The sequence below is a fragment of the Myxocyprinus asiaticus genome, chromosome 16 (genome assembly GCF_019703515.2).
Source record: "Myxocyprinus asiaticus isolate MX2 ecotype Aquarium Trade chromosome 16, UBuf_Myxa_2, whole genome shotgun sequence".
Lineage (NCBI taxonomy): Eukaryota > Metazoa > Chordata > Actinopteri > Cypriniformes > Catostomidae > Myxocyprinus > Myxocyprinus asiaticus.
Window position 1 is genome coordinate 14,770,076 of NC_059359.1, and position 138,359 is coordinate 14,908,434.

The 138,359-nt window shown below is 39.0% G+C and overlaps 3 protein-coding genes across 7 annotated transcripts; 1 reads left to right on the forward strand and 2 right to left on the reverse strand.

The window, feature by feature from the left end:
* The first annotated feature begins 9,786 nt into the window (after positions 1-9,786).
* On the forward strand, positions 9,787-31,017 carry LOC127454007 (protein eva-1 homolog B-like). The gene is made up of 4 exons (XM_051720911.1): positions 9,787-10,112; positions 22,296-22,408; positions 26,021-26,122; positions 27,987-31,017. The coding sequence occupies exons 3-4, from the start codon at positions 26,053-26,055 to the stop codon at positions 28,418-28,420; spliced, it is 504 nt and encodes a 167-aa protein (XP_051576871.1). The 5' UTR covers positions 9,787-10,112; positions 22,296-22,408; positions 26,021-26,052; the 3' UTR covers positions 28,421-31,017.
* A 414-nt stretch (positions 31,018-31,431) lies between these two features.
* Positions 31,432-51,013, reverse strand: LOC127453992 (SH3 domain-containing kinase-binding protein 1-like). Of its 2 annotated transcripts, XM_051720874.1 has the most exons (17): positions 50,852-51,013; positions 47,818-47,975; positions 47,669-47,726; positions 46,997-47,109; positions 43,187-43,277; positions 43,024-43,085; positions 42,900-42,939; positions 42,406-42,500; positions 40,540-40,638; positions 40,191-40,242; positions 37,283-37,345; positions 36,359-36,482; positions 35,445-35,634; positions 35,025-35,102; positions 33,956-34,119; positions 33,811-33,874; positions 31,432-31,759 (listed from the first exon to the last, which is right to left on the reverse strand). In XM_051720874.1, exons 1-17 carry the CDS (start codon positions 50,853-50,855, stop codon positions 31,730-31,732), a joined length of 1,485 nt encoding a protein of 494 aa, XP_051576834.1. In that variant the 5' UTR covers positions 50,856-51,013; the 3' UTR covers positions 31,432-31,729. The 2 variants fall into 2 exon arrangements, with proteins under 2 accessions (XP_051576834.1, XP_051576835.1); XM_051720875.1 differs by lacking the exon at positions 37,283-37,345.
* Positions 51,014-52,181: 1,168 nt separating this feature from the next.
* LOC127453984 (thyroid hormone receptor-associated protein 3-like) lies at positions 52,182-82,634 on the reverse strand. Of its 4 annotated transcripts, none has more exons than XM_051720857.1 (11): positions 82,267-82,634; positions 67,228-67,383; positions 61,902-62,762; positions 60,517-61,251; positions 60,185-60,354; positions 59,702-59,813; positions 59,454-59,538; positions 58,503-58,690; positions 57,683-57,854; positions 57,460-57,597; positions 52,182-53,352 (listed from the first exon to the last, which is right to left on the reverse strand). In XM_051720857.1, exons 2-11 carry the CDS (start codon positions 67,353-67,355, stop codon positions 53,098-53,100), a joined length of 2,844 nt encoding a protein of 947 aa, XP_051576817.1. In that variant the 5' UTR covers positions 67,356-67,383; positions 82,267-82,634; the 3' UTR covers positions 52,182-53,097. The 4 variants fall into 4 exon arrangements, with proteins under 4 accessions (XP_051576817.1, XP_051576816.1, XP_051576819.1 ...); XM_051720856.1 differs by having other exon boundaries at positions 57,460-57,600; XM_051720859.1 differs by lacking the exon at positions 57,460-57,597.
* Between the last annotated feature and the right edge of the window lie 55,725 nt (positions 82,635-138,359).

Genomic DNA, 138,359 nt, shown 5'->3' on the forward strand with positions numbered 1-138,359 from the left:
CTGAAGGTGTCCTGTGGTATCTGGCACCAAGACATTAGCAGCAGATCCTTCAAGTCCTGTAAGTTGCAAGGTGGAGTCTCTGTGGATCAGACTTGTTGGTCCAGCACATCCCACCGCTGCTCAATCGGATTGAGATCTGGGGAATTTGGAGGCTAGGGCAACACCTTGAACTCTTCATCATGTTCCTAAAACCATTCCCAAACAATGTGTGCAGTGTGGCAGAGCACATTATCCTGCTGAAAGTGGCCACTGACATCAGGGTATACCATTGTCATGAAGGGGTGTACCTGGTCTGCAACAATGTTTAGGTATGTAGTACGTGTAAAATTGACATCCATATGAATGGCCGGACCCAGGGTTTCCCAGCAGAACATTGCCCAGAGCATCACACTCCACCGGCTTGTCATCTTCCTAAAGTGTATCCTGGTGCCATCACTTCCCCCGGTAAATGGCGCACACGTACACGGCCATCCACGTGATGTAAAAGAAAACAGGACTCATCAAACCAGGCGACCTTCTTCCACTGCTCCAAGGTCCAGTTCCGACACTCGCGTTCCCATTGTAGGTGCTTTCGACGGTGGACAGCGGTCATCATGGGCACTCTGACCAGTCTGCGGCTACACAGCCCCATATGCAGCAGGGTCCGATGCACTGTGTTTTGTGACACATTCCTCCCGTAACATCATAAAAATTATGTTTTAACTGAGCTCAAAGTCTCTAAAGTATATCTAGCAGCAAATAATCAAAGCCTCAATAATATTAAATTCTTCAGATCACCATGATCTCTCTACAATCAGAGAGGAAGTAAACCAAGGAGTTTTGTGAAAGTACCCGAGAAATTTCAGAAGCTATGGGACTTGGCCCATGCTATAAAGCTATTAAATTTAGGGGAAGGGCCAAAAATTTGCTTGGCTGCTGGGGTGTTGAACTCCTTATGTAATCCCACCAGCCGTCACCCCTCCCAGCCTTTTAGTCCCTCTTGCTCTGGTTTAAACCTCATCCACCCTTTTTTCCCCCTCCCTTAAGACAGGGAAGAACACGGAGGCCTTGTACTGGTCCAGGCTTGGGGTTCTGGGACTGGTGCCGACCATGGAGGGACCACGTCAGTCTCCCCTGAGCCATTTCCTGTCTAACCCTCCCATCTAATACCAAACAGACCTCATACTGCTTGTGTTCCCCGACAGAAGTTAGCCAATGGGCGTGCCAGAACCCTCCATGCTCCATTGCACTTATCAAAAACATCAGAAAACAGAGAAAGTCAGTGTGGAGTGTTAAACAGTCTCCATAGTCTCAGTGTTACTGTAGAACCATCAACTATTCTGTCTCACAGTTGTTGAGAACGATATGATAATTATAAACAAGGGTTATTATAGTTATTTATTTATTTGTTTATGTTTGATTTGTCCTTTCAGTTTAGTTGTTTTCATCAGTTTTCACGCAATGGCTGTTTTAGTTATCACTGTTGTAATTAGTGTTGTAAAATAAATTCCTGTTCTATTTCATTTTAATGAGTTTTTTCCAATTATGTTCAGTTTTATTTTCAATTCACTTAACGAAAATGTTTTCACTTTGATTCAGGTTTTGTTTAACAAAAATATCACTGCTGTAAACAAGGTCTATTTGTGATTGGGTGTGGCAGTTTCTCATAGTGACAGTAGTGGGAAAACAACTCCATACATATTTGTTTGTATATTCAACATGTAATAGGTTGTAGGCTTTACCTGTGGGGAAATGTGATTTGTCCTTGGGCATCAGTGAGATTAATAAGTAGGTAAGAGGTTCCAGGAATTATCCGGCACATATTTGTGAATCAAAACAAAAATTTTCTTCACACCCATATTCTATTTTTATAAATGCCAGTGTCAATGTGAATGCCTGGAAGCAAGTGTTTTGTTTCTGAAATTCTCATATTTTCTTGATTCATCAGAGCCAAGTTAAACTGCTTCCAGGAATCCTTGGCATTCATCTCAACACATGGCATTTTTTATGCAATAGAATTGGGCAATTTTCTATTATTGACGCTTGCTCCTATTTCAGCATCTGAAATGGCAATTGATTCTTCATAGCTGCAATTATCACAGTCAATTATCAGATTAGCGGTTGGCTCCTAAATAAACTTTGGGCTCTGCCATTATGATTCTAATTGCGGCTGGACTATTTTAGTTCCGGTCTCCATAAGAAGCACTGTAAAAACTACCAATACAAATATTCCAGATATGGGAAAAACAACCATTTTAAGTTATAAAGCCTTTGCACACCAAACAAGAATTTTTGGTCCAAATGTTCGCCGCGATTAACATTTTGATAAGAAACAATGGATTCATATGAAGCTGTGCACACCTGGAGTGAACATTCATGCGTCGACAAAGCGAGGTTTTTTTTAGAAAGACTAACTACAAGCCCTTATATTTGAAAACCATGAGCAAAACTATGCAAGATAAAATAACCCAGGCTACATTAAATCCTGGTTAAGTTTTTTTTACTGTGTTAGATCGTCACTTGATGTCCACTGTAAAATCTGGGTCCTAAAGCAAAACCAGTTAAGTACCATTGCTCTAAAGTATCAGCACTATGAAGGCCAATTTTTACAAATTGAATACGCTAAATGTCAAAATATCTGCTAAGAACATATGCTGATGTGAGTGTAAACACTGGAGACTGGAAAACGAAAACAGGCTTCCATTATGAATCGTGGATCAGGAAAGGGGTGGATACAGAAAAGAGACGTATTTCACAGGAACGTACAGTGGGGTTGAAAAGTCCGTTCTGTTGCATTGTTCTAATTTAATACAGCTTTTTTTTTCCTTTACAAATTATATTATCAGCATATCAATGAAAAGTTTAATTAAAAAATTTACATTGATTAAAAAATTTCTTTCACTAGTTTGAGCAAAACCTGATGATCCATGTTATCCAGCATGATTTGAGAATGTTTGTCAAGTTTATGTGTTTTGTTCTTGTTTTCATGTCTTTTATTTTAAAGTTTAGTTCCTGTTCAGGTCATGTGGTGTCATGTCATGTGAATTCCTGTTCCCTCATGTGATCTTGTCATGTGTTTCCCCTGTTCTTGTGCCTTGTTTTCATTGGTTCAGTGTTTGATTACTTTGTTATTAATCTTGTCTTTTCATTGATTAAAGTTAATTTAGACTTGTTATCTTGTTTATAGTTTAGTCTTGTGATTGGTTGTCTTGTTTACCTGTTACCCATGTCTTTGAATTTAAGCCCTCATGTTTGCCATTGTCGTTTGTCAGGTATTGTTAATGTAATGTTGTTTCCATGTCATGTCATGCCATGCCATGTCATGTCATGTCATGCCATGTCAAAGTCAAGTCAAGTCTATGTTTTGTTTTGTTTTGTTCACGTTTATAGTTACTGCACTTGGGTTTCTCACTTCTTCATCGTTTTCGTCTGCCTGTCATTGCCTGCTGAGCTTCGTTAAAGAATACCTGACCGACACAAGATGAACCCAGTAGTTCAGCTTCTTCGTCTTCACCAGGGGAATCGTCCCCTGGAGGATTATGTAGAGGAATTCTGTGCTCTGGCCTGCAGGGTGGATTTGGTGGACTGTTTCCATTCTGGGCTAAATGAGCCGGTTTCCTCCCTGATGCCTAATGGTCGGTGTACCGACAGCATTACTCAGTATATCAACCTTACCCTACTGATAAGTGGTTCACAATTCACTGTAGGGGAGACGGTTAATGAGCCAGTGCCCATGCCTGCCACGATTAACAAGCCAGCACCCATGCCTGTAGCATTTTTCCAGTCATCCACGGCTTCGCCCCTCAAGCCTCCCACGGCTCCGCCTTCCACGGCTTCGCCCTTTGAGCCTACCCCAGCTCCGCCTTCCACGACTTTGCCCCCTCGAGCCTCCCACGGCTCCACCTTCCACGGCTTCGCCCTTCGAGCCTCCCCCAGCTCCGCCTTCCACGGCTTCACCCCTCGAGCCTCCCCCGGCTCCGCCTTCCATGGCTTCGCCCCTCGAGCCTCCCACGGCTCCGCCTTCCACGGCTTTGCCCCTCGAGCCTCCCACGGCTCTGCCTTCCATGGCTTTACCCCTCGAGCCTCCCACGGCTTCGCTCCTCGAGCCTCCCATGGCTCCGCCTTCCACGACTTTGCCCCATGTCATGACCGCCAAGCCAGAGTTCCACGTCATGGCTGCCAAGCCAGAGTTCCATGTCATGGTCGCTGAGCTTGTGCCACCTTCTGCCCCGGATCCTCAGTGTGCTCCAGGCCATGTCACGGCCACGCCAGAGTCAGCTCCAGGCCATGTCACGGCCACGCCAGGGTCAGCTCCAGGCCATGTCACAACCATGCCTGAGCCTGTCACAACAATGCCTCAGTCTGCTTCATGCCATGTCACAGCCGGACCTCAGTCTGCTCCATGCCATGTCTCAGCCAAGCCCCAGACTGCTTCATGCCATGTCACAAGCAAGCCTTTGTTCCACGGACCAGGCCCACCTCCACTCCACGATCCAGGCCCGCCTCCGCTTCACGGTCCAGCGGTCATGGCTGCCACGGCCAACAAGTCATCATCCACACCTACCATGGCCAAGTCAGGATCCTGACATACCATGTTTCCATGTCATGCCATGTAGCCACGCCCACCCCCCCCCCCCAACACGTCAAGTTGCCACGTGACAAAGTGAACTTTGTGTCGGGAGCCGCCCCTAGTGGGGGGGATATGACACGTTTATAGGTTTTGTTCTTGTTTTCATGTCTTATTTTAAAGTTTAGTTCCTGTTCAGGTCATATGGTTTCATGTCATGTGAATTCCTGTTCCCTCATGTGATCTTGTCATGTGTTTCCCCTGTTCTTGTGCATTGTTTTCATTGGTTCATTGTTTGATTACTTTGTTATTAGTCTTGTCTTTTCATTGGTTGGTTCATTTAGTCTTTTTATCTTGTTTATAGTTTAGTCTTGTGATTGGTTGTCTTGTTTACCTGTTACCCATGTCCTTGTATTTAAGTCCTCATGTTTGCCATTGTCGTTTGTCAGGTATTGTTAATGTAACATTGTTTCCATGTCATGTCAAGTTGTTCATGTTTATATTTTGTTTTGTTCACGTTTATAGTTAGGGTTTCTTATTATCACGATTGGAAATAAACTGCACTTGGGTTGCAAGGAAATGGAATGGAAGCAAGGAAATCTGACCTTTCATACCAAGGAGTTAACACGGTCATTGTCACAAATTTGCTTATTTGATTAGTGACCTAGAATTATGGCAAAATCTTAAATAGTTCTTTTTTCATTAACACAATTTCTTTGTTTAAAATGTGGATTATTTCCAGGTTTAAATTATTTTCAATGTGGGCTCAGATTTTTGAACCCCACTTTGTTTTCTTGTAGGCCTACTGTGGAAGAATATATTATGTGCCAGCAGAGGTATCTATATATTCCTTTCTTGTTTCACCATAATAGCTGTCATTTGTCTGAATTGTCCTTCCATGGTGCCTATTACAAACAGAATGGATCCAAAACATCTGATAATTTAAAGTTGCTTCAAACAGTCCTTACCACCTAAAGATCTCATTCCACACCTCAAACAGGTTTAACTCAAGAACAACTTTGTTTTCATGCACACTCATCACCTAAAACACCTGGTAAGCTTTATCACCTCATTTCACCCCAGTTATGGTCTCAGCGAACATGCACAATCTTGTCTATGATATCCTTCTGTCTCCACAATCCATTACAGCAACTTTTTTACATGGACACCTTCGTGGATCGTCAAACCTAATGGTGTGCTTTTGACAAACATGCAGTTGATAAGTGCACATCGCCCCACTCATTTGCTAAGCCTTGGTGTAAGGAATGTTCTTGTAGTTCACTCCTCTGTGCTAAAAGGCAACATTATGTAAGACTGGTCCAACACTGACAGCCTTTGCCTCCTGCTGGTTTGTCTCCAGTTTTGCTCCCCCATGCTCCCTACTGACTTTGAAGGGCTGCTGCACTGGCGTGTAAATCAGCCCATGGGACAGGTGGAAATCTGCCAGCTGTGTGGAGATCCAGGCAAGAATGTCATAGGAGATGGAGATGTCATATAAAACCAGCAGAAACCTTGGATCTGTCAAAAGTTGCAATCCTCTGCTCTGGTCCATGTTTTTTTGAGCACCAAGAGGATATTGGGAGAAATATGTCCACTATTTTTCTCTTTATCTGTTTATTATCTAAAAGTGGAGGTGGGAAGAACAGAGTTCAAAGAGAGGAGAGATGTTTGAATTGGACAGTGTTCATATTCTCTTTCTCATTTGTCATTATTTATAATGCAAAATTGCAAATGCCACTTTATCATCATTTTATAATACATGGGTATCTGGCAGAATATAATAATAACAGCTAGATTTTTACATTTTCTGAAAAAAATGTGAGTGGTGCTTGTCTGTACAAAACTTGTTACCATGATGTTAGGGTGTTGTGGATGGTTGCCCCCAGCACTGCGATGTGGTTGTTAAGGTGTCCTAAATGTTTTTAAGTGTGTTGCTATGTGATTGCTAGAATTTTATGAGTGGTTGCTATGGTTCTGTTCTGGGTGATTACTTACTGATCCAAGTCTAAAGAGCCTAGCCATAAGTCTATATGATAGACTGGTCCCTAGATATGGCTCGGGTCCCAGCCTTTAATGCAATTCTAATGGATTTTTTGTGTGTGCAAGTTTTATCTTCCACATTATATTGCATTAACATTCATGCATTTGGCTGATGTTTTTATCCAAAGAGATTTGTAGTGTTTTATGTACACTACTGAGCACTTTATTTGAAACACTATAGTCCTAAAATAAAGTACCCGACGTGGTGTTCTGCTGTTGTAGCCCATCCGCCTCAAGGTTCAACATGTTGTGCATTCCGAGATGCTATTCTTCTCACTACAATTGAACAGTGCGGTTATCTGAGTTACCATAGCCTTTCTGTCAGCTCAAACCAATCTGGTCATTCTCCATTGACCTCTCTCATTACAAGGTATTTCTGTCTGCAGAACTGCCGCTCACTGGATGGTTTTTTGTTTTGTTTTTGGCACCATTTGGAGTAAATTCTACAGACTGTTGTGCATGAAAATCCCAGGAGATCAGCAGTTACAAAAATCTTCAAACCAGCCTGTCTGGCACCAACAATCATGCACAGTCAAAATCACTTAGATCACATTTTTTACCCATTCTGATGGTTGATGTGAACATTAACTAGTTCCTGACCCTATCTGAATGATTTTGTGCATTGCACTGCAGCCACACAATTGGCTGATTAGATAATCACATGAATAAGTAGGTGTACGGATGTTCCTAATAAAGGTCTTAGTGAGTCTATACAGTTTCTCAGTTTGTGTGTTCTCAGGGAATTGAACCCACGATTTTGGCAGTGCTAGCACTATGCTCTACCAGTTGAGCTACAGGAACTCTCAATCATCTGCTATTCAAAAAGCACAGGTCTGATTGCTTAGAAAAGTGACAGTACACCTCTCTTCAATAAGCCACACAATTTGAGGTAACATTCTTGTTCGTAGCTCAAATGGTTTAATACTTGGGGTTAGGTTTTTTTTCCCCCCAAACCCCCAGCCGTATTTATAAGCAACTGAGCGCAACAGTCCATTTCCGGAAATAACAATACCATCCATTTTTTTTTTCCCCATTGTGGAATTGACATTTGAACAAAAACATATAAACCTTTAAAGTCAGATTTATAGCTTCGAGATTATTAGTTGATGAAACAGTATATGCTTCTGTTGAATTCATGAGTCAACTTTCCCTGAATGACGCAATCGAGTCTCCCTGCACTCTCAAACTACTTATATATTTGGAAATATCTGAAAATAAATTGTTTCTATTCATATAATAAACAACTTCAAAATAAATAGTTTCATGTTGTAGCCTTTGTGCTATCTTTGTTTTATTGGCGAAAAATCATAAACATTTTATCATCTCATTTAATGGTTACTTGTTGGTTTGAGGGACACCCAAATGCTTTTAGACCCACAAAAGTTTTTTGCTCAGCTTAAATAGCTTGTTTTCTGTTTTGCCAGTCTAGTTTTGAGATATATTGGTCCAAGTATTGAAATCATTGAGTAAAACTTAATAGCACACTCTTATTTTAAGTCAGTCTTATGTGACAGGGTTAAAACCAGTGGCGGTACGTCAGAGGAGGCAAGGGAGGCTGTGTCTCTTCAAAAATTTATTCAAAATTAACATAACAATTACATGAACAGTTTTAATAAACAGTTGTCTAATCAATTTACCTATTTAGTCTGCATAAGTCAGATGCAAATAATGTACAAATATATATGGGTTTCGCTGTCTTTTTCTGCATATCGCTGCCCCCTTCAGCATATTGCGGCACCGTTTTGTGGCCCGTTCTGCATAACACGGCTGCTCATTTCAGCTTATCGCGGCCCATTCAGCCCCTTTCACGGCTGGCCCGCCCGGTTCTCCCAATGGCCAGTCCGCCCCTGATTGGGCCACCGTCGGCCCACCGGGAAAATGCCGGTGTGCCAGATTACCAATCCAGCCCTGCTCACCCTCATGCCATCCCAGATGTGCATGCATGACTGTCTTTCTTCAGCAGAACACAAATGAAGATTTTTGGAAGAAGATAGAGCTCTGACAGGTCCTTATAATGGATGTACATGGGTGCCAGCACCTTTTTTGGTCCAAAAGTCATATTTAGGCAGCAACAAAGTAATCCATGCGACTCCAGTCAATCAATGAATGTCGTCTGAAGTGAATCGATAGGTTTATGTAAAAAACAAGTCGATAATTAAAAAGTTTTTAACTTAAAATCGCCGCTTCCATCCAGGGCTCTGATGCTGTTTGAAATGGCCAAACTCTCGCTTGACATTTGTTCTTCTGTTGTAAATAAGCGCTGTTTCCGAATTCTCGCGTGAACTTGCAGATGCACTTACGTCATGCTTTGCATCAGCTGCTGGCAGGAAGTACTTTTTAAAAGTTGATAACATTTTAATTATTGATTTATTTTTTACACACATATCAATTCTTCTAAGCAGGGTGGGAGATCCGGGTTCAGATTCTGCATTGAAACCAGAAAGTAATCACATTTGTATAAGCAGTGATGAGCATGATTTCCCTCAAGCAATACATTTTTACTCCACTGATGGTTAAGTTCAGTTTAGGGGTTTGGGTTGGGTATTACAGTTTATAAAGAATACATTCAGCCTCACTGTATTACAACCTAAACACCCCTCTGTGGACATTTCACCCTGAAAATGGAGCTCACACGTCCAATTTGCCCAACAAACCTTTACCACTTTGGCCACTGGGGGCAGTGTTTTGAATTTCGGTAAGCACAGACCGATTTTAAAGAAAAGTCAACCTATTGTTTCCGATTTCACTGTGAGATTAGTCTGAGTGAATATTAATCATCTGTAGATCGACAAAGGGTTGGTGATCGGAAAGATTATAAGGCATTGTTAATTGTCGGAGACTATTTTAACATATCAGGGAGCGATCATCTTTGCACAAAAGCATAATTATCAGTAAAGAAAAAAACTGAGATTATAAGATTTAAAGCAATTTTGTATTGGTTTGATCATTCAACATTGTTCGTTACGGACTGCCAGTTGTTAAAACCAAACACACCCTTTTCAGTCAGCGATTCTCCCAAAGGCTCTTTCAATCCTCAGTGCTGTCATGTTTTATTCAGTGTGGAAAATCTTTGTTAATTGGTCTAGAGTTGGCTTTTCATGTCTGTTTCCTTAACAACAGGGGAAAGACCCCTTCTCCCTCCTCTTTCCTTTCCTAAACCCTGCCCATTTAAGGCTGTTCCTCAGTTTCCCCTCTCTCCCTTTCTATCTCTTTCTCATTCTGTGTGTGAGGGTTGTGTGACAGCTTTTCCTGCTTGTTGCGAACGGCTGAAAGGGAAAGAACTTTTACGCTGATGATTCAAGAGGAAGTTGCCAGCTCTTCACTTCAGACTCTTGTAATGCAAAATCAAACTGAGACATATGCACACACGACTAAAGAGTCACTGGATGGGAATGTGAAGACCAAAAGCTGAGTTTATTCATTGGCTGTTACCAGGCTGTAAACTCTGCACGATTTGGGCTGTGTAAAATATTGATGCAGCCAGATCTGAACTAAATTTAGAAAACAGCTTTGACACTTCTTTATGGTGAGTTGCTGACTTCTTAGTTTTTTATATTTATTAGTTTGGCACAGCTGCAGTATACCTGTTGCACTGTATGAGGAGAGATGAGAATTTGTTCTGTTTTAATGCAGTATGGATGTTCTGTGAATGGTTTCCATAAGGGTGTCAGGGATTGGAGCGTATCATACCGCTCAATTGGTCTTGGTATCCTAGTCCCATATAAATGTGATGCTGGGTGCTGCAATTATAGAGATCTGGCACACATCCCTTCTGTAGGACTTTTGTTGTCCTTTAAGGTTATGATTTATGAATCATCCAATCTATGATGACCATCTGTGCGAAAGGAAATTATTTTAGATGAGGCACCAAGGATCAGTTTGCATCTCATCAAATTTGTGTGTGTCTGTGGATGTTTGCTTACATGTGTGAGTTTGAACTAAGTAGCATCTACCTAGAGCATAACTTGACTAGAGGACTAGAGCTGTACAGGTAAGTTGGTTTACACTATACCTCAATTAAAATAAACACCCTGGCTCATTTTGAGTTTATAGGCGGGAAGGTCAATAATAAAGTAATGTGATCAGGCAGTTTAATGCTTGGCTTACATGTTTTGTCAGTATGAAAGGGTTTCCTGTGCAAGAGCCAAGTCAGTAGTTAAAAGCCCCCATTCTTGCATGTCACATATTTTTTTAGTTATACTTTTGATATGAAGATCTGGAGTCTCGACCTGGATATAATAGCACCTTTGAGCTGCTGATCTTTAGGGTATTTGTTTGTTTTGGCATGCAATGTTAATTTGATTTATATTCTCATAGAGAGATGAGCACATGAATACAGCTGCTTTTTATTTAGCAAAGCTGACTTGTGTTCAAATCTATTCAACCCTGCTCTGAGCATCTGCTTGTTTCCCCAAACTCTGTTTATCCGCGAACCACCTCATCTTTTTGCGTGCTGGCAGTTAACATAGTCTGTAGATTCAGGGGGAGGTCAGAAGGTCAATCACTGCTTAAAGTGCATTTGTAAACCTGCTATATCTGTATGGCAGAGATGGGTAGATAGGACATGAATACACCACATATAACCAGTATTATTATAATTAATTTGAACTAAAATAAAAACTTAATGAAAAAATCTTTGTTAATTTCAATAAAAATTAAAACATAATTGGACACATAATGACATAATTATAAAACCTGAAACTAAACTGAAATGATTTTAAAACTAACTAAAATATTATAAAAATGCCCATGAATTACCCAGTGTATTATACAGTAAAATGATGAACTTTATAACTTGCCTTCATTACAGGGATAGTTAAACTAAGTAAAAAAAAAAAGTAAAAATAATAAAATAAAAAATTATTTACATACATTAACACAGGTTGTTTCAAACCCGTATGACTTTTTTCCATGGAACACAAAAGGAGATTTTGTTCTATGTTAGCCTAAGTCACCATTCACTTTCATTGCATCTTTTATTTTTATTTTTTTATTTTTTTATAGACAATGAAAGTGAATGGTGACTGAGGCTGTCATTCTGACAAATATCATCTGCTGTGTTTCATAGAAGAAAGCAAGTCATACAGGTGTGAAACAACATGACAGTGAATAAATGATGACAGCATTTTCATTAATGCCACTAGATAGCAATAACACTAAACTTCCCTGAGAATGTTAACGACATTAAACATCTTTGAATTATTTCAGTTAACGCATTAACTTTACCAGCCATAAAATACTAAAACAAAAGCTAAATATACTGAAAAACAACTTAAACTTAAAGTCATTGAAAAACTAAAATTAAAAATCATGTAGTGAAAATTAACAAAAATGAAGATTAATTGAAAGGACACATTGAATATAAAAGTGAAATGAAAACTAAATGAAATATCAAACCTGGGATAACCCTGGACACAACACACATTCACACTCAAAACACAGAGACCTGTTTAATCATGGAGTGTTCAATGGCAGGACAGACTTTTGTAAGCTGAATCAGTGAAGACTCTTGATGTCTGAAGACTCTCTTTGGCCTGAAAAGTTTCAGCTCTCTGACAGATGTGAGGACAGAGAGAAGGAACTTGTGCTCCGCTATCTGAGTTTGATTGATTCAGAAGCATATTTACACCCGGCACTCCTTTTTCTCTGGGGGTTTAAAATGTTTAAAAAAAATAATCGTGTGTTCAATTTGTCTCGGAAGTCGGAGCTCCGACTTATGAACTGACAAATGGAACGCCCCCTGATGTCGGAATTCGTATTCGGAAAGTCGGACAAACTTCAGAAAGCAAGATGGCTGCGAAGAGCATCGACTGTAGTGTGCTGTGGGTTTAAAGTTTTTTTTTTAGCACTTTTGTCATTTTTGTGTCCAATTTAGTAAGTCGTATACACAATACTGTATTACCGTTGCCTATAGGCATGTTGCTACAATCCTGTTATGCGTGAATTACCACGTAATGTGTTGTTTATAAACTGGTTCAGCTAAAATTGGCTAGGTCGCTGCTGCTAACAACAACAATGGTCGCTGCTGCTACAAGAACAATGGTCAATGTTGCTACAACAACACTGCCTAACGTTACAAACCGTAAAACCGTTTACACATAAACCCCGTTAGGCAAATTTATATTGCAAATATACATTTGGACTTCCATAGGGCATTGCCCTTTGTTTACACAGCTGGTTCGATTAAAACATGGTTAACATGTTTTGATACAATCAAATATGCGGAAACATTAAAATACCTTCTCCGCTTTCTGTCATCTTCCTCGAGGTCTCTTAGGTGAAGGGCATACTTATTTTGTAGCTCTCTGTACTCCAAAAGAGCTAGTGCAACAGTTACTTTCCTGGAGGCGTCCATCTTTTTTCCGACTTGTCATGTTGTGTGTAATGGAACGCATCCAACTCGGATTTCTAGTTTTTTTAACGGATATGATGTCGATCCGAGTCCTGAGCTCTGACTTCCAAGACAAATGGAATGCAGCATAAGTCAGTCAGTGCTTTTTAAAGGGATAGTTCACCCAAAAGTGAAAATTCTCTCATCATTTACTCACCCCATGCCATCCCAGATGTGTACGACTTTCTTTCTTCATCTGAACAAAAACGGTTTTTAGAAGAATATCACAGCTCTGTAGGTCCATAGAATGCAAGTGAATGGTGGCATGAACTTTGAAGGTCCAAAAAGCATATAAAGGCAGCATAAAAGTAATCCATATGATTCCAGTGGTTAAATCAGATAAATATTTAAGCCCTTTTTTTTACTATAAATCTCCACGTTCACTTTCACATTCTTCTTTTGGTTTAGGTAATTTGTATTCTTTGTGCATATTGCCACCTGAGGGCAAGGAGGTGAATTTCTAGTAAAAAAAAAAAGAGACTTAAATATTTAAATGTTTCTCACCCACACCTATTATATAGCTTCTGAAGATATGGATTTAACCACTGGAGTTATATGGATTACTTTTAAGCTGCATTTATGTGCTTTTTGGATCTTCAAAGTTCTGGCCACCATTCACTTGTATGAACCTACAGAGCTGAGATATTCTTCTAAAAATCTTTGTTGCGTTCAGCAGAGGAAAAAAGTAATACACATCTGGGATGGCAAGAGGGTGAATAAATGATGAGAGAATTTTCATTTTTTGGTGAAACTATCCCTTTATCACCTCCCAAACATTCTTTCTCTCCCCCATCTGTCCGTTTTATGAGTTTGATTGAGAGAATAAATCTCCAAATAAACAATATAGCAAATCTCAGATAATATATGACAAAATATAATTTGATTGGTAGACATTGTCTTAGTTAACGTAACTGGCCTGATTTACAAAAGAACTGAGAACAGACAGTCTCTCTGGAGTAGTAATACAGTTATTAAGGGACTTAGTAAATCCACTGGATTTTGTGGCTGAACATGGGTGTGTACAAAATATAACATCTCACTGAAGGGATTGATTGCACCAAAAATAAAAATGCTGTCATCATTTACTCAATCTCACAAACTCAGTGGTTGGTTACTTCAAATTTCTTAGTCAATCACAGTAACCTTTGATCTGTTTGGTCTGACAAACCTGATTAGCATAACCACTTTGGTAGATTTTGTCTTTAGTGCATCTCTATGCATGTGATGAGGTTAACAATGCCCACCCACCCATGGGAAAAATGGCACACATGTTTTGTGTCCTACAGTAATCAGAGGGCATGCGTAATGGATCCAGCATGTTTCTGAGGATCTGTGAAGGCCTGCAGGCTCAGATTGACCTGCAGATGAGATAATGCTCTATTTGTGGAGCTTTGGAGCTGGGATCACCTGAGGGTTATTTGCTCCATCACCCACACACTTTCTGTGCCTTTATACTGAATGCAAGTAAGAAAAAGACTTCAGATACTCATACATGTGATTAATTAAATGCAAGCAACTCAGGCTCACATTAATAATAGAGCTCTTTGGGTTGTAAAATTAAAACAAGTCTTAATGACTTTTATTTTAGGGTTTTAGCAATAGGTAGACATTAGGGAAGTGTGCTGGTCATGTTCACATAGATTACTTGTGGCCCTGTTGACCTGACCCTAGAGGTGGATGGGGGCAGAAGATCAGGGTACATCAGGGAAGCACATTCTTCTCAACATTTTCATAGAAATGTACTTGGGCTCTTTGGTTTCAATCAGACACACATCTGGATCACATTACCACCCAGGCTAAGGGCACAGCCTTCAGTCACACAACCTCCATTGATATTCATACCACCGTTGGCATGCAACTACAACCTCTGTTATATTAATTTCATTGAATGGTACTACTGACAAACAACCATCATGAGAACATAATGGAGTAGGCCTATTATATGATCTTAAGATGGGACTTTTTAAGATGGGAAAAGTTTGAATTAATATCTCTCAGCAGCTTTATTGAAGTCTTGGGCTGCTTTCCAATTTTCATACTTAGACTATGTATACGCTAAAAGTAAGCACTTTGCTGGTGAGAAGAATGTGTAGTTAGATTGTATGGCAGGATTTGGACATACTACTATGTCAGTCACTACCTTAAAATTAGTGCGCTCAGTCGATTAATCACATAATGTTTTGTAGTTCACAATTAATTTATTAATAGCAGATTTTGAAAGTGCTGAAATTTGACTTTAAATATACTTCTTTTCTTGTCAAAAAGCATTTATTTCCTTCTTAGGAAAGAAAACAAAACAATTTGTAACAATATAATGCTTTATTAACTTTTTCCAAACAAAGCCATCCACAGTATAAAGATAGAAATGCACTAAAATAGCACCATTTCAAGTAACATTAAATGTTTTCCCAAGTTTAAGTGGGAGTTTGACTAACTGAAAGAACTAGTCCCCACATAGGTTGCATATTCATTGCAATGGGCATTAAATCTCTTTAACTCTCATCCTCCATTATATTAATCAGCCAGCAGACTGTGGCTATCCATTTTGCTACAGCAATCGTGAAGCCGTGTTCATGATTCGTGTCAGAGGGTCAACGCCAGCGTCAAGCGCTGCTTGAACTCCACATGAAAATCGCTTGCAGACCAAAATGGCTCTTTCTGCGTTTTGGTGGTAGTTAAGACTCGGCATGCTTCTGTGGTAATTAAACTGCACCTTACTTAGGCTGAAAAATACTTGATTTTTGTCACAAGTTCCATCTAGGCTTGTTTTGTATAACAAATAGCGTTAAGAACTTCTTTCCCCATCACTTTATTACTGACACTGAATCACTGTTGTGTGTGCGTCAATGTAATGACTCCTGGCGGACACATCATAAAGGTTCCACCCTTCTAACCATTGTTTATTCTGGTTTATGCTGTATTAAAGGTAAACGCGATAATCGCGATTAAGAAAAATTAACGTGTTAAACTTTTTAAATTAATCGCACGCTTTAATTTTGACAGCTCTACTTAAAATGTATTATTACTTGACTTTTTGGTTGAAAAATGTAAATTGAATGACTTAAAGGATTCCGTGCGACTTCTCTTCAACTGAAAAAGTCTAAAGACAACCACAGACTCCTCTTTCGTTCCTCAAGGATTGTGGCAATATTTGCTCAAAAAGCATGCTCGGACGCACATGTTATAAATCCACCAAAAGAAAAAAAGTAAAAGATTATCATCCTTGAATCATGGTGGCATTCTTTTTTCCACACACTGATTTGTAACATACTTATTGCAATTTTGCATAATATTTAGGATGGATATGAATTGGGACACAGCCTTAGGGACTGTTCACACTGAACACGTTTTTCCATCCTTCTGCACTGTTTTTACATACAATAGACGGACGTCTTTAACCGTTGCACCGTTTCTCGCAGTTTTCTCAGTGTCTTGTGAAGGAGCGCCTCATTTTTTAGATGCCATGTCAGGTTAAACAGAATGTCAACTTCTAAAAACACATCTCAAGACACCTACATTCTTTTCTTTTTGTTGCACTGTGTCTTTATTTTGCGAAATAACTCATTCGATCTGAACGGTCCCTTTCGGTTAGAAATGCCTGCTTACATTTCAGTTCTCAGGCATTTAAATGTCAGTAGACCAAACAGTGGTGATAGAACCATAGAAGAAATAATACTAGTCTTACATTTAAGATGAAGCTTTGGTCTTTGTATCATGCAGCACTTGCCTACATGTTATAATAGCAAAAGTTAAGTGTTTTATTTATGCAGAATTTCAGTCACCAGTTATAAACTTACATTGCCAGAGTCATTTTTCATCTTATATTACTAGATTAAAACAGTGCGGGCAGAGCTTCATGCATTTCAGGAAATCTGCATTGAAGAATTTAGCTTGGCTGTCTGTGGTCCTCATTTAGGCTCTGCTTTTTTAGGGCTGGCATGCATCTTTAGGGCCAGCTCCACCTTTTATGCAGGGGTTAGGGATCTGATGGCAACCACATGTCTGACTTGGCTCCAAATTAAATATCCCCTTCTGCACGAGCTACTGGCAGGAAAGACAGCGCAAATGCGTTACACCATTTAAATGCTAGATTCCATGTAAAGAGAAACAAGACTGGGTACACTACATTCTTTTGGAAATGTTATGGTTAGGTCCAGACCTGTAAAGGAACTTAAGCAAAATTACGCAGCAAATGTTTTTGCCATAATACTTCCTGAGCGGTTTTACAGGCAACACAGCAGCAAATGTGTCCAAGTTTACTGGTTTGGACATCATTCTAAGCACCTTTGGGGTTCTGAGAAGAAAGACATAGATCTCTGAGCTGCTACCTATGGTCTGTAGGGAGGGCTTCTGGACTTGGTTGGTGTTCAGGTGAACATGGCTGATGTGAGAAATTAGACCTCAGAGACTACATGCTGACTGAGATATTGCACAGTCAGCAGTTTTTCATCGACTTTGAACAGTTGTTTATGGAAAAATGTCAGGAGAAATTCAAGATTATAAGGATGTTAGGGATGTAGTGTTATGGATAACTGCAAACATTATGATAAAAACAGTATTTCAAAATGAATGTGCTTTCAGGGATGCATCAGACCCCCCTCACCTGACATTCCAACATAGTTGTGGTATAAGAAGAAAATATTTTCTATCTTTTTTTTTTTTGTTTTTTTTTTTTTGTGCTTTTCAAGTGAACTTTTAAAGACCTGATGAAATCAAAATTTGAGTTTTGAGGCTTTTGCTCCATGCCTGTTAGCTTCGAGGTGATCTACATGGTATTGTAGTCCTAAAAGTTGACAAAATTAACTTTTAACAGATATACACATTTTAAATTTAAAGTCTTTCTCTAACTGACCAATTGATGACATACTTTACTCACTCAATCAAATGCTCTCTAGAATGAGAATTTCCCTCCACCTAATACCACCTACCTCTGACTAGCAATAATAAATTATCTATCATGTTAACGACTGTGTCATAAACCAAAGGCCAATGGCAACATTTTTAAAAAGCCCCAAATTCCTGTTTCAATAGGAAATGCATAAACACCGGAAATAAATCTTTCATGTCGTCTTCATAAAAGACCTATGGTTATGATAGAAAGATTTTAGGAGCACAGACAGCATGACAAGACAACTTATATTGAAGAACTCACTACTCTGAAAACAACTAAGTCATAAAGTTATTTTTACTAAGGTTTACAGTGTAAAATAGTCTTAAAGGAATATTCTGGGTTCAATAGTTAAGCTCAGTTGTCAGCATTTGTAGCATAATGTTCATTACCACAAAAAATAATTAAATAAACTCATCTGTCCTTTTCTTTAAAAAAAAAAAAAAATGGTTACAGTGAGGCACTTACAATGGAAGTGAATGGGGCCAATTGTTGGAGGGTTTAAAGACAGAAATGAATTCTTCTGTTAAAACTCATGTATTATTTGAGCTGTAAAGTTCAATAATCGTTTTATGGTTTGTCAATATCATCAACAAAATGTTCATTACACAGAAAAGGTTAGTAAGTGATTAATGACACTAAAATCATGTTAACATGCATATTGTTCATGTCTTGTGAATATACTTTTGAAAAGAGTATTTTAATATTAATGGATTGGCCCATTCACTTCCATTGTAAAAAACCTCACTGTAACCTCGATTTTTGACAAGTGAAAATATTTTTTGTGGTAATCAATATTATGTCACAAATGCTGTTGATTGAGCTTAACTTGTTTTGAACCCGGAATATTCCTTTAAGGAAAATTCTATACTGTACATTGAGAGCAGCTCCTAGGGGCTCCACAGTTTTTATTACAGGTTAAAGTGAAACCAAGAAACCCAATTCAATTTAGATTCAAAGCCTTGCATCAGTCATCACATCCTTTGCCATGAAGACCACAAGTGGTTCAACTGCTACACCAGGAAATTCCAGTGGCTGAAAAACATTTCTAAGTATCAAAAATATCAATTTGCTTGTTTTGGCTGGCGGTGTGTCATAAGAATGAGAGTGCTGCACTGGCTGCTGTTTTTCTTTTGATATTGGTAGTTTCAATTATAGTCTTTAAAGTTATGGAGTAAATTCTGTTCATGCTTTGTGATGATACTTTTCAATGCTTTACACAAGGGAGTCATTTGGTCAGGTTGTTTATGTCCAGTATATCACTCGGTGGTGAAGAATCAGTTCAACAGTTAGCAGAAAGAAGAATATTTGCAGAAGTCTTTGGCCTGTCACTTTATACCCCACAAATCATCCACTTACAGTCTTTATTTGCAGAGACAACTTAATGTGCATCTTTGAAAACAGAGAGTAACAATTTTTGAAGATTGGAGGAACAAATCTGTGGGTGCTATTTCGGTAATTGCACCAGGTCACAATTTGTCATGTCGGACAGAGACAATTTCAGGGGAAGGAAATGTTATTGTGGAAGAGTGGAGAATTATCACTAGATATGACAGTGCCTGGACTTCCCCTGCCTCTCCCCTGCTTTAAACAAACAACCTTTAGTTTAAAATGAGTTTCTGACCTTTTCCTAGGCTATATGATACTACTTATGTTCTTGGATTTGATTTGTATACTGATTGTGCACTTCCTTTATAAAATAAACGATTAACTACTGTATACCGTTAAAATCTTTGATAAATCATATTAATGTATTAATGTTTTCTCTAGAATTCCTCAGCAGTTATATTTAGCTCTCTAGCATTTCATATTTTAGCATTATATTAAGTTAGTGGCTAATAAGTGTTTAGACCACTCTAAAATGATATACTGTATGTATGATTTTCATGCTTTTCTACACTGCACAGCCAGTTTCATCCTTCCAAAACCAATAGATCTTAGTCATGGTAGATGCCATAATTAATTTTACATGAATAAAAATTAGGCTGTGAGGAGGTAGAAATAAAGTCTGTTTAGTTCAATACCCTGGTGTCAATCATTTTTACCTTTTAACCTCCTGAGACCTGAGCATGACTGCTGTGTGCATTTTCCATTTCCCTTTTTGATTTTTAACTAGTAGCACCTATTAAACATGCAAATAATAATAATAATAATATTCTAGAGCATGTAGTTTTCCTAAAAAGTGATGGCAACAGATGTGGACAGCGGGACTAAGTTGTATAAGAATAAGCTATAGAAAGTCAGATTTTTTCAATCAAATTGTTAATTACAGGAGTGTTGGTTATTCAGGTTTTTGAGATGTTACAGACATTACATTAGAGGTTTGTATAATTAATTCTGATTCAAAGTAATGGCCAGCATCATCCAATCAATGCCAACCATGTTAAAATAAAATTATACATTATAAATTCTGAATCTATGTACTGATTACCATTGTCCCATGTCTACCAAACAAGTTGGGTGGTCCAGACATCATCTGCAGCCTGAAACTGAACTTTTAGTTGGATTTTAGGAGTGAATGCACTTAGCTACATAGAGAGCTATAGGATGCTACCTTGCTCCCTGTTTAGTGAATGACTTAACCTCCAGTGTGCTGTCTGTCTGTACTGGTCTCAGAACAGTTCAAAATACACCTTATTTTCATCCTAACTTCATATAAAGCCTCCAAAAGCCAAATTTGTTTTAGCATTTGGATGAACCCATTGATTCTCAGTGTGATAATGCACAGTAAATACAGGATTTCTAAGGAAACATGTCTAAAAATGAGCTAAAGTACACAATGTGTTTAGTAGCATGGCGTTTCACGATAAAGCTCTCTAATTTTAAAAATGGCTTATTGGATGAAATTAGAGACTCTTGACTCAAATATGTTTTAATGTAAAAACTTAATTAGGTTTTTTTTACCAGATGTAGGTTTGTTGGCATTTCCCCCAAAGACAAACTCCGCTGTGGTCGGCACCATGTTGTTTTGTAAAATGACTGAGATCAGTTGGTTTAAATTCATTTAAATTATGCGTTGCATACAGTGAAGCCAAAATACAACGTCCACGCATATGCACGTGGGGTCACAAGAGGTTAAGGATCAGATCAAATAATCAGGTAGTAATAGCTTCTAACTGCACACTAATAGCTTACACCAATAAGTAGCCTTATGTTCATCGGTGTGCTCAAAGTCCCCAAACATCAGAAAAATAACATAAGTTGGAATTTTTAACTTTGCTTTGTCAGGTTTGAATGCAAAATCTGCTGCAGAGAAGAAAATTAGGCCAGAGAAAGTAAAAAATGCTGGTGTTAGTGTTACGGGCATGCAGGGCAGGAGGCCTGTTAAACATTTCCTCCCCAGGGGAAAAAACAAAACACAAACAAAAAAACAGGGCAGGTTAATGGCTGTTTAGACAAGCTTTAAACATGTCTACAGCTGCCATTTGCCTCCACTTAGACATGCTTGTGTGCTGTGAGTATATCAGTGCCCTCCAGCGAAGGGAAAAATAGAGCTAATCAGGTGAACAAATTATTCTAGATAAACTAGCATGCAACATATGGGAACATGTGGCAGCTGTTTTGTTTGTGTTTGCATGTGTGTGAATGTCTGTTTGTTATTTGCCAAAATTGCTATGATGTTTATTGTTGCACTTGACTGCTACATTAATTCAAAGGGCAAGAGACCCAATAATGCATTTACATTCAGCTGCCTTGAAACACCCAGGCTGAATATACCAGCTTAGACCAGCAGGAATTTACATGCTGGTGACTAGCAATGCTGGTGTTTTCATACCCTCTTTCTTATGGGTCATTCCCAGGCTTGTGGGTCAAAATGTGTTCATGATCACTGGCTATGGCTTCTACACACAAATGTAGAGCACATAAGGGCTGCCAAGAGTCAGCAAGAATCAAATCGGCACTGGAAAGCAAAGAGGCTCTGCTAAACCAACTTAAGCTGCCAGCTCTCTCCACTCTGAAAGAAACCACCTGGTTCTGCAAATTTTTCACACCATGCCTATTAAAGATTTCAAATTTGGACCAAATGTCAAGCAGCTCAGCTTTGACTCATACAAGCTGAATCATTCTGGCTGGTACTTTCGTAATGTAACAAAGTTCATTACTTTTTTATTAGTTTTTATTACATTTGCGATGAAGAAAACAAGCAAAGGCAGTTCACTCTGTGATTTATTCTGTGAATTCCTGAGGACTTGCATTAAGTTTGACAGCAGCTCAATCATCATTTAAGAGATTCCTATCTTTAAGGATTTGATTTGTTACTTTAAAAAAAATGTGAACCAACAATTAAATGCTGTTCGGTCTCAAACTGACTTCCTGTTTGGCGCCTGTCATTTGTTTGCACTGCAAATGCCTCAGTGATTTTCGATGTAATGTGGTCTGACATGTGTATGTGTCCGTCTGTGTGTGTGTTTGCTTATGTCATTGTGTAGACAGAGGACCAAGATATTCAGAGGACACGGAGGGATAACCAAACAGTGCGAGAGCCTTGATCCAACCCAACTAATAGTGCAACATGAATAGGAACTGAAGACTAATTTATATGGTAAGTCTCAAGTTGTTTATTCCCAGCTATTTCTGTTATCTTGTGGACAATATCAGTAACTGAGAACTGTTGGTATAAAGTTTGTGAGAGGTATATATTTTAAAATGTCTTGAAAATAACTTTGTAATACTGAAATTTAGTAATTTCAAAAGAATCCTTAAAGGAATAGCTCACCCAAAATGAAAATTCTGTTCATCCAGATGTCGTTCCAAACCGTATGATTTTCTGTCTTCTGTGTAGCACAAAAGGAGATGTTTTAAAGCTATTTAAAATTTGTGCATTAAGAACATCAGTGATTCCAAATACAATTGGTTCTTGCGTATCTTGAATATGTGCAAGCGCAAGTGAGATTTGAGAGCTTCGGTGGAGGGCATTCGTGGATTTTCAGTGTATAAAAACTTACATTTTGGTCTGTTCAAGTGGCTTCTGAAGACTTTGAATATAGTGAACATGTCATATGAACTGCTTTTCCAGTACTTTTATTATGCTTTTTTGCCCTTTTGGAGCTTGAGAGCCTCTGGTCACTATATGTTTTTGTTTTATGGTAAAGAGCAGCATGAACATTCTGCCTAAAATCTCCTTTTATATTCTACGGAAGACAGAAAGTTTTATAGGTTTGGAACAACACAGGTGTGAATAAATGGTGACATGATTTTCATTTCTTGTTAAACTATTCCTTTAAGTTGATGTCACTGTTGAAATGTGTCATTGTACTTATCTTTTTAATGATTTACCTTTTGGTTCTAAGTCTGGTTCTGTTTTGTCTGTTTTCTGCATCTTTTTAAAGTTTTATCATCTTTTATCCTAGTGAGATTAATCTTGGTGGTTTATTTACATTATTCATCAGCCGAATCCGGCCATGAGAATGTTTCTTTTTATCTTTAGTTGTTTTATTGCTATGTTAGTTTAGTATTTATCATCTACAATTCCCTTTGTATCATGCATGGATCGTCTTTGAGAAGACCATGACTATGTTTGCAAACAAGATTTGTTTGAAGTCCTTTATGGCATTTAATTCTAGTAAAACATGTTATGCAGGTTCATAACTTTCTTTCATGTTTGAAACATTACCTCTGATGTTAAAGGGATAGTTAAAAAACTGTGGCAAGGAGGAGGGTGGGGCAGGGTCATGATGATGCATGCCCGGCCCCTAATCAGGCCGCCGGTGGCGGCAGATCGGGAGAGAGAGAGCTACAGGGAGCTGCCCTGTATGTGTTTGTTTGTGTGTCTTTGTGTTTAAGTTTATTAAAAACATTACTTTGATGCTTCGTCCGGTTCTCGCCTCCTCCTTTCCCTTTTACCCTGCTACATTGGTGCCGAAGCCTGGGAAGGAGGAGGGATGCACAGTCGTAGAGTCCTTGCCACTACCATCCACCCCAAAGGAGCAGCCGTGGCCATCCGCCGGGGGACGGAGGAGTTGCTACCGGCCGCCTGGATGTGGAGTAACGGCCGCCCTCCGCGAGGGGAGGAAAGTCCGCCATCCGCGAGGGGAGGAGGGGCTCACTGCCAGCTGCCTGGAGCGGTGGGGCCACTGCCAGGGGCGAAGGAGTTCCCTACCGGCTGCCAAAATGCGGCGGGATCGGAAGAACGGCCGCCGCCCACGAGGGGAGGAGGGGCTCGCTGCCGACCGCCTGGAGTGGTAGAGCCGTTTCCAGGGCGGAGTAGTTCCCTACCGGCCGCCGAAATGCGGAATGGCCATTCCGTCTGCCAGGGGTTGGAGGATTGGCTCCGATCTGCCCGGGGAGGAGCGGCTGTTGTCCGCCAGAGGGTGGAGGAATGATCGAGGAACAAGCGACGGCGTGTCTGGGAACTGGACGAAGCATCAACGTAATATTTAATTAAACAAAAACACACAAACATAAACACATACAGGGCAGCTGCCTGTAGCTCTCTTTCCCGAACTGCCACCTCTGGCGGCCTTTATCACTTTCGTCGGCTTGATTAGTCTGATCACGGCCCGGCCCCGCCATCCTCCTTGCCACACTCACCCTCATGTTGTTCTAAACCAATATGACTTTCATTTGATATCTTTTTTTTACATACAATGAAAGTGAACGGTGACTGAGGCTAACATACTGCCTAACATCTCCTTTTGTAAGAAAGAAAGTCATATGGTTTTGGAATAGATATGTTATGAGTAAATGATGACAGAATTTTCATTTTTGGGTAAACTATCCCTATAATGCAATGAGATTATTCTTTGTAAGACCAAATTGTAAAAGTTATTATACTTAGTCATTTAATTGTTTTATAACCCTCTTCCATATTTCTCAGTATGCCTTCTTCAACAGCATGTGTGGCACAGTACATCACAAGTGTGCATACTGAGTGATGTCACACAGGCAAAGAACAATAGTGAATGAGAAAAGTCCAACTCAGCAGGAAGTTCTGTGTGACTGTTGTGGATAGTGTAAAGAGGAGGGGTGGGGATACAGGAAGTGCGGTAAGATTCGGCAGGAGCACATGACCCCATGTCTCTGCGTTTTCTGTGGCGCCTGCTACGCAACATGGAATCAAATTGGAACCAGGCGTGGAACTATCGTTATATGGGGAGGATATGTTTGTTTGGGGTTATAAATATAACCTTCTTAAAATCTTGCCCACATACTGTACATGGGGGTGTGGCTGTATTTGTTGACTATACTGTAGGAAATATGAGTCTTTTCTGGGAGTTCACAGTTAGAAGGGAAAAGAGTCAGAGCATGGGCACAGAGGAAAAACATAAAACAGGAAAGAGGCTGCAGATGCATTCGGATAGACGTCATAAGGGTAGAGTCTTGGATCATCTTCTCCCTTGTATTCAGACAACAAACAAAAGCAGGAGTCTGAGTACTGGCTAGACACCATAAAGCAGAGATTTGTATAGGAAATGGGCCTCACTGTCTCCTGGCAATAGTGATCTTTTGACCTTACAAAAGGGGCCTTAAGGTGTTCACAGTGGTGGCAGAGCTGTGGACCTATGAGACTGAGGGCGTGACACAGTGTTGCTTTATGTTTAAAACGTAAGGATATTGTTCAGCATATGGAGCGGTTTAAAGATTAAACCAGTGCTTGCAAGGCAGCAAAAGAGTTGTGTTCAATTTTTAGGTAAGCTTAGGTTTGTTCTGACTCACAGTATGCATCTTGTTTTCTGTTGACTGCACACAAGAATCAGCATATAGTAGTTGTGCAGAGTAAATGCAGGAATGCAAAAAACATATAGGATCAATCACAATGCAGTATATAAATAAATGCATGAAATAATAAAACAAATTGTACTGTAATTCAGGATCCAAATATTACAATGACCAATCATTGCCATAAGTTATATTTTGAATGTTGAACATTCTATGTAAGTCAAGGGGATATTTTCAAACTTAAATCTTAAAGTATCCAAAACCAAAACTAGATACCACACTAAGGCTAAAATTATTATTATTGACAAACCAAAGTTTGAAAGCTTTGAAACTCATGGCATTAATTGAGCCAGTGTTGCTCTATTGGGCTGTTCAGGATGCTCAAACAAATACATTAAGCTGGGATTGGAGAAAGTATTTTGTCATGGAAAAAACACATTTTACCTTTTATTGTGATATGTAGAAAAGTGTAATTTTTCATTTTTTTATCCAATAGGTTTTGATTTGGAAACACAGGACAAAGCCAGGATGAATGTGAAAAGGAAGGAGGAGATGGATTTCTTAAGCAACACTATTGCTGCTTATGCTCACATTAAAGGTTAGTGCATTTTCCATGTTTAATATATGTAATACACAGTTTAGGTTAAAGGAATAGTTCACCTGAAAATTAAAATTCAGTCAAAATTTACTCACCCTCATGTCGTTCCAAACTCATTTGATTTTCTTTCTTATGCTGAACACTAAAGGAGATGTTTTAATGAAGATCACTCTCCATTCTTTCAATACAGTGGCAGTGATAGTGCCTAAAAGTATTATTAAAGTAGTCCATGCGATGCGTTATATTCAGTGAAATGCATCATGCAGATATGTTCACATCAACCATCAGAATGGGGAAAAAAATGTGATCTGTGTGATTTCGACCGTGGTATGATTTATGGTGTCTGACGGTCTGGTTTGAGTATTTCTGTAACTGCTGATCTCCTGGGATTTTCACACACAACAGTCTCTAGAGTTTACTCTGAATGGTGCCAAAAACAAAAAACATCCAGTGAGTGGCAGTTCTGTGGATGGAAATGCCTTGTTTGTTTTTTTGTTTTTTTTATCCCCTTTTCTCCCAATTTGGAATGCCCAATTCCCACTACTTAGTAGGTCCTTGTGGTGGCGCAGTTACTTACCTCAATCCGCACATCTTATCACGTGGCTCGTTGTGCATGACACCACGGAGACTCCGCATGTGGTGGCTCATGCTACTCTCCGCGATCTACGCACAACTTACCACGCGCCCCATTGAGAGCGAGAACCACTAATCGCGAACACGAGGAGGTTACCCCATGTGATCTATCCCCCCTAGCAACCAGGCCAATTTGGATGCTTAGGAGACCTGGCTGGAATCACTCAGCACACCCTGGGTTTGAACTCGTGACTCCAGGGGTGGTAGTCAGCGTCAATACTCACTAAGCTAACTCATAGCCCCCTTAACAAATGCCTTGTTGATGAGAGAGATCAATGGAGAATGGCCAGACTGGTTTGAGCTGACAGAAAGACTACGATAACTCAGATAAACACTCTGTACAACTGTAGTTAGCAGAACAGCATCTTAGAATGCACAACACATCGAACCTTGAGGCGGATGCGCTACAAAAGCAGAAGACCAAGTCGGGAACTTTATTAGGACCATATTGTTCCAAATAAAGTGCTCAGTGAGTGTACTTAATTGTCCCCATGGGGAAATTTGGTTTTGAATTAGTGTTTGTCACTTCCAGGACACCCACTAAATTTTACAATCATTCAAACAACATAAAATTACAATACAATACAGTACATTACATACAATGCACATAGTGTAATCACCCAGTACAAATAAATGATGCTAAAAAAATATCATTAAGAATTCTGACTGATGCAGGCACAAATGAGATCTTGAACCTATCTAGTTTGTATCGTGGAACTCTGTAACATCTACTGGAAGGTAACAGTTCATAACATTAATGGAGTATATAAGATGGATCACACAAAATTCTTCTCGCTTGCCTTAGTGTACACTTGCTCATAAAGAGACTGGAGGTTGGGGTTATCTTTAAGTCAATAAACAGTGAAAATCTTGACATTCGTAAGGTACACGTGAGAAGCTTTTTAGCGCTTAATGGCGCAAGTTCTTGCGCGAACACGAGGCACTGTGAACGAGCTTCTCTAAAGTGCTCATATACGCTCAACGGACGTCAAGAATTTTGGCACTATCCACTGCCATTGTATTGAAAAGACAGAGAGGGATCTTCATTAAAACATCTCATTTTGAGTTCCGCATTAGAAAAAAAGTCTTAAGGGTTTGACATGAGGGTGAGTAAATTATGAAGAATTTTCACTTTTGGATGAATTATTCCTAACATATTGTGTAACATATTGAAACGTCTGCTGTGGAGATGCTCTAATGAGTAAATGAGATGTGTTTCCTCTCTATCCAGCCAATCCCGAGAGTTTTGGCCTTTACTTTGTCATTGGCGTGTGTTTTGGCCTGGTGCTCACTCTCTGCCTCCTGGTCATCCGGATCTCCTGTAAGCCTCGTACCACTACAGCGCCCTCCACACCAGAGAAAAAACAACTGAAAGACTATAGTGATGATGACGAGGATGAGGAGAGTGATGATGAGGACGAGGAGGAAGATGCAGGAGACATTGAGTCCCCTGTCTTGCATAGTACCACAGAGATCCCCATGGGGAACCACCACAACACACCAGATGGGACTCTGAGCAGGAATGTGTTCACCTCGGCCGAGGAGCTGGAGCGAGCACAGCGATTGGAGGAAAGGGAGAGGATCATCAGGGAGATCTGGAGAAACGGACAGCCTGACATCGTGGGAACAGGAACAGGCACAATTGGCCGAGTGCATTACTATTAACACACCCAGAGATTCTTGGACTTACTCAAGCCATTCCACTGGGTGAGAGCACTACTTGGAAAGACTTTAAGAAGATATTGTTAAAGGAAGGAGCTTCCATATTTTTCTAAATTGGACTGATGTTATTCTAATCCTAAAAGACACAGGAAGGAGTGTAGATCTGGTACTGTGTGCTACATTTCTACTGGGCTGTTGTCAGTCCCCATTTAAAGGTTGAGTAAGCGATTCCTGAGAAAGACTGTTGATATTTGTACTCAACAGCCAAACAAACACACCCCTCCCTTCAGTGCTTCTTCAGAAGCTCCGCCCCCCAAATTCATGCATGCGCAATAGTGTTGTGTGGATCGGTCCGATCCACTTTGCTTATTTTCCCATTTACAGAGCCAGGGCTGTGTACAAACACAGGATTTTTTTCCCAGCGCACACACAGAACGGACAGCTAGTGGACCATGAAGAGATATTTGTGGAATTTGACAAAAAGTGTATTGGATTAAAATGACTTACTCCACCTTTAATGGTGCTTAATGCAAAGTAATTTTAAAGCACAAATTCAGACTCTGACAGTGTCCTGACTTGGATCCTACTGTAGTTGTAAATTGTAGGAAATAATTAGAAGCTCACAAAAAGCAAGTGCACTTCTGCAACCATGCCATTTATTGTGTAAAGATGTTTTCTGCTATTTTTTTATACTTGATATTTTTAAACTAATGCATTCCACTAAAATCCCCCCATAAATATGGTCCATCATGCAGTTACTCATAGACTTTAAAGCCACGTGGCAAAAAAACAACCTCACATCATATTAAACACGGTTCAAGCTCTCAAAGCCCTTATTATAAGTAACATATAACAAGTAACATGCTTAAACCCTCTGCTAATTCAATTCTGCAGATACATTTTCAAACTAAATCCAAGGCTAACTAATCCAAACTAATCAACTCATTAATATTAAGCACTTAATATTAGTAACAAATAGCTAGTAATAAATGTATACACTTACTGATTATTTAAATAGATTTACAAATACATTTCAGGGTTGTTTTGTCAATCATACATCAATGATCAGTGTGTTTTTTTTAAAGGGACAGTACATCCAAAAAGGAAATTCTCTCATCATTTACTCACCTTCATGCCATCCCAGATGTGCATAACTTTCTTTCTTCTGCAGAACACAAAGTAAGATTTTTAGAAGAATATCTTACAAGGCAAATGAATGGGTGCCAAAATTTTGAAACTCCAACAAGCACATAAAGACAGCAGAAAAGTAATCCATAAGACTCCAGTGGTTAAATCTGTATCTTCAGAAGCGATATGATAGGTGTGGTTGAGAAACAGATCAATATTTTAAAAAAAAAGGACTTAAATATTGATGTGTTTCTCACCTACGCCAATCATATAACTTCTGAAGATCTGGATTTTATCACTGGAGTTGTTTAGATTACTTTAATGCTGCCTTTATATGATTTTGGAGCTACAAAATGTTTGTACCCATTCCTTTGCATTGTATTGACCTAAAGAGCTGAAATATTCTTCTAAAAATATTCATTTGTGTTCGGTAGACGAAAGAAAGTCATACACATCTGGGATGGCATGAAGGTGAATAAATTTCATTTTTGGGTTAACTATCCCTTTAAGTAAAAGAACAGATTATATTGTTGTTAGATAGCATAACAGGGTCAAATTGTGTTTTTGTTGTCACTGTGTGTCTTTCACGTTTGCCCTTCAGCTGTGATGATTTGCAGCAGTCATGGATGGAGTTTGATGTCTGTAACAATACTTTTGGTATTCAGGTTTAAAACTCATGCTTTATATTGGACCCACTGTCTCATGTTACTATGATGGACCTGGGTGCTATTATATTTTTTGCTTGATTTCCTGTTCACAGATTCTTGGCATAATACATACACTTTGAGCTTTATAGTCTTTCAAAATGCTGAAAACCCAAACAATTTGACTTAAGCATACCAATATCTCTAGAAATGTTTACACAGATAAAAATGCCAGTACAACTATGTGTTTCGAGTACATTCCATTATAACAAGTGAAGACAGTTTAAACTTGAGAACTGTTAATATGATGCCTAATATATACAAAACCACATGCAATCAAAGTCAAGGCCGAAAAAGGAAGAATCTGAGTCTATTTTTGATTAGTGGTACTGTCATCACTGTAGTACACACACATTTTGCAAACATATTTCTAGCATTTGGAACTTCTGTCTGTCACTGTTAAAAATAGTCAGTTCTCACTGATTTGTCAGAGGCTATGAAGATCTGATATATTCCAAATGGTTTCCAGATGCTGTTTTCTGGCTGAAGGGAAACTAAATCTGCACCAGTCTCATACCATATCTTCATACAGGGAAAAGCTGAGATTTGAGCTGAGATCCTACTTAGATACCGAGAAATGTCTATTTATCTGTCATTCACAAAGAAGCGTTTAAATATTTGTGTTAACTGTCTTCAGCATTTGTGTTGTTATAATTTGTCAAAAATAACCTGGGGCCAATCAGATTGCCTTATGTCATTTCATAAATTCTTTTTTTGATAAGGTCAGTGGGGTTATGGAAATAAATATAAATATTTTATGTTTAGAAAGGCTGCTTTCATTTAGATTTACATTGGTTCTATATTTGTACATCACTGATATGACCCAACCACAAAAAAAACAACAACAAAAAAAAAAACAGCAATTTTATGTCAATCATAACTTTTTATATAAATTACATAAAAAAATTGTTATCAGCTTTTATATTAAATGTTTATGGCACTCAAAGTTTAACATGAAAAAAGTGTCTGTGTTAATTAAGTTTGGGGAAAATATATTTATTTATGTCCACAGGATGGATATATATATATATATAAATGGCAACATGTTAATAAATCAGGCGTTAAGACCAAGGTAACCATGAATTACCAGGAAAATATAAGATATTCATTTATTTGGTACAGTATTTACATATATATATATATATATATATATATATATATATATATATATATATATATATATATATATATATATATTTTTTTTTTTTTTTTTTTTTTTTTTTTTTTTTAATTGACAAGCAAGTATTAAGAAAGAATGGAAAGGACTTCCACAACCAAATCAGCTGATAACCAGATTATTAGAAAGTCTTTTTGTAGTCCTGCTCTCTGCATTGGCCTCTTGTCCACTGAGCCAGGAATGATTCAGTAGGTCTACAGTGATTCCCTTATTATGTCACATTTGTCTTTCCGTTATCTTCACGTTTGTTTCCATGAGGAGCATCGCTGAGGGTAGTGAAATATGCCCGGCCTTTAATGGTCACTATTTTTTCCTCAGAGCCTCCACTTCATCCTGCAGACATTAAAATCACCCATGGTTTATTGTTTATGTAATTGATTAAGTAGCATGGTAGAACTGACAACAAGGTTCTGTATTAGTGTGTAAGTGACAACGTATTTGATTCTGAGCCATACAAATGACTTACAGTCACATACATTATGACATATTGTTATGTCAGTATTTTCATCTGGACAGTTGGCCCATTCAGCTTTCACTTAGCTGCTGAAATTGCCATGATATTAAAAGGATAGTTCACCCAAAAATTTAAATTCTCTCATTATTTTCTCACTCTCATGCTAGTGTATGACTTTCTTTTTTTTTTTTTTTTTTTTTCTGCTGAACACAAACAAATATATCAGGAAGAATATCTCTGATCTGTAGGTCCATACAGTGCAAGTGAATAATGTCCAGAACTTTTAAGGTCATCCATATGACTTCAGTGGTTAAATCTATATCTCCAGAACTGATATGGTAGGTGTGCATGAGAAACAGATCAATATTATTTGTTCTTTTTAACTATAAATTCTTCATCCTGCCCAGTAGGTGGCGATATGCACAAAGAATGCAAATCGCCAAAGAAGAAATCGAAAGTGAAAGTGGAGATGTATTGTAAAAAAGGACTTAAATATTTATCTGTTTCTCACCCACACCTATCATATCGCTTCTGACGACAGATTTAACCACCTGAGTCTTATGGATTACTTTTATGTTGTATTTATTTGCTTTTTGGACCTTCAAAATTCTGGCCACCATTCACTTACATTGTATGGAGAGCTGAGAAATTCTTCTAAAATGTTTAGTTTCTGTTCAGCAGAAGAAAGAAAGTCATACACATCTGGGATGACATGGGTGTGAATAAATGATGAGAGAATGTTCATTTTTGAAATTAATCCCTTTAAAAGTAATTTCACCAAAATTGACATTTTTGTAATTTTTATCCAATTTGCTTGGTCTTTTCCTGTTTTTATTTATTTATTTATTTATTTATTGCTATGGTAATCTGTATGGCTCTTTGATAATAATTCACAGATAATTTAGCAAATTGACATGGAATTGCAATATGGTCAACAAACCTGAAACTACTTCTCAGCCATGCACTAATATAGAATGTATTCCTTGTAAGGTGTGTCAACCAATCAGAACCAAGAATTAAACAGTACCATGGTTTAATATTTAATAACTTATATTGGAGACAAGATGGTGATATTATTTACAATTTACATAAAAAAAATCAAGTTTTTAAAGCCAATCGGCTTAACAGAGGCAGATATATATTTGGATATTTCTAAGAGCTTGATTAGGAATGATACAGGAATCCTGTCTGATAGTATGGGATATCGCAGCAGAGGAAGACAGCACAGTGGAACAGACTTCTGGGTTCATTCAGTTCAAACAGGTTGTAAATGTAACTCACTGCTGCCCCCATAAGGATATGGGCCTAGTTGCAAGAACCTCCCTTAACCCTTGGTTCTAATTGAAAGTTTATTGTCACTAAAGGTTTTCTTAACTTAAGGGGTACATATCATTTACTGGGTTGGCATGTATTCAAAGCACCTCAAATCCAGAGATGGTAAGAATAGTTAGTGCTGCTCTGATTTTAGTTGATAACTCAATAATTGAGACCCATTTGCTGAGCTAATTTGTGTGCAATATTTATGGAGTAAAATATCATGAATTACATGAGAACATCCCATCTCAAAAACAATGTCCTATAAACTATATATCTTTTTTCTTTCTGATCTCTTTAATTGTTTGTTTGTTTGTTTTTTTCTTTAGTTTTGTTTGATTTTTATGAGCTTGCCTTAAAAAGCTTAAATAATCAATGAATATTCTGTATTGATTAATTGCATTGCTTTTTCTCTATTGAAAACAAAAAGCTATATTTAAACAAATCCAAGACATCATATTTCATATAAAACAAATTAATTCAACTAATTTGTTTTCAATGCTTATCTATGTGTAGTATATACTTAAGTGAGAATGCCAGTTGCACTGCATAACCATCCAAGCAAATTCATATCTGTCTTACTTCATAAGTAATACACTCAAATCTCACAACTCACCTGTAACCTCATCCGTTTCCCTCTCTCATCCTTCAGTTCATCTTTCAGCTCCTGTATGTCTCTCCTGTTCAGAAAAGAGGGATTATGAATAAAACGGATTTGAGGTATAATAATTCCAGTTTATTGGTTAGTGGTTTATACTTACTCATGCTGATTTTTGAGAAGGTCCAGTGACATGCGTAGGTCCTTGAGTACTTTCAGCACAGAGGCGAGCGATGCGCTGTCCTCCTGAATCACAGGCTTGGTTTCACACTGTGTCTTGGGTGGTTGGTCCATCTTGTTGGGAGGTGCTGAAGGATTTTCTGTAACCTGTGAAAAATACCAACATCTATGCAACTGTATTCCATATGAGGAAGGAAAGGTGATACATGGCTTCCATGTATACCAGACATTTAAAGAGATATATTTTATTGACTAAATATAATGTGTTCCATAATGGGATATCATGAATTTTCAAACCTTTAGTAACACTTTAAAATATCTTTTAATAATAAGTATCCAGCAAATATGATATCATACTTAAAAGATCAGTAGTTCATGTATATTCAAAATATATCATAATATAGCATTCAAAGTATTAACTATTTGAAGGTATATTAAACAATGATCTGTTAAGCATTATACAATGTAACAACGTTTTTAAAGTGATAGTTTACCCAAAAATGAAAATTCTTGCATTATTTACTCACCCTCATGCCAACCCAGATGTGTATGACTTTCTTTCATCTGCAGAACACCAACGAAGATTTTTAGAAGAATATTTCAAGTCTGTAGGTCTGTACAATGCAAGTGAATGGTGACCAGACCTTTCAAGCTCCAAAAATAACATAAAATCAGCATAAAAGTAATCCATTACACTCCAGTGGAAAGTGAAAGTCGAGATTTATAGTAAAAAAGGATTTAAATATTGATTTGTTTCTCAACCACAACTTTCATATCGCTTCTGATGACAGATTTAACCACTGGAGTCATATGGATTACTTTTATACTGCCTTTATGTGATTTATGGAGCTTGAAAGGTCTGGTCACCATTCACTTGCATTGTATGGATCTGCAGAGCTGATATAGTCTTCTAAAATTCTTTGTTTGTGTTTAGCAGAAGAAATTAAGTCATACACATCTGGGATGGCATGAGGGCAGTAAATGATGAGAGAATTACAATTTTGGGGGGAAATATCCCTTTAATAAAAGTAACTATAAAGTGTTATCCAAACCTTTGGTAAGGCTGGAATATTTTGTGGTAATCCATCTTTCTCTTCTGATTTTCCATTGTGGTCTGTTTCAACTGGGTCCTTGAAAAACAGAGGTTCTTTGCATTAATTATCAAAGGTGTGTCACACGACTTCTACTAATAAAAAATGATCTAACACAACTTAAATAACCAAACAGACATCACCCTGAAAAAAATGATGAAAGAAGACCATGTTAGACTGACTCAAAATGGTGGGAATTGTGGGTAACATGACTCTGGTGCTATCATGCTATTTAGTTTGACTGAAAGTTGCAAGGCTTGATTTAATTAATTCAAGGCAGATTTCTTTGTTGTAATTTATTTCTTGCACTCAAAGTCAGTCATCCTAAGAGGCTTGTATGTGACAAGTAGCCATGTGTGTGACTTTGTGTGTTAAGCTCACATTTGAGGCAGTGGCAAGGGCTGTTGGTGGTCTTCTCTGTGGAGGTTTTGCTCTGTTGGCTGTGGGATGGCTCAGTTTCTCTGAGGACACGTCTACACCGTCAAACTGGTCAGGGGCCTTTTCTTTATCCTCTTTCAGTATTGGCGAGACTGGAGGCTGTTTCGGTGAGATAGGTGGCGGCTCTTCAATTCTTAAGAGGAAGGAAATATACATTATGCTTTTTTTTTTTTTTTATAACATTCTATTTAAAGAAACCACACATTGTATCTTCAATATAACTGCATGAATGCCATGCACAGAAATCAACATCAGTATCCGAAAGGTGGTAACTGTATATACTTGTGTGTAATGTGATTTTATTTTGTGTATATTTAATGTTGTGCGCTTTTATGTTCCAATCAAAACATTGCATTGCTTTGATTTGTTTTATAAGTTAGATTGACTGTATATCAACTGTAATACATTAATTTGTGCTTGCACTCCTGTCACTCCGATTTACCCACTCTATTCACTCTGCCTGATGACAGGGCTGTTTCTGTATTTTAATTAAATATGCTTACTCATATAAACAGGAAATGGGCAGTCTGAGTTTGTTTAGTCCCTCAGAAACTCATAAAGTTTTCACTGGTCTTCATAAGACTAAACACTCAAAGGCATTTTTGAACAACACTTCCACAGACAGAATTAAACATAATGCAAATCTCGGATGCTAAATGGCTATCTAATAAAGGGAATTCAGTCTCACAGCAGCACAAATCTGACCAACAGAAAGAGATTCACTGGTGAATTAGTCAATCTTAGTGTTTCAGAGTCCCAATATAATTGCTGTAGCTTGTGTTTTATTGAGAGTCTCATGAAATGTTGAACATTGTTGTTTTTTGCCTGAAATTAATTTGCTATGAGGCATTACCTACCTTGGAACTATTTTTATGGGCTTCTCCTTCACTGGTGGTGGTGGAACTGGTGGTTTATGTAGACCAGGTAACTTGATTTTACCAGGAGGCTCACTTCGAAGGTGTTTAGTGGCTGGTTTCTCACCTGTTTAAAAAGAACACAGTGCAAAGACAAGAGATAAATGCAATCATCTTGGGTGGATTCCCTTAGATAACAGTAATCAAGTAAATTGAGTAAATTAGTGAAAAATCAAAATAATTCTAGTTAGAAATCAGAACTCAGTGAGCAGTTATTAGGAACACTATGGTCCTAATAATGTGCCTGACGTGGTCTTCTGCTGTTGTAGCACATCTGCCTCAAGGTTCGACGTGTTGTGCATTCTACGAGATGCTATTCTGCTCACTACAATTGTACAGAGCGGTTAACTGAGTTACCGTAGACTTTCTGTCAGCTCGAACCAGTCAGGCCATTTTCCATTGACCTCTCTCAACAACAAGGTGTTTCCGTTTGCAGAACTGCCACTCACTGGATGTTTTTTGTTTTTGGCACCATTCTGAGTAACATGTTGTGTGTGAAAATCTCAGGAGATCAGCATTTACAGAAATACTCAAACCAGCCCTTCTGGCACCAACAATCATGCCACTGTCGAATTACTGAGATCAAATATTTTCCCCATTCTGATGGTTGATGTGAACATTAACTGAAGCTCCTGACCCATATCTGCTTGAATTTATGCATTGCACTGCTGCCAAACGATTGGCTGATTAGATAATCACTTGAATAAGTAGGCATACCTAATAAAGTGCTCAGTGAGTGTACAGTATATACAGTGAATATATACAGTATATATATATATATATATATATATTCACACACATAAAATAAATTTTTTATAATATTTTTTTTAGATGAAAATACGTGTTAGGAAAGGTTAGAATTTTTACTTTTAGTTTCTGTCTTTGAGTTCGTATTAGAGTTGTTCTGGTCCATCGCTGGTATCTGATTAACTGAGATAAAGGAAGATACAAGATTTTACCATCATTACCATAGTATGTTTCATCAAAGTCTGACAGCACTGGCTTTTATCTGCTTGAGGTTACAAAACTGATAAATATTTTAAAAATCTAGTTTAAAATACATGTCAAGTTTGTAGAAATGTAATCCATGTTGATTTCACACATTTTAAAAAACATTTATAACATTTTCTTACAAAAAAAAAACAACATTTCTTTAATGACATTAAAATGTCATGTGGTGTAACCACAGTGCTTTTCTTGCACCTTAAATACATTAGAGTGTACACAGCTTAATTATTAATAACAAAAAAGTTTTCAAACATATTTTTCAGTTTTTTTAGGCTTACACAAAATTACCAGAACAAAATCTGCCTTTCCATAAAAATGTCAAAATATTGATATTTAATTATGACAAAATAATGTTGTTGTTTTTTTTGTCTTAATAAAAAAGGCAACCCTACATGTTGGTTACATCACATGACTACTTTTGTTGGCGAAAGTTGTAAAAATATTAATCATATTTTAAAACATAATTGTTTCACCACTTTTTCTTTTCTTTTTTTTTCTTTTTTTTTTTGAGAAATAATAATAAAATAGCACAAGATTACTTTTTCAAGAATTAAACTGCATCTACTAAACAAAAAGGCCCCAATTCCAGTGCTTATTCAGACGTTTTCATGCAATTAAAATCAAACAAGACATGAAAGTCCTTGTTGCGAGTCATACCAACTGACTTGATACTACTTGTGGGAAAAGATAAGAAATAAGACAGTGTTATGAAAGAGTGAAAGCATAATGTTCTCTTCCATATACAGTTTCTTAAAAACAAACAAACAAACAAAATGTATGAAATTGCACATAATCACGCTAGTGTTGTTTTACTGAGACAATAAAATGCATGCACAGACTTGCCAGAGCCATAAATATCACATGTAAATATCTTAAACATCCTTCCTCATACAGAACATTATTTCACCTTCCATCAGTAGCAGTATGGAAATAAAAATTCATTCGAAACCAAACCTTCAATAAAGACTTCTATCAAAGACTTCACTCTGTCACTCTGCACACTATTCCAAATCACAGACACAATGTAATATAGTGCAATATAGAGTGTAAACCCATCTGGAAAAGAATAAATTCCAACAACTGAAAATTCCGAGAATAACTGAGAATATTTACAAACGCAATAAAAGACACATACAAATACAGAAAATACAAATACAACCTATACATACCAAGTTTCCCTAGATCTACGTTCATATGGTAATGAAAGCGTGTACTATATAGCGCACAGAGGTGGTCCACTGCACCCTTGCCTTTCTCTAGAGTCAGCTCACATGACATCTTCATGGCCTACGACTTCCTCTTGCAGCCCCTCACAGCTGCTCAGTTTTGGTTTGGGGTGGTGAATATCATATGTAAGAAGTCAGATTTAAAATTTAGAAAAGAAAAGATAGTCTTGCACTATTTGTACAGTTTACATAGGTTTTTAACAGCATGTTCCCACTGTCACTGAAATCATTCGGCAGCAAATCAATCGAATATGATGCATATTACAGTAAATGTATGCATGAGGGGAAAGAGGAGACTGTGTCTCTGCGTTTGAGTGCAAAACATGTGAGATGTGCAAAAACCATACTTCCTGTCCTAGAAATGACAGTTGTCAATAACAGATGTGCAGATTTTGCTGTATACAGTTTATAATTTCCATCAGCTAAGGGAAAATAAGTGGTTTGCTTACAAATAAGGGAAGTTATGTGACTGGGGTAGATGCAGCTGACTTGCCTTTCAATAAAACTATAATTCATAATTGCATTTAAACTATGGCTTCCACCAAACAAAACATGGTTACTACAATATTACTATAGTAAAACCATGGTTAATTGCATTTAAACTATGGCTTCCGCCAAAAAAACATGGTTACTACAATATTACTATAGTAAAACCATGGTTAATTGCATTTAAACTATGGCTTCCGCCAAAAAAACATGGTTACTACAATATAACCATAGTAGAACCATGGGTAATTGCATTTAAACTATGGCTTCTGCCAAAAAAACATGGTTACTACAATATTACTATAGTAAAACCATGGTTAATTGCATTTAAACTATGGCTTCCGCCAAAAAACATGGTTACTACAATATTGCTATAGTAAAACCATGGTTAATTTTACCCGGATCAAACCTTTCTCTCAACTGCCTAACCATCACCGTGACCAAATCTCTGTGAGGAAATCAACCTTTATATTCATTTTTATTTTTTATTATAAGAAGTATTAAAGGAAATATTAAGAGTGGACACAGGAAACAGGACGGGAAAAAGCGGGGAAAAAGGGGGAATCGAACCCAGGTGATCCACATGAAAAACACACATTCACACCGTCTTTACACACTACGCCATTGCTGAGACACTAGGGGTACAGTTTGTCTTCAATTTCTGTGTTTCCACCAGATTATTGGAGTGCAAATAGCTTTGCTGTGTGGCAGGTGCTATTCACACCTAGTGGCTGTTTCACAAAGATTCTTTCCAAAACTACTTACTGTACACTTATTACAGGGACAGTTGTCCTGGAGCAACCTGGGGTAACTATGTGCAGGAGTCAAACCCACAACCTTTCAGTAACTAACCCATATTTTTATCCACATGCAACACATCATGAAAGAGTGCAAAATACAATGACAACAACTGCTTCAAAAGCGGACTGACATGTGCTAGTACATTCATCAGTATTCCAGTATTAACAACATTTCCAGTTACTAAATTCGATATAATCTGAAGAGACAGACTTGCTGAACCAGCCCTTCTACTGTCACAGGAGATAATGTCTTACCTGCGTGTTTCTCAGTGCCTCGTCTTACTGGTGGGCCGCCTGCATTTCCAGTCTGCATCAAACAAGAAATTGTCAACATAGTATGGATTAGTCCTTCTGAGCAGAATAAAGCTCACAGTCTTTCCATGGTAGAGAAATCTAGTCACCGTTTTCAGTGTTCCTCTCCTCTGATGGAAACTTCTGACTCAGTGTCTTTATATAAGCCCAAAGTAACAGGAAGAAAATACAGTCATTTATAGACTGCTTTAACTGTCTTGTGTCATTACAGACATGACCAAGGTCTGTGGCTCCCATTTTCTAACAGCGCACAAATGGGCCAATCTTGAGAACATTTCTCTGCCTCACTTACATGAAGGGCATCCGCTGGGATCACCATGACGAAGTTATCAGGAAAAAAACCTCTGCGTCCATTCAGTTCCCCCTCCCACCAACCCTCATCCTCAGTGACCTTCAGAGGAAAAGAAAAAAAATTATAATAGCACAACACTGACTCTCTGCCCAGGAAAAAACACTTATGGTCACTAATGAATACCCAAAACTGACATGGTATGACATATTGCTTGTTCGTTATGTGTACTGTGACCTGTGATCTTATATAAAATAATGAATGCTTGTTAGCTTTGCCTGTAGTGTAGCCTTTTGTGATATTCAGGAGAAACATTTCATAAAGTTTGTGTATTCTATTTGTACGTCGCTTAATGTATACAGGCATACAAATTTAAAGTGAAGTGTTTAATGGTGCGTTTAAGTCCTCCCGGGAAATTACAACTTATGAGGTAAATACGTAAATACGTAAATACGATGCGGTGTGTGTTCAAGTGATTTTAGTCAGAAAGAATGGACCCGTTTTGCAATTTCATTTTTCTTTCTCTCTTTTTCACTTACAAGTGAAGGCAGGAAGCTATATTTGCAATAATGCAACAAAATTAAGTGCAAAGCCATGCCTTTAATTAATGTTTTATCTATCTATTTCATCACTCTAGCGCAGCCACATATAATAATGGGAACTGTACTGTTTTTTGCTAATGCTTGTCGATACATGAATCAGCTGAATGAGTCTTATTTTCTGGCAAGTTTTGTCGTTATTTATCGAAACCAAAAATTCATACAAACTAAACTGCGCAGTCAAAATCCTCAAGTAAAACTGAATTATTACCAATAACAATTTACTTCCACCATGATTCTTAAATCAACCCGCCCCCAACTCGAAAAGTCAGGGCTCAGAGAAAATCCAGAGTTTCCCCTTTGTAATCACAAATTTGTGTGCTTAACTCGTAAATACGATCATTCTGACATGACTTGAACACACCATAATTTCTGTACCACTCCTGCTCCAAATGGAATAGCTAAAATAATGACTGTTTTCTTGAACAGAAACAGGTTTCTTGAACAATCTGCCTGTCTTGAACAGGTAGTTCAAATTAACAGAATATTCCAAGTTCAATACAAGTTAAACTGAATTAACAGCATTTGTGGCATAATGTTGATTATGACAAAAAATTATTTTGACTCGACCCTTTTCTTTAAAAAAAGTAAAAATAGAGGTTAAAGTGAGGCACTTACAATGGCGTTTAAAGGCGGAAATGTAAAGCTTATAATTTTATAAAATCACTTACGTTAATCCTTTTGTTAAAACTTGTCTATCATTTGAGCTGTAAATTTGTTTAAATCATCATTTTTACAGTCATTTTAGGGTTTTAGGGTTTGTTGACATTACATCATCATGGCAATGAAATTGTAAAATTGGCAATAACTTTACACAGAAAAGGTTAGTAAGCAATTTTATCACACTAAAATCACGTTAACATGCATATTGTTTATGTCTTGATGCTATACTTTTGAAACAGTGAGTATTTTAACGTTTATGGATTGGCTCATTCACTTCCATTGTAAGTGCCTCACTGGAACCCAGATTTGTGATTTTTTTTTTAAAGAAAAGGAGGGGCAAGTCAAAAAACTATTATTATTTATTTATTTATTTATTTATTTATTTATTTATTGTGGTTATTAACATTATGCCACAAATGCTTTCGATTGGGCTTAACTTGTACTGAACCTGGAATATTCCTTTAATAGATAGCAGTTTGGAAGGCTAAATTTCTTGTGTTAGAATTATACAAATCTGGTAAAAATAATAATAATAATAATAATTCTTGAGAACAGTAGTGTGTGCTGTGTGCATTAAAAAGCAGTAAAATGGTCACCAGAGACACACCTTGTTCATGATAGTTATGACGTCTCCCTTCTTCAGGCTCAACTCATCTTCAGTGACAGCTGTGTAGTCGAACATGGCCCGACAGCATTCTTTCACTGTGGAGCAATTAAAGATGTATTAATTTACCTCCACTGCATTAACATTGTGACAAAGAGATTAGTAATAACTTGGCCCTTTTCTGTATAGATTTGCCACGGCAGGTTTGGTAGGTGAATCTGAATGCTCATGATACAGCTCCTCTGGTATGAAGCCTTTAGGGGAAGGCCTTTAAGAATAGATCTTTTCATTCGCAGCATGATGACTGTATTTGTTTTTGTCTTGAAACTCTAATGCTTCTCTGTCATTGTCAAGAATAGACCAACTACGGGAATAAACAAAGTGATAAATCTTAAATACTCTTTAAGTTTAAAAGAACCTGCTAAACAGCATTTAAATCTTGAAGAACATAATTTGTATGATATGTACAGTATATTGTTTTTAGACTGGATTCTCACCATTGGATTTTCTCCGTAAAATGGCTCTTAGAACTTTTTCCTAATTTAAAAAACAAAAAAGAATAAAATTAGTAATTAAATCTATATATTTAATTTAATCAAGCAGAACACTGATTTACTTCACCTCATTGTTGGAGACAGCTTCAGAGAGTTTAGGCCTGGTTTTGCTTTCTGCTGTCTTGCTATCTGCAAAACATTGAGTGGGTCCAATAAGACATAAGCAGACATACTGTATCTACTGTGAAGAAAAACCTCAAACAAGGTGATGCTTGTTTGTACAACCTCACCTTGTGAAGGCACAACAATTTCTTTCACAAAATTTGATGGAAAGGCACCAATATGGTTATTTTTCTTTCCCATCCACCAACCATCTTCAATCTGCCAGACAAACAGAAGGTAATGAACATTCATTAAAAATGTAAAAAAATAAATACATTTTTTTTTTTTTTTTTTAAATAGGAAGGGGCTCAAAACGGAGGTTTTTATCCAATATATAGATACATTTCAGTATAACTTTTCCCTGGGCTTTATATAACCTTTATAATCACTAGCACCATGCTCTAACAGTGAGCTATAAGAACAATGCTGAGCTAAAGAAAACCACAAGCTTTGTAATTATATATGGTACTTTGTTTAGACATACAATTTGAATGCAGGGGTCTGCATTCATAACTTTTAGGTGTTAATTTGCTTTTTTGCTTGTGATTGGTCACAAGACATGCAAGAAACAATGACATTTGACATTTACTTCAAACCTGGCACAACAGTCCTTGACGGGAGAATTTCAGTAAATAAAGGCATACATTTCAGTTTATTCCTCACAAAATGCTATCATATGGGTTCAAAGGACTTATTATAGAACATGAGTAGTATAGACTACTTTTATGGTACTTTTTGTCATTTTTGGAGCTGGACAATCCCAGTCCCCATTCACTTAAAAGCTGAAGTGTGTAACTTTTTTGGTGTTAAACTACTTTCTCCTATCCCAGCTAATATGCAGAGGCAACTATAAGTAATCCATTCGTACAGGTTGATTTGATCAAAAACTGTAAACACTGTGTCTCTGTGGCAATATAAAAATTGCTCTGTTTGGGGGCGGGACTATCTGTTTGTTTGGTCAACAGAGGGGGGCGTATTTGGAAAGCTGTTTGAAAACAATGTTTATTTTTGCAATCCCATTCGGTGGTGCTAGTTGTGCAGAAATTACACACCTCAGCTTTAATTGTTTGGAAATGCGCAGGTATGATAAATGATGGCAATTCCAAAACATTATGGGTGCGTCTCAATCAGCTCCCTAGTTCAGTAGTCAGGGCACTGATCAGTGAGTCGGCCATTTTAAGGGCTGTCTCAATTGCAAAATCGTTCCAGTGCACTGAAATGTTCGCTCCCTAATAAAACCCACAATGCACCGTAAAAACCAGGAGGCATCGTCGTTCACTATGTTCCCTTACCAGAGACGTTGTCATGTCTTCTGAAGTCTCTCAAGTCATTAGAAGACGAGCATAAGCGTAAATTCAATATATGATGTCAAAGCCTTATTTGCTCTTTAAAAGAGATGTTGTTTGCAGTCTTCCATCCATAATGACAATGAAAGGGAAAAAATCTTCTATATATTAGTTATAATTTTTTTTTAAATACACTCCTTTGTTTTTTATTTCTTTATTTATGTAATTTATCTTCCATAATAATACTGTACATTTGAATATCTTCAATGAAAATGAATGATAGTGTCATTTATACAGCGATGGTGTTGATTAATAACAGCTGTGCTTGAATGTGCAAGCTTGTTATCGTGTCGCAGGCAACTGAGTTATAAGTGTCCCAATGTTCAGTGGATGAACACCCTTACCAGTGCCCGTATTTCGTGTTCAGGATATACTGATTCACGACATAGGGAGACAGGGAGCTGATTGAGACGCACCCTGTAAAACGGATAGTTCCAGTCCTAGATGCTGATTGGTCAACAGCTGTGCTTTATTCATGATAAAACACAGCTCTGACTTCACGGAACTTCTATTTGTATCACTCCGTAGCACCCATAGCTGACAGTTATTCATGTTGCCTAACAATGTTCTGTCTACTGTCAGAGATGATTAATAATTGTTTACTGCCAGGGACGATATTTTCTGGCAGAAGGATGGCATTTAATGGTTTTACTCAAAAAATATAACATTATAATGAACATATGTGCCCTTAATATTTTTATTATGTGGTGACCATTTTATAAAAGCCATATGGCATGAGAGGCTGTGCTATATTGTGAATATAGGCATGGCTGAAGGGTGTTGTTAGGCAGGACTGTGACTAGACAAGCCCCCTCTTTCCAAAACCCCGCCCTCTATGGGCTATGCATTCTACATTACTGTTGTAAAGAGATGAAGCAGGAGAGCATCTCTATGTCACAGGTAAGAAAAATAAACATGCAATTTGATGTCAGTAAACATCAGTATCATTAGTCAAAAGCAATGGCAGCAAAATAGCATACTGTCGAATAACTGACACTCTCACCTTCCTGCTGCCCATATGTGGGCTGCCCTGTGAATGCGCAGAATGATTGACGGGCAGAAAGCCCTCAAAGTCTTTTGATTGTCTAAACCAGCGCTACTCAACACGCGGCCCTGGGGCCTCATGCGGCCCTCGAGCGATCTTTTGCGTCCCGCGTTATGTTATGATAATCATCAGAAATATATTTATCAGCAGCCTATCAAATCTGTATGTACTGTGAGGTGTCTATTTTCATGAGAATTTACGCTAGTTCTCTACATTGCTGAATCACGTTAGAGAGGGAATTCAACTGAAAGAGGATGTTATACAAATAAATAAATAAATAAATAAAAAACAAATAATATCTAAGCATGGCTTATGTCATGAGAGCGGGGGTAAAAAACGTTTTTCCTGCAGTGACCGAGTTGAGACGCCATCACGCAAATGCTTGTTAGCGTATTTATGACTTGTCACTAAAGGACTTTTGGTGCTAATTTTGGATATATCGCTCTTGGTTTTGAACACATCTCTGGTGTATGTGATGTTGAACACTCGTGGTGTTTGTTATTTTACAGTCACAGTGACAACAGAACTGATTTATATCAGAAAATCGAACTGTTTAATCATAACCCTTTATGATTAAAATAATTACTAAAATGGTTAGTTCACCGAAAAATGACAAATCTCTCATTATTAACTCACCCTCATGCCATCCCAGATGTGCATGACTTTCTTTTTTCTGCAGAACACAAATAAAGATTTTAAGAATATTTCAGCTCTGTAGGTCCATACAATGCAAGTGAATGGTGTCCAGAACTTTGAAGCTCCAAAAAGCACATAAAGGCAGCATAAAAGTAATCTATAAGACTCCAGTGGTTAAATCCATATCTTCAGAAGTTACATGATTGGTGTGGGTGAGAAACAGATCAATATTTATATAACCATAAATCTCCACTTTCATGTTCACATCTGTAAGCCACATGTGGCGCCTGTTTAGTTTCACTTTTTACATCTGAAACTGAAAGTGGAGATTTATAGTAAAAAATCCAAGGACTTAAATATTGATCTGTCTCTCATCCACAGAGCTTAGATGTTTTTTCTAAATAATCTTAATTTGTCTTTAGCAGAAGAAAGAAAGTTATTCACATCTGGGATGGCATGAAGTTGAAAAAATGATGAGAGAATTTTAATTTTTAGGTGAACTATCCCATTAACTAACATTCCAACATTCTTCTCATTAAAATTAAGAGTGCGGCCCTCGAGGGTACAGGGATCAGCTTTGTGGCCCCTGACCTTCCCGAAGTTGAGTAGCCCTGGTCTAAACAAAGAATCTTGCCGCAGCCCAAATCTAATTGTTTTTTTTTTTTTCACGTTGTTTACAGAGTCAAGGGTTTTCAAAAACAGGTGTGATATTTCATGGCAATATGGCCATAGATATTTCATAAAAGGTTTTGAGGTAAACTATTTCTTTAATGTTCACAAAAACGATGACAACCACTGCTAACACAAACCATAAAGTAATCAGTAAAAATCCACAAAAACATTTACAGAAAGGACACTCTACATTTGCAATTATGTTTTTTTAAGTTTAGAGAAATATTTCACCCATCTACCTCTCTGAGGATCTCTATGGTCTCCCCGACAACCAGTTCCAGCTCGTCTTCGTGCACAGCAGTGTAGGCATACGTCACCTCGCATCTCCGCTGTTGTACCTTTGCTTTCTTCGCTGAAGTGATGAAGTAAGTGGAAAATAAATGGAACATTTCAACACGTTAAGGTGTAAGAACAAATCAAACTGAACTGCAGTAGGCTGCAAAAGCACTCTCAGCCGTTTTACAAGTTCTGTTTAAGACAAGAACTGTTTATGTTGGATACTAAACCTGGGCTTGATTTTGGTGGGTATAATTTGCGACCGGATGTGGATGCACAAACCTTTCATTAGCCTACATATTTTAGTCTACCATGCTGTTTCGAGGTGCTTTTGGACAACTTAAGGCACATGTGCTCATATGTCTACTATTGTGCACTAACAAGCAAACAAAATCAGATATGTTCATAAAACAATGTATGCTTTAAAAAGTATATTTAGTAAGGTTCAAAAGTCTGAGTCCACTTGTGAAAATGCTTCTAGTTTGCAATATTGTAATTTAAAACAAATTTTCATTACAAATTATGTTATCTGCATAAAACTTTGAGTACAATGTTGAATTGAAAAGTTAACGTAGTAGCATTTTCAAAATCCTAAAACTTTCAATGTAGACTCTTGAACGGCACTGTACACTTACATTTTCTTATGCTTCTTGGCTCTCTGTTGCTGTCTCCTATTAAATAAACAGGCACTTCCTGTGGGGATAAAAAAACTTGTTTTGTAATGACAATCATGGGAACTAGATGGAACTTTGAACATGGAAAGAGTGCTCCAACAGAACGAGACCTTGGCGAAGTTGGCAGGGAATATTCCTCTCTTCCCTTTCAGCTCTCCTTCCAGCCATCCATCCTCTTTGGCCTTGGAGATATTCTTCACCACGTCCCCAGCACGCACCGTCAACTCGTCTTCCATAGTCGCTTCGAAGTCTAGAAGAACAAGCACCTCTAGAATGGACACAAGAAAGGTGAAGGGATTAGATGTTAGTAAACTGGAGCATTAAACTGTCATAACTGTTTGTGTTGTTAGATCTTCTTGTATTTGGCTGACTAGATATCAGGTGGCTCGCCAATGCATTAGAGTAAGCCAGACCAAGTGCTTGTAGGGAAAAGAGATTATTGATGACAATCGTGTAGCATAGCTCTTCTGAATCTTAACCCAAGATGTGATACCCCTAAAATGATACTTTACATGTACTTTCTCAATCATCAGCAAGTCTTATCTTTTATAAAATGCATAGTGTAAGGGGGTTCAATGGAAATGAGGAGGCGAGAACCGGCTTGACAACTTAAATAACAATTTATTAACCAAAAAACACAACCAAAACACACAACTAAAAACACACAGTACAGCTGCCTGCAATTCTCTCTCTCTCGAACTGTCGTCCCCGGCCGCCTTTATCCCTCACGCGCCCCATCAGGCTGATTGGGGACCGGGTGTGTCTCATTCCAACCCGGCCCCGCCCTGCTCGGCTCTACACATAGCCTAAAGACTAATGCATCTAATTATGAAAATACATGCCGAACAGATATGATAAGTGTCTCTCAAGTGCAATACTGCAGCTGGACAGCCATGAGAAATGTGTTTTAACAGGCCTAGAGGTATGTTAGTGGAATCTGAGCAACATGTATTCAAGAATGTATATCAGTACAATGAACACAGTGACCGACTCACAACAGCATATGATATCTAGTTTTCCATGAACTAAAGTAAGACACACTGTGATTGGCTGATATACGTATATACCCTATATACAGTATACATGTATATATATATGACTTCATCTGATTATAATGTAAATGGTGAATGTTAAATGGGACAATTTTTTTTTTGTTTGTTTTTTTTGCAGGTAATATATAAGCTAGGTGTAGCAGTTCGATAACATAATTTTACTAAACCGTAAAGGCAGCATTCTAATCACGTGAGAGTGACATAAACTTCCATAACAATTTTCTTTGCATAAATATGGGTGTTAGAAAAGTCACTGCTAAAGCAGTATGTTACTATTAGAATTGAATTGTGGCCTTGTTATAAAAATTAAATACACCTAAAACAGTTCTGTGGTAATACATTTGACATATATCTAATATACTGTATATAGTAAAATATTTAAAATAAAGCTTTTAGTAGGGTGCAGTGGGGCTAAATGCACATCTTTAGGAAAATGTGCTTTTTTTCTGGTTACAGAATTGATTATTTATTGAATATTGGTGAAGTGACATAATTTGTGTGAAAAGAAATAAAATTGGAAGGATGTTTTAATTAGAATAATAAAAATAAAAAAAACATGTAAAGGTGGCGAGGGAGCCTTTTACCCCACACTTGGGATAAAAGGTTCCCTCGTTTGGGGTAAAAGGCCCCCAGGGGGTTCCTATATCGTGTAAATATAGGGACAATAGTTATAGGGCACAATTTCTCAAAGCAAATACTTTTTAGACTGCAAGATGCTTTTTTGAGGAACAAATTAAGATTAGAACTTTTTCCTGTTCATTTCAATCACGTTTGGCATTTTATAACATCTCAAGTATTCTATAAACAAATTATTCTTTATTGTGATTGGATCAGTCAATGCGAGTCCACTTTGAACATTCTTCATTACAAATCTATTCACCCCATTTAAGAAAAGTTCACTTATTGGACAGTTATTAAAGTAATATTCCGGGTTCAATGCAAGTTAAGCTCAATTGACAGCATTTGTGGCATAATGTGGTTCACCACAAAAATTAATTTCGACTAATTTCTCCTTTTCTTTAAAAAAAGCAAAAATCAAGGTTACAGTGAGACACTTACAATGGAAGTGAATGGGAGACAATTTTTTTTTTTTACGTTAAAATACACACTTAACCACAAGACAAAGAATGTGTGTAAACATGATTTTAGTGTGATAAAATCACTTACAAACCTTTTCTGTGTAAAGTTATAGCCAGTTTTACAATTTCGTTTCCATGATGATTTAATGTCAACAAACTCTAAAACGACTGTAAAAATGACAATTTAAACAACTTTACATATCAAATAACACACGAGTTTTAACAGAATGAATGCAAGGGCTTTTATAAAATTATAAGCTTCACATTTCTGTCTTTAAACCCTCCAAAAATTGGCCACGTTTACTTTCATTGGCCTCATTCACTTCCATTGTAAGTGGCTCAATTTTTGCTGCTTTGAAAGAAAAGGAGGAATGAGTCGAAATGTTTTTTTGTGGTAATCAACATTATGCCACAAATGCTGTTGATTGAGCTTAACTTGTATTGAACCCGGAACATTCCTTTAAAAAAAAAAAAAAAAAAAAAAAAGACAAACAAGCATTTTGTCTCAAAATAAATGATAGTTTAAAGGATTCTCATTAGCTACTGTACATACATTTGCAACATTTTAAAAATGATTAAATATTAGATAAAATTACCTTATAATCAACCTTTAGACATTGCATGAAATGATCTCATGGATCAGGAATAGTTTGCAGTGTGTAGGGACAGACAGGTGTTAAGGAAAGTACAGTGATAGTTTTTGTTGCTGTTTTGAGCTTTGGGAGAAAATAAAATCAAAAGTGCCTTTTACCCGGGGACCTTTAGCCTCATTGTGTCCTACTATCTGAGTTAATCAGTGGATAGATGAAGAAATGAATATAAACACAAAAACATATTTGATAAATACATACATAAATATTGGTATTAATATTAAACTGGTACTGAAGTAGATAAACCTACACTATCAGTTACTTAACTGACGCAAAACAGCGGCTACCATATGCATAACCCAAATACCACAAACACCACAGGTTACCTAATCATGTCAAGACATTTGGAACTAAAAAACTCACCCATGGCCTCTTTAAAGCTGTGCTAAGTGCACCAATCCAGAAAATTTAGATTCTGTTCAGTTCTCAAAGTGTCATGGAATCACTGTGAATTACACTGGTATTACACAGTCTAGAGACAGCAAAGGTATTATGGAACCTCCTTCATTCTAGTAAAACAAAAAAACATTCCCAGCAAGTCAAGACACGTTACACCATGAGAAGGAGAAATAGATAGAGATAGAGAATAACAGGTAAGACATGTTTTTTGTTGGTATGAACCTCCTGGTTAAGTTGTCGTGTGACATAACAATATACTGTACATACACACTTGGAAAGAATTCAAGGAAAATCCTGATGTGTAAATAAATATAACCCATGATTTTGCAGGATTGAAATGTAATAGAACGTGAGTTAACATTATTTTTTCGGTCCATGTCACCCTTAACTGCTGCTGAACAGATATCATCACAGATAAAGATGTTTGTAGGACTGAGACTGTAAAAGCATTCATTTAGACCTTGTTAGGCCAGTTTAAAGGGGAAATACTAATTTAATAGTGTCTTAAGAGACGATTCAAATACGGTTCCTTCTTCTTATTATTGTATAATTACCAATACTTGGTAGTTATTGGTATTTTTATGTTAATGGGTTCTATGTTCTATTTTTATGGTTTTGAAAAATGATAAACTCCTTTAACAAAATGTATCATTTCCATAAGAACTGAAAGGTTTTAAAAGGTCAATCACTTTTTATAAAACAATGAGAAATCAAACAGTTGTCAAATTGTTGCATTTTTTTTTAATTATTTTTTGATACAGCATTTAAGTACATATATAAACCTAAGTCAAGATGTGTATATTGGAAGCAGTGCAAATGAGAACCCAGAAGAGTAAATCCCATTTTAAGTATGAATGCAAATTATGCATTTTTTTCCCCCATAATATATATTTTTGTTCACTTTAAATCTTCAGAAAACTAATTCCAAAAACACTGAATCACTATTTTATTAAAATATCTAGGTGGCAGATTAATTATTCCATCAAAAGAAGGTGTATAGCCTATAGAAAAAAGGCATTACATTTATAGACAAGACACAAATAAAACTCTATAATAAAATGGCGTGCACACAACATACTATCCAAAACCCCATGAAAACTGCAATATTTGCTAACAGTCTGTTATCTAAACATTTCTAAACACATGTAATTTTAACTTTGTAAAATCTGATTTTGTCCAGTTTTAAATTTGGGTGAATCTAAATATTTTTTTTTTCCCCACACTATGTCAGTCACTGGGACTTGAATGTCTACCTGTTGCAGTTTGGTCCCATAGCGAGGGTCATTCATACATGTCATGCTTCATCTTTTATTTATTTTTTGACAGACACGCAAGAGTCACAGGATCTCCGAGTTTCAATTAAGTCCAAAAAACATAAATATATACATCTATTAAAACAGTTGTATTTTATTCACACAGCAATAATGTCCAGTCATAACGGCTGTACACTGGTATTCTACTCTTAAGGCACTATGACAACTCTAAGTCACCTATCCATCGAAACCTAAAGGTAAGCTATATATAAATGCAGAACTTAACATTCATAAGTTTGCATGTTCTAACAGTCTTGTGAGAAAAAGTAAAGTATGTTTGACTTGCTGACTGCAATGAAGGGTCTCAAGCACAAGACTCAAGGTCCAAGTTCCTCCAGAAATTAATTATAGAGAATAAATTTGGAGTTTGGGTGGTGGAGGGATACTGAAAAATGTGTTGCAAGTTTGAAATAAACAACCATTTATGCCATCAGTAATGACTGGCAAGATTAGGTGAAACTTGAATGAAATTCTCAAACTTTCGTTTAGAACGTCAATGTATCAACGTCTGGTTATGTGTAGGTATGCAAATTTGCATTTACATATATAACAAGGATAGAAAATCTACATCTACCTGTTTTGTCAGAATAAATGTCAGCACAAATCACCACCTCATTCTAATTTTACTGCAAGCAGACAAAATATATAGTAACATCCTTGTGAAAATAGGAGTGAAAAGCAACACGATGAAAAAAGCATTTACAAAAAAAAAAGGCTTTCGATTGTTTTCTATCCAATAGTTTTGGATGCATTATGATTGCAGGTTCCATATCTGTTCCAATACCTATTCCACCAAGTGAATAGGTGACAGCGTTAAGGCTATCCATTTTTTTTTAAGCCTGATTCGAAAGGAATCTCATTGTTCTGTTAGTATTCTTAAAATTGAGGTGAACATCTTCACTGCTCCATTCTGGCTGAGACCCCTGCACTGTCCCTCTTTTTGTGGTCCTGTTCTGCATCCTCTCCTTGCTGTTCACCCTCATCATCAGTGGCCTGGAACTTATCATGAGTCCATTTGGGGCTCGTATTATTTGTGTTGTTGGCATTGGTGGCCCTCCTGAGGATAAAACGACCCTTTGCGCGAAGAATGTTACCCCGACCACGCCCACAGGTCTCCAACTTCCTCTCACCGTCACCATCTCTTTCACTGTGCTGCAAAGACAGTATTCCCAAAAGAAGGGGTTACAAAGGGAATATGGACCTAATTAAGTATTCTTTTTCAAGCAAGAAGCACATTAGTATGACTGGTAGGGCTGGGTAAAAATATTGATTTCCGATGCATCGCGATCTTCGTTTGAACAATCTTGATATCGATTCTTAAATCCAAAGATCGATCTTTCATGTGGTAACCCTCTATAATGCAAGTAAATCACTTGCATGTGCAACCAAATCTCATTTTTCGCTTTTTGACTAAAAATGTCTATGATTTGCCACTGGCTAGTAAATGTTCAGACTTCACTCACCAGTGTCTGAGTAGTATAGAAGTGGAGAAGTCATTAGCACAGAGGTCCTTTCACTGCCATGTTGACAGTAAAAGTTTGGTTCTGTGTACAAAGACGAGATCCACGGATCCATATGTCATTGAATAATGTCTCAGTACTGATAAAGCACGTGTTCTACATATCAGTGTAAATACTTGTAAATAGTACAAAATATGCTTGTCAACAATAACAATGTAACAGAAATATATATGCAACATAATATATGCAATTTCAACACATTAATTGATGGAATAGACTGAATCTGAACATTTTTCAAAAGCTAAAATGTGACCAATTTGATGAAAATGATATACACCGATCAGCCACAACATTAAAACCACCTGCCTAATATTGTGTAGATCCCCCTCGTGCCGCCAAAACAACGCCAACCCACATCTCAGAATAGCATTCTGAGATGATATTCTTCTCACCAGAATTGTACAGAGCGGTTATCTGAGTTACCGAAGACTTTATCAGTTCGAACGATTCTGGCCATTCTCTGTTGACCTCTCTCATCAACAAGGCATTTCTGTCCACAGAACTGCCGCTGACTGGATGATTTTTGTTTTTGGCACCATTCTGAGTAAATTCTAGAGACTGTTGTGTGTGAATATCCCAGGAGATCAGCAGTTACAGGAATTCTCAAACCAACCCATCTGGCACCAACAATCATCCATGTGATTATCTAATGAGCCAATCGTGTGGCAGCAGTGCAGTGCATAAAATCATCAGATATGGGTCAGGAGCTTCAGTTAATGTTCACATCAACCATCAGAATGGGGAAAAAATGTGATCTCAGTGATTTTGAGCATGGCATGATTGTTGGTGCCAGATGGGCTGGTTTGAGAATTTCTGTAACTGCTGATCTCCTGGGATTTTCACACACAACGGTCTCTAGAATTTACTCCGAATGGTGCCAAAAACAAAAAACATCCAGTCACCAGGTCTCCTAAGCAACCAAATTGGCCCGGTTGCTAGGGAGGGTAGAGTCACATGGGGTAACCTCGGCACTATAATGTGGTTCGCTCTCAGTGGGGCGCGTGGTGCTATGTCTCCGCGGTAACGTGCTCAACAAGCCACGTGATAAGATGCGCGGATTGATGGTCTCAGACGCGGAGACAACTGAGATTCATCCTCCGCCACCTGAATTGAGGTGAGTCACTACGCCACCACGAGGACTTAGAGCGCATTGGGAATTCCAAATTGGGGAGAAAAGGTGAAAAAAAACAAAAACATCCAGTTCTGTGGACGGGAATGCCTTGTTGATGAGAGAGGTCTACAGAGAATGGCCAGACTGGTTCGAACTGATAAAGTCTACGGTAACTCAGATAACCGCTCTGTACAATTGTGGTGAGAAGAATATCATCTCAGAATGCTATTCTGAGATGTGGGTTGGCGTTGTTTTGGCGGCACGAGGGGGATCTACACAATATTAGGCAGGTGCTTTTTATGTTGTGGCTGATCAGTGTAATATAATTTGCCAAATTTATTTTTGAATTGTACTTAGAAGGGTTGCCTAGAAGGTTCCTTTATAATTAAGAGCATTAGCGTAGTGAGAATTTATTTTATATGTACAGTGCATCCGGAAAGTATTCACAGCGCTTCACTTTTTCCACATTTTGTTATGTTATAGCCTTATTCCAAAATGGATTAAATTCATTATTGTCCTCAAAATTCTACAAACAATACCCCATAATGACAACGTGAAAGAAGTTTGTTTGAAATCTTTGCAAATGTATTAAAAATAAAAAACGAAAAAAATCACATGTACATAAGTATTCACAGCCTTTGCTCAATACTTTGTTGACGCACCTTTGGCACCAATTACAGCCTCAAGTCTTTATGAGTATGATGCTACAAGCTTGGCACACATATTTTTGAGCAGTTTCTCCCATTCTTCTTTGCAGGACCTCTCAAGCTCCATCAGGTTGGATGGGGAGCATCGGTGCACAGCCATTTTCAGATCTCTCTAGAAATGTTCAATCGGGTTAAAGTCTGGGCTCTGGCTGGGCCACTCAAGGACATTCACAGAGTTGTCCCGTAGCCACTCCTTTGTTATCTTGGCTGTGTGCTTAGGGTCATTGTCCTGTTGGAAGATGAACCTTCGCCCCAGTCTGAGGTCCAGAGCGCTCTGGAGCAGGTTTTCATCAAGGATGTCATTTTTCCCTCGATCCTGACTAGTCTCCCAGTTCCTGCTGCTGAAAAACATCCCCACAGCATGATGCTGCCACCACCATGCTTCACTGTAGGGATGGTATTGGCCAGCTGATGAGCGGTGCCTGGTTTCCTCCAGACATGATGCTTGCCATTCAGGCCAAAGAGTTCAATCTTTGTTTCTCATGGTCTGAGAGTCCTTCAGGTGTCTTTTGGCAAACTCCAGGCGGGCTGTCATATGCCTTTTACTGAGGAGTGGCTTCCGTCTGACCACTCTACCATACAGGCCTGATTGGTGGAGTGCTGCAGAGATGGTGGTTCTTCTGGAAGGTTCTCTTCTCTCCACAGAGAAACACTGGAGCTCTGTCAGAGTGACCATCGGGTTCTTGGTCACCTCCCTGACTAAGGCCCTTCTCCCCAGATCGCTCAGTTTGGCCGGGCGGCCAGCTCTAGGAAGAGTCCTGGTGGTTCCAAACTTCTTCCATTTACGGATGATGGAGGCCACTGTGCTCATTGGGACCTTCAATGCTGCAGAAATTTTTCTGTACCCTTCCCCAGATCTGTGCCTCGATACAATCCTGTCTCGGAGGTCTACAGACAATTCCTTGGACTTCATGGCTTGGTTTGTGCTCTGACATGCACTGTTAACTGTGGGACCTTATATAGACAGGTGTGTGCCTTTCCAAATCATGTCCAATCAGCTGAATTTACCACAGGTGGACTCCAATCAAGTTGTAGAAACATCTCAAGGATGATCAGTGGAAACAGGATGCACCTGAGCTCAATTTTGAGTGTCATGGCAAAGGCTGTGAATACTTATGTACGTGATTTTGTTTAGTTTTTTATTTTTAATAAATTTGCAAAGATTTCAAACCAACTTCTTTCACGTTGTCATTATGGGGTATTGTTTGTAGAATTTTTAGGAAAATAATGAATTTAATCCATTTTGGAATAAGGCTGTAACATAACAAAATGTGGAAAAAGTGAAGCGCTGTGAATACTTTCCGGATGACTTGTAAGCAAAATGGACATTTTAACAGAAATGAACCCATATGAATCAATATCAAACCAAACTGAATCGAGATTCGAATCGAGAGCTTGTGAATTGTAATTGAATCGAATTAGTAAAATTTGTATCAATACCCAGCCCTAGTGACTGGTGCCTTCTTTCTTCTGAATTACAAAAGTGAACCACATCATACTACACTACCTCCTGTTATAAGAAAGACTGAAAATTTTACTCGAACATGGACATGAAGATGAGTTCTAGTGCTCTGTGATCCAGATCACTGTAGTAGGGTGAATTAGGGTGATCTGGGACATTTTTTGCACTTTCAAAATTTGCAATTTATTGTGATTATGTGATTGTCACACCACTGACCAATAAATGAGAATTTATCACATGACAAACCAGCTAGAATATGGTATGGTTAACATAGACTTGCTTGTGATGGCACAAGAAATATACAAAATATAGTTAAGGTGTCCCAGATTTCCCTATTTCAGATTATTTTATGTTCTAGCTTTAGTAAAAGCGGATAAAATTGTTTCATTAGTTTAATAAGATGCTAAGAAACTCCATTTTATGATTGCAAGGCAAGTCTTTGTAAAGACCATATTATACCAGAAAGTATTTATTGCTCTGCGGAGTGTATTCTGTGTCCCAGTCTTCATTTTTCGCTGACATGTTCATCTGTGCATCATTGCCATTACTGTTTCCATGGAAATTTACTCTATTCCAACTTCTACCACGCATTCTGAGCTGCTGTGAACAAAAGCAAATTGTAACCGTAATTGCCAAAACAATAAACAAACATATTTGTTCTTCAAGAAGACGCAAGACTTACAAAGCCTCCCCGTTTCTGTCCTCTCTCCATGGGCTCTCCATACTCTCTAAACCCCAGTCGGGTCTTGTTGGAGCCTTTTGCTTTGATCACAGCCTCTTCCTCATGGTAAACGGAGGATGAAGATGTAGATGAGGATGATGACTGAGAACGCTCCCGTTTCTTTTTGCTTTTCCTTAGAAATTAAATAACATTTAGACATATCAATTGTCAATGTAATCTAGGTAAACTGGTTTTAACTCCAATCTCAAAAACTGATTGAATCCATGGTATCAACTTTATCATGTTAAACTGTGAACATGTGCAAGATTGCCTTAATAGCTAATTTTCTTGCCAAGTAGCTCATACAAACAAGAATTTTTAATGTTGCATATTTTAAGAAATTGTGAATTGGTCTTAATTTAGAAAAATTATCATCAAGGAAAGAGTTGGGTCATTTGCTCAGAAGTTTCTCAGAACAGTGACTTCAGTTCTAGTTCTCTGACTAATTATTGTTTTCTCTTCAAACAAAACAAGTTTGGCCTCCATGACTTGAACTGATGTTCATGTTACGTCAGAATTACGTCAGAAGTTTCTGATGTAAAAACCATTTAAATCGTTTTGTGAACTCGCAACAACAAAATTGAAACAGAATTTTATGAAAGCTGTTAAATCTCCCACTTGAAATAAAAATCATGACATTATGTAAAAACTAAGTTAAAGAACCTATGTTAAGCTATATTTCTGTTTGCTATACCCTATAATTAATTTTACTATAATTATTTTCAACAATTCTGACATGACAAGAACAGCATGAAAGGCATTCTATTCCCAGGCAGCTTACTTCATTTTTTTGTGGTGCTTTGAGACTTTCTCAGTTGATATTTCCTTGCATGACTCTGGAGATTCCCTCGATACTCTTTCTTTATACTCTTCCTCTTTGTGATCACTCTCTCCACTCAAGTATTTCTTTCTGCGCTCAATATCCAGGCGAAGGTCCATTGAGTCACCTTTTGATTTTTTCCCATCAACCTGTGATGAGGTGAAAGAGAGATGTTGTGGCCAGATGATTGTTAGCGATGTGTTCTGTTAGCTTCATGCAGCACTGTATGGGGCGGGACCAAAACGACAAACTCGGCAACAGCTGACTTAACCATGCAAATGGAAGGGACCTTCTCTTATATCATTACGGATAACAATGAATCTGAGATCATTAGGATTTAGCTGGGCTTCTTAAAGGGGTAATTAAGCAGTCTATATCAGAAATTGACAGACTGCAATGGTGTATCAAAGGTTTTGATTTCCTCTCATTTGTGCACTCAAAAAATTAAATAGTGAAGTACAAAAGGTTTTGTGAGGAAACATTATAGGACCATAGCAGAAATACTTTCATTGGTGTTGATGAAAGTTTGTTGTGTTTACTTGGCCTAAAGTTCCCTCACTTGTTCTTTGCAGTCTTTGAAGAGAAATACTTACTATGACATTTGTTTAGAGTCCTTTGAATGGATTTGACATGGGACAACTGGTCACTTCCATTTCTGACCTCTGATTTCTTGACTCAACTGCCTTAGGAAGGCTTGTACCCATAGTAAAAGGTTACCATCAAACGTTGAGGGGGCCTTTACAACACAACAACCTGAATGCACCTCTTTTTTTCATCTCACTTTTTGGACTTTATGCCTCCCTCAGAAGAAACAAGAGCTTAGAAACAGAAGGAAGCCTAAGAATGCTCTGGCCGTATCACTTGCGCAGCATTCTTTTCCAAAATACGTCATATTTCAAAATTTTCTGTCACCTTGAAGCTGTTTTCCAAGGAGCTTTTCATCTCATCAAACAGAAGAGAGTGCCTCTTAAAAGCACTGGGAGAAACATCAATTCTCCTGTGGATAAGAGTGAATAGAGAGATATTGTGATATAAAAGGATACTCCTTTAAAAGAGGATAAAGCCTTTGGAATACATTCTTAGAAAATGTCAAAACAAATAAATTACTTGTGTGTGTGTGTGAGAAAGTAGTGTGGGAAGTTGTCCCTAAATGTTTGTACCTGTGTATCTCTGGACTCTTTCTCTGCTTCATGAATTCTTTTTCAGCAGCTCTTCTCTGGTACACGGCAAATCGGTCATTTAGGGTCATTCCAGAGGAAGGAAAATACTGAGCTGTGGGAGAACACAAAATAACTGTACTTTGTAAATTGTATTTTGGTTTGTGACCAATCGGTGAATAAAAGTTAGAAAAGTAACCTAATGTACATACAATAAAGTCCTAAAAATAGACAACTAAAAAGCTTTAAGATACAAATACGACCACAAAACTAAGCTAACCCATGTGGCCCCTTAAACATTTTAAGAAATTAAAACCATTTTGGAAAGCTAAAAGTAATTTTCATAGATTTTATCTCTGAATATTGATGTAAAATTGATTCAGTCTTTTGAAATTTTGCCAGTTTTACAGAGGGTTTGTAGAATAATACAAATACTTCTCAAGGTCACCTTAGCTACAGAGTCTAAGTTGAAGAAGTTTCAGTCACCTTTAATGTGATGGACAATTGAAACTATGTGCTGGGCAAACAGCTCAGATGGGCTCCTGGTTGACTGCTGAGCCTGAAGGTGCTGAAGGACAGAGTGAAACTCCCAATCCTTTTTATTAAGGTGCACAAAGTCCAGAAGATTCCTTCTTTCATTAGTCAAAACAGATGACCTACCAAACAAAACAATGATTCTTTAGTTATAGACAACCTCTGGTAGTAACCAGAAAGGAGAGGAAATCTCTTTTCATTTTCAAGATATTTGCTATGTCACGTTTTATTAACTGTGATATTTCTAGGATCTTGGAGGGGAAATACAAAAAATAAACATTTACCTTGCCAGGTCATCGCTGAGAGAATCCATTCTCACACTGAATTCGGTTCCTCTTTTCTCTGCAGCCCTTGGTGGGGATTCCTCGCTCATAACCACAAACATCTCTTGCTCATGGTTCTCAGAGATTTTGTTGGACAGCATTGCAGGTTTTGAGGAGTAATTCATTGTGCTCTTCTCCTTTCGCTTCACCTTTGAGAGCTTTTCAAGGGATGGGTCCTTGAACATGACACTGATCTGATCTCTCTTAGAGAGAGCGGATAAGATATTTGCTGCTTTTTCCTGTTTATGGCAGAGTAGAAGAGCTTCCAGCTCATCATCCCAAGCCATGTCCTGCAGCCTCCTGATTCGCTCCTCAAACATTTCACGAGCTGACAGTGTGACTTTGCTTTTGCTTTTGGAAGGATTGTTTTCCATGTCTCTCATCTTATCAGAAATCTCTATTTCTTCATCTTCCTCCTCACCATCTTCATGCAGAAATGGTGGGCCATTCTGTGGACCTCTTTGAGTGCCACTAATGGATGGCATGTTACCCTCACATTTCTTCACAAATTTGTATTTCTTCTCCTCTCCTGTGTTTCCATGATCTGGAGTGCGAGACAATCCAATGCCAGACCCATTATCAAAGATTCCTCCATTACTCTCTTTATCACGCACTAATTCCCCATTACTTTTATCTTTATGTGTGTTATTCTCCCATGCAGGGGCCTGTTTTTTACTCTTTTGCTCCTCCAGGAATCTGGTCAATGAGAGAAAGAGGTTTACAGTTAAGTTGTTTTTTGGACACAAACTCATCTTCTTTCAGACTTATCTTTACATGCGACCAAGGGTTGCTGTTGCCAGCATGCCATAATGATAAAGCTAAGCATATAATGGATTGATTGATTTTACCATGGAAAAATTAATGGCTTCCACTCTGAAACAGGTAAACAACTGTGTGTTCAGCTGTGAACAGTTCAGTTCATCCATTTGTAAAGTGCAAAAATATACCCTTCAGACCTTTTTAGCACATCTAAATTACCAACTCTGAGCTGACATTTGTAAACAAGGCATTTAGGTCAGAAATATCTAGCTCTTCATGTGCTAGCTCATGCTTCCAACAGTTCTGTTGATGGGATTTGAAGGGCTGTACACAATTCAACTTTTTAATGTTTTCTTTACATCATTTTACTTTCACGTGTAACTTCCACCCTTACACTGACTAAAATAAAAGTAAAAAAAAAAAGATACAAATCAAATGCGTATATTCCAAAAAATTGGCAACATCAGTCATCAATTTAGCTTGAAAGGCAAAACATAATATTGCATTTCACAAACAAGTGAAATAATATGAACATTTGATAGATAGTATAGATATTTCCATATTCACTAAAAGGAAAATCGACTTACTTCAAAAATGCTGCAGAGATGGCAACTGTATCATCTGTTTGTTGGTCAACATTTGAAAACAGCCCCAAACCATTGAAGACTGGGCTTTTCTTTATGGGACTCTTGGTTGGAGGTACAGTTGCAACATTCTGCCAGGTGGTGGCACCATTATTAGGAGCATTTGAGCTCTTATGAGAAGGACTGGTCTCATTGGTCACAGAGTCAGCCTGACCAACAATGACAGAGGAGCAAACCTGTGGACTTGTCTTTTTAGGACTGGTGTCATGGTTTTTTAAAACCTGACAGTTCTCCAAAGTCCTTCCTCCATCAGCGTTCTCCTCAGCCAAAGAAGAGCCTCCCACCTGCGCTGCCAAAGCCCCATCTCCCTCTCCTTGATCATGAGTATCTTTGGGGGCAGAAACATCCTCTCTTACATCTCTGCAACTGTGCTTGGCAGACCCAGAGTTGGAGGAGGAAGAATGGTGTGATAGCGGTGACCTCCCTGAGGATGATCTGTCAGAGCGGCGGGAATGACTGCGAGACTGAGGACTGCTCGATTGCTTCTTAGGAGTGCGTGAACGAGAGCGCCCCCTCTTGGGGCTTTTAAGGTGGTACTGCTGCTGCTGCTGTTGATGTTGCTGCTGGTGAGGGTGCTGGCGGAAGTTCTGCCAGTTTTTGGGTCGGTAGTTGTTATATCCACCCCTTCCTCCACGTTGAAATCGGCCACGGAAAAAGCCCTGACCTCTGCCCCGGAAGTAATATGGCCTCCGGAAGCCCCTGTGGTTGCCTCGAAACTCGTGTTGGTTCTGGTACTCCCGTATGTGGTTCCGCTTCCGGTTGTGGAACGGGGAATGGGATCTGGACCGAGAGTGAGACCTAGACCTGGAAGATAATGAGGAAAGATGGAGTGAGCCATCAAAGCTCCAAAGGCAATAGAATATGGAATGAGGAGAAAATATACATTAAAGGGAAAGTTCAACCAAAAAAGAAAATACTCCCATCATTTCTTTACCCTCATGCCATCCCAGATGTGTATGACTTTCTTTCTTCTTCTGAACACAAACAAAGACTTTTTGAAGAATATCTCAGCTCTGTAGGTCCTTACAATGCAAGTGAATGATGACCAGACCTTTGAAGCTCCAAAAAAATCATATAAAGGCAGCATAAAAGTAATCCATACAACTCCAGTGATTATATCTTCAGAAGCGATATGATACAGATCAATATTTAAGTCCTTTTTTTTACTATAAATCTCCACTTTCACTTTCAAAATGGAGATTTATAGTAAAAAAAAAGAAAAAAAAAAGAACTTAAATATTGATCTGTTTCTCACCTACACCTATCATATCGTTTATGAAGATATAGATTTAATCACTGGAGTCATATGGATTACTTTTATGTTGCCTTTATGTGATTTTTGGAGCTTCAAAGGGCTGGTCACCATTCAGTTGCATTGTATGGACCAACAGAGCTGAAATGTTCTAAAAATCTTTGTGTTCAGCAGAAGAAAGAAAGTCATACACATCGGGGATTGCATGAGGGTGAGTAAATGATGAGAGAATTTTCATTTTTGTGTGAAATATCACTAAGTTCACTCAAAACATTACGGAACACTGGCTCTTAAAGGAATAGTCACCCAAAAAGGAAAATTCTGTTATTATTTAATTACCCTCAGGTTTTTCCAAACCTGTTTGTGTTTTTTTTTTTTTTTTTTTGTAGAACACAACAGGATATTTTTAGAAGAATCTTAATGCAGCTCTTAATGCAGTTTATTGTGATCGTAGGCTTTCAAGCTCCCAAAGGAGCAAAAAAGCACCATAAAGGACTCCCAGCAACTATTTTTCAAGTCTTCTGAATCAATACAATGGCTTTGTGTGAGGTACACACCAAAATTCCAGTCGTTATTCACTGATAATATTCAATATTTTCCCATTTGCCTAAGATCTTCACACAAAGCTATGGAAAATAGACTATAATTTGGAAAATAGTTGTTTGGAGTACTTTTATGGTGCTTTTTTGCTCCACTGGGAGCTTGAAAGCCTATGATCACAATAAACTATTGTATGGAAAAGAGCTGGATCAGGATTCTTCTAAAAATATCCTGTTGTGTTCTACAAAAAAAAAAAAAAAAAGAAAAAAACAGCAAACAGGTTTGGAAAAACCTGAGGGTAATTAAATAACAACAGAATTGTCCTTTTTGGGTGACTATTCCTTTAAGAGCCAGTGTTCCGTATTGTTTTGAGTGTACTTAGTGATAGTTCACCCAAAACTGATGGTACACACCAAAATTCCAGTCGTTATTCACTGATAATATTCAATATTTTAAGTTCCTCACACAAAGCTATTGTATGGCTTTAGAAGGCTTGGAATATAGCACACAAATCACATGGACCCTTTTGTATTTGGATTTGGAACAGCCATGGTCACTAGAACTGTTGTTGTATGGAAAGGAGCAGAGTAAAGATTCTTCAAAAAGCCTTTTTTTTTTTTTTTTTTTTAAAGAAAAGAAAAAAATCCCATATGGATTTGAAACGACATAAATAATTAGGCTAGCCTATATTTTCATATTTGGGTGAACTATTTCTTTATTGTTAAGAAACAATAAAGTTAGACTGATCTACATTTAAAATGACAATCAATCCTCTAGAAACAAATTATATTAAAATATTCCAGACACAAAATATTTACAAATATATAATACTTATAAAACGTATTCAAGCCAATGTTCAGTATTACAGTAGGGCAAAAATAATTTCAGGTAGCACACATAGATATACTGTATAACCAATGAAAATGAAAAGCTCTGTGTCTACATTAGCCACAAGGTGGCTCTGTTGTTCTACATATGAGTTTAACCATGTAGTACTTGGCAAACTAGCCCCTCTACTCCAACATGCACTCGTACACTGCAAGTAGTCCATATTGTGCACTGCTCACTGTTCTACACAGTGTTTAACACTTCAATATTCTGTATATATAATATAATCTCACTGGAAAATTAACAGCCAAAGACATGTCAACACACCATGCACATTTCATACATACACCATCTTTGCATAGATTCCATGCACACAACAACTCATTAGCATCAACTTATATCTAGCAGTGATTTAAAACATGCTAGTCCAGTATACAGTAAACGTTACATTTTTGTACTTTGGAAAGTGAAACAAGTGGCAAGACTGCTACAAATCTGAAATCTGAAAAATTGTAACCAATTTACAGTGCAAACAATCAACTTCAAACATAATAACATTAACAATAATCTACTTTTCTGTATTTTCTGATGCTTTTTCTACTCACCTAGTGCACTTTTTCATTGGAATACAGAGTAAGAAGGTAGTGTACAGAGCAACATGATCCTCTCACAGTGAGCAACAGGGACTTTGCATCTCCTCTACTGAGCGTGGATGGAAAGAGTCAGTCACATGGGTCATATGGGAAAGATTTCTACTCTACGAAGCACAGAGGAGGTTCTCAGCCTGCCAGTTATAACACATTAGCTTTGCACAGACAGTAGGCTTTAACTAAAGATAACAATTAAGAGAGCTCCCTTATTCGAAAAAATCTTTTGAAATCTTTTTATCCATTAGTTAATGGTGATGTGTAATTTTTTGGATGTTTAAATACTTTCTCCTATCCCAGCTTAATATGCAGAGATAAATGTTAGCCATTTGTAGGTTGATTTCCCCGTGAAGTGTAAACACTGTCTCTGTGGTGCTATCAAAACATTGCTCTGTGTTTTTTTAGCATCCTGACCAACCCGACATGGCAACATTGGCTCAACCAATGGTGTACGTTTTGTGTGGAGCTATCTGTCTGGCCTACAAATGGAAAACCGGGCGTGTTCAGAAATATTTTTGCAATTCCGTTGCAGAAAGTGTGCAGAAATGACAAACTTCAGCTTTAAGAAAACTTTATTATCATAAATAAATAAAGACTATTCATTCTTTGGAAATAATAGGATGTTTACGTTCTAAATGCGCTTTACTTTTACAGTATGACTTCATTCAAAATGCTGCAGCTTAATGTTTTATTTTTATGAATGTGTGAGTCAAAACATTTGAGCAGCAGTCTCTCTCTCACAAACCATGGTCATTAATGAGAGACCAGTCTCCCAGATTTCCCTTGCAAATTAGCTCTCTGTGCATTCCATTTGCATGAAAAATCAACATTGTATTTTTCTTCAACTCTGCTTAAAATATACTGCCAACCATAAAAGGGAAAAGTATCTAGCTTATGCATATGGCAAAAATCATGCAGCCTCTAAAACTTAAAACAAAAAACCAAGTACCACAAGTATGTATGAGTTTTTGTCCAATACAGTTCAACAGAATGTTGGCAGGACCAGTTTACATTTGGCTACCTAAGAAGTTCTACTGTGCTGTAAGCACAAAACCAGCCCTCCAAAGAGAATGTGCAGGAAAGTACAATTTTAGCACAGGAAATAAGACAGTGTGGTGAGCATTTCCAAAGCCACAGCCCTTCCTAAATATCAGACTTCATGTAATGACAAAGAACACACTAGAGGAGAGTAGAATCATGCTGACAGAGCAGAATCCAGTGTCTTTTACCAAAACCCCCTTACAACAGGGGAGAAAGCCAGAGTAAAGGGGTTAAAATACTGGGTACTTTTAATATGTAGAGGTGTATCTTACATAACTTTGGCCTGACAGCTGCGGGTAGACTGCCGACACTGGCACTGGAATATTGATTTTAATGTAAAATGAGTCATGGATGGGAAACCAATCATGAGTCACGTGTCATGTGTTTACAGTGATGTTCCATTGTGTGTTTAGGATAATGTGAAATAAAAAAATCTTATGGATGTCTGTCAAGACAGGGCAAGCAGTATTTTGTTTCTATTAATACAATATAGTTAAAAATCAATGTTCAAATGGCACAACATTATAGGAACAAATAAGACCAAATATGACTCAAAATGAATCGCCGTAAATGACTACTGTAAATAGGTTCACCAGGGAACACACTGATCATTACAGCTTTCTTTAAGCCAGTCATTTAGTTTTCCTCTTACAGATTATATTAAAAGGTAATGGGGGTAAAAATGTGGTTAACACTACTTTCTGCTTTGTTTTAGAGTTTATTTACTCGTCACTGAAAGTGAGCCCTGAAACTTAAACTTGAAGGACCACAATCTGACCGAAAACTGAAATTGAAAATTGAAACCCTTAACTGCCTTTATCAAACATCTGCACTTTTCTGCTTTGTACTATGCACCAGAGTCTTGCCTTTTTTACAAGAGTAGAGAATCACAGATGTGACTGTATTAATTAACTAATTTATAATTTACAATATGTTTACAACAAAACTTTTAGACACTTACTCATATCTGCGCTTTCTGGATCTAGATCGGGAGCTGCTTTTTGATCTGGAGCGGGAGCGAGAATCAGAATGGGATCTGGATCTGGACGCCGAGCGAGACCTGGAGTGTGATTTCTTTGTCTTTGACATCGTTGACTGTGGTCTCTCTCATATGTGCCTGTAACGATATGAAAACCATTTAGAATAGCCATTTACTACAAATATGTTGGTAATTCTGAAGTTTGAGCTATAGTCAAACTGTTTTGATTAAACAAACAATTCCAATACATTTTCAGCAAATAAAAGCAAGTAAAAATAGTGTTCATGCAAAGGATGTAAATCATCTGTCTACAGTGCAAGGTTCTCTTTCTGACATTCAACTGGTATCTCACTATGGGAATTTGTCTCAGGCGTATCTGACAATGGAAGCAATGACACCACGTCTGTCAGCTGACAGACCAATCACAGCAGTGATAAGGGAGCCTCCCTATATAAGACACCACCACAGGTCTCTTCTTCATTCTCGTTCTATTCCCTGTGAAGATTATTGGAAGCTCAGTATCCTCAGTAGGACTCGCAAGGAGTGGTCGCTAAACAGTGCGTTAGACGAGCCATTCAGGTACGTCGCAGAGTGCTGCTTTTTTCTTTTGCAAATATATTCACTGTCGAAGTGAATAGACTTTTCTGCTGTGTCCATATTGTTTCTCTGGGCATAAAACAGAGCGTCAAGGTGGGTTTACGTATTTTTTCAGTAGAGTTAAAAGCAGTTATAGCTTCCACCCTCTCCTGCACGTCGTGGTGGTGTGGCAGATCAGCTGATCTTATCACATTAAGGATAGATTTGGGGATTAACACAGAATCAAGTAGCATGTTGTGGTGAACTAAATCTGTGTTCTTGAGCTCAGGTTTCTGTAATGGTGAATGCGAGCTCACCGAGCGGCGGAGCGAAGGAGAAGGATCCCTCCTATCCATGTGCGTGTGGATCTATGATCTCGCCCAAGAATACCCACCAGCTCTGTATCACCTGTCTCGGGGTCAGACATGCGCAGGCTGCACTCGCTAATCCCGGGTGTAGCACGCACTGTTCCCAGTTTATACGCCGAGTTTTGGAAAGGAGGGTGTGGGTCGCGGCGTCGAATAATGGGGATCCCTGTTTTTCTCTGCTACCAGCGGAGAAAAGTGCAGCTGGGGCGATTTAATGGACCAATGTATGGGCCAAATTCTCCATTGACTGGCAGCCACAGCAGGTGGGCCAGGGTGCAGAGAGAGACCTGTATGATGGTAAAAGGTGGCCGTCTCGTGCTGCCCCTGTAAAACAACTGATTTCTACTGTCCAAGTGGCAAATTACCTCCACCCCGATCGTCGGGCGGCCTTTTTGTCCGCTCCACCTTCATTTCCGGGACGGACGGAGAGATTTTCGGCCTCCATATATCAGAAGATCTAAAGATCTTTAGCCTTAGCCATAAGGGCTCTTAATGCCACCTTGCTCCTCACAGCGTATCAGGCCGAGCTGATGGTGGAGATGGGGTAGCAAACTGATGCCGGGGTACTGGACGTGGCGTCATTGTGGATCTCAACCTACGCACATCAAGAGGAGCCATCTAGAGCTGCGGCCGCAGCATGGGTCTCGCCATCGTTGGTGAACAGGCTTTTTGACTGGGTTTGTCTGAGAAGACGGACTTCTTGGAAGCCCTGGTGGAACCAAAAGCCCTTTTCGGGGCTACGGTTTCTACGATGCGGCAGCAGTGTGATTCAAGGAAGAAAGATGGGGAGGCGTTTGAAACTTGCCTTCCCTGAAAAGTCACTGCTCGAGCTCCGCAGCTGTCACGTTCTGGGTTCCCAACCCATTTTAGAGGTGGGCAATCTGGATTCAGGACCCAGACCAGGCCCCCGAGATCTACAGCGGGCCCCTCTCTGCTCACGCAGAAAGTTGGTGCGCATGCACAGTCCACCCCTGGGTTTTATCTACAATAGAATGGGGTTATCACCTGCAATTCGCTGTAAAACCACCTCTCTACAACAAGGTGTTAATGTCAACAGTGGAGGGGGAGTCAGCTCAGGTTTTGGAGGAAGAAATAGCCAATTTGCTGAGCAACAGAGCTATAAGGGTGGTGCCATCAGAGGACAGCCGTCAGGGTTTTTACTCCAGGTATTTCATCATCCCCAAGAGAGGGGGAGGTCTCCGTCCCATTCTGAATTTGCGGAACCTCAACAAACAACTCAGAAGGCACAAATGAAAAATGCTCACACTCAAAACGCTCAATTTGTTTGTCCTTGAGACTGTTTTACGTCAGACGATCTGGCGTTTACCCATCACACAGAAAATTCCTAAGGTTTGCTTATCATTCGCCTATGAATTTTTAACGGTGCCTTTCGGACTCTCATTAGCACCGAGAGTGTTCAGCAAGTGTGTGGATGCAGTGCTAATGCCACTGAGATTAACAGGTCTCAGAGTGTCTGCTTAACTAGACGATCTACTTCTCTGTGCTCCGTCGCGGCAGCAAGCAGAGATAGATATGAGAGCGTTGGTGTCTCATTTTGAGAACATAGGTTTCACAATAAAGGAGACAAAGGGCTGTCTGGTGCCCTCACAGGAAATAATATTTCTGGGTCTCAGATTAAACTCCGATCTGTATTGAGCGTTTCTGTCAGAGGAGCGCATTGGATCAATCTGCAGCTGTTTGTCCCATTTTCAGAAAGGGAAAAAAGTCTCATTCAGACTGTGTCTACACCTACTGGGTCTGATGGCAAATGAGAGAGTTTTAGCACTGGATAGCAGTGCAGCACTTGTGTCCTCACCATCACTTAAATCGCAGGGTGACAGTGACATCAGAGGGGATGCTTGCTCTCATTCACTTGAGAATCCTCGCTTTCCTTCACGGGGGAATCCCTTTGAGGGCACGTCCCGGGAGTGATGAATATGGGGGTGGATCTCCTGTCCACGGGGAATCCTCTGTACGGAGAGTGGAAGCTTAACCCTCGGGTGATGAGTCAGTTGTGGGAGAGATACGGGATCTCTTCGCATCGCACGAAAACATTCATTGCCCTCTGTTCTTCTCTCTGGAGACTGTGCTCCTATGGGTGTGGATGCTCTAGTGCATCCGTGGCCATACGCGCTACTTTACGTGTTTTCCCCACTGAGTTTAATCATTCCAACCCTAAGAAGAGTAAGAGAATACGGTCACTCAGTCAAACTGATTGCCCCGTACTGGCCAGGGAAACTGTGGCTAGCAGAAATAATACAACTCTTGTACAGCCAGCCTTGGCCCGCCCGCTGCGCAGGGACTTGCTGTCGCAAGCACGGGGGGAAATATTTCACCATGACCCAGAACGATTCAGAGCACGAGGGCTGCCTCAACATGTTCCGCGAACGGTCGGAAATGGAGTGTGTTTGAGCAGTGGTGTGCAAACGGACACATTGATACATTTTTATGTTCGGTGGCATACGTTTTGTGTTTTCTTCAGGAACTTTTGGATAAAGGCAGGGCCTTTTCTACCGTCAAGGTTTATCTTGCTGCCATATCGGCCTGTCGTGTGGGAATTGACTCGAGTACAATAGGTCAACACCCACTTCTTTGCAGGTTTATGAGGGGAGCTCGGCGTTTGAACAGGGTGTCAAAACTGCTAGTTCTGTCATGAGATCTGACCGTGGTTCTGAACGCGCTTTCTCAGCCTCCCTTTGAGCAGGTTTAACGTGGAGAGAACTAAGGCATTGAGGAAGAGTAATCAGCTTTTTGTTAATTGGGCTGATTCTCGTAAAGGTAGACCCATATCATGACAGCACCTGTCTCATTGGGTAGTGGAAGCTATTATATTAAGTTATAACAGTCTGGGGTTGTGACCACCAGAGGGCTTGAGAGCTCATTCTACCAGAGGCATGGCTACCTTGTGGAATCTGTTTAAGGGCATTTCAGTCCAGGACATTTGTGAGGCTTCAAATTGGCATCGCCTCATATTTTTGTCTGATTTTACAGACTGGATGGTACAGAGCCGTAATTGGCTCATTCAGTGTGGGTAGTCAATCTGCCGATGTGTAAAAATAAATAAATAAATAAATAATATACACACACAAATCAACAATAACACAAAAGTGATTTTTATTTTGTGCAAATTGAATAGGTGGTTGTACATTGGACACTACAAGTTGGTTGATGGTCTGCTTCGGACAGCATATCTGCAATACAGGGTTGGCTATTTCCCATAGTGAGATACCGAATGAATGTTAGAAAGAGAACTTTAGGTTACTCATGTAACCCCAGTTCTCTGATAAAAGGAGTGACATACCTCACCACACTACCCTCCTTGCAGTTGCACAGAGAAGAGATATGTAGAGAATGAAGAAGAGACCTGTGGTGGTGTCTTATATAGGGAGGTGGGGCTCCCTTATTACTGCTGTGATTGGTCTGTCATCTGACAGACAGTGTCATTGCTTCCAGTGTCGGATACGCCTCGGAGGCAAAAACTCTTAGTGAGATACCTCACTCCTGTTATCAGAGGACTGGGGTTACTTGAGTAACCTACATTTTCTCACCGGAACATTAAAGAAAAATGCTTGGCTAGGCAGTGAGGAGAATAAAATTTCCATATCTTGAAATCAAAGTTAGCTTCCCTGTCAAGTTAAATCCTGAAAACGTAGCAAATGTAATGTTTTTTTTTTTTTTTTTTTTTAAGGCAGAACAGGAATAAAGGAATAGATCTCATTCAACAAGGTATCGACTGTTCTTTAAGTTTTTTGGTCTGCATGAACTAATACTTAAACCTGAGGTGTGCAATTTCTGCACCATTCGTGGAACCAAACAGGTTTCCTGAACAGTCTCCTTGTCTGCTAATATTTAAAAAAACATTTAGTCCTGCCCCAAATGCCTATGTTTGAGTCAGAAGTTAACATGTTTGACAGGACAGATGTAAAATAAAGCTACATTAGTATGGTGGGGAAAGTGATTTACTGGCTCTTTAATGTTATCTCCAATGTATTTAAAGAGTTGTTGAAAGGTGATTCCATCTATTGTCCATCATCTTTACCCTCCACAAATATATCCTCCACTGGTTAGCTGGGCTAACACTTGGGTTTAACAGAGCGAACACTGGTGATCAAAGAGGGAAAACACTGTGGCTCAAAATAGACTTACAACAGAGATAAAGAGAGAACTTTAGAGTTGGCTGAAAAGGTTGCAAATATCCATACTACATTGCTGGATGCTAGACCTTTATTGCTCATCATCAACTCTCATATTCTTAATTATGGATGCAGAAATGCAGGCTATGACAGATCTGTGTTGTTGGAACTATTTTTCTCAATAAGGAATGGTTACAGCTCCATAAAAGAAGGAAGTTATTTGTGCTTTTACTATGTGAATGTTATAATGTTGTAATATTAATTACATTTGCTAAAGGCAAATTGTAATACAGTTTATTTTTCTTGCTTTCTTCATCCTCATAACTATATACCCTACCTGGTCTTGTAGAAACATGTTGTTGTACCTACAGTTTTGTAAAATGATTTTAAAGAATACTAAAGTTGCTATAACAACAACTTAATTATTTTCACACAAATCTCAAGTAAAATGGCAGATTAAAAGTTCATAAACACATTTTATCCTATTCCTCACACAATGCTATTTTACCGACAGTGGATTTTGCCGATACTGATAAGTAAGGTGGTGGGAAAAGGCTAAGAACCGATTAATCGGCCGATGGTTTTTAAAATCGATTTATAGAATGATCAAAGAGTTCTTAGTCTTTCCTTACTATGATGGGCACATACTTTGAGGCTACAAGAGTCCAAAATGAATAAAATCCCAAAATCAGTTTACAGTGCAACCAAAATCCTAATTAAGATTTGGATAAGAAGATAAATAAGATTTATATTAAGATATAAACGAGCCTGAAATACACCGGGGACTTTTATTTAAAAAATGTCAGAGACTTGGCGATCAAATTGCGGTAATTTAACTGATAGAGCCTTGCACTTGCAATGCAAAGGACTAGGGATGCACCGATACCACTTTTTCCTCTTCCGATCCGATTCCGATATCGGAAATCTCAGTATCGGCCGATACCGATCCCAAGCCGATACCAATGTTGTTTTTTGCATAATCAGTTTAGAATATCTTTACATTATTATGTGGAACTAATTGGGAGTACTCTTTAATATGTTAAGAAACACAAACCTCTAACAACACATTATTTCAATATAAATGTATAGCTTATTAAGAAACACTTTATTATTAACTAGTATACTGGTGTCATGTGTATTTTGTTAATTCATGTTTTTCATGTCTTTTATTTTTAAAAGTTTATTTCCTGTTTCATGTCATGTGTCCCTAGTCAGGTGATGTCCTGTTTTCCCTCCATGTTTATGTCTTTTGTTTTCATTGGTTTATTGTCTTGTTATCCTGTTCTCAGTTCTGTTTGTTCATTGGTTATCTTTGTCATGTGTTCTCCCATGTCCATGAATTGAAGCCCTCATGTTTTCTCATTGTGCTTTGTCAGGTATTGTTGATGTAATGTTGGTTCATAGTCTAGTCATGCCATGTTAAGTCAAGTCAAGTTTATGTCATAGTCATAGTCAGGTTCAGGTTCATGTTTATGTTTTATTTACATTTGGATTTACTGTTTTTGATTTCACATTTGGATTCAATTCCACTTTGGTTCTTCAATTCATCGTCTTCATCATTGCCAGCACCAATGTTACAGTGCTTCATTACAACTGGATAATGTAGCAGCAAAATTAACAGTAATTCCAGTCTTCAAGTCTTCAGTAGAAAAGAAACCAGTGTTTTACAATGTACAGTTTTACAGTGTTTTGCCTTTTTTTCTTCTTTTTTTCACCAAAAATGTTTCAACTTGCATCTGGACTTAAAATTGTAAACAAATACTAATGATGACAATAATAATAATAATAATACATTGTTATTAATATTATTATTACTGACTTAATTTTAAATACAACAGTAATATATTTAAATCGTGCACTTTTTAAACCCTCATGCTTTTATTTTGACATTCTAAACTCTCCAGAAAGTCCTGTATGTGTCTGTTTGTAGGCAAGTTCACAGTAGTTTAATTTGCTTCTTATTCAAATTCTGGTAAAATGCTCCTCCGGTGCCGTTCTAAATGCATATTATGAAGGAACCGAACTATTGAGCATCTACATCTGAGATGCTGTTCTTGAGTAGCGCTCAAATATTGCGCACTGCTTTGAAGGCTAAAAATAGCCGCGAGTGCATCACCAGCCTGTGACTGAGTTTGTGTCAACAGAGCAGCACCTTTCACTAATGCGCTGGTGCTGCGCATACTATATATTTACTTATTAAACACAGCCTTTTTTGATTCACAGAGCTATCGCACATCTTCAAGTTGCTTTGAATAAAATGCACGAGTCATATGAACTGCTTTAATGGTGTTTTATGTCATTTTTGGAGCTTGACAGTAACGAACATGACTACCACACAGTATCAGATTTGAATCGGGCTCGTCGGACCGATACCTGATCCATCTAAAAGCTTCAGTATCAGAGCCGATACCGATCCAGGTATCATTTGTGCATCCCTACAAAGGACCGGGGTATAAGTCCAGAAGAGTATGCAAGTCTAACTCCCCCCCCCCAATATAGGCTCTATATACAGTACAACAGTGAAAGGCTGTTTGTTCTTAGCTAGTAAGTACTCTGACAAATGAGCAAACATTAAGCTGTCACATAGCTGATCCATCTGTACTGTTGACACATGATACATATCATAAGATAAATACAGTGCATCCGGAAAGTATTCACAACGCTTCACTTTTTCCACATTTTGTTATGTTACAGCCTTATTCCAAAATGGATTAAATTAATTATTTTCCTCAAAATTCTACAAACAATACCCCATAATGACAACGTGAAAGAAGTTTGTTTGAAATCTTTGCAAATTTATAAAAAATAAAAAAAAAATACAAAAAAAAATTAATAAAAAAATAAAAATAAAAAATCACATGTACATAAGGATTCACAGCCTTTGCTCAATACTTTGTTGAAGCACCTTTGGCACCAATTACAGCCTCAAGTCTTTTTGAGTATGATGCTACAAGCTTGGCACACCTATTTTTGGGCAGTTTCTCCCATTCTTCTTTGCAGGACCTCTCAAGCTCCATCAGGTTGGATGGGGAGCGTCGGTGCACAGCCATTTTCAGATCTCTCCAGAGATGTCCAGTCGGGTTCAAGTCTGGGCTCTGGCTGGGCCACTCAAGGACATTCACGGAGTTGTCCTGGAGCCACTCCTTTGTTATCTTGGCTGTGTGCTTAGGGTCGTTGTCCTGTTGGAAGATGAACCTTTGCCCCAGTCTGAGGTCCAGAGCGCTCTGGAGCAGGTTTTCATCAAGGATGTCTCTGTACATTGCTGCATTCATCTTTCCCTCGATCCTGACTAGTCTCCCAGTTCCTGCTGCTGAAAAACATCCCCACAGCATGATGCTGCCACCACCATGCTTCACTGTAGGGATGGTATTGGCCAGGTGATGAGCGGTGCCTGGTTTCCTCCAGACATGACGCTTGCCATTCAGGCCAAAGAGTTTAATCTTTGTTTCTCATGGTCTGAGAGTCCTTCAGGTGCCTTTTGGCAAACTCCAGACGGGCTGTCATGTGCCTTTTACTGAGGAGTGGCTTCCGTCTGGCCACTCTACCATACAGGCCTGATTGGTGGAGTGCTGCAGAGATGGTTGTTCTTCTGGAAGGTTCTCCTCTCTCAACAGAGAAATGCTGGAGCTCTGTCAGAGTGACCATCGGGTTCTTGGTCACCTCCCTGACTAAGGCCCTTCTCCCCCGATTGCTCAGTTTGGCCGGGCGGCCAGCTCTAGGAAGAGTCCTAGTGTTTCCAATCTTCTTCCATTTACGGACGATGGAGGCCACTGTGCCCATTCGGACATTCAATGCTGCAGACATTTTTCTGTACCCTTCCCCAGATCTGTGCCTCGAAACAATCCTGTCTCGGAGGTCTACAGACAATTCCTTGGACTTCATGGCTTGGTTTGTGCTCTGACATGCACTGTTAACTGTGGGACCTTAAATAGACAGGTGTGTATGCCTTTCCAAATCATGTCCAATCAACTGAATTTACCACAGGTGGACTCCAATCAAGTTGTAGAAACATCTCAAGGATGATCTGTGGAAACAGGATGCACCTGAGCTCAATTTTGAGTGTCATGGCAAAGGCTGTGAATACTTATGTACATGTGATTTTTTTCATTTTTTATTTTTAATACATTTGCAAAGATTTCAAACAAACTTCTTTCACATTGTAATTATGGAGTATTGTTTGTAGAATTTTGAGGAAAATAATGAATTTAATCCATTTTGGAATAAGGCTGTAACATAACAAAATGTGGAAAAAGTGAAGCGCTGTGAATACTTTCCGGATGCACTGTATAATAAATGCACAGAAACAGACTATTGCTTGACATCCTAGACTTTCCGTTGGCCCTGCTAATGGTAAAACAAGTCTCACGATTTACTGGTATTGTTCTGATCACATAGTCCTCCTAAAATATGATGTACCATTCACCCTGGCATTTCAAATAACTATTTGGGGGCTAAGAGAAGGCCTTCATCTTTGAAACTCATCAAAAGTAGATTTGGAAACAGGAAATTGCAGAGTGGACGTTTGAGCTGCAATGCAGCATGGTATCTTTGTGTTTCACATTCTAGTCTGAGAAGATCCTTCCTGCTATTTTAGTAAACATAGAAATGGACCTAAGCCTCTTTTATAAGGTCTTCATTTTATTATTTTCGCCTGCATGCATGTTGGCTTTGGCCAACTTTTCATAATTTCCTGCAGCCTCTGGACATCCAGATTTTTTGCTTAAGTTTCAAAGATGGATTTAAAGGTGCACTTTACTTAAGTTTGGATGAGCAGTAGGAACACACTTGAAAGTTTAACTTTATAGAAAATATCATCTGTACAATAGATTTTTACATTTTCTTACAGAAATGTGAATGGTGCTTGCCTGAGCAAAACTGGTGCAAGGGCATCTGAGTGGTTGTAAGCATGTTGCTAGGTGGTTTCTTACTGGCCCCAGTTAAAAGAGTGCGACCCCAAGTCTCTAATATTCTGGCTCAGGTGCCTTTTTTTATTGTAAGTCTATTGATTTTTTTTGCACATTTTTTAAGTCGTATAATCATAAAAGAGTAATAGCACACCTCTCCTCAAGACACACAATTTGAGGTATTATTTATATATTGTATGCGCCACAGATGAATAATATACACTTCTGTTCTAAAACTAATATAATATGCAGTCCTCTGACTACAAGGAATATTAAATTTAGTGTAATCCCAAAAACAAATATGTTCGGTGTTTAACGGTGTCTCTTTTTTTTAGCACCTGACTTTAGAGATTAGTAAGCTTTGAGTTTCATGTGCCTAAGATAGAAATTACAGGCTAATTAAAACAAGCCAACGGAAGGTTTCACTGGGAAACATTACAGCTACCCTTCTGCAAATGGAGTGTCTAATTGAATTATGAAGGCGGAGGAGTAGCATTAATTCATGACACATTCATAATAACGAATGCCTCTGTGCAGGGGGTAAGAACATTTTCGTCATTTGTAAGTCACTTTGGATAAAAGTGTCTGCTAAATGACTTAATGTAAAAGTAAAAAGAGTGGGATCCATTTCAAAGAATGGGATTGTTGTATTAAGAAAAAAAAACGCTGTCTACTAATCCTCATATAGCTGATCCTGAATTTTCCCTTGGGGATCAATCAAGTATAGATCTAAATATCTATTTGTCTATTTAAGAGTACAGTATGCTCCATAGCCTAATCAACTGGATATGCTATCTAAAATGTCAGCGTCAAACATCTCTGGTGATCATACCCTTGTACTGTCATTACAAGCACACAAATGCACTCACACACATATAGATGCCTCCCAAAAGAGACAGCTGCAGCTTAAACCTCCTCACCTGTTTGATGAACTGGGTAAAGTTGATGTTAACAATGCTGAAACCCGATGCAACCACAATATGCTCCCAACACTCAATCAACTGCTCTATCATAGAGATCACAGATGCTACACCAGCAGCCACAATCCCATTTGTCATCTGCATTAGCCAATGAAGCAACAGAGTTCCTTATCAAAGACCATAGCAGCTGCCACGCTCTTCCAAAAACTCCACAGGTCTAGGAAAACCTCTTTGAAGTTTCCAAAAGAATGCATTGTGGAGCCTTCAGCTTCACAATAGTTGATTGATTGTGCTGTTTCAAATCAATCTCTTCAACAACTCTATTAATAAATGAAGATCGTGAATTGTGGATCCATTGCAGCAATGACATCAGATGAATCTGAAAAGCTCTATAGTTTTAATTCTTAGTTTTTGCACAAAATGGATAAATTGCATTATCCTTTTAGACAAGTAACTGACTTACTGCAACAAAGATTTTGTATAAATTTGGTAGATGTAGGAAGCCCAATGCACTGGATCTGCCAGCCTCTGCTGATTTCACAAGGGAACTCAGCGGTTGAAGGTCTTCGTTATTTAAGGCTTATGTGAGAAAGGTGAGATGAGAACAAGAGGCTATAACTATGAAAAGATAAAGAGCTGCCTATAAGTATTCAGTTTTGTTGAGCAGTCAACATATGAAGAAATTTATCTGACCAGATTTTCTAAATGAAAGCTTGTGAGCTACTTAAAAGGCAACAGGTTTAAATTGTTCTAAAAACACTCTCCATGCAGTCAAAAATGACTGAATAGTCTTGCATAAGCCCAAACACTAGTTGTGGTTAAACAGATTTTCTCAGAGAAATGTGTAACACATGGCATGACACCATTATAACTTCTGACTGGCCAAATTGGATAGGTGCCTGCGAGCCTTCCCGATATGAGTGTGTACATGCATACGTCCAGTTGTATGAGCGCTCACTGAAACTGAGTGAGAAGGGCTTTATTGTTGCTGTGAGGGTAGACTTACAGAAGAGACTTTTAGAGATGGCTGAAACCAGCATGAGTGTGTTTACAGGTAAAGAAAGAGAGGAGAGTGGTCTATCAGTGACAAGAGATAACATCCTCTTTACATTGTTACGTGCCTCTGCCAGCAGCGATGAGCTGTCAAACGATATGAAGTAGGCTAATGTTAAAATTGTGGGTAACACTTTAAAATAAGGTTCTATACGTGAACATTAACAAATGAAATAGCTTGAGTAAAATAACAACTTTTTTAACATTTCAAGTTAAATACATTAGCATTAGTATACATTAACATTAGGCAATTTTAATTATTGAAATATCGCAAATGTACATATCGCAAGGGTTTGCAATAACGGAATGATTTTAACACTTTAAAAAGTAACTTTCAAAGCAACGCAGATTGCAGAGAATTGATTGGGTGCGCGATTGTCACTTGGTGTGTGTGCATGCAGTGTGCATAGGCGCAGAGAGAAGACACATTTCAGTAAGTTGTACTGTATCTTTCCACATACCCTCTGATGTTTTTCGTGTTATTATTTGAAGAACGAGAGCATTGTGCACCGCTCCATTTGAATGGGCAGCTACCGCTATCTGTCACACACAGCATTAAAGACAATCAAAACAACATTTACTTTACGTTTTTCATGATAAACGTGACAATTTGAAAGCTGATATTAAAATTGTGTTTCTACAAAATCTACATCTGACTTAAATGATGGAGCGTGTCACATTTGTGGATATGTTGTTGTAACTGGTGCTGTCCTGTGTTTCCAATCTGTGTTGTGTGTGTGCAAATGAGATCATTATTCAAACTTTTCTTGTTTATTGGCTGCTGTGGATCTGTGTGGATATATCAAAGGATGGGTTTCAATTGATGTATTGTCCCGTGAATCGTTCCACTCAGTCTCAAGTTCAGCACGGACTGAGAGAAGGTATGTTAAAGCAATGCAGAAAGGCAAAGTCTACGGCAAGTGCTTCTTTCAAAAGTACATTATTTTTCAAAATAAGTCTCGCATTGAATGAACTATTTATGTTAGTTATGTTAATTACTAAAACTTTTACTAAATTATTTTAGGATATCCCACAATATTGTGAAACTAACTTTATATTCATATGCTTTTCACAACAAAATAAAAAAATAATAGTTGAAGATTAATTTTAATATCTGCTACATAGGTCATGGTAAACTGTATATATGATATGTATGCTATATGCAATTTGAAAAAAAATAACTATGTTTGTAATCTCTGGGATAAAGAGTACTTTTTTTTTTTTATTCTAATATTCTAATATTGTTAATTCAAATGTGTTGTGTTATACATATGACTGGGTTTTAATGTCTTGCATTAAGAGCTGTTCCTGAATATTTTGTATATGTGTGTGTGGGGACGCCCAGCTCAGTGTGTGCAAGGGGGAGACTGAGCAGAAGAGGTTCACCGCTGTTTCAAGTCTGATTCTCCAAACAGTTACAGAGTGTACTGCGTGACTGTGGCCGACAACAGCCTTAAATAAACACACTGTTTATGAGATCGGCTTCATGTGTCTTCATTGCGACGCTACAATGCATTTTAAATATCTTTTCTTGAAACACCTCGTTCAAAATTACATTTACAGCGGACACTGGACCAGCGCCTGTCGAAACCGGAAGTGGCTATGACCACACACTCACTAAACAGAAATCAAACATGGCTGTCATATGCAACTTGCCAATTATTTGTGATGATTTGGATGTTGTGTCTGAAAACTGGAAAATGCTGCCTTTGGAGGCTGTATGTGGAGGGAGGATGAAAATAAGGTGCTTTTTCAAATTGTTCGGAGACCAGTTTTCTGAAGAGTTCTATACATTAAAAAACGCTGTCGGTTAAGCCATTAAATGATATGGCAGCAAGTCAGCTGCCTACGTTTTCGGATGCTGTCGGAGTGTGGTAATTTCTCAACCAGGAAGGAAAGAGAACATCTCTCAAGGACTTTTTCATAGGTTGGCAAATAGGATTGGGAGTCACTGGTGCATTAAAAGCATTGGCCTTCTAGTAAAATGCTATCTGGTTTCTATAAGGCCACAAATAGTCCTGCAGGAAACATACAGTGGCAGTACTGTGCAACTTTTTTCATGTCACTCTGTAAAACATCAGCCACATGAATCATTAGCAATGATTTTAATTTTAACACAAACCTTGTTTTTGTACATTATAAAACATTTACTCTTCAGAAAATTCCCCAAATAATGTATGGTGCATTGAAGCTATCGAAGCAATTTGATGGCAAGACACAATTTTTTCAGCATAAAGAAGTAAAGCCATCTTCGAAAGAAAAACATGTATCATACTTCACTGTCATTTACATCAGAGATGAAATATTGCCAATGTAATGCAGTGATAGTTGAAAATTGTGAACTGAAGGTGTCCATTTTTAATATATAGAACATTTATTTTTGTATTTTATTAATACTTAATAATAAAAATAATATTTTTAAAATTTAAATTTAAATGTATTAATAAAAATAAAGCTACATTCTTATATCCTGGATGGTTTGTTTCTGTTTATTATTAAAATATTTAGGCTAAGCTTTAAGACTGTGGATAGGACTGTTATTAGTATCTTTAGTGTGATGAAAAATGTATAATAATTATTATTAATAATAATAATAATTAATAATAATAATAATAATAATAATAATAATAATAATTATTATTATTATTATTATTATTATTATTATTATAAACTACATGTTTTTTAAGTTTTCCCTCAAAAATTCACCATTGTAACATTTCCAACCAGTTAATGTAACTACAATACAACTGGTGACTTGGTATTAGCCACCACTGTCATCATATTAAAATGAAAGAAAAAAACAAACATTTTGAAAACTTCCCACAATTTGAAAAAAATCTATGAAATTATCGTGAGACAATCTGTTTTAATAACAGACACACAAAACAAGGTTTTTACGTACAATGTCTAAAAATGTTAGTGTAGATCGTCCTTGCTCCACGTGTAGGAAAGTGAATCGCTGCAATTATGGTGCACGTCATAATATGATATAAAGGAATTGTATCGCTTGTAAATGTCAAAAGAAATGTATGTGCCTTCTGTTTTCAGTCCAGAAAAAAGCACTTACCTATGTTTCGATGTAGTCCAGAGTTCAACAACTGTCAAATTTAAAAGGACAGTTTTCTTCAGTACAGCCGAGAAATGGTTTCCTTTGGTTTTGAAATAAACTCATTCGTTATGCTTAAAATAACTATTTAAATCATTCTGACGGTCAAGACGGCAATATCCAATTGACTTCATGGGTAGTTGCCGCATTCAAATAGTTGCATTCGTGCATTCAAACTGACGTTAGGATAAACTAAATTAGTTATCATTTTAATTCAAATGACAAATGTGCTATTTACTTCGCAGCCAAACTCGTCATCTCATCACCCGTAAATAAGCTGAACTTTTTAAATCAAATGATGTGAAGGAGCTTTAAGGGCTTGCAGTCACCGGCCGGGGGTGTGACACATGGTGACTGTGCGTGCGATTCAGTAAGGCTGGGAGTCGATTCCAAAAAAGAATCGATTCGTCGTTTCCGAGGCGTTGGGAATTGAGAGTCGATTCCAAAACAGCACTAGGCTGCGCATATAGTTTCGCGCCTGCATTCAGCCTATCAGTCAAATGCGCGTTGACAACTAGCCCCGCCTCTAAACGAGTTAAAGGAACAGGCTCACTGACTCCCTTACATAAAGATCTTATATTTCTTTTAGAGACTTTTAGAGTTTAGGAGAAATGTGAAGACCATTGTTATAGTTGTTTAGTGATATTAAACGCAACAGTTTAACTACCCTCCCAAGAAATGTGCTGTAATGCCAATTCAATTAATAATCAGTTTAATCAACCTTAAATTACAATGCTTGCCGGGAATGATTTTTGAAAGTGCATTATTTATTCATATTATTCACTTTATTCTTCTTATATGTTTATTGTATTCATCTGGACACTGTACCTGAAAATACTGGATATAAACATCATGCGAAGCTCAAGAGCTAAGCCAGGTCACTCTGACACTGGTGTCCCATTTGCTTTTGCAAGGCAAATATTTAAGCACATGTGTTTGGACAACTAAATCAAATCAACCCATGGAGGAGATGTTTAGTGTTGACACAACAGCTCACATCCAGTCAGAAAATACACGCGTAAAGTTGTAAAGTAATAATGGCAAAAATGCTATATTTTTTGTTTTTGCAAGAGAGAAAAGAAGTCAATGTGGTTACCATCTCTGCATCCAAATTTTGCATGAATGCATAAAGATGTGAGATAGTGGTTGATAGTATCATTATGATATGTTTGTAGTGGTTAATTCTGTGGTTTGAAAGAGATGACCACTTTTTCTTTTTTTTTCATCTCAGGGCATGCCTCCCTGTGATTATTTATTTTAAATAACTTTGTAACATCCAAAGTGTCACTGCCTAATTTCTATCTGCCTATCTGAGTTAGTGCTAACATTGGGAAATAATGCAAGTTTACTTTGTACTTACATTTACATCACATTTATGCATTTGGCAGACACTTTTATTCAAAGCAACTTACAGTGCCCTTATTACATGGACAATCCCCCTGGAGCAACCTGGAGTGCCTTGCTCAAGGACACAATGGTGGTGGCTGTGGGGATTGAACCAACAACTTTCTGCTTACCAGTTCATTACTTTAGTCCACTATGCCACTACATTATTACTTATGCAATAATGCAACAGCCCATCCTTATATTAAGAGTCCCCAAACATTTATGATCAAAAGATTGTTTTATTACAACACATAACACAGTGCATAATAACAGTTAAAATGAATGCACAGATAAATACGAATTAATATTCATACTTTAGTATACTCTTAAATATGTGCACACTGTGTATCATATCAAACATTTTTCCCTTTCAGAAAATTAAACTTCCTGCTCATCTGCAATGCCACTCTGACTGCTCTCCTCACCCTGTCCCTCACACACTGGAAAAAAAAATCTTGTTGTTTTAACTGAAAAAAGTTAGTGTTTGTGCTGCCTTAAAAATGTTAAGTTGTGTCAACTTAAGAGGGAACGTTGTTTAAACAGAACATAAAATTGATTTAAATCAATATAATCTAAATGAGTTTAATGTCTCTTTAAGTAAACTTGATTTTTTTTAGTTCACTCAACATTAATCTAATTCAATTTGAACTGATTACAGAAGTTCAAGGACTTATATTATCATGTAATATGACTGATAACTATAAAAGTAGTTAGGGCCATCCCATAGAGCTAAAATACACTGTCATTTAATGGTAAATGGCCAGTTGATGATCAGAGACCAATGCTTGAGTCCTTTATCACATTCAGACTTAAGCTTATCAGGGAGACACGTATGGATTTCAACTCTTTACACGTAAATCAAAATGGTGACAATTCTAAAACTCATCATTGATGAAAAAGATTTGCTTTGAATTATTGCTATGTGACAAATAACTGAAAGTGACAACAAACCAAACAACCAACAGCATAAATAAAAGTAGCAAACTGGAAAAAAAAAAAAAAGTAAGAAAGTAACACTGAAATTTGCATAATTTATGCATGTCGCAGTGCATGCTGTGAATTTGAAAAGGTGAGCGTGATGTGCGTAGTTCTCTTGACATATATTTTAGATTTCAGCTGAATAGTTTTTCTAAGTTTAATAACATATCAAAAGTTCAGCCAACAAAAACTTGGATGATTTAGTTATCTCAACAAGATTGATCAAGGGCAGTTATTTTAATCTCTACATTTTGTTATGATAACTAAAAGGCAAATTGATTTTTTACAGTGAACCCCTGTCTTATATCCACATAAGCCAGAGCAGGGACTAAAGCCTGTTTTAGGTACTTTTACACAGAACTTGTACTTTTCGTCGTTTTCGCACATGAGGAACTACAGTGCCTCTTAGCCATTTAGAGGGACTTTAGACTGACTTTTTATCTCCTACTCCAGGGTAGTTACTTCTACCCCAGAAGAGGGACTGTGGGAGGTCAAACAAGAAAGACGCACGAAGCAATGAGAAAAGGCAGGAGTTAGCATCCGCCATGAGTAAACAAACTTGTTGCTACTAGCTTGCTATTTAGAGGACTGCGTTAATTTTCCAATACCCTATCAAAAATAACATAAAACCAACAAAGTATCTAAGGAGTATCACCTGTTTCACATAAGCATGTGAGACAGGGTTTGAGTTTTTATCGCATCTGTACTGTGTGACTATACAGAAAATGAAGTGATTTCTGGATAACCACATTGTTTTATTTTTTCCTGGGATAGTGGACATAAATAATAACATATTTATCAAGAGTGGGTAATTAACCTCTATTATAAACTAAACAGTCATTAAATCTAATTTACATGAGTAAAGTGTTGCGTGCCTGTTACTGCGTGGTTAACTTGCATCAAGAAGTTTATAAGTGAGTCATTTGGTACAGTATAAAGATTGTTTTGATAAATAGGTTTATAGTGCATGCATTTTCAAACATGTTTTCCACTGAGTTCAGAGTGTGCAACACTGCACGCACCTCTCACATGCCCAGTCTAAAACCGTAACCTGAAGACACAGGCTGTGTCCGAAAACTGGAAAATGCTGCCTTCGGAGGCTGTATAATGAGGTAGGATAGTTCAAAATGCAGCAACAAAATTTCTCAAAGGAGATCAGAAGTATGATCATGTTACCCCCATTTTAAGATCACTTCACTGGCTGCCGGTTCAAGCTAGAACTGATTTTAAGATTTTAAAACACAGCCAAGCTCCCAGTTACTTGTCAGACTTACTACATCCGCCTAGAAGTCTGAGATCCGGTGATCAATATCTCCTCGAAAGCGTAGAGGAGGGAGAGTCTTTTCAGTTGTGGGTCCTATTTAATGGAATAGTTTGCCTATCAGCATCAGATTGTCACCTTCATTATCTGTTTTTAAATCTTCTCTTAAAACTCATCTCTTTTCACTGGCTTTTAATGGTATGTAATGTCCTGGTCTTGAATCGTATTGTGTTTTTATGATTTTGTATTGTACAGCACTTTGGTCAGCCTTGATGCTGTTTTTAAATGTGCTATATAAATAAAAGAACTTGAACTTGAACTTGAACTTGAGGTAGGATGAAATAAGGTGCTTTTCAAACGGTTCTGAGACCTTAAGAATTCCATTCATTAAAAAACACTGTTGTTAAAACCATTAACTGAGATTAGGCAGCAAGGCAGCTGCTTACGTTTTGTGATGCAGCCGCAGTTTGTCTAAAACAAAGACAGCTCCTATTCTTAGCATCCTCCGTCAGTGTTGTGGATTTTGTTGTTGTTGCTATGAAACGCACATACTATGGGGTTACTACTGTGAGTGTGAATGCAAGAGAGGAAAAGTGTCCTCAGGTGTGCCGTTCCTCTTGTTATCATCTAGAAAATAACTAAGGGTTAAGTACCAGGACTGTATGTGGGAAAGGGGCTATAAAGTGACAAAGTAAAGTTGTGTTTTTGCTAACTTCTTATATTGATAGTTATGGGACTGAATTGCAGTGAAGCAGCTTACTAGATATAGTATAGCTGGAGTGTTATTAGAAACAGTACTATCCTACTTCCTTCATTACAGTCCCTCTTCGCACAGCAATGCAAATTGTTCTGCTGGGCAGCGCGTCTCTTCATCTTGTCGTCACTGTGCTTTAACCAGTGAAACACAGGTAATGATGTGTGTTGGTAGAAGAGATTGTGTGATAGTAGTTGGCCGTTACTAACTTGTACAACGGAGGGGGAGGTTTTTTCTCTTTCTGATTATGAAAGACTCTCAGTCATGCCATTGTAAGCCTTACCGGTATCTCATACTCACATATTTTCAGTTTATTTTAAAATATAAACAAGGACAGATGCTTGATTGACGCAATTCTACACCAACTACTGATGGTATTGACACAAGGCAGCATTTATGTTTTTTTTTTTTTTTTGCTGGGCATTTTGACAGTTCATGTGAAAACCAGATTTGCACCCAATGACATATGTAGCATAGAAACTAAAATGACAATGGTAAATTGAGTGGAATATATGTATGAAATTGCAATTAAAACAGATTATGTTAAGTGGATTGCACAAGAAGAATTACCATACGGAATTACTGATCATTTTTGGCACAGGTCAGTGGCACCTTCCAAAAGACCATAACAAAGATCATAAAATTAACATTCTCTAAAAGTATCTCAATCTTTACAGACTTAGAAAGTTGTAAAAAAAAAAAAAAAAAAAAAAAATATTTTATTTTTTTTAAGTGTGGACAAAAGCATTTTAATGGGCAGAATGTGGTAGTTGTAGTTTATTAGAGTGCTTTGGACAATGATTAGATTTTGTTGTTGTTGTAATTTCAGTCTAGTTTTCTCATCTTCAAACTCTCTAACCTCCCATAGTTAAAGGCTTTATAATGTGTGTTAAGTGGACATAAGAAACACATCAACTCTGTTTATTTAAGATGGCCTAAGAAAGGACCCTCTTACTGGCAGAGCACCTTCTTTGTATATATACTTTACAGATAACCATTCAGGCATACAGTGTTTAAGTTCAGGGATGTTTTGCATGGCATATGATTTATCTAGTTGTGATCCAATTTTAAAAAATATTAGTGAGTACACACAGGATTTATATATGGAGGCTTTTATAGGGAGATGAAAAAAGCAACCATGTAAATGTAACCATTATCTTCAAGCCAAAAACTCAATATTTGTTTTCCCTAATATATTACAAAACTTCAACATACGGGATTATTTAAAACACCCAGTGATTTAGAAAATGCCAAAAATTGGTTTACACTAACTAATACACTAATTTCACTCTTGTTCTCCATTCAGAATGCAGCTCCAGCAGACTGTTAAAACTGTTTTTATTCAATACTGCCATCAACACTGACCAATGGGGGGATTTTACACCTCAAAGGACAAAGCATTCTTTGGAGGAAGAGAGTTTTAAAGCCAGATTTGTTTTCCCAGCAACTTTTTTGATTTGTAGCCGTCTCCTCTTGCCAGTGTTTTCTCATGATTGAGGGTTTTATAGCATTTCTGACCATCTGTTAACTGTTACATCAGATTGGAGGGATGGCCAACCCAGAAATACACAAGGTCCATTGTTTTTTGCAGTTACATTATACAAAATGATTGAATGTCTATGAAAGTATTAGTTACAAGACAACCAAACTCTCTTGATTGGTTTGGGGTTTTGCTGGACATAATTAAATATTTGCTTGTCATTTAGCGTCTAGCCTTTTTCTGATTTACAGTTATGATAGCCATGATTTCAATGCAGAATAATTATGAATATTAGGGGCAATCTGTCTCTGACATGATTTAATATTATTCTCTGTCTCAGGTGTGTCTTTTATCTTTATTTTGGCTCAGACATCTTTAAAAGAGATTTTTAGAAGTAGGAAGACACCTGTGCCACCCAACTTGTAAATTCAGATACAGTTACTATTGTACAACAACACTAGAAGTGAATTGGGTTTAAAATATATATATTTAATAAACCATATGTAGCAAACATTGGACATGAAGAAAACATTCACCACATTTAAATTGAGAATGTTATGTAACACAAAATAAAATGGCAATCGATATATTATGCCAACAGAGAGTTCTGGAACAGAATTACAGGCCCCTTCTAAGCCTCTATTTTTAGTCCAACCAGATTCTGAAGGGAGATTTCTTGGAGGCAGATTTTGTCTAACCCATGGGAAATTTGTGGCTTTTTGGTGTGCTTCATGAAATTCAAAAAATTTGAACACTGTTTTATAGACTTCATCAACCGAACTGCACCACTTAATGATACTCTGACAGAAACCATCCCTAAGAAATACCCGATGTGCATTGTACTTTAAAATATAAAGCTATATTTCCTTTAATTTTCACTTATTGATGACAAGTAGATTATACAATGTGGTTTGAAAATACATACACTATATTGCCAAAAGTATTCGCTCACCCATCCAAATAATTGAATTCAGGTGTTCCAATCACTTCCATGGCCCCAGGTGTATAAAATGAAGCACCTAGGCATGCAGACTGCTTCTACAAACATTTGTGAAAGAATGGGCCGCTCTCAGGAGCTCAGTGTATTCCAGCGTGGTACTGTGAGAGGATGCCACCTGTGCAACAAGTCCAGTCGTGAAATTTCCTCGCTACTAAATATTCCACAGTCAACTGTCAGTGGTATTATAACAAAGTGGAAGCGATTGGGAATGACAGCAACTCAGCCACGAAGTGGTAGGCCACGTAAAATGACAGAGCGGGGTCAGCGGATGCTGAGGCGCATAGTGCACAGAGGTCGCCAACTTTCTGCAAAGTCAATCGCTACAGACCTCCAAAGTTCATGTGGCCTTCAGATTAGCTCAAGAACAGTGCGTAGAGAGCTTCATGGAATGGGTTTCCATGGTCGAGCAGCTGCATCCAAGCCATACATCACCAAGTGCAATGCAAAGCGTCGGATGCAGTGGTGTAAAGCACGCCGCCACTGGACTCTAGAGCAGTGGAGACGCGTTCTCTGGAGTGACGAATCACGCTTCTCCATCTGGCAATCTGATGGACGAGTCTGGGTTTGGCGGTTGCCAGGAGAACAGTACTTGTCTGACTGCATTGTGCCAACTGTGAAGTTTGGTGGAGGGGGATTATGGTGTGGGGTTGTTTTTCAGGAGCTGGGCTTGGCCCCTTAGTTCCAGTGAAAGGAACTCTGAATGCTTCAGCATACCAAGAGATTTTGGACAATTCCATGCTCCCAACTTTGTGGGAACAGTTTGGGGATGGCCCCTTCCTGTTCCAACATGACTGCGCACCAGTGCACAAAACAAGGTCCATAAAGACATGGATGAGCGAGTTTGGTGTGGAAGAACTTGACTGGCCTGCACAGAGTCCTGACCTCAACCCGACAGAGCACCTTTGGGATGAATTAGAGCGAAGACTGCGAGCCAGGCCTTCTTGTCCAACATCAGTGTCTGACCTCACAAATGCGCTTCTGGAAGAATGGTCAAAAATTCCCATAAACACACTCCTAAACCTTGTGGAAAGCCTTCCCAGAAGAGTTGAAGCTGTTATAGCTGCAAAGGGTGGGCCGACGTCTTATTAAACCCTATGGATTAAGAATGGGATGTCACTTAAGTTCATATGCGTCTAAAGGCAGATGAGCGAATACTTTTGGCAATAGTGTAATTATTTTTCCTAGTCAAACAAATTCAACATGGTAAATAAAGAAGACTGTTTCCCACACTTCACATTGATTAACTGGCCAAACTCAACATGATCACATGGAAAATCGACAAGTTGTTTCCGAGTTCATGTTCATGTTCGCTGAAATCAACCCCATTCAGCTGAATTAATGACAAGCGCCATCAGACATTTTTGCATCAATTCAGGTGTGATACCATTTCCCTGATATTGTTTTGCGCGAGCAACCTCCAAAACATGAGTTCTGGTCTCATGGGAACTAATGTGATTCGAAGTTGCATTTTCACTCTAAAATTTCTACTCCAGTGGAGGGTAGAGTTAAAGGAAGATTCCAGGTTCAATAAAAGTTAAGCTCAATTGACAGCATTTGTGGCATTATGTTGATTACCAGAAAAATACATTTTGCCTTGTCTCTCCTTTTCTTTAAAAAAAGCAAAAATCTGGGGTACAGTGAGGCACTTACAATGGAAGTTAATGGGGCCAATTTTTGGAGGGATTAGAGGCAGAAATGTGAAGCTCTTTTAAAACTCATGTATTATTTGAGCTGTACAGTTGTTTAAATTGTAATTTTTACAATCGTTTTAGGGTTTATTGACATTACATTGTCATTGCAACAAAGTTGTAAAATTGGATATAACTTTACACAGATACGGTTAGTACGCGATTTTGTCACACTAAAATCATGTTAACGTGCATATTGTTTATGTCTTGTGGCTATACTTTTGAAACAGTGAGTATTTTAACATTTATGGATTGGCCCCATTCACTACCATTGTAAGTGCCTCACTGTAACCCAGATTTTTGCTTTTTTTTAAAGAAAAGGAGGGGCATGTCATTATTAATTTTTGTGGTAATCAAAATTATGCCACAAATGCTGTCAATTGAGCTTAACTTATGTTGAACCTGGAATATTCCTTTAATAAAATACGCATTCCTGTTGACTGCATTGCATCATGTACAACTAAAAACAGTTCTCTTTACAACATCCTTTTTTGGCTCCACTCTGTGGATATTTCACCTGGAGACTGGAGCTCACAGGTGCTCATAAGTTCAACAACACTTCCAGCTTCTGCCACTAGAAGTGATTCGAATTTCGGTAAGGACAGACCAATTTCAAATGTGAAACTTTTGGCCTATTGTTGCCGAATTCACAGTGAGAAGAGACATTCTTAAACATTTCATGCTTATTTCCGTCTTGATTAACTTCTCTCATACCGCTGTTTGACACAATCCACCCTGCTTTAGCACACACTGCCTGAGAGATGTGTTGAATTTACAGGTGTGTCTTCCATCAATTACCACCTTCTAGTTGCTTCCACAGGGCATGAACTGTATCCTGTCAGCACTAGCTTGTTTGTGGATGAAACTGGAGAGTGTGCCACAATCTCAAGATTTAAATCACAGCGTAATTAGATTCATCAGGCCAATGTGATGATTGAACTTTTGAACATTAGCTATATCTGATCCTTTATACTCAGAGATTGAAAATAAATGTATTTTAGATTTGTGCAATGAAAAGATGGAATTAATATTTGATTATGATGGTTGGACACATTGCACATTAGTCTGTGTGTGACACCTTCTCCTGCCAAAATTTTAGTAAGATTCCAGTTTAAAGTAAATCCACGTGGAAAGCGAAAATGCTGCGCGCAGCACAATAACAGACAATCTGAACATATTTGATGTTAAATATGCAATTATGTGGGGTAGTATTTTGGACCAGTGAGATTTCACTGTGGATGTTGCTACCGAGCGCATTGCTGCTGAAAAAAAACAAAAAACTAGGTGACCAATAAAATGTCCTGGCACTTGTTACTTGTTGTGTCTGGCTGCTTAGGACAAAAACTCAGATTTACAATGCTTTTATAGTTTATCGCTTTATCACATCTGGTTAGGACACAGTGTGAAGTAAATACCTTATTTTTGAAGTTTGAATGACACTCTCCTAGGAATTGTTTAGTATGACATGCAAGACTGTAAAGTGTGCCAAGACAAACAAAACACTGTTTTTGATTAACCTGAAATCAAACTGTTCTTAACTTTGCCAACAAACATCCTGACTGGCATGTCAGACTTGTCTGTATGACAACACTGAATATATCTGCAAAAAAAGTGGCTTGTTTAATCTGTAGAAAGACATAATACTTCCATCTAAATATCTCTAAATTGAAAGTGGGTAGCTTTTGTATAGTATTTAACATTTGGCAGGTTCATCTCTGGGTGTAGTACATATTTATCTGCCGTTCTCCATGTGCTTGTTCAACTTTTTTGAATTTGAACCTTGAGAGGTGCCAAAAAAATATTTGCTCCACTGTTTGTGTTGCATTGCCTTACCTGCTTAGAAGCCTCACCTGTTAATTTTATTAGAGAGAATGACTGCCAAGCTGCTGGTATTTTGAAAAGCACTGTGCTTTTTAAGGAAAGTATTCATGAATCCTCTAGACAGTTAATATTCTGCTCCAATTAACAGTCTTTCCTGTCCTTTATTACTGTATGCCAACTGTACTTTCCAATGCAGTGTTATTAATGCATTGGAAAGTAGCCTAAAGCATTTCAGGTTCAAACACTAAAGTGTTAAGGAATGATTGTGCATCACTGAGTTAAGGTAAGAAGGTAGCGAACGTCAGCCGCAAGCACAGTATTCAACTATTTCAGTAGTATTAAGCACTGCTGGCAGTATGCAAATATTCACATTGTCAGTGGGTCAATTATTTGAATAGTGTAAAGCAACCATGCATTAATGTTACGACACGAAATTTGAGAATAAACTTGAGTATGATGAATGGTCTGAAATGGACTCTGTCCAGGTACATAAGGGACAGGACCAAAAGTTGTTTACCAAATCTGAACAAGACAGTGTTTCAATTAATGAGGAAGATGACATCAGGAAGCCACAGACATTACAGCTGGAAAATTTTTGAATCATTTTATTGCTGTTGTGAATTAGAAGTCACGAAAACAACAAAAAAGAGGCTAAAAAGAGATCTGTTTGCTCTTGTTTAAGCTTCCCAGCTAGCCTAACTTAGCAACATTGGCTCCTCCAATGGTGAGTATGGGGCAGGACTATCTCTTTGTCTGACCAGTGTCTAATGGGGGGAGTGTTTGGGAAAATATTTGGAAAACGATCATTATTTTTGCAGTTCTGTTTGGTGACTCAAGTGGTGCAGAAATTATAAACATCACCACTTTACAAAACACAAATCTTTCTACATTACTTTTTCTGTTTAAATGTCAAAGGGATAGTTCACCCAAAAATGAAAATTCTGTCATCACACTTATTGTTCCAAACCCATAGGACTTTCTTTCTTGTGTAGAACACAAAAGGAGATGTCAGGCAGAACGACCTCATTGCATCGTTTTTCCAAACATGAAAGTGAAGGGTGACTAAACGATGACAGTATATCCTTTTTTCTTTTTTTTTTTTTTATTTCTTTAAGGCACGGTACAATATTTTGTGAATTTAAAAGAAAAGGTGGTTTGTGTTATCCAGCATTATTTACAGAGGCAAATGGCCTTGTTTGTCAACCTAAACTGGGCTGAATGAAAGAGAGAAAGCAAACAGGCTTCTATCCTTGTCTAAGTACTGGTCTTAAACCTCTAGCTGCAGCTCCCTGCCAAACATGTACACCTAAATAGACCCCTAATGTAATGCAGTGCGGCCCACTCATAAAAGAAGAGCCCTCCCGGGGACACACATAACAGGTGGGTGAGCTGGAGTTACTGGTAAAGAGCAAAATTTGCGTCAAGGATAGCCTATTCATGGGAGGGGGCTTCACAAATGGATTTTTGATGAATCAGTATCCAAGGGATTTCAGGGAAAGCCTTGAGCTAAAACAGGGCTGCAAATATTTGACCCCACTGACCTCTGGCCATTAAGAGTCAGAGAGAGGCTAGAGGGAGGGCTGCAGCCAGTCGAAATTCCTTCCCTAACATGATTGGATTTATGTGGTTTATGGCTTTGTTTTGGCTATAATTCATTTTAACAGGAAACAACAGGCACCTGGTGAATTTATTGCTGAAAATTACGACAAATCGTGCATGACATACCATGTAAATTAAGCACATGTGCATAAATATGCTGAATTTGCAGGACAAATGAAAAGGTGTACTACCGAATGTGTGAAGAAAATAAAAAAGAAATGTTTTAGAGAAAGAAACGCATAACATAGGAGGGTTTCCCAAACTAGGGTTCCAGAAAATCAAGAATGTCTGATTAAGCTGCTGTGCCAGTTCTAAAAAAGTTTAAATAAGTTTTTGTGAAGATATTGTGAAATTAATTATATTTGTTGATAGGTTAGCATTACTTCTGAGGGGGTAGTCAAGTCAAGTAAAAAATTTACAGGTAGGGATCAGCAGACCAAAATGATTAGGAACCTTTAAAAATTAAAATAATTCTCAAGGCACCATTTAGGGTTCTTCAGATGCCACACTGTCATAACACTCCCTTTAAAGCAGCTCAAATCCTATACAGTATGTACTTCAACATACACTCACTGAACAGTTTATTAGGTACACCTATACAGCTACTTATCTAATCAGCCAATTGTGTGGCAGCAGTGTAATGCAAAAAATCAAGCAGATATGGGTCAGGAGCTTCAGTTAATGTTTACTTCAATCATCAGAATGGGTAAAAATGTGATCTCAGTGATTTCGAGTGTGGCATAAATTTTGGTGCCAGACAGGTTGGTTTGAGTATTTCTGTAACTGCTGATCTCCTGGGATTTTCATGCACAACAGTCTCTAGAATTTACTCAAAATGGTGCCAAAAACAAAAAACATCCAGTGAGTGGCAGTTCTGCAGATAGAAACAGCTTGTTGATGAGAGAGGTCAACAGAGAATGGCCAGCCTGGTTCAAGCTGACAGAAAGGCTGTGGTAACTCAGATAACTGCTCTGTACAATTGTAGTGAGCATAATAGCATCAAAGAATGCACAACATGTCGAACCTTAAGGTGGATGGGCTACAAAAGCAGAAGACCATGTCGAGCACTTTATTAGGACCATAGTGTTCAGCTCAGTGATATATTTTTCAAGTGCCTCGAAGCCTTTCCCTTATGATGCATTTACTGAAGAAAGCTTTTAGTGAGAGCTTTTAGAGTTTTTTAGAGTTCTTGCAGAAGCTAAGTATCAATCCTCAGGGAACTGAAAGGGTGTCTAGAGCTTCTCCAGAGGGTTCTGCCAGTGCGGCATCTGAAGAACCCAAAATTGTGCCTCAAGCATCTTTTAATTTTAACAGTGTGTGTTATTTAAACTTGTTGAAGAAGCAAAGCAGCTGTGCAAAGTTGTGAACTCATTGTACACCAAGGTATTTAAGGGTTTATTGCCAGACTATGTTCAGATGATGATGCACATATGGAAGTTTTAATTTAGCTTACAGCAGCTGACACATCATATTTGCTCTTTCACTTTGCTGATGATCCTTATATTATGAAAAATTATGATTATTCCCTGCAAATAATCCAATAAAAACATCTGATCCTGGTTACAGTCAGGTACAGCTGATTGTTAGAAGATGTAGCATATGACTTCAATTGACAAAATTCTGACGAAGAAGCATCTTAGAATCTGAAATTCCATGAGTAAGAATAATGTGTTTTATAATCGATTTTCTCTATATGTCTCAATTTCATCATACAATTTTTAGCGGAATATGGAAATATAAATTTCCCCAGTACTTCCCTAGAAATAAAAGACATTTTTAAGATTTACGCATTTCAACTACATACCAAAATTCCATTAAATTGAATTGTGTAATTTTTTTTATAAAAATTAAATTAATAAAACTAAATTAAATATTAAAACTATTTTATTAAAGATTAATTAATTACATTTGATGGAATTTTGTTAAGAAACTGAAATGCGTAAATCTTAAAATAATTTTAAGATTAAGCTATAAAATGAAGTGTCCTGGGGTGCTACATGCTACTCTAAAACTACTTTAAACTGTATATATAATATTCAACTATTGCAATTATTATGCAGAACTTTTCATGGTCATATTAACTGAGAGAATATTTTTATTTTTTTAAATTCATCTGTCACACTGCAGGAACAGTGAGACTATTGAAATTAAAGCTGAAAGATTTAGTTTCTACTTTAGCGGAATTGCAAAAATAAGCATTGTTTTCTAAACAGATTTCTGAATACGCCCCTCATCTGTCATTGATCGAACAAACAGATAGTCCCGCCCCAACTCACACCATTGGTCAAGTCAATGTTATTGTCTCTCGAGACAGGTCGCTCAAAACAAACAGAGAAATGTTCATAGAGCCACAGAGACACAGTGTTTACAGTTTTCAAGAAAATTCACCTATGAATGGCTTACTTATGGCTGTCTCTGCATAATAAAGAGCATCTATTATGGTTTTTCAAATATTACCTTTCATGTAGTGTGTTATATAGCTGTTTATGAATGTAAAAAAGTCTGCAAAGTTTCAAAAATCAAAGTGTACGACAAATGGAGTTATTGACTCCCTAAAGAAAGAACCGATTCTGAACACCTGAAATGAGTCGTTAGTAATTCCAGACTTGGTCTTCACTGGCTGCTCGTAAACAGCTTTGACCTGCCCTCAAACACTACAATAAGCGGTAGACCAATCACAACAGACTGGGACATCTGACCAATCAGAGCAGAGTAGGATCTCTGAAAGGAGGAGTTTAGAATGAATCCTTTAGAATGGATCATTGAAGGAGTCGTTTTTGACACTGGGAAAAAAAGGTAATGCTGCAATTTAAATTATGAGCAAATTAAAGTGTTTTTGACCTTGGATGCATGTAAATCTGTGGTATGAGACCTTAAAAACAAGATTAGGCATGTTTAAAAACCATAATAGTTGCTCTATAAGCTAGGATAGGAGAAAGTAGTTTAACACCAAAAAAGTTACATACTTCAGTTTAAAAAAAAAAAAAGTGGGGAAAAACAAAAATTTTCCCAGATATAATATATACAAAAATTTATTAATTAATCTAAAATCTTAATGTTAGGTTAAAAAAAATGGATTTGTCCATTACTGTGCCTAAATACCACAACACTACCTTCTTGAAAATCACCAGGAATACTAATTCATCTTGTGAAGCATTTGTGAAGCTGTTCTCCAAAATGAAAGACTGTTGTCTTTTTCTTACATACTGTTAGTATGGTCTTTTGAGGTGGAGGAGTAAATGTGTGCCCACAGGCAGTGTATGTTGAAAAACATGTTAAAGCCAGCTGCCACCCTCTCTGATGAGAACTCCCAGAGTGAGACTAATGTTCAGTGGTGTGTGCTTTTGAGAAGTCACGGCAGCCGAAGTGGAAAACTTCATTTAACTCCCCAGACATAGGTTAATGCACCTGGCTGACAATGTAGCCTAAGGCTTGATACATGTTGGGAGTTTGTGATCTGTTATCTCAATAGAGAAAGATACAAGCAGGACCTCTCAAGCCACTGCCGTAAACAGGGCTCTTGACAAGCAAGATGAAATGATGCAAAACACAATCCCACTGGTCTCTCTGAAACCAAGCAGACAAAGTTCATATCTTCACGAAGGTCCTTCTTGATCCCAACCCCCTCGACACGAAGGGTAAATTTAGCGGCTATGCAAATCCAGATGTCCTTTCTCCAAGCACTTTCAGTCAACATTACAGTCTGTTAACAGTCTCACTTACTGTTGGCTTTCCAGCATATCAGTGATGATTCCAGAGATTGAGACAGAGCAACAAAGAATGGCTTGTGCTGAGTGGGTTCACATTATGCCATATTGCATGGCCTCTGGAATGCCTCATTCTGATTGGTCAATCATTACATTCTGTGGTCAAATGTTTGTGTATAATTACTGCTAAACAGCATAATTGGTCACTGTCCCAGGCAACCAATTTCCACTATAGCTGTGCTAGCTTCATGTCTCGAATCACTTTGTGTTCTTTTTCTTCTCACATAATCAAATAATTTAATATCAAATTAATATTTCATATCCATTTATTTATTTTATTTGGTAAGTTGCTGTGTAATACAGTTCGCCGGTCATTATCACAAAATAGACCCCTTCAGGGTGATACTTTTTAGACTGACTTTACATTATCCCTTATTGCCCTTGCATGGATCAACATTTCTGTTGGAGCGGATGACCTATTTTGGGTGACTGCGAGAGTTTTTCATTTTGTCAGTGGGTGTAAATTAAAAAACTTGATACATTTGAGGGAGGTGACATTACTTTATACCATTTCTTGCCAAATTTCCTGCAAATTATTGGTTGAGTCTCCACTGTTTACGATTTTCGTTTTTTGCTAACATGTATGAACCATGAAAAGTAAATCATGTTAATTTATTGGTTTCTTTACATTTCTGGCCCTGCATTATTCCAAAGGCAGTGTCCTTTACTGTAGCATGATATATGCCATCAATGAATGCTATTTATGTGTGTGTCATAAACACTAGACCTTGGCTTTGTAAATTCACTTTCAGTCCCAATGCAGGGCCCATTTACAGCTTGCTTTACTGACATTACTGACATTAAACCAAGGCAAGAGGGTGAACTGTCCATAGAGTTGCGTCAAGAGTAAGTTGTAAAGCTAGTTGTTTTTAATTGTAAATGATTTAATACAGTCAACAGAAATGCATATTATTTACCATATACCCTAACCCAAACCTCAACCCTAAACCTAACTGTCAATGCAGAAAAAAAATGTATCTTAGAAGGAAAATGGCACCCCTGAATCGCATTTATCATTGTTTAGGTGAACATGATTACTTCCTGGTTTCCATGGGACCAGAACAAATGTCTCTGAGGCTGCTCGCACAGTAAACACATTTGAATTGAATCTCATGGGAGATGGCTACGGTGGCCAAGAAGTGTAAAACATAACCAAATTAGTAATGCAAATAAAAGCTGAAAACACAATGGAAATAAGCCATAACACAACAAAATAAAGCTACATCACAACAGAAATAAGCCACAACACAATAAAAGTAAGCCACATCACAGCAAAATTAACTTTTACTACTTTTAAGCACTGTATATTAAGTTGTGTGGCAGTCTGACTCAATGCATGAGAGATTATGAGGCTGCTCAGAAGATGCAGAGAGCTGCTCGTCCCACTGCAAGCCACTCCGAGAGTTCCGTGGTCAACTTGTGATGCAACTGGGAACTGGCATCTGAGCGGGAGCTACAACATGCATACAACCCATTTTCGCTGGAGCATGACACCTTATAAGAGCTGCCAGTTCACAAGGATAGCTGCTAGTAAATTTTCACATCATTGCCCAGTATGGATTCAGCAATTAAGGACAAATAAGTACAGGGCTTTTATAAAAAATTTGTTTTTAAATAGTTTTGTTTTGTTGTGGCTTAATTTTGTCGAGTTGTAGCTTATTTCATTGTGCTGTGGCTTTTCCATTGTGTTATGGCTTAATTTCGTTGTGGCTTATTTCCGATGTGCTGTGGTTTTTCCATTGTGTATTCAGCTTTTATTTGCTTTGCTAATTTGGTTATGTTGTGCACCCCTCGGCCACCATAGATGATGCTTGTCAATAAATTTGAAGAATGGGGTTCAGTATCAGGGTACTGGAAAATCCGAACATTATTGTCATGTGGAGTTACACTGCTATGGTTTATTAGCCTCTTCGGGATGCTTTAATATCTGAATGCTTTACTATGTAACTTGTGGAGTTATTGTTTTCACACCAGAGCAAAAGGGAAAAAAACATTGTCTTATAGTTTATCAAGCGCTTAAACTTTGCCAGGTGAAAAACAATCTGGAATCATGTGTAACAGTCACATTAAATCCTCTTTGCAACGTCTTAAGAATGTCTAATCTTTTCCCGAGATGATTTACAAAAATGTATGTTCCCTATCTGTCACTCACTCGACGTTGTGTCGATGTAGTGACACTAGGGGTCACTCATGGGAGCCCCAAACACCTCTGCTTTTCTGAAAAAAGGCCAGTGAGAACTGGCAAGTGGAATTTGCATGCCACTCCCCCGGACATACGAGTATAAAAGGAGCTGGTATGCAACCACTCATTCAGATTTTCTCTTCGGAGCCAAGCGGTTGTATTCAGTGCACTGAATTCAATTCCTTCCAAAGACGCACCTCAAAACTGCTGGATTTACGGCGCATTTCAGTGGCTTCTCCCCCTCTGCACCCGTGGAGTGCAGAGAACACCCCTGGGCGCTTCGGCAGAGCGAAAATAAGAGAGTGTATTCTAAAAGAGTATATTTTCATTCACAAAAAGAGCGACACACACACACGGAACGTCTTTTTAAAGATGCCTTTCCGTTTGTGTGTTATTCCTGGTTGCAGTCGTTATCTCTCCGCTTCTGACGGTCACGATCGCTGTCTTACGTGTCTGGGCACTGCCAATGTGGAGACATCTTTCGTGGATGAGTAATGTCCTCATTGCGAGAACATGACCATGGCAACATTGCGGTCGCAGCTTGCTTTCATAAGAAAGCTAGCCACCCCAGCGGCTCCCTGCACCGGTCCTTCTACCTACGGATTTGAGGACGCATCGGTTAGCACTGGGGGCAATTTGGGGACATTAATGGGACCACCTTCGCCATGTATCCCACCACGGACCTCCCATTCCCCAGCAAGCTCGCTTGCCCCGATCAGGTTCTCGCACGAGACTGCCGGCTCGTCTCAGCGTGAGTTCGACTTCTCGTTCGGAGCTCGGGAAGACGATGAGTTATCAAGCGCAGCATCGGAGAGCGGGCTCGTCCAGTCTGACGCAGAGGCTTCGGCTGGGCTTCCTCCTTCGGGAACGGTCGCCCAGTCTCACGCGACATGGAAATGATGGACATGCTTTCCCGGGTGGCTTAAGACCCCACACCCTGTCTGCTCGTCGCCAAGGGCGTCCTCCTGCAGCAACAACACCGGCTCCGCTGCAGCCCGCCCCTGTGGCCCGGCTCTGGCATGGAGCCCTCTGCAGGAAGCAGACACCATCCATCTCGCAGCCGGCCACTAAGAACCCGAGGAAGGCTTCGAAGCGCCCCCGAGACGGGCGACCCAGGGGCGAGGAGACCCACTTCTCTGGGGTTGGTCGACAGACCACTCCATCCCCCGGTGGAGGGCCGGGAGGAGATTCTTTTGTCGCCGCATGCCCAGGAGGCTGTGGCACCCAAAAGCCTGACAAAAGAATGGTTCCCTCATCTCCTGGGTCACATATCCGGTGTGCACGGCCGTTGTTGTGAACACCGTCCCATTTTGGCAGGTATGGCGCTCCAGCGGCGGACCCCCCGCCCCTGTGCTCCCAGCTGTGGCACAAACACGCCCACACGGGATTGGTTCCAGTGGACTATGGGGATGAGATTCCTCCTCCCCCCTCCTCGGCCAATCTTATGGTGGGCGGCAGGAGCCAGGTAAGTGCTTCGATGTCCCTGGACTCAGCACGGCCACGGGGCTCGAGTCCCCTTGACGTGGCACCTCAAGTTCCACCCCGCCGCGAGGCCCCACCTGCCGGTACGTCCGACATGATCATTCTCTTGGTCCCCCTCGCCCGGAGTTTGGGCGCATGGCTCGCGCTTTCCAACCTGTCGCAATGGCTGACCCGGACCGTCCGACTCGGCTACGTGATTCAGTTTGCCAGGTGCCTGCCCAGGTTCAGCGGCATCCGCTTCACCTCAGTGAAGGGCGAGAATGCCACTACCTTGCATGCGGAAATTGCTTCCCTTCTGCGCAAGGGCGCGATAGAGCCTGTCCCTCCAGCCGAGATGAATAAAGGGTTCTCCAGCCATTATTTCATCATACCAAAGAAAGGCGATGGGTTGCGACCAATCCTGGACCTGCGAGTACTGAACTGGGCTTTGCACAGACTCCCGTCCAAGATGATGACGCAAAAACACACTCTAACGAGCGTTCGGCATCAAGATTGGTTCACGGCGGTAGACCTGAAGGACGCGTACTACCACGTCTTGGTCTTACCTCGACACAGACCCTTCCTGCAATTTGCCTTTGAAGGCCAGGCGTACCAGTACAAGGTCCTCCCCTTCGGCCAGTCCTTGTCCCCTCACGTCTTCACGAAGGTCGCAGAGGCAGCCCTTGCCCCACTAAGGGAAGTGGGCATCCGCATCCTCAACTATCTCGACGACTGGCTAATCCTAGCTCTGTGCGCACACAGGGACCTTGTGCTCTGGCCTCAGCCGACTGGGGCTTCGGATCAACTGGGAAAAGAGCAAGCTCTCCCCGGTTCAGAGCATCTCTTTTCTCAGCTTGGAGTTGGACTCAGTCTCGATGATATCGTGCCTTGCGAATGAGAGCATGCAGTCGGTGCTGAACTGTCTGAAGGCATTCAGACGGAGGACAGTGGTTCCACTGGAAACTTTTTCAGAGGCTCCTGGGGCATATGGCATCCTCAGCCGCAGCCACACCGCTCGGGTTGATGCATATGAGACCGCTTCAGCACTGGCCTCAGACTCCCGAGATGGGCACGGCTCCGTGGGACATATTTTGTGACCATCATGCCGATCTGTTGCTGCCTCTTCAGCCCTTGGACCAACATACGGGCAGGGGTTCCCCTAGAGCAGGTCTCCAGGCGCGTCGTGGTTACAACAGATGCCTCCAAGACGGGCTGGGTGCCGGATGCAATGGACACACAGCCGCCGGCTCCTGGATTGGCCCGTGGCTGCGTTGGCACCTCAACTGCCTAAAGTTGTTGGCAGTACTGCTCACCCTGCGGATGTTCCGGCTGTTGATCCAGGGCAAGCACGTGTTGGTCTGGATGGACAACACAGCGACAGTAGCATACATCAACCATCAAGGTGGTCTACGCTCCCGTTGCATGTCACAACTCGCCCGCCATCTCCTCCTCTGGAGTCAGCAGCACCTCAAGTCGCTACAAGCCACTCACATCCCGGGCGACCTCAACACCGCAGTGGACGTGCTGTCATGTCAGGTTACCCTCAGGAGAGAGTGGAGAATCCACCCTCAGGTGGTCCAGCTGATTTGGAGTCGATTCGGTCGAGTACAGACCTGTTTGCTTCCCGGGAATCCTCCCACTGCCCGCTTTGGTACGCCCTGACCGAGACACCCCTCGGTATTGTTGCGCTGGCACACAGCTGACCCCCTGGACTATGCAAATATGCTTTCCCCCATTGAGCCTACTTGCATAAACCCTGCGCAAGGTCAGGGAGGACGAGGAGCAGGTCATCCTAGTAACAACCTACTGGCCCACCCAAACATGGTTCTCGGATTTCACGCTCCTCGCGACAGCCCCACCCTGATGAATTCCCCAGAGGAAGGACCTTCTTTCTCAGGGACGGGGCACCATCTGGCACCCATGACCAAACCTCTGGAATCTCCACTTCTGGCCCCTGGATGAGACACAGAAGACCTAAGTGGCCTACCACCCTCGGTGGTAGACATGATCACTCAGGCTAGGGCTCCCTCTACGAGGCGCCTGTATGCCTTGAAGTGGCGTCTGTTCGCTAAGTGGTGTTCTTCCCAACGTGAAGACCCCCAGAGATGCGCAGTTGGATAGATGCTTTCCTTCCTGCAGGAGAGGCTGGAGGGGCAGCTGTCCCCCTCCACCTTGAAGGTGTATGTAGCCGCTATTTCGTCTCATCATGATTCAGTTAATGGTAAGTACTTGGGGAAGCACGACTTGATCATCAGGTTCCTGAGAGGCGCTAGGAGGTTGAATCCCTCCAGACCGCGCCTCGTCCCCTCGTGGGACCTCTCTGTAGTCCTTCAGGGTCTACAGGGAGCTCCCTTTGAGCCCTTAGTATCAGCTGAGCTTAAGGCACTCTCTTTGAAGACTGCCCTCCTGACTGCACTCACTTCCATGAAAAGGGTAGGGGACATGCAGGCGTTCTCTGTCAGCGAATCGTGCCTGGAGTTCGAGTCTGGGTTACTCTCACGTGATCCTGAGACCCCGACTGGGCTATGTGCCCAAGGTTCCCACGACCCCTTTTAGGGATCAGGTGGTGAACCTGCAAGCACTGCCCCAGGAGGAGGCAGACCCAGCCTTGGCATTGCTGTGTCCGGTGCAAGCTTTACACATCTGTTTGGATCACACACAGAGCCTTAGATGCTCCGAGCAGCTCTTTGTCTGCTTTGGTGGACAGCGGAAAGGAAGCGCTGTCTCCAAACAGAGGATCGCCCACTGGGTCATTGACACCATCGTGCTGGCATATCAGGCTCAGGACGTGCCACCCCCTGTGGGGTTACAAGCACACTCTACCAGGAGTGTAGCGGCCTCCTGGGCCCTGGCCAGTGGCACCTCTTTGGAAGACATCTGCAGAGCAGCGGGCTGGGCAACACCCAACACCTTTGCAAGGTTCTACAATCTCCGGGTTGAGCTGGTCTCGTCCCGTGTATTGGCAGGCACGAGCAGGTAAGTTCCGGGATAGCTGGCCGGGTGTACCGCTTGCGCATAGCGCCTTTCCCCTCCCTTGAGGTGAAGACGTGCGCTCTTAACTCCCAGTCGTGTTCAAAGACTGTGATGCCTGGATGATTTTCCTCCTTAGTCCTCTGGCAGTTGAGTTTGCGGAGAAACTCGCTGACGACACAGTACATGCGCTAATGAGCCCCTGTACTGAGGTAGGTGCTCCACATGTGCTGGTTCCCCGAAGGCGACCCCATGTGATATCTTCCGCAAAATCGTTTCCCTGTCGGTAAACTGCGTCTTCCTTGAGCAGAGGCCCCTCTGCCCCTGGTCGCCATGCTCTGTAGAAACTCCTCCCCCTTCGGGTAGGAACTACCATGGGACCTCTCCACATGATATACTTCCGACAAGACTCGGTAAGACCATGTGACATATTCCACTCCAAATACTCCCACTTTTTGGGCGGGGTGTGGTCTCTGCGGTGTCTTCCCCTTGGGAGGTACACCCCCCGACACAGACACTTATGGCTCCTAGTCAGTTAACAAATTCCACTCTTTTTGGGGAGAAAAGAGAGGGAAAGAGGCCTTGGCTGGGCTAGACTGTCCCTATAGTTGGGCAGTCGACTTGTTCCTGATGGACCGTTCGACGCTCATAAGAGCGTTGGGGGAGGTTATGTGATGGCCTGGTGGGCTGGCTATGAGGCACACACCACCAGTTCATGTAACACAGTTCAGATAGTTGTGGCGTTTTGTATAGGGACCCCCTAGTGTCACTACATCGACACAACGTCGAGTGAGTGACAGATAGGGAATGTCCTGGTCAGTTTCGTAACCTCCGTTCCCTGATGGAAGGAATGAAACGTTGTGACCCTCTTACCACAACGCTGAACTACCCGCCGAAATGGCCAGGACCTGGTCTCGGCTCCTCAGCACAAAACCTGAATGAATGGTTGCATACCAGGTCCTTTTATACCCGTATGTCCGGGGGAGTGGCATGCAAATTCCACTCAGCAATTCTCATTGGCCTTTTTTTTAAAAAGCAGAGGTGTTTGGGGCTCCCAAGAGTGACCCCTAATGTCACTACATCGACACAACGTCTCATTCCCTCCATCAGTGAAGGGACAGTGAAAAAAATCGCACTTTCAGTGCGAGACACTGAAAAATAATTAGATGCGGCGGATGTGGCATCATTATGATAGTATATATTTAACTCAGAATAATATTCTATGTTTCTATTATTCTATATATATTCAGAATAATTTCTGTTTATTATCAGACATAAAATATTTAACATAAAAAAGAATTCAACAGCAAGGAGCAACATTTGTTTATTTAGAATTGCCTTCTTAAACCCCAATTTTCTCGAGTATGCACATCATAGTGTCACTAAGAGGAGCACTGTGAACTTGACAATGACAAAACAAGCTCTTGGACAAAACAACCAAGGAACATCTTATGGAGTTTTGTGTTCCTTGCCACAGTCACCTTCAGCTTGCACACAGGGGCTAAATACAATTATTATTCAATTATTTAATTTCTATAGACATTTTACAATCATATTTAATCAAACTACACAATGATCACTGTAAGACATTATAGATAATACAGTTTCATTTATATATATATATATATATATATATATATATATATATATATATATATATATATATATTTAGTTATTTTTTTTATGCATAATTCGTTCTTTCGTTACGGTGTTAGGATTTTGAGGAGAGTGTGTATGATTTTGTGAGGCCATACATCAGTCACAATATCAGTGTGTTACTGAATGATAATAAACTGCAGAAAAGCCATAAAGACAAAGAAAGAGTGAACAAAACTGGCACACTGATCTACCAGATGCACTTGAGATTTATTCTAAGCACAAATGCAACATTTCAAGCAAAATTATCGGTTGTTTCAGTGGAGTACCTGTGTTAGTTCAGCTTCAGATATGTGTGCTTGTCATCTTGTCACTGCATGTTCAAATCAGACAGACACACTGAGGAAAAGCCGTGAAGCTCTCATCCTTGGGTATGTTATCACTTTTTCAAGTTTTACGATCAGACGGTTATTTACTTTTAAATCCACATGAAAGTTTAAACATTTGTTTGGTGAGTGATTGACTGGTGAGAGGTGGTGCTTCGCTGCTGTCTGGGATGCATCAGGATGGCATTTTAAACCTCAAATATGATGTGGTTTTTGATTACCTCTGTATGTTATTTTTGTGATCCAATCGCAAAACACCCCATTTACAACTATATTCAGCATTGACCATTTGTGATCGTATCATCCGAAACGCGTCTTATTGCCAGCTGTAAACAGGGTCAAAAATGACTGCAGTCAGAGCTAGGGAATGCTATAGAACAACATCCATCAGAAGTCTCACCCACATTTGTTTCTCCAGTAAGACCCCCAGGAAAAAGTTGGATAGTAATCTAATATTGTGCTATTGCCTCTTTATGAAGAGAGTGAGTTTACATCATCATCATGACAATTAGCCTATTATTATTAATCTAGCAAGTTTTCCCAACTAAAAATTTTTGGTTTTTAGGACAATCCCAGAACAGAGCTTTAAGGTATGTTTTTGGTTTTCTAGGAACATTTTCTTTCCAGAAATAGAATGTTTGTTTTAGGTTGTACACAATGGTTACCCTACATGCCCTTAACCTTTTAATTTCTAGATCCTTTCTGCAACCATGCTGCAACCTCAATAAATATACAAGCCATCGATAAATTCATTAATTATTATAATGAATTTTAATAATTATATAATAATTAAAATCAGCCACAACACATTTTGGAAGACTTATATATCCTTTCTGCAACCCTTCTGTGCTTCAACACTGAAAACTGTGCCTTGTTTATCAGTTTCCTAAAAACTTCCTTAGCACTATTAATATGCAGATATTATAGGATATTATTACAAATAAATAACCAATGACTCCAACACAATCGAGGGTTTTTAAAATCAGAAATGTATTGACAGACATAAAAAAAATCAAATAAACATTCAATAAACCATTTAATCATCCTTAACCAGGCTAATGTTAATTTATTTCCGTACAGTTTAGTGGAGACATCTGTTCTCTTCAGTTGTAACCAATAAACAGAAAACCTCTCAGTTAAACTTACACATCATATTCTTTTCAATCTTTTTACAAGTCAAAACTGTATCAAATTATTAGCATTAAGCCTATGGTTAACCTCACATTTAGAAGTAATTATTAACTGAGGAAAGAGATAGAAAGAATGTCAGTCTGTGAGTCTGTCTCCGAATGACCGTTAATTTTAAATTGCACAAGAGCGTGAATTCCTGTGGCTAAATGAAGCACCTGCAGATCAAACACACCTTCATATACAGTACAGCTATCAGACAGTGACTAAGGTAATTAGATATTAAGATAATATATTAAGGTAGGAAGGCAGTGTATTCTTGAACGTTTTTTTCATCTGTTCATTATAATGCGTTCAGACCATTTACTGTTAGCCTAATCTATTTTCTGCATTTAATTAAATGCTAGCCTACTTCACTAATTTAATTCATTGTTGTCTGTCAACCTCAGATAATGAAATGTGATGAAGAAAAATGTGAACGAAAAATAAAACTTTCTGTATGTTATTTTAAGGTTGTCCCACAAAAGCCTCCCTGCAATGTTCTTGGAAGGTTGGTTCATAGTTATACAAATAAAACCTAAAAATAACCATTCAAGAACATTCTGCATAAGTGCTTTTAAGACTGCCACAGAAAAACCTGCCTGCAATGTTCTGGAAACTTTAGTTGATGTGTAGCTGGTCCTACTTGACACGCTCCAGGCGGGATTCAAACCGGGATTTCCAGCATGGGAGGCGGGCGCGCTAATGAGGAGGCTAAAGGCTACAGCCTCTAGCATCAGTTGCTAGTACACCTTTTGAGGCCAGGGGAGTGAGGTTTACATACTGCATAGCTACTTACCAGCTGGCTCCCATTACACCCCCTAAACCACACTCCCGTCTGGGTCATGGCACCACTGTAACTGGTCCTGCTTGACCAGCTCCAAGTGAAATTTGAACCAGGGTCTCCAGCATGGGAGGCGGCGTGCTAACGAGGAGGCTACAGCTTCTTGTGTCAGTCGCTAGTGCGCCTATTGAGGCCAGGGGAGTGAGGTTTACACATACCGCACAGCTATCACGTACCAGCTGGCTCCTGTTACACTCACCCCCTTAAACCTAACTCCCATCGGGGTCACGGCACCACTGTAACTGGTCCTGCACAACCTGCTCTGAGCAGGATTTGAACCGGCATCTCCTGGCATAGGAGGCGGGCACGCTAATGAGGAGGCTAAAGGCTACAGCCTCTAGCGTCAGTCAATAGTGTGCCTCTTGAGGCCAGGGAAGTGAGGTTTACATACTGCACAGCTATGGTTTTAAAAATATAACCTAAAGAAAAAACATTTACCAAATGGGAACCATATACTAATGCTAGGGGAATGTTCTGTGTTTTCTGGGTCCTTGTCACAGACTATTCACCTTTGGTCTGCTCACTGGGGTTTTGTAAGAAGCTATTTTATTCTCTGTTATGCTTCTCTTTGCTTGTGAAAAGTAGGCCTATTATACAAATAAATTATTGAAAAAACAAATGTTGAAATATAAACATATTAACTAAGTTAAGTTGACTTGACTGTAAGTTATGACTTTGGACTTTACTGGGAAGAACATAGAGAAATTATATATTTTGAATACCACTGTCCTATCTGAACTTGCTTAATTATGCCTAATCACATACCGCACACACACACATAATTATATATATATATATATATATATATATATATATATATATATATATACACACACACACACACACACACACACACACATACACATTTTTTGGTGTGCCACCCTAAAATTTTTACTTTTACCACCCCAAAAAAGAAATACTGGAGGCGCGACTGCAGTGTAGAATAACCGAAAAGTGATTTTGGTATTTGAATACAGGCTTGTTGAATGGTTAACTGAATGTCAACTATCCGTGCACATCCCTTGTTAAAAGAGGTGGTAACCCACTTTCAAAATAACAAATGTCAAACATTTACTTAACCCAGGTGGGGGTTAAAAAGACATCAATCAAGTGTTAAACCTGGTGTGAAAAGCCTCTAAAACTTCCTCAAAAGATAGACTCATGAACCTGGTTTTGGGTGTGAGATGGCGATTAACAAGCCTAATCCTTGTGGTTTAAGAATTCAGATTTATAAAGACAAGCATATTTAGTTTGTTGGTCATAACAAGATTCAGATGCACACAACTAGAATATGTTCTATAATGTCGACCTTCCAACAGCAGGGGAAGCTATAAAAACAACATCAACACTTTTAAGAGAGTGCAGATGCACTTAACAATAGTTGGCAAACACAAAGTTCTAATTGTTAGAAATAAAGGCATGGCATCAATTGGAATCATTATCTTCCTCTTTATGAGTAAGCGATATTGGAGCACTGTTGGGTTCAGGAGATGGAGCCTTAGTACGGAATGCTGTTTCAAACCCACAATGACTCACTCCTGGTTGGTTCTCCAACCCAACCTCCATCAACTTGCTTTTAGTGCAAAAAACATCTGGTGCAAGCTTCAGAAATGGAGACAATCATGGGAACAACAGAAAAATTAAAGACTTCTAGGCTTTGACAGAGCCTAAAAGTGAGAAAGCAAATCATCCTAATTACTCTATAAAGGAATGAAATTGTGGTGGATGGCCTTCAACACTGTTGCTTTGTGACACCGATGTCCAACTCTGAAATTCAGCTGGTGCTTCAGGCAACTGACATAGTTGTGGAGCAGCATGTGTACTATAGTTTAAGGAACAGGCTGTTCCTCACACACATTCACTGGGATGGAGGCGGGGAGGAACTGGGCACAGTCTGTTTCCTGTGTAGACAGCCTCTGTTGTGATGTGCCTTTAGAGCCAGAGAGACCCAATGATTGAGCCTGCTGCCATAGAGCATGTCTGGAAACTGAACCAGCATTAAATCTGGTAAAGTGGAGATGGTTTGGATGAAACCCCTGAAAATCCAAAACCTAGCACCCAAAGATGGGATGGAGGCATTTAATGCCTTATGACACATGCCTGTCCTGTCCTTACCAGCCATTGAAACACTCTCACTGTAGACTGGAACATTCATAGGGTGACATTTTTCCAGCCAAATATCTGTTGATGCACATTTTACTTGGCAGAATATACAGTAGGATAAGTGCACACAGATGATTGCCATTAAAAACAAGTGGTTGCTTGACTCTCCACACCACGATAACTCTCAGCCATTAAGAAACAATTTGAAAATACACAAGATGCAGTTTAAGAATATTAGTAAGGCCATTTGCTTATTAACTATCATGAAATTATTTTTATTGGTGCTTACTATGGCAAACATCTCTATTACTATTGCTCATTCTTAAAGGTGAAGTGTGTTCCCTATCTGTCACTCACTCGACGTTGTGTCGATGTAGTGACACTAGGGGTTACTCTTGGGAGCCCCAAACACCTCTGCTTTTTTGAAAAAAGGCCAATGAGAATTGGTGAGTGGAATTTGCATGCCACTCCCCCGGACATTCGGGTATAAAAGGATCTGGTATGCAACCACTCATTCAGATTTTCTCTTCAGAGCCGAGCGGTTCTATTCATTGAAGCTGAATTCATCCGCAAAGTTCATTCACCTCATCTGCTGGATTCTATGGTGCATTTCAGTGGCTTCTCCCCCTCTGCACCTGTGGAGTGCAGAGAATGCCCCTGCGCACTTCGGCAGAACAACTAAAAGAGTATATTCTAAAAGAGTATATTTTCTTTCTAATAGAACGGCACACACTGAACGTCTTTTTAAAGATGCCTTTCCATTTGTGTGTTATTCCTGGTTGCGGTCATTATCTCTCCGCTTCTGACAGCCACGATCGCTGTCTTACGTGTCTGGGTGCTGCCCACGCGGAGACATCGTTTGTGGATGGGTCTTGTCCTCATTGCGAGAACAGCCCTGCCCTGATGAATTCCTCTGAGGAAGGGCCTTCTTTCTCAGGGACGGGGCACCATCTGTCACCCGCGACCAGACCTCTGCAATGTCAACATCTGGCCCCTGGACAGGGACGCAGAAGACCTAAGTGGCCTACCACCCGTGGTGGTAGACATGATCACTCAGGCTAGGGCTCCCTCTACGAGGCACCTGTATGCCTTGAAGTGGTGCCTGTTCACTAAGTGGTGTTCTTCCCGATGCGAAGACCCCCAGAGATGCACAGTCGGATTGGTGCTTTCCTTCCTGCAGGAGAGGCTGGAGGGGAGGCTGTCCCCCTCCACCCTGAAGGTGTATGTAGCTGCTATTTTGGCTCATCACGATGCAGTAGATGGTAAGTACTTGGGGAAGCACGACTTGATCATCAGGTTCTGAGAGGCGCTAGCAGGTTGAATCCCTCCAGACCGTGCCTCGTCCCATCATGGGACCTGTCTGTAGTCCTTCGGGGTCTACAGGGAGCTCCCTTTGAGCACTTGGAGTCAACTGAACTTAAGGCACTCTCTTTGAAGACTGCCCTCCTGACTACGCTCACTTCCATCAAAAGGGTAGGGGACATGCAGGCGTTCTCTGTTAGCAAATCATGCCTGGAGTTCGAGTCCGGGTTACTCTCACGTGATCCTGAGACCCTGACCGGGCTATGTGCCCAAGGTTCCCATGACCCCTTTTAGGGATCAGGTGGTGAACCTGCAAGCGCTGCCCCAGGAGGAGGCAGACCCAGCCTTGGCATTGCTGTGTCCGGTGCGAGCTTTACACATCTATTTAGATTGCACGCAGAACCTTAGAAGCTCCGAGCAGGTCTTTGTCTGCTTTGGTGGACAGCATATCAGGCTCAGGATGTGCCACCCCCTGCGAGGTTATGAGCTATCAGGAGTGTAGCGGCCTCCTGGGCCCTGGCCAGTGGTGCCTCTTTGGCAGACATCTGGAGAGCAGCGGGCTGGGCAACACCCAACAACTTTGCGAGGTACTACAATCTCCGGGTTGAGCCGGTCTCATCCCGTGTATTGGCAAGCATGAGCAGGTAAGTTCCGGGATAGCTGGCCTGGTGTACCGCTTGTACATAGCACCTTTCCCCTCCCTTGAGGTGAAGACGTGCGCTCTTGACTCCCAGTCATGTTCAAAGACTGTGATCCTGGATGACTTTCCTCCTTAGCCCTCTGGCAGTTGAGTGTGCGGAGAAACTCGCTGACCGGCCCAGTACGTGCGCTAATGAGCCCCTGTACTGAGGTAGGTGCTCCACATGTGCTGGTTCCCCAAAGGCGACCCCATTCCCCGACCCTTCTGCCCCCGGTCGCCATGCTCTGTAGAAACTCCTCCCCCTTCGGGTAGGACCTACCTTGGGACCTCTCCACATGACATACTTCCAACAAGACTCGGTAAGACCATGTGACGTATTCCACTCAAAATCCCCCCCCTCCCTTTTAGGGTGGGGTGTGATTTCTGCAGTGTCTTCCCCGGCTGGGCTAGCCTGTCCCTATAGTTGGGCAGTCGACTTGTTCCTAATGGACTGTTCGATGCTCATAAGAGCGTTGGGGGAGGTTACGTGACGGCCTGGTGTGCTGGCTACGAGGCACACAGCGGTCTGCCCGTCACACACCACCAGTTCACGTAACACAGTTCAGATAGTTGTGGCATTTTGTATAGGGACCCCTAGTGTCACTACATTGACACAACGTCGAGTGAGTGACAGATAAGGAACGTCCTGGTTACTTTCGTAACCTCTATTCCCTGATGGAGGGAACAAGACGTTGTGTCCCTCTTGCCACAACGTTGAACTACCCGCTGAAATGGCCGGGACCTGGTCTCGGCTCTTCAGCACAAAACCTGAATGAGTGGTTGCATACCAGCTCCTTTTATACCCATATGTCCGGGAGAGTGGCATGAAAATTCCAAGAATTTGGGGCTCCCAAGAGTGACCCCTAGTGTCACTACATCGGCACAACGTCTCGTTCCCTCCATCAGGGAACGGAGGTTACGAAAGTTACCAGGATGTTTTTTCTGCACCGCTTGAAGCATCAAACGGAATTGCAAAAATAAAGATAAACAGGTTTCCCAAATTCCCCTGTCTTCCATTAGCGACAAACAAATAGTCCAGCCCCACACTTACTCCACTGTGAACCAGTGTTGCTGTATCCAGCTTGTCAGGATGCTCAATTAAACAGAGAAATGTTTTAATAAAGCCACAGTGCACTTTTCAGTGAAATCAACCAAATGGCTTATTTACAGTATAGTTGACTCTGCATATTTAGATGAGATTGGCAAAGTATTTGAACATCGAAAAAATTACCCACTTTACAGCAACTCCATAGCAACACTATTGCATTGTGGCAGCATGTTTTGCACACCCAAGCACCACTCACATTTTCATTTTTTGTGCTCAGTTTGGGGAGCAGATTTTCCTATCCAGAATTTGGTTGAACAAGCTTTTATTAATAACTTGTAAACTACTTGCAACTGTCAATAGGACACATATAGTGACCTATTTGAATTAACCACATGGTCTCTAGAGTAATATGTTCCCAGAATCAATTCAACTGTGTCCTGACATGTGCACTGTATTTGTTCTGAAGGTGTGCAGCTGCTCTATGTAGACTTGTTTTGCACCTGTTTTGTGACTGTGCTTTTGGCAAGATATTAAACATTCACACTTGATAGCTAATTGTAAATATATGAGCATGCAGGCAATGAGGCTGCAGACAGTCAATTAGGATTGTTGTTGTTTGCAGCTACCATAAATAATGAAGTTGGAGACAAGCTGTACATTTTAATGAAAAGGACAAATCCAAAGTTAAAACACTTTAAAATTAAGAGAATAAACAGACATGAATCATCAACAATTCTATCTTGTCATAAACATTGCACTAATCCAGGCTTATTAACCTTCTCTGCAATATTAGCATGATAAGCTTTATTAAGATTGCTAGTTATTGGGGAGACATTTTAATGGAATGTCAGGAAAACTGTTACAAGGTTTTAGTACCATTTTTTAGTACCTATGAAAAAAAAAAATAAAAAAAACACTGTCATACATTCAGGTAAGGGAGAATTATATAGATTTTAACCATAAAGTTTAACTGTGTTCTCAGGAGTAGGGCATTTTCTAATAACTGACAGGTCAGACAAGTTGTCAAATTTTTATTGGAGCAAGTTTTCATGTGTTTTAATCACAATATTTTTGGGCCAAAAACAATGGTTTGATATTTTTGTATGTTTGTAGATAAGTTTTTACATACAAAATCATTAAATATATATATATATATATATATATATATATATATATATATATATATATATATATATATATATATATATATATATATATATATATATATATATATATATATACAGTATATATATTATGTTTCATTCATTGTTTTGCGTTATATTGTTTTACTGTTTACATTTTGATGGAAAGTTTGTCATAGGCTGTTTAATTGCAAGTTCCATTATGGCAACTTACGCCATGTAGTATGACAACAGCCCTACACTACTGAGGCATATTGTCACAAAATATATTTTTTTCCTGAGCAGTATCAGTGGAAATGTTTTTGTAGCCAAGACCTATACAGAAGTTACCTGGAGGTACCACAACTGGAGGTCCCAAAACCTCCAGTCTCTATATGAGCAGTGCATATAAAATTTTTAATAGCAGTTTACGTTGATTGAACGTTCAATGACATGTAGCAACATGGAGTCCACACCAAATTTCCCCTTGGGGACAATAAAGTATACTTTGACTTTGACATTTGACTTTGAAGTTGACTTTAAAAAATATACCCTGAGAAATATTCACTAGAGTAAAAGGTGTGACAACTATCTCCCCTATCACTTACTGTATCAATGTGCAGCACACCACACCTGTTCAAATGTAAAATTTCATAAAACTGCATTGCAGAATGTGTTTGCTTTTGGATCTTTCCATACATTTGATAGCAATCAAAATCACTCTGAGTGTAATACAACAGCCCATAGGTTCACTTCCATGACTTTCAGGGAACAAAATGTGAAAGTATAAGCAGCTGTGTGTGAGAACTTAATGTGGAGTCTATGTAGATTGTATTACATATGTTGCATGCACACTTATTTACATTATGTATTGATAATAATAAGGTAGGATATTATGCATGCTCTCTGGTTAACTTCTATGGGCACATCATCAGACAGTTCAGTTATATAACAGCAGAGATTAAACTCAAAATGTTCTCCTTTTTCGCACACTCCCTCTGTGTCACCAATAGCCAAAAACCCAACTATGGAAATAAAGTCCAAGAGGCCCATCTGGATTTCATTTGTGTTCACATTTGGTTACTTAACCGAAAATAATGGTTTCCCTAAATCCCATCACTTGAACAGGGGCAAAATCTCAAAGGCCTCATACAGTATTTATCAGATTTTGTGCCATTATCTTCACACTGCTGACTAAAAACTACATGCTAACTTACATCTCATTTGTCTGACTTTCATGAAGCCTCATTCTTGTCATTAGGTTTACATTCTGTGTATAGTATCTGTCCAACATGTAAAACAACCAAACACAGTCCTTTTGTTTTTCAGTGCAGTTTAGAGAAATCGATTATGTAAGGAAAAATTGACAATGGACTGCTGAATAATTGAAAAATAATGCACACCCGAGGTGGTAATACAGCCACAACGTGCAACAGAGTGGCCGTTACACCTTGGGTGTGCATTATTTTTCAATAATTCAATGGGCCGGAGTCAATTATTTTCTTATACCACGGTTACTACACTGTAACAAAGTTTAATGATGGGATGTGAGGAGGAAGTGGAAGATGGTGAAATCCAACTCAAAAGGTATTTTATTTTCTCAACTTTTCAGTCTTAACATAAAAGGTTTGCTTTTCAGCACACAAGATTTTGGGCTTTTTAGCACTGCATTCTAATGAGTCTCTCTGGCATGTGTATCCCCCACACTGATGTCTGGCTTGCTCTTTTAACCCGTCTCCACTCTCACTGCAATGAGAAACAGCTGTAGAGACAATTAATGATCTTTACCTTTCACATCTCCTGATCTTGCTCTCCATTCACAAATCGGCACTCAACCACGCCCCCACTACCACATACACCTTAAGACATCGCTGATGGTTTTATCAAGACATTTTCTGGTTTTCATCCCTAAAACATTCTTGTGAGTGGAACTACTTCAGCCACGGATTCAACGTCTAGCTTTGATACAGTCGAAGCCTTCGTTGCTAGTTCCAAAACATCACTTTAGAACTAGCAACGGAGGATGCACTGCTTTGCAGCATTGGAGTAACAAGGTAGTGTATGTGTTTGTGCGTGTGTGTGAATTTGTGTGTGCACCTGTGTGCATGTCTGTGTGTGTGTGAGTGAGAGAAACAGAGAGATCGCATGTGAACCATTTCCATGACGACCTCTGAATGATGCAAATGAGTTGGTAAATATGGAATTCGGATCATATGGAAACTGTTGTACTGATTAAGTCGCGGGGGTGCAGCTCTGTTTGTTGGTCATGACTCAAGTGTGTGTGTGTGTGTGTGTGTGTGTGGGTGGGTGTTTGCATATGTATGTGTGTCAGCGTGTGTTAATGTGATTGAGACAAAAGCGAAAGAAAGAGGGAGTGCAAGAGCGCTTTTCAACCAAAATTGCATACTTTTAGGATATTATAGACATTGTTTAGAATTCTTGTCTGATATACTTAACAAATGTCTTTGTTTTAATTGTTTATTTTGCAGTGGTAGCTTGTACGGCTCTTTGAAATAAATAATACAGTGTGGTGAAGTGATATAGAACTGCTATGCGGTCAAGACCTGGAACTACTTCATAGCCATATGTTTACTGAAAAATAATTGCACACCTTAGAATGTCAGACAGCCAATCAGAATCAAGCTTTCAATATACCCATGGTATAAATCACAATAATAGAAGTTTCCCTCATGAAAATCTAGTTTACTTGTTACTAACCTCACAACTTTGGCAAATAAACCAACTGGTTCTTCCTCAAGCACCCATAAAATCAACCTAGTACAATTTTGTATCTTGGTGGACTAATAAAAAGCTGACTCAAACTCCTGGAAGTTACATAGCAGTTAGGCAATGTAAAAGGAGTTCTCACAAGTACTTTCCAGTTTTGTGTGCAATATACATCAGACAGTTAACAAACAGACTGTGGGTAGTACTTGAGCATACATCTGAGGCTGAGATTAACAAGCCTCTAAACCTACCCTTAAACCTACAGTACTCTTACAAGCCTCAAAGGCTGGTCAGCTGTCGATCAGTATGTAGGGTAGGCAACCTTTCTCCAATGTGCGTAATCCCATGGTTCTTTTTTGGTGTGGTTTTGTTTGTGCTGGACCAAAAAACACAGCTTGCTATTTAAAACAATTTTGCAATTTGAAAGCTGAACCTCAGTATATTCAACCCTGCTGCTGTTAGCTTTGCTAGGCTAAAGGGGCATGGAGCAGGGCCAGACAGGGTTCACACTCCAAAAAGCACAATGAGTGTTTTTTCCAAACCCCTTACCTGGCGGAGAAAAACATTGCATGTCATTCTCATTTCCTTACAGCAACAAGTGAAAGATGAAGAAGACTTCCCATAGTTAACATGATGTGTGTGTTAAAATCGTACACATTTGAACTTAAATTTAATTAAAACTGACCTTGTCTGCCACCCTGGAATTAATATATTTCTTTGATTTAATGTTTTGCTTCTTCTTTGCTTACGCACCAACAAGTGAATGATCTCATTTTGTACTATTTAAAAATGGTGCCAGGGAAAATTATTGGTTTGAATGGTCCCACTGTTCTGCTGTGTTCTGCTTTAGTCTCTGATTCACTGGATCCAGATTTTCTCTTCTGGCTATTTGTTGCCTTCCAAAGTTGAGCAAATGGAGTGTTACAATTCTATCTTCCATACTTCTCATCTTACAGACATGTATGGCCCATCACAACCATTCACACTGTTTAACCCCCCAACATGCACACTCACACGGCATATACAAACATGTAACATATTTCACGGCTCTAATTTCAAATGCAATCACCCTATTTCCATTTGACTCCTGGCACTGGAGTGGGCAAGAGGAGAGAGGATGGTGGCCGTCCCAAAAATATGAAGTGCAAAGCTTTCCAAAACAGCTGTGCAGACAAGTGACACCATTGTCAAATCATGGGGCTCCTTTCCATAAAAAATCTTTAAACCCTGTATGAAGATTTGACACGGTTCAGTCAAAGTTCATTTTTATTTTTTTATTTTTTTTGACATAGTGTACATTCTTTCTCATATTCTTAAATCCTAACCTTTGATTTGAGCAGTTTTCATATGACTTGCTTTCATATCTTTTCTCAATCATGAACAGCTTAAAACAATCATGAACATTCCATGCTGTACAGTATCAGTATCATTGTTCCTTCTTTTTTAATAGATAATAAATTATATACATAATAAATAATCATTAATTAAAATGTTAAAAATATACTATCTAAGCATATTTTCTGCAACACTGCAAACTATGCAGTTTTGAAGTTTGTAGAGGTCAATCTGTGATGTTTACAAGCGTATTGCTCACCAAACTTACTCAACTAAAGAAGAGACTAATTCTCATATGCTTGCGTTTCCATTCTCACGTGTTTGTATGCATATGAATGGAAGTGAATGGAGCAGAAAGTCTACACTGACCACATCTTTAGTCAATCAAGAACAATCAACAATGCATGGGACAGCCAGCATACAACAAAATCTGCAAGAAATTGCATATTTATGACCATATAACTGCTGGATAGACAACTAATCTGGTTAGAACATTTATTGTCATTTTGTTGGGTGCTGTATGCTTGTATTTTTGCATCCACATCCTAGGGTTGCAGCTGCTAAGATTATGCCAGTCTGCTTGTATAACTTCCAAGAAGGAGCTGAAAATTCATCCTGGTACTCTCCAGGCCCAGTTTCATCTCTAAAATGTAAGGTGGGCCTTAGGAATCTTAGAGTTGGCCAAACAGTTGGGGGGTGGGTTAGGAGGCTGGCAGTGCATACTTCATATAACAGATCTTAAATGCAACTTTTTAATCTTTGACATCTGTTTGGAGCCATTTCTTATCAGAATTCACTTCTTTATCAATGAAACATTATTTTTCAGTAATTTCACTCATAGGCAACTATTAACTGCAAAAGAAAGCATTAGGAGTCAAAATGCATCATTGAAATATGTTTGTAAGCATTATGAGTGATACAGTCATTTTAATGAAGAAATCTGAATGTTAACACAGAAATGTGCAAACTTCATGAAACAGCTCTCAAAGGCCTAAAAGCAACTTTTTAAGCATAGACAGGTGTTTGGAGCCATTTCTCATCAGAATTCAATTCTTTTTCCATAAAATATTACTTTTCAGTTATTTCACTCATAAGCAGCTATGCATTGCAAAAGAAAGCATTTGGAGTCAAAATGCAGCATTACAATATGTTTGCATGCATTACAAGTGATATTCAGTCATTTTATTGAAGAAATCTGAATGTTAACACAGAAATGTGCAAACTTCATGAAACAGCTCTCAAAGGCCCAAATGCAATTTTTTAATCTTAGACCGGTGTTTGGAGCCATTTGTCATCAGAATTCACTTCATTATGAATGAAACATTACAATTTCAATCATAGGCAAATATGCATTGCAATAGTACGCACTGAGTCAAAATGCATCATTTCAATATGCATGCATTATAAGTGATATACAGTCATTTTATTGAAGAAATCTGAGTTAACACAGAACTGTGCTAACAGAGACCGCGCCGTGACCTTCGTCGCTCGGAGAGCGAGGTCGGCGCCGAGCGCAGTTCCTGCATCAAATCTGGGGCAGAACCACCCTCGTGCATTTCTTTCAATGCCTTGGCTTGGTGGAACTGCAGGAGAGCCATGGCGTGCAGGGCAGAGGCGGCTTGTCCAGCAGTGTTGTAGGCTTTAGCCGTCAGGGAGGACATGAGCCTACAGGGCTTGGACGGGAGCTTAGGGCGTCCGCGGCAGGTAGCGGCGCTCTGCGGGTATAGGTGCACCGTGAGCACCTTATCCACTGGGGGAATCGCCGTATAGCCCCTGGCCGCCCCGCCATCGAGGGTAGTGAGAGCAGGGGAACCGTGGAATCGGGGCCCGGCAGTAAAAGGTGCCTCCCACGATTTTGTCAGCTCCTCATGCACTTCCAGGAAGAATGTCACCGGAGCGGGGCGTGGCTGCTTTGAGCGGTGCCGCGAGCCCAGGAACCAATCATCAAGCCGCGAGGGTTCAGGGGAGAGCGGAGGGTTCCACTCTAACCCGACGCTCACGGCCGCCTGGGAAAGCATGTCCGTCATTTCGGCATCGGCCTGTGACTGGGCAATCGTCCCCGAAGGGGGAAGCCCAGCTGAGGCTTCTGCGTCCGACTGGACAAGCCCGCTCTCCGTGAGACGAGCCGGCGAACTCATCCAGAAGACCGATTGGGGCAGACGAGCGTATTGGGGAATGGGAGATCCGCAGGGGGATACCCGGCGGAGACGATCCCATTGGGGTCCCCAAATCGCCCCCAGTGCTAGCTGTGCTGGCCTCATACACGTAGGTAGAAGGACCGAGGCAAGGAGCTGCTGGGGTGGCTTGCTTTCTGTATTTGTTTGTACCACTGCTACAGGGTGTCTATAAAGTAACTTAATCCAACCAATAAATGTACTCATGAACCCATACTTTTCCAAAATCTTAAAAAGATAATCCCATTCTACCATATCAAACACCTTTTCAGCATCAAGTGAGATGGCAGCGACCGGAGACTGATCATTCACCACTGACCACATGATATTGATGAAACGCCTAATGTTATCAGAAGCGCTATGGCCCCGAATAAACCCCACCTGATCTATATGTATAAGAGATGTCATAACTTGACTTAGACAGAATTTTTGACAAAATTTTTACATCTAGCTGGATCAGGGAAATTGGATGGTAACTTTTACACTCGCTTGGATCTTTGTCCTTTTTAAGAATCAGACTGATCCGGGCTTGTGTCATGGTTGGGGGAAGCTTTCGATTCTTTAATGATTCTGTATAAACTTCTAATAAAAGTGGAGCCAATTCTGTAGCATAAGATCTAAAAATTTCAGCGGCAAAACCATCTGGCCCCGGAGCCTTACCTGTAGGCAAGGCCTTAATTACCTCGCCAAGCTCTTCCAAAATTATCTCAGAATCAAGAGAATTTTTTTGCTCAGTCATCAGTTTAGGGAGTTCTAATGGTTCCACAAAGTTCCTAATATCTTCATCAGTAGACGAAGATGTGGAACTATAAAGATCAAGATAACATTCTTTAAAAGCATTATTAATATCAACGGCCGAGGTAAATATTTCCCCACCAGCAGATTTCACTGAGGGAATGGTAGAAAAAGACTATCTCTGCTTTATGTATCTATCAAAAAGCTTCCCTGCTTTGTCCCCCGACTCAAAGTATGACTGTCTTGCCCTGAATAGCCAAAACTCCACCTTCCACGCCAAAATAGTATTATATCTGTATTTCAATCGGGTCAGTTCTCTGAGGCCATCAGACGACATTCGGCACTTCAGCTCTGCCTCGGCACTTTTAATATTCCCTTCCAACTCCACGAGTTCTCTTGCTTTGGATTTTTTGGTGAATGAGGCATACTGTATGATCCGGCCCCTAAGAAGGATACAGAGGATACTGAGGACAAGTTGGTCTCCATATAAACATTAATTTCAGCCTTTAACATTTGTTGAAAATCAGGATTTTGCAAAAGGGATACATTAAATCGGCAACTATATGATTTATTTTTCTCCGAATGTGGCAACACTCCTAAACTCACCAGGGCGTGATCTGAGACTAAGATGTTTCCAATTGAACAATCAACAACAGATGAATTGAGGGACATATATATATATATATATATATATATATATATATATATATATATATATATATATATATATATAAAATATTCTAGAATAAATCTAATGGACTGATGAATGAAATGTATAGTCCCTACCAGATGGGTTCAAGAGTCTCCAAATATTTGTAAGGCCAAGATTTTTACACATGCTGTGAAGCGTCAGTGTTGCTCTAGGGGGCTTGCACACTTTTGCTTCACTATGATTAAGGATTGAGTCCATCAAAAGATTAAAGTCTCTTCCCAATATTAAAGCCAGCGGCTTGCAACATCCCTTCAAGATCTATAAAAAAGCCCTGATCATCAGCATAAGGTGCGTAGATATTAGCCAAAATTAACCTTTGCCCCTGAATTTCTGCTAAAACGATAATGACTCTTCCTAATTTATCTTTAATCTGTTTGAAAGGCGGAGTTTTAATGGCATCTGATACTTGTTTTGCAATTTTTCATATCTAACTACCAGCTTACCTCAACAGATCAACGGAGAATGGAGAATCATCAATACTGGTCAGTAAATGAAATCAGGGCTTTTCTGAAGATTTGAAATTATGAAAATGTGCAATGTCAGGTCAGTGGCATTTGCCGATATGAAGACGTGATTAAGTATATTGTCACCAAACTTACCAAGTTGTGTATCCAGCACAAAACGGTACAGGTTTGGTAAAAAAAAAAAAAAAATTGCAGTAGAAATCTGAGTTCATTTCAAAGGCTAGCTAGTCTTCAGAGTCTAATACCTCAGCTTGAGTTTCCCACTTCTGAAAGTGACGTTTGAAACAGGGTGGCATATTAAGGGCAATGCTGCGGGGCTATTGGCCTGATGGTGGAAATGCAGATCGATTTTGGTTTCACGGCTCAAGGTCCAAGGCCACTGGCCCCGGCTGACCAATTTGTGACAGGTTTCTTGCACTCTTGTGAAGAAGGCCAGGTGAACAGTCCACATAGTTCTTTATTCTCAGTGCTTTCAACTTTAAACACAAGTGAATTGGCTTTTCTGCACACACACAATGCACACATGCCGAGGCTCAAGATCGGCTCTCTCTCTCCCCTCCGGTGGTCTGGATTGCCCCTTAAATCCCTCTCCGCTCTCCCTGCAAACACAAAATAGCTATTAAAGGTGATTTCCCACAGATGTCAATACTTACCGTACTCACTCTCTCGGCCTTGCTTTCCACAGATGTTGCTCGACCACGCCCCCATCACTACACAGTTGATAGCCCTGACCGATAGTGGAAAAGCGGCTCACGTAAAGCCAGGCCTTGTACAATCTATAGTATGTTAAAAGTGATCTTTCAAGGCAGCAGATGAAGACCACATGTTCTGGACTTCTTTTCTCCATTAACTATTCTGGTCTTAAATTGTGATCTGGCCTTAAATTGTGAAACTGGTTTAGTAATGTTAGGGTTTGTTTTCTTTTAAGAACAAAAATTGTTGTAAAAATCTGCAGCACCCCTCTGTCATCCAGAATTGATTGTTATAAATTTATTTGAACAGATTGATCCAGCCCTCTTTAGAGATGGCAGAATCTCTCTGGGAATCTGACAGCCTCACTCCTGGATTGAATCAGGTTCAAACAGCGTCATGTAAATGGCATCCACCACTTTTTCTGTATTTCATGCCAGGCAGCAGCAGCTATTTATTGGCTTGGGGGATTCTTGGGCAGAAATGGCTTAAAAATACATAACCTAATGGTTTTTACATTTGAAAGATAAATTCCACACTAGGGATGGATTGTATGGCCAAAATCTTATATTACGGTATGAGTAATGTACAATCCCATTTCTGAAAAAGTTGGGACAGTATGAAAAATGCTAATAAAAACAAATTTGTAAATTATATTCACCCTTTGCTCTATTGAAAGCAATACAACTACACATTATATGATGTTTTACCTTGTGAATTTCATTGTTTTGTTTTGTTTTTGTTTTTTTGTTTTTTTAATGTATAATAATTTCAAATCAGATGATTATAACATGCTCCAAAAAAGTTGGGACAATCGAGTGTTTATCACTACGAAACATCACCATTTCTTCTAATAACACTTACTAAGCATATGGGCACCGAAGACACAATTTTGTTAAGTTTAGAAAGTGGAATTTTCCCTCATTCATCCATTATGCAGGTCTTCAGCTGCACAATTGTATGGGGTCTTCGTTGCTGTATGGTGTGCTTCATAATGCTTCACACATTCTCAATTGGAGACAGGTCAGGACTGCAGGCAGACCAGTCTAGCACCCACATTATGTGGTTTGGTGTTGTCCTGCTAGAAAATGCAGGGACGTCCCTGGAAAAGACGTGGTGGATGGCAGTATATGTTTTTCCAAAATATATACATAACTGTCTGCATTAATGGTGCCCTCATAGATGTGCGAGTTACCCATGTCATTGGCACTGACACACCCCTGACCCATACAGACACTGGCTTTTGGACCTGACGCTGATAACATTTTGGATGGTCTTTTTCCTCATTGGCCCGGAGAACACGACGGCTGTGTTTTTCACAAACTATTTGAAATGTGGACTTGTTGGACCAAAAAAATACGGTTCCACTGCTCTACTTTACATCTAAGATGAAATCAAGCCCAGAGAAGTCGGCAGCGCTTCTGAACAGTGCTGATGTAGGGCTTCTGCTTTGCATAGTAAAGTCTTAACTTGCATCCGTGTATGCAGCGGCGCGTGGTGTTGACAAACAAAGGTTTACTAAAGTTATCCCAAGCCCATGTTCAAGATATCCATTACAGATGAATGAAATTTTTTTAAGACAGTGACATCTGGGGCCTGGGTAGCTCAACAAGTAAAGATGCTGACTACCACACCTGGAGTCGCAAGTTCGAATCCAGGACGTGCTGAGTGACTCCAGTCAGGCTTCCTAGAATCACGTGGGTAGAATCACATTGGGTTAACTTCCTCATGGTCGCTATAATGTGGTTCTCGCTCTCGGTGGGGCGCGTGGTGAGTTGTGCGGTAACATGCTCAACAAGCCACGTGATAAGATGCGTAGATTGACTGTCTCAGATGCAGAGGCAAATGAGATTCATCCTCTGCCACCCGGATTGAGGCGAGTCACTACACCACCATGAAGACTTAGAGCGCACTGGGAATTGGGCGTGCCAAATTGGGGAGAAAAGTAGAGAAAAAAAAGATGGTTATGTGTGAAAATCCCAGGAGATCAGCAGTTACAGAAATACTCAAACCAGCCAGTCTGCCACCAACAATTATCCATATGATTATCTAATCAACCAAATGTGTGGCAGCAGTGCAGCGCATAAAATCACGCAGATATGGGTCAGGAGCTTCAGTTAATGTTCACATCAACCATCAGAATGGGGAATAAATGTTATCTCAGATTTCGACCTTGGCATGATAGTTGGTGCCAGACGGGCTGGTTTGAGTATTTCTGTAACTGCTGATCTCCTGGGATTTTCACGCACAACAGTCTTTATAGTTTACTCGGAATGGTGGCAAAAACAAAAAACATCCAGTCAGCGGCAGTTCTGCGGATGGAAATGCCTTGTTGATGAGAGAGTTCAACAGAGAACGGCCAGAATGGTTCGAACTGACAAAGTCTACGGTAACTCAGATAACTGCTATGTGGTGAGAAGAATATCATCTCAGAATGCTATTCTGAGATGCGGGTTGGCGCTGTTTTGGCCGCACGAGGGGGACCTACACAATATTAGGCAGGTGGTTTTAATGTGTGGCTGATCGGTGTATGCTATAAAACAATTGCCTCACCTGTTTAACATTTCCTGTTTCACATCACCATGTTATTTCAACTTGTAAAATTGTTATTAGTCTTTAATTGCCCCTGTCTCAAACTTTTTGGAGCATGTTGCAATCATCTGATTTGAAATGACTGTACATTTTCAAAAAAACTATGAAATTCACAAGGTAAAACTTCCTTTAATGTGTAGTTGTAGTGCTTTCAATATAGCAATGGGTAAATATAATTTACAAATCACTCCTTTTTGTTTTTATTAGCATTTTTCATACTGTCCCAACTTTTTTGGAATTGAGGTTGTAACAGTATATAATGCATATTGCAGGAAATTTAACCCAAAAATATTTTTATACAGTATATAACATAACCATGTCACAATGCATATTTTTGAATAATACAGGGAATTAAATACTTTAAAATTAAAAGGTACTTCATTTCAGTTAATTATTTTCTTTCTTTATTATTTGGAACTTAATAGATGCAAAACCAAACGATTATTCATAATAATGGCAGTGTGTACTGGCATCAGAAAAAAAAAAAAATGCTTCACATTATATAACATTTTAGTTGAAAACAAGACTCGAAACAGTAATACATTATGAATATGACAGGATGAGCCACGTTCAATGCCATTATAAAATATACACTTGTAACAGTGTGACCGCACATCAGTTGTATTCGTACCAAGCTCTACAGGCTGACACATTTCTAAAGTTACACAGTACATTTCATCATCCCATCCAGCCCTACTCCATGCATACTGTATGACTTTCTTTTGCAATAAAGAATGAGTTACAGGGAACATTGAATAGAGATGTATATGTTTCTCATAGAGGAGTCTGGATCGAAGCCGCAATAATGCTAACTGTAAACCCCCCAGGGCCAAGAAGCAGCAATGTATATACATGCCATGAGAGATGTTAGGATGAGATCTGAGAACCAAGGACACTGGGAATGTTAACTCTTAGATTTGTGAAAAGAAGTGGGTGGGATTGTTGGCATCTCAATTAGCCAACCAGCCAAGCGACTTGTGATAGAAATCTGATTCATCACAGAAGACCTAGTTACCACAGAGGGTGTCCAGAAGACAGTTTATTTATAATAAGTTGTGGCATGCTAGTGCAGTGTGTAAGGAAGTAAGCTACGGAAAATCCCCAGGGGCAGTGGAGGAGATAGAGATTTAATACCCAGAAATATATACACAAGGCAGCTGCCTTCTGCTGTCATACCAAATCAAGTATACGATTATGATGTTTTGCAAGCCTCAATGACAAAATGGGCAAAGTTCCTTTGTGCCTGTATGGATGCCTGTGAATATTTTATCATTCCATCATCTCATAATGTTGAATAAACTTTGAAAAGATGTTTGCCTACAGCTTCGACCGTGATAAAAGGTTCTCTGTCAGGCCTATTAAGTTGAGGTGAGATAATTTTCCACTACTAACCTGAGGAAATTAAACTCTTTAAAGGACACAAACATTTATATTACATATTTCTTCTGAGAATTACAGAAAGTTTTAGACTTGAGCATGCCATTCAACCATAAGGGGAAAGAAAAAAGTTCAAATCTCAAAATGAGAATGGCAACCAGACCAGTGTGGCCGAAGTATATTTCCAATCCATACTGCTGTGGATAGTAGTGGAAGCTGTGCACTCCATGTAACATATCGCAATTTCTGTTAACTATAAATACTAAAATCTGTAATACATGGACAGCTGAATTAACAGTCCACTCAAAAAGTATTTGGACACTTATGCCACACATAAGAATGTATGAATTTCCCTACATTAGAAAACAAGATATCAAACCAGTTGATATTTATTAAAAAGAAAGAAAGCACAAGCACTTTTCAAGCAAAACGCTTCACAAAAATAACTTTGTTAGGTTTTAAATAAAGACAAAATATGTGGACACTTTCTTTTGTCAAATGTAGTTTAATGGCATCTGAGTGAACTGACTTGAATCATCCCAAAAAAAGTGATGTTTGTTCTGAGAGATTTGGCATCTGTTAAGGTTTGACACTTGGTTTGATATATTATTTCTCTAATGCAATGATATTCATACATTTTTAAGTGTGTGACCACTTTATATGCAATAGATGTTTCGAGATTTTTGCAATGAGGAATCTTCTCAATTGTCAAACTCATAAATGCAAAGTGATTCAGGGGAAATGAAAGGGTGTTTACATGAGCACTGACATAAAAACACATGTGCTTAGACATGTGGTTTTGTTTCTTTTATCAAGCAAACTTTTCATGGCTTTCAGTGTTATAACCAGAACTTACTATATGAAGGCCAGTACAGACTTTTGTATGAGCCCTAATGTCCACAGCTGTGCGACTGAAAAGGATATTGCTGTCTGAGTTTGTGAAAAATAAGAGACAAATATCAACATCCGTAGCTCTAGCCATCATCCTCACCCTAAATCATCTTTTGTATGACAGAGTGAATCTGGGACAGATTTAGAACAGTCCTGCTATGGTAAGAAGATTTGAATTTTGCCACAGCATGCAAAATTGAGAGGACAAGATTGATTAGACAGCTGCTCAAATTTATAAGGTCACTGCAGATATTATGTTGATGTCACTGGGTCTCATTCACTTACCGTGTGTATGCACATATTAGTGCGTAAAACCAGTGCACGATCATTTTCATGCAGAAGTCTTGATTTATCAATTAATTCACAATTAAATTGATTCTAAATTTGTGACAAAACAAAACCAACCGAAACCAGATTCATCAACATTAGTACAAATGTTTGCACCAAATGTACACACCTGTTGTGAATCCCATGGAAATCTTTCTGTGCACAAAAGTACACAACTTGCATTTAATACTGATTGAGACTGACTGTGCTAATAATAGTGTGAATGTTTTACATGTGATAACAAATAGAACAAAAGTATAAAGGATTGGTCCTATAATTGAATACAGTTGTCATATCATCAATGATCTAAAATTGTAGCAGAGCTTTTCTAGAGCTGCCGCTGTGTGTTTGCTATCCTGTGTTGGATCTGGCTATTGTAGTGTGGTAGGTGATCCTCACAGCTCCAACACAAACACCCCCGACATTTCCACACACTGTCCACAGTTCCTAAGTGCCTATTCTCAAGTGTCTGTCAGAGTTGAGTAGGTTTTATGTGAACATTGACATATCTACCATAGGAGGTTACACACACTGCAGGTTTAAATGTTTTTTGCCAACTAAAACCATTCAATCAGTTAGAAAAGTCAGAATAGTCTGGAGGTCTGTACCGAATTTGGTGGATATAGCTTGAAAGCTGTAGGAGTTACAACTGATCATTTTGGTCTTGCTGTAGGGATTTTGTAAAAACCCTAAACCATGCCTGTAGACAGGGTTGGGGAGTAACAGAATACATGTAATGGGATTACGTATTTAAAATACAAAATATAAGTAACTGTATTCCACTAAAGTTACAATTTAAATCATTGGTAATTAGAATATAGCTACATTCAAAAAGTATTTTGATTACTGCAGAGATTACTTTTACTGCAATTTATTGTCATTTGTTTCATTTAATATTTAGTGCTTTCAGATGGAAAACATTTATACATATAAATTATGTGTTCCAAAGTGCATTTGAACAGCGGTGAAACTTTCTTATGATGTGTTACATTCATACGAGCAGACAGAGAAGTAAGTTTGAAGTAAGTTTGGAGCAGAAGAAATAGAAATAAACCTTGTGTAAATTGTCAGGTTTATGCTAAGCTAAGATGCTATTTCTAGCCATTTTACATGCACAAGTTTCCAGGCACGATCATATTTTTTTATCAAGAAAATTCACATTAGATCATAATTTCTTTTTTTCTAGTAAGACCTTTGATATTAGGGCAAAAATCGTATTCTTGATAATATTTTTTTTTATTGTTTTCCTGTAAAAATATCTAAAAATCCTTAAAACAAGATCAATTTGATTTATCTTGTTTTAGAAACAACACTGCATAAGATATTTAGGTTTTTCAGAGAATGTATTTTTAACATGTGTGTTTTGTCTTACTGTACTGGCAGAGTTTTTATAGTCAAAACAAGTGGAAAAAAATCTACCAGTGCTGAAGAAGTAATCCAAAGTATTTAGAATACGTTTGTGGCAGTGGGGGCGTGGTCGAGCATCCGTCGGGAAAGAGAGGGCGGTGAAGGTGCATACACCTGAGCCAAATTATGACTAACACCTGTCTCTAATTGTGGTGAGATTGGGGAGAGCGGCATAAAAGGACCATGCCAGCGCCAGATCGAGAGAGAGACACTGGGTCAAGAGCCTTACTGTGAAGCTGATGTGTTAGTGTAAAGCTGTAAACCAGAGAAGTGGTCAATTAAAAGTTCCCTACCTGTGTTTGAAGAATCCAGTTCCTGGTGTCCTTCCTTGTTACAACGTTACTGACCTTGAGTAATCTAATGGAATATGTTACAAATGACATTTTACAGCATGTATTCTGTAATCTGTAGTGGAATAAATTTCAAAAGTAACCCTCCCCACCCTGCCTGTAGAGTAACAGACATTATGTAACAAGGCAACATAATAAAGAGTGAGTAGGTGTGTTGAAACTTTGACATGTACAGTTTATGTAATGTTTACATTTGGCTGTTTAATATAAAGAAGATACAGTCAGGGAAAGTTGTATTGTACTAAAGAGATGTACTACCAAGCGGTGGTAGAAGTGCTAAATTTGGTGTCAAATTAAGCTGATTGGTGAGGTTGATCTCCATTGAGTCATAGTGTGAGTCACAGTTCTTCCAGGCCAGCCAGTAAAAACAATCAACAAGTTTTTCAGCTGACCATGAATCTTGTGGTGGCAAATGCTCTCAATAGATACGATCAAATAAGAGACACAGCTGTTGTTCTCCTGCTGTGACATATCACTCTCTAGCCAATGAGCAAAACTCAGTCCTGGTGTTATATAAATTAATCATGAGTCCTTAACACTGGTTAACTATGAATCTCAAGTTGAAGACACAGATGAATTTGAAATATGATGTTTGTTTGAGACAAGCATCCTTTGCATTCAACTCACTGCACTGCATGCAACATTCACAGTTTATACAAGATGTGAGAGCTGATGCTTGTATCCCACAACTTCTACTTTTTAAAGGAATATTCCGGGTTCAATCCAGGTTAAGCTTAATAGACAGCATCTGTGGCATAATGTTGATTACCACAAAAAATAATTTCGTCTCATCCCTCCTTTTCTTTAAAAAAAGTAAAAATAGAGGTTAAAGTGAGGCACTTACAATGGGAGTGAATGGGGCCAATTTTCTGAGATTTAAAGGCAGAAATGTGAAGCATATCATTTTATAAAAGCACTTTCATTAATTCTTCTGTTAAAACTCATGTATTATTTGAGCTGTAAAGTTGTTTAAATCATCATTTTTCAGTTGTTTTAGGGTTTTAAGAATTTATTGACAGTACATCATCATGGTGACAAAGTTGTAATTGGCTATAACTTTACACAGAAAAGGTTAGTAAGTGATTTTATCACACTAGAATAATGTTAATTCTCAAACTGTTTATGTATTGTGGCTATAATTTTGAAACAGTGAGTATTTTAATGTTTACAGATGGGCGCCTTTCACTTCCATTGCAAGTGCCTCACTGGAACCCATACTTTCGCTTTTTTATTTTTTTATTTATTTATTTTTTAAGAAAAGGAGGGACAAGTCAAAATTAATTATTATATTTATTATTGGTAATCAATATTATGCCACAAATGCTGTCCATTGACTTGTATTAAACCCCGAACACTCCTTTAATACTTTAATAACTTTCATTTTAATCTCTATCATGAACAAACATTATATAATATTTAACAGACCAGCAGTTAATGTACATGTATATATCATTATGTATGAACATATATGAATCAAAGTTTCATGACATTTAAATGGAAAGATCATCCAAATTTGATAATTGTTATCATTAATTACAGTTCTATCAGGAAGACTCGCAGACTTGAGTGAAATTTAAGATGACATTTATTTGATGAATATAAAACAGAAATGTAATGTCTCTCTTTGGCGTAATCCCCGTCTGGCGGTCCGAAGAAGTTGTACTCAGAACCGTCATATCCTGCCGGAGATAGGAGGCAGGGGCGAGGAGCCTACCCCCGTGCAGGACGGGACTCAACTGGTGGTGGTGGGGTGGTGGGGGTTGCCGTGTTAGCACACTGAAACAGCAATGTGATAGATTGTGAGCAAATTTATAAAGCATTGGCTTACTTGTGATTGGCTAGGAGTTACCTAGCTAATGGTGCGATGATGTACAGCTGCTAGTCTTCCCGCTAGAACTACGCTGCGCTTACATTGAATGCTGACTGAGGCTGTCTAACATTCTGCCTAACATCTCATTTTGTGTTCCATGGAAAAAAGAAAGTCATACAGGTTTGAAACATGTGAGTAAATGATAACAGAATTGTCATTTTGGGTGAACTTTTCCTTTAATTATGTGAATATACATTAATTTGTAATCGTTTCAGCATTAAATAATGTAATAATATATTGTTAATGCTATTAAACGGTTATTATAGTTGGAGCTATGGCTCAGTAGGTAGTGCATGTGCTCACGACACATAAGTAGCCATTGTACTTGTGAAGATGCAGATTTGAATCCAATCTGAATCATATCTCTCCACTTTCTCCACTGTCTGTTATTCACTATGAAAAGACATTAAATAAAATGAAGAAAAAAAGTGTTATGAAAAAGACTTTCTTTGTCAGCTGTTTGTTTTAATCTAAAGTTATAAGTCATATATATAGTTTATTTATGAGTCTACCAAACAGAATGCTGCATTCTGCATTTCACCACTAAGCATGATTGTTATCAAGTGTGAATCATTCAATATTTCTTCCACTCATGAAGAAGGCACAATGACTCATGAGAGTAAGAATACGGATCCCGAATGGCATTACCGATTTAGGTCCACAAAGGACCAAGAGAAAGCCACATTGGTGTCGATCTGTTGCTTGATCACAAAGGCCACCATTGCCCAAATGTATATAGAAAAGAAGACCACAGGTTACCCAGCTGTTGCCCATTTACCTACTGCTGCTTCGTGACCACAAATTTGCAACCCCCATGGCTTTGACCTCTTACTATCTTAAATTTTCTCCAAACACCTTTTAGTGGTTATTTGAATTGGAATGAGAACACAAGAAAGTCCAATGCTGAATGCAAAGTTCTTTAAAAACATGTCTCTCACCACAAGAACAACAAAACGGGCCTGCTTGGAAAGTACCCAGCCAATAACAATTTCCAAAGGGCTTATTTTGAGCACCAGCCATTCTGCGCCCTCACAATATGTCATCATATGATAACAGCTGTGGGAAGGAGCCTTGTTGCCTGGGAGATAAGGGAGCTCAGAGTGAGTGTGAGTGTGAGAGAGAAGGGCTGGGGACAGCAGTTTGTTTGAAGTCCTTTGATGGTGTAGAGACTAGCAGTGTGGCGCAGTGGCTATATACACACCCAGAGCCTGACCGCATGATAACCCTTATGTTCCTTTAAAAGCGATGGTCCAAATGATATGTTTGCCTTTCAGTAGTAACATTTATAAGATATCTTTGGGTCAAAAAGTCCAAGGGTCAATGTCAACAGCTGGAGTAAAGAGAAACTTTATATATATATATATATATATATATATACTGTATATAACTAAAGTTGCATTTTTGTCAAAACATGGCACCTCATTGCCCCACCAATGTCTTCAGTATACTGCCCCATGTCAAAAGAGCCCACCCCCATGCCTCTACAATATTCTAGTGCAGTGATATGGTTGTTGACCCTAAGGGGCCACAATAGGCCTAAGTGCATTCTTATGTCTCTATGATATTCTGGAGCTGTGACATTGCTGGGGCATCTAGGGGCACATTAAGGGCCTCAGTACACTGCCCTGAATCAAAAGAGCCAACCCCTATGTCTCTATGATATTCTGGAGCTGTGATATTGCCTGGGCATCTAGGGCCCCATTAACGGCCTCAGTACCAGAGCATGTGAGCGAAGTGGAGCAGTGTGACACTCCGCTCTATAACCCGCTCCATGCATGTGCGCTCCGCTCAGCCGCTTACGGCCCAAGCGGACTCTCCGCTCAAGTACCCCTCACACTCACCGGTAAAAAAGTGTTCGCTCAAATCCCGCTCCGAAATGAAATTTCTCTGTAGTATACTTGGTTCCAAACACGCACACAGGGGGTAGCTACAGTGGCCCAAGCAACTGCCCCTTTGCCCACATGGGCTGAGGTGCCCCTCTGGGTGAAATATAGACTATAGGGAGACATTTATTAAAGTATCAAATGATTAGTAACATACACATCTGAAATTATGTGATTGTATTGTTGTGTTTTTGTAAATAAAATCTCACTGTTTATTTTGGACTGGTTTACAACAGCTGTTAGATAATCGGGTCAACCAGACCTTCATTATCATTTGTAATCAGTCAAATATTTCTCTGTTAGCACATATGTCATTGAACATCTTCAAATAATGCCTTAAAAACATTTCAGTTCTAAATTACCTTTATTTACTTTAAACAAGTCAATAAACATGCTTCTACAAGTGATAAAACATATGTGCGGTGGCGCAGAAACTCACATATGTGCAAATTCCCATTTTTCAGTTTAAACTGGATTTGAGTGACACAACCGACCCAGAAAAACACAATCTTTTCAACTTTAAAGTTTGTTCAAGTCATTTATGTCAATAATGAAAACATGGACTGATACCAGGAAAAATATTGCAGGTAAAAGTGAAATTCAGAATTGTTTTTCAGTTGTCTCCATGGAATGATTATATTGTAGATTTGATACATTAATATGTTTCTGATTCAATGCTATCAGACTTTAAATTAAAATGAGCAATTTCTCATCCTAATTTTGTGTTCAGTTTTAAAAGGTTTATTAAGTTATCCAGAAAACAGCAGTGAATGTTTTCTCTTATTCAGTGTTGTTGCCTTATTAATATTCCCTTAAATTGTATATGTTCGAATCAAATGCAATCTAAAGGACTGTTGTTATTTATATAATAATAATTATATTAGTAGATACCATGTGCCCCCTTTGTTTTTCCTTGATATTTTTAAAGCATTATAAAGTGAATCTGGACTTTATATGCGTCAAACGATCATGTGTCATGCACTCTTTACATGTACAGCAAGGTTTAAATATTTAAGGTTCAAATATTTGTCCTCCATAAAGTGAGATTTTGTCCTATATATATTTGATGAAAACATGTTTAATGATCCTAAAACAAATACACTGCCTTCATTTAAGAAATGTTTTTTCAACGCTCCACGCTCACTCCACTCCGCTCACATGGTCTGCTCAGTAAACTTCCCAGAGTAAAAGAGTCAACCCCCATGTCTGTATGATGTTCTGGTGCTGAGATATGGTGTTCTGGGTGGTTGCTAGGGTGTCACTAAATTTGACTTGCTGTCCCAAGTGAAAAGAGGTCACCCTCATATCTCTACAATTTTCTGTTTCAGAGAAATCCATCCTCTGCCTACTTGTCAGTATTAAGTCTATGGGCTTTTTGCCATTTTTTCAACCATCGGGTGAACACCGATCACTTATAAAAGTCATTGGTCTCCTCATTAAGACTGTTGATTTGACCTCATTTATGGGTGTACGACAAACAGCACAGTTAGAAAAGGGATTACCCAAACTGGGTTAGGGATTTTGTAAAATCCCTAAACGAAGGTTAGAAAAGGGATTACCCAAATTGGGTTAGGAATTTTGTAAAATCCCTAAATGAAGGTCAGAACAATAGTAAAAGTTGACCCTTGCTAAACAAGCACCACTAACTAGATTTGTACTTTTTTGAAGATTTGTTTTTCCCAAGCAAAACTTTCAACTGCAATGCCAGGATGTTGCTGTGTGGTTAAGGCATTCTGAGGTGTTTTAGCATGTTTCTATGTGGTTAACTTACTCTGTGGTTACTTACTGGTTCAAGTCAAAAGAGCCCACCAACAAGTCTCCATAATATTTTGTTCCTAAAGTGGCTCAGTATAAGTCTATGGGATTATTTGCCCACTTTATTGTACGATTGCTTAGAAAAGTCATAGAACACAACAAGCCACATGCTTATTAAAGTGCAAAATGGATCATTTTCACTCAAAAAACCATAAAACATCTATTATTAAAAGGACATCTCACCTAGAGAAAAAAGTTCAAAGCTTATAGGGTTAACAACAGGGTCAACTAGGGTTAATTGTAAGGTCAACTTGAAAGTTGGTGGTCTTCCTCTAGGACAACTAAAAAAGCTTCATAGTCTAATTTTATTACCTGCTAAGAATATTTTCTTTTTATCTCTTAAGTAAATCTCTTGGGTTATATTGACCAGTCATTACGAAATGATGGCAGAGGAACTCAAGACTGGCCCTGAAGAGATGTACATCAGAGTGTCAAGGCCCGTCTCACATTCAAGCTGTTCCAGGACTGTTTGAGTGACATGACCTTACACTAATACAACCTGTCTTGTTGCTTCCGTCACATCCATACCAATCGTATACCTTCCATTGCCCCTCATTCTTTGTAAATTAATTCATCACCTTGCATTGCCTCCATGCTATAACTAGCCACTGACATCTTCCTAAAAATACCCACTCTTAATTTTCCTGCAGGACAACTCAAGCGGTACCCACAATTGGAGCAATCCCCACGGCAACAACACAATATTAAAACAAACTAGTCATTTGTGGGACCCTATAAAGTTACAAAGAATGCAGGGCCAGGAATTATAGCCAATTCCATACTTCAAATTCTTCTTTGAAATGGAGGCAGGCAAAGAAAAATAAATTTTGGCAACCAGTCTGAATGTCTCTGGGTGAGAGAAACCTGATTGGCAGGTCAGTGCATTCATGTTTATTTGCTGCCCTCTGCTGAATATTAATATGGCAGATGTCTCATAAATGGACATTAAAGGGATAGTTCACCCAAAAATGAAAACTCTCCCATTATTTACTCACTTTCATGCCATCCCAGATGCGTATGACTTTCTTTCTTCTGTTGAACACACAGATTTTTAGAATAATATTTCAGCTTTGTAGGTCCTTTCAATGTAAGTGAATGGTAACCAGACATTTAAAGCTCCAAAAATGACATAAAGGCAGCATAAAAGCAATCAATATGACTCCAGTAGTTTAATATATGTCTTCTGAAGCGATGCAATCACTTTCAGTGAGAAACAGATCAATATTTCAATCCTTTTTTACTATAAATCTCCACTTTCACTTTCAGAATGTGAAGTAAAAGTGGAGATTTATAGTAAAAAAGGACTTAACTATTTATCTGTTTCTCAACCACAACTATTATGTTGCTTCTAAAGACATAGATTTAACCACTGGATTGTATTGATTACTTTTATGCTTCCTTAATGTGATTTTTGGAGCTTGGAAGGTCTGGTCACCATTCCCTTGCATTATATGGACCTACAAAGCTGAAATATTCGTCTATAAATCTTCATTTGTGTTCTGCAGATGAAAGTCACACACACCTGGGATGGCATGTGGTGAGTAAATGATGAGAATTTTCATTTTTGGGTGAACGATCACTTTAATAAACAGTAACCTCTGACACATGGTGTCTTATATCATGTCTATGTATCTTACAGACCTCAACATGCAAAATAGCATTAATTCACTTTCCTTGCATTTTTATTCCATACAATGAAAGTGAATGGTGACTGAGGCTGTCATTTTCTTAACATCTTTTGAGTTCCACGGAGGAAAGAGCTGTATGGGTTTGGTACAACATGAGGGTGAGTAAATGACAGAATGTAAATTTTTGGGTGGACTATCCCTTTAAGTAATAAACATGTGAATTTGTACTGTACATAGAATGAAGGGATTCCCTCCTTAAGGCGTGAAAATGAAAATGTGAATTTGACCGTTAAAATCGATGCCTTGGAAGACATCTGTGAAAACCATTTTGGTGGAGTGCCAACAAGATCCTCTTCTTAACGTAAAAATTGGGGTATAAAGAGAAGGGTAACCATGGTATTTGATATTACAAGTCATTTAGTGAGATATGATCAGTTAAGCATGTTCTGGGGAGAGGCAGAAGAGAAAGTCATAAATCCTAGTG

Excerpts from the sequence above, each read along its gene's own strand:
- LOC127454007 (XM_051720911.1), top strand. The coding sequence starts at position 26,053 with ATGAATGTGAAAAGGAAGGAGGAGATGGATTTCTTAAGCAACACTATT. Across the intron at positions 26,123-27,986 it reads TGCTTATGCTCACATTAAAG|CCAATCCCGAGAGTTTTGGC; the intron begins GTTAGTGCATTT and ends CTCTCTATCCAG.
- LOC127453992 (XM_051720874.1), bottom strand. Across the intron at positions 43,278-46,996 it reads CCATAGAGATCCTCAGAGAG|ATTGAAGATGGTTGGTGGAT; the intron begins GTAGATGGGTGA and ends TTTGTCTGGCAG. Across the intron at positions 42,501-42,899 it reads TTTACGGAGAAAATCCAATG|TGAAAGAATGCTGTCGGGCC; the intron begins GTGAGAATCCAG and ends ATTGCTCCACAG.
- LOC127453984 (XM_051720856.1), bottom strand. The coding sequence starts at position 67,355 with ATGTCAAAGACAAAGAAATCACACTCCAGGTCTCGCTCGGCGTCCAGA. Across the intron at positions 62,763-67,227 it reads TCCAGAAAGCGCAGATATGA|GTCTAGGTCTCACTCTCGGT; the intron begins GTAAGTGTCTAA and ends ATTATCTTCCAG. Across the intron at positions 57,855-58,502 it reads AAGCACCACAAAAAAATGAA|GAAAAGCAAAAAGAAACGGG; the intron begins GTAAGCTGCCTG and ends TTAATTTCTAAG.